The sequence below is a fragment of the Rattus norvegicus genome, chromosome 7 (assembly GCF_036323735.1).
Source record: "Rattus norvegicus strain BN/NHsdMcwi chromosome 7, GRCr8, whole genome shotgun sequence".
NCBI lineage: Eukaryota > Metazoa > Chordata > Mammalia > Rodentia > Muridae > Rattus > Rattus norvegicus.
In genome coordinates, this window is record NC_086025.1 from 16,807,623 (window position 1) to 16,930,854 (window position 123,232).

A 123,232-nucleotide genomic window follows, 5' to 3' on the forward strand; every position below is an offset into this window, starting at 1 on the left:
ACACAAACTTTGCTATTATGTACAGTAACATATTCCATTATATTTGAATATCCACATAACAAATAGTGCTAGAAGCTGAGAATACTGTTATTAAAGATTTTAGGATAACGTTTTTGAAATGCAATTAAATCACTGTACTAGGCAAATTTCCATGTATGTCACAAATACTAGCTAATATAAAGTCTGAAGTCCTCACATTTCAAACACTAATGTAGTGAGTAACTGTCCGGTATTGTGCGATCTTAATTACTGTAATAGATAATTCACAATTGTGATTCACAATTATTGCAAATGTTTACAAAAGTCCAACTTAATTTTCACATCTGTCATAAACTGTATGAATTTCTTCCTTTACCTTTAAAGTGCAAAAAATTATAAACAAGATGCAATATACAAGGGATTTGTGACTAAATGGCCATCAACGTTTACAGTACTGATTCTGAGGCAGAGTCTTACTGTAGCCTAAGTTATCCTGGAAGCTCTAAAGCTAGCATCCTGTAGTGGGGTACAGCACGTGTCCTGTCTAGCTATCCCCTCCTTCACCCTTTCCTCAACCCAGCTAGGCCTCTGGCTCTCCCCCAGCCCATGCACACCAGAAGTTAAACACACAGCTGAGGCAAAGCTGCCTCCACCACTCAGGCACCACTGTCCACAGAGCCTGACCAATGGCAGCCTGTGAAGGCCCGCCTCCAGCCTCCCAATAACCATACTTGCTGAGTCACCCTAGACACAGCAGCTAATCCAAAAGTCCACAGGCTCTGAGGCTGCCAGCTTAGGCGCCACCTGGCAAAGGAGCCCACACTGACTCCTACCCGGAAGCTGCTCCAGACAAGGGCCTGTGCGGCAGGGTGGGGCGTGGGAGGCCGCGGGCCTGACTCAAGGCTTACTCCTCTGGGCACCTCCGCCCAAAGGCGGGAAAGGGCTGTCACAGGATGCCCAGGTCCTGCACATGGCCCACCCTGGACCAGCCCGAGGTCCCCAGGGCTCCCATTGGCCACCGGCCGACCGCCATCTTCCCGGGGCCCCTCAGTGCTTGTGTAGGCCGCAAAGTCAGCAAGGCCACGACTCCCGCCCTCCAGGCCTAACCCTTGGGGCTGTCCAGTGGGGGAACTGGACAATTCGAAGGAACCCCTTTTGCCCTCTCCCCATTTCTTTGTGCTACACCTAAAAACCGAATTTCAACCCCGTGTAAGGAATCTGCAGCTTAGGGCTGGTCTTCACTGTCACCCGGGACCTCCCCTCGACTCACCATGATGGCGGCTGGAAGTCCGGTTGAAAAATAACTCGAAGGTGGCACCACCGAAGCCATGTGGTTAGCAGCTTCTCAGGGCAGCTGCGGAGTGGCAGCCTGGCCGCCAACGGGCAAAAAGCCAAGGTGGCTGTGGAAGGAGAGCCGAGGGCCTCCAAGGCAGCTGAGCAGACTTGGCGGGAGTCTGTGAAACACTGAGGTGTGGGTGGCTCGCCCTAGGGAAAGACTGTGGGTGGCTGGCCTTGTCCTGGGCTTCAGCCAGTGGGCGGCAGCCCTCGGCCCTCGCCGGGGGGCCTGGGGACCCACGTCGCCCACCCGAGTATGTGAGGGGTACGCATGGGGCATGCGCGAGGAACAGTGCTCAGTGCAGAGCTAGGCCGGAGCCTCACAGATGTACAGACTTGCGCCACTCCCCTGCCCCCCAGAACCGTGTCTGAAGACCCTTTGAAACAAGTCCTGTGCAGAACCGTGGTCAGAGTTCTGTCAGGAAACCATTTATTCAGGTCATTCCCTCAAAATGGCGCCTGCAATACATAGGGTTATCCTGTCTGAAAAGCTCGGCGACCAAACTGAAAAGTAACAAAATGCCCGTAGAAAGAGAAAATAACAGGCCCGTCTAGAAAGAAGGCCTTGCCTGGCCTTGCCCCTTTACCCCTTTCGCCAGCCACATTTAGCAGATGAGTCCGGTTGCATATTGGAGGACATAGTCACAGACTGGCCCTTCAGCCGTCAGGACTTATGTTTTTCCTTCCGTTTTTTTCTCCCTTTCCGATGATAAGTGCCTGAATTATCAGGTACAAGGGACATACAGCAGTGAACACGCAAGGGAATATTTCTCCCCTCGTGGCACTTAAGTTGCAATGCGAGCTTTTCCTTGTAAACTTTACAGAAACCAGCTAGGCTGTGAAAATCTCATATCACAGAACCCCTTAAGCGCCTTATTCCGTCATGACTACCTTTTGTACTGAAGAAAAGTATTACGTGTTTTTCTTTTTCTTTTTCTTTTCTTTCTTTCTTTCTTTTTTTTTTTTTTTGAACTGGCAAAACGAGAGACTTAAAATTGCCATTAATGATACAGTAATGCTGGATAAAATGATAATAACATAAAAAATAAAAAAATATTAGGGATGATGCACCCATTTAAAAGGGGGGGGGGGATTCCAAGGTCCGGAAAATGAAAATAAATTGGAAACTGCAGTGGTGAAGATCCGATTCTCCGCTGGCCTTTGATTGGTGACTGCTTTGTGGTGTGAATGGTCTAACAACAGGCCTGGACTGTCCTAATTTTAGTACAGAGAAAAAAAAAAAAAACCACCACACCTATCTGGAGTGGTTGGTTAAAGAGCATGGACAGACGGTTCTAACCTCTAGCTCTAGGCATAGTTGTGTGGGCTGGAGGGAAACTTTGAAATAGTGCAGACAGATGTGGAACTGAGCACCCTGCAGCATACCAGTACTCTGGAAAGGCAGCACCCTAAGGAAATGCATGGACTTGAGGAACGGAGAGCACGGTAGAAATTAGAGCAAAACACCACATCATTTAAGTCCAAATAGAATCTGACGCTCTACACCTGCATTTCCGGAGTTTGGCATTTATATTTATGACATGTTTATTACCAGAATCTCGAAATGAAGAAATAGGCCTTCCCAGCTCACTATCCCCTTCCCTGCAAAAGATTCTTAGGCATGGTATTTTTAAATGCTCGGAAAAAGGGAGCAAAAGACAGTCTGGAGAGATGGTAAGGGATCCTCACAGAAAAGGACTTTTCAAAGAGAACCCTACTGGAAGTGGGGCTTAGAGGTACAATCTCCTAACCCCAGCTGCTTGGGAGGAGAGGCTGTGAGGCAAAGAAAACAAAAAGTTCAAGGGTGCCCTGACGATTTAGCGACACTGTTTGTACATAAATGGAAAGGGAACTACAGAGGATGCTACACAGGAGAGAGTTCTTACCTAGCATAATAGAAGGATGTCCTGGCTTTAATTCCCTTAAGCACTTTCCCCCTCTCCCCCTCTCCCCCTCTCCCCCTCTCCCCCTCTCTCCCTCTCCCCCTGTCCCCCTCTCCCCCTCTCCCCCTCTCCCCCTTTCCCCCTCTCCTGCTCTCTTCCCTCTCCTCCCTCTCCTCCCTCTCCCTCCCTCACCCCCCCGTGTGTGTGTTTGTGTGTGTGTGTGTGTGTGTCTGTGTGTGTGTCTGTGTCTCTGTCTGTGTCTGTGTCTGTGTCTGTGTCTGTGTCTGTGTCTGTGTGTGCATGTGTGTGGGCACTCCTGTGTGCATGTCTCTCTTTCTCTGTGTCTCTGTCTCTGTCTCTGTCTCTTTCTGTGTGTGAATGTGTGTGTTTGTCTCTGTTCCCCCTCTCTCACAATACCCCTCCTGAAAGATTACAAAGCCTTTACCAGGAATAGGAATGGCATGTTTGGATTGCATGGACTTTTGTCTTTTTCTGTCTCTGCCTTTGGTCTTTTAAAACAGACTTTCTCTGGGAGGCCAGGAGTTCTCTCTGTAGACCAGGCTGGCCTTACAGAGACCCACTTGCCTCTGCCTCCTGGGGAATGATCACTTCTGGTTCTTTTATTGCTTTCACATACACTTTAAATAGAAAACCTGATAAATATCTTCCCTCTTAAAGAATTCAAAGGCCTCTCAGGGTGTTTTTACTTGTAAAGCTCTTCTCCCAGTTTAAACTGGCCAGTTTTCAGGTTCCTTCTGTTAGCCTCCTATAAGTCAGCCATGGTGGTTTTTAGACCAACCCGCACAAAGAAACAACTCTCCACATTACTTCCTGCTCTACCCTGCTCTCCTAGCTCCCTCCCAATTTAATCCCCCTATTCCATTTTGCCTTTTATCTCTCCATCACAATCTATCCTATTCCCCTTTTCTTGCATGATCCCATGCTCTGCCCTGGTTTCTTACTGGCTACTTATGGATGGTTATCTGGATTGTAGCAAACATCAAAAAACTTCTTAAAGCATATAAAAGCTAATGCCTATATAAGAGAAAATATGTGATTTTTTTGAGGTCTGGGGTGCTTCACATGAGATAATTTTTAGCTCCATCCATTTACCTACAAACTTCATTTTTCTTAGTAGGTGATTAATAGTCCATTGTGCTTCATCTTTTGAGAATTCTCTGCTTAATTCTAGATCTCCCTTTTCAGCTGAGTTCCGTTTCTTGGTATTTAGGTCGTTTCATTTTTTTTTTTACATATTCTAGCTATTGACCCCTTCCCATGTTGTAGGCTGCTGGTTTGCCTAAATGATGCTGCCCTTTCCCGTGAGAAGGTTCTCACCTTGATGAGGTCTCATTTACTACCTCTTGGCCTCCATGCCTGTGATATCAGTGTCCTGTTCAGAATGGCCTTTCGAGTGCCAAAGAATCAAGCCTGTTCCACCCACTAAAAATAATTAGAGCTAAACCTGAAGCCTTCTTGACACCACTGTCCCACAAAACAAGCCCAAAGTGTTGCTGTATTCCTCCTAGTCCTTTAAGGTCTGTGGGCCATTGGGGCTTCTTCTTTGTGTGCTACTCTCCTGAAATCATATGGGTAAGAGTCCACAGACTTCTTTGCACTGAAAACCAGGCATGCAGTGCTGCTGTGTTGTGCATTATTTCTCTGCAGGTCAAGGAAGTGAGTGTATATGGAGACAACAGAACGGTTTACAAACATCATACACTACTTGGTGTTTGCATCAAGGGTCAAGCCACGAAGCGTAGTAGATGGTGCAGCAGGCAAGTCTTGGCACACTGGCAGCAGGGGATGTGGTGGGAGGGGTCCAGGCACAGTACCCCCAGCATGGGCCATTGAGTGTAGTCAGCTACCTGGTCAACTAATGTGCTGTCCCATGCAGGCTGACTCATTTGCAAGGCACCTGTCCTGGGCTTCCAGATCCTGCTCCGACTTGTCCTCTGGCTGGTCCTGGGTGTTCTTCCAATTGGAAATCTCTGGTTCATAACACTACCACAAGTGTAAGATCTCCTTGAAAAGTTTGTTTTAAGTTTTAAAGTTTTCATGTATAATTTAGTGTAAAATGATTTTACATCAATACTTACTGTATTATTTCCTCCCCTAGAAAATTAGTTATCACTGCATTAATTATTTCCTTCTTTGAAAAAGGAATTATGTTAGCCCCATGCCTCTGATTCTTGCTAGTATATTATCTTGAACTCAAGAAGAACTGAGCCAGGGCCTGGAAATTTCTGTTTGAACCTGAGGAGAGAAGATGAGTTGGAAACCTGTAAGTCACATGTCTTTGTTGAGCTCCATTTCCAGAGATGAGGCTCTCTTCAATTTACCTTTGAAAACCCTGAGTTCTAAGACTCCAGTTAGGATGAGTTTTCGTTGAGGGAAGGGTTGCGCTGAATTTTATTATTGTTGATTTTTAAATGTGTGTGTGTGTGTGTGTGTGTGTGTGTGTGTGTGTGTGTGTGTGTGTGTGTGTGTGTGTTGAGCACACATGCCCACATTTCTGTGCATATGCTTGTGCTGGAGCACATAATTTAGAGGTTAGAAGAATGTTAAAGAAGCCATTCTTACCATCTGCCATGCAGAGTCCAGGGATGGAACTCAGGCTGTCAGGCATGATGACAAGTGCCTTTACTTCCTGAGCCATCTCACTAGCCTCACCAGTGTGATGTGCTAAGAAAACGTGGCCTTTTGTGTTGTTGCCTGTCTAGGAATCTGCCAAGTATTTGGACCCACTTTTCCAGGGCAGAGAATAGCTCTTCTCCACCTCAAACCCTGACAGGAACACTCAGACTCAGTTTCCAAATAGTGTGAAATAATGCTGTCTTACAGAAAGAATTCACCGATTTAGAGTGGAAAACTCTCACAGAAGAAGGGGGAGAGTGGTGGGGGTTTTATGGATGGGAAATCAGGAAAGAGGATGACATTTGAAATGTAACAAAAGCCCTTCTTGGGCAGGGGACAGAGGCTGCAGCTTTCCCAGGCCCCACTGCCCGGCTGCCTCCCTTTGCTCATGGCAGGCGGTGTCTGCCTGGGACTTGCCCTAGGGCTGTTGCTGGTACTGGTGCTGGTGATGCCTGCCAAGCACATGGTGTGCAAAGAGCGCTTGGTTCAGTCAGATTAGGAGCTGAGGGAGTGGCAGTCTGAAAACAACCAGAGCTTCCAGTATGATCAAGAGGTCTTCCTGGGCAAGGACTCCAAGACCTTCGATCAGCTAAGCCCAGACTAGAGCAAGGAGAGGCTGGGGAAAACTATTGATCCAATTGACAGTGAGGAGATGGCCTTGTTACTACTGAGGAGCTGAAAGTTTGAATCAATCAGGTAGAGAAAAGACACATCTACGATAATGTGGATAAAGTCTGGAACGATTATGATAGTGACATAGATGAAAAGATCTCCTGGGAAGAAAAAAGCAGGCCACTTATGGCTACTGCCTGGGAAACCATGCTGAATTCCAAGATAGCTCTGATCATCACACGTTTAAAAAGATTCTGCCACAGGATGAGAGGAGATTTAATGCTTCAGACTTTCATTGCAACCTGAGAGCTCCTCAGGAGGAGTTCACTGCCTTTCTGCACCCAGAGTAGTTCGAACGTATGAAGGAGATTGTACTTCTGGAAACCCTGGAGGATATCAGCAAGAACAGAGATGGTTTGTGAACTAGGATGAGTACATCATGGACATGATTTTCCCGTGAGGACAATGGCCCTGAGCCAGACTGGGTTTTGTCAGAATAGGGGCAGTTCAATGATTTCCATGATCTGAACAAGGATGGGAAGTTGGACAAGAACGAGACTCACCATTGGCTCCTCCCTCACGATGATGACCATGCACAGGCTGAGGCCCAGCATCTGGTGTATGAGCCAGACAAAAACAAGGATGAGACACTTAAAAAGGAGGAGATTCTAGACAACTGGATCATGTTTGTGGGAAGCCAAGGCACAAATTATGGGAAAGTCTTACCAAGAATCATAGTGATCTTTGAAAGACACTCATCCTCATGTGGCCAACGGTCACAGGCTTTATGCAGATGTTCTGGGTGATTGCTATAGTTGTCAAGTGTATAGCAGTTGTGTCCCTAAACCGTGAGATTATACGTCAGATTGGGGTAAAAATTATTTTTCACTCCATATTTACTGGAAAATAACCATCACTATCTATTCCAGTAGGATTTGGCTTAAAACACATTGAACTCTTGGCAAAATGCAGTATTCTGGGGGATATGTTGCTAGAGCATGATCTCCTCAACTCCTTCCCTACTTACTTAATTAATGGGCAAGAAATCCTGAAGGGGTTCTGTAAGTCAAGGTGGGTGGCAGGGACACTGTGCAGAATAATCACTATGTATTTCAACTATTAAATTTTGCGACTTCTTAGTTGCCACTGTTAAATGGTGGCAAAGGTAAAGGCTTGAAGGAGGCAATGTTATATTGTCCTATGTCAGCCAACTTGGAGCAGGCATGGTTTTTCAAATTCTTTATATTGGGAGTTGCTATTGTAAATGGTATATATACTTTTGTGAGTTTTCCTGTTTGGACCTGCTAATGTGCACAATAAACCCACATCTTTGTGGTTTTGTTTTGCTTTGTTTTTAATACTAAGAAGCAGAGTTCCCTGCAGCTAAATCCCATGGGAGAGAGAGCTGGACCCTGAGAAGTGTGGAGACTCCTGAGAAATCAGTGATGACAACATTCCAACATTCCCTCTGCCCAAGAGAGAATCGCCTAGTGCCAACTGTGCCCCCTGGGTGCAAGGACCAAGGAGAAATCAGAGGCAGAATTCTTGTGATTCCTGCCCCCGCCTAGAGATGTAAGAGAGTCACTAGGATTGCCCACACACAGGAGATCAGAGCACCTGTTCTCAGAAAAGGCTGAAAGAAAACAGGAAAACAGTTCGTTGGGAGTGCAGACACAGAGGCCTACAGGAGGGTGAAGCCACTCTCAGAAACAACAATTCAAGCAAACACCAGAGATAACCCAACAGCTAGAGGCAAGCACAGGAACCTAAGCAACAGAAACCAAGACTACTTGCCATCATCAGAGCCTAGTTCTCCCACCAAATAAAATACTGAATAGCCAAACACACTGGAAAAACAAGACTTGATTTAAAAATCACACTTTATGCTATAGATGGAGGACTTTAAGAAGGACATGAATAGCTCCCTTAAAGAAATGCAGGACAACACAAGTAAACAAGTAGAAGCCCTTACAGATGAAACACAAAAACGCCTGAAAGAATTACAGGAAAACACAACCAAACAGGTGAAGGAATTGACCAAAACCATCCAGAAACAATAAAGAAAACACAAAGGGAGACAACCCTGGATACAGTAAACCCAAGGAAGAGACAAGGAGCCATAGATACAAAAATCACCATAGAAAACATCGACACAACCATCAAAGATAATGTAAAAACGCAAAAGCTCCTAGCCTAAAACATCCAGGAAGTCCAGGAAACAGTGAGAAGATCAAACCTAAGGATAATAGGTAGAAAAGAGAGTGAAGAATCCCAACGTAAAGGGCCAGTAAATATATTCAAGAGAATTATAGAAGAAAACTTCCCTAACCTAAAGAAAGAGATGCCCACAATGGTATAAGAAGCATACAGAACTCGAAATAGATTGGACTAGAAGAGAAATTCCTCCAGTCACATAATAGTTAAAACACCAAATACACAAAAGAAGAAATGATATTAAAAACAGTAAGGCGAAAAGGGCAAGTGACATATAAATGCAGAACTATCAGAATTACACCAGACTTCTTACCAGAGACTATGAAAGTCAGAAGATCCCGGACAGATGTCATACAGACCCTGACAGAATAAAAATGCGAGCCTAGCCTACTATACCCAGCAAAACTCTCAATTAACATAGAGGGAGAAAGCAAGATATTCCATGACAAAACCAAATTTACACAATATCTTTCTACAAGTCCAGACCTATGAAGGATAATAGATGGAAAACTCCAACACAAGGAGAGAAACTATGCCATAGAGAAAGGAAGAATATAAACTCCTTGCAATGAAACCAAAAGAGAGACACACAACCATAATTCCACCTCTAACAATGAAAACAACAGGAAGCGACAATCACTATTCCTTAATATCTCTGAACATCAACGGACTCAATTCCCCAATAAAAAGACATAGACATACAGACTGGATATATAAAAAGGACCCAGCATTCTGCTGCATACAGGAAACACACTTCAGAGACAAAGACAGACGTTACCTCAGTGTAAATGGCTGGAAACAACTTTCCAAGCAAATGGCCTGAAGAAACAAGCTGGGGTTGCCATTCTAAGATCAAATAAAATTTTCTTCCAATCAAAAGTCATTAAAAAGGTAACACCTCATATTCATCAAAGGAAAAATCCACCAAGATGAACTCTCAATCCTAAATATCTATGCTCCAAATACAAGGGCACCTACATTCATAAAAGAAACCTTACTAAAGCTCAAAGCACACATTTCACCTCACACAATAATGGTAGGAGATTTCAACACCCAACTCTCATCAATGGACAGATTGTGAAAATAGATATTAAACAGAGACATAGAGAAAGTAACAGAAGTTATGAACCAATGGATTTAACAGATATTTATAGAATATTCCACCCTAAAAGCAAAAGGATATACATTTTTCTCAGCACCGCATGATACCTTCTCCAAAATTGACCACATAATTGGTCATAAAACAGGCCTCAAAAAATATAAGAAGGTAGAAATAGTCCCATGCATCCTATCAGACCACCACCGACTAAGGCTGGTCTTCAATAACGACAAGAACGACAGAAATCCGACATATACATGGAAGTTGAACAACCCTCTACTCGATGACAACTTGGTCAAGGAAGGAATAAAGAAAGAAATTAAATGAAAATGAAGATACAACATACCCAAACTTATGGGGCACAAAGAAAGCAGTGCTAAGACGAAAACTCATAGCTCTGAGTGCCTGCAAAGAGAAATGGGAGAGAGCATATGTCAGCAGCTTGAGAGCACATCTATAGATTCTAGAACAAAAAGAAATAAATGAACCCAAGAGGAGTAGAAGGCAGGAAATAATAAAACTCACGGCTGAAAACAACCAAGTTGAAACGAAAAGGACTATATAACGAATCAACAGAACCATTAGCTGGTTCTTTGAGAAAATCAACAAAATAAATAAACGTGTAGCCAGACTAACCAGAGATCACAGAGCATTTATCCAAATTAACAAAATCAGGTATGGAAAAGGAGATATAACAACAGAGTCTGAGGGAATTAAAAAAAAATCATCAGATCCTACTAAAAAAGCCTATATTCAACAAAACTAGAAAATGTGGAGGAAACGGACAATTTTCTAGACAGATACCAGGTACCAAAGTTAAATCAGGAACAACAAAAAAAATCTAAACAACCCCATAACTCCTAAAGAAATAGAAGCAGTTATTAGAAGTCTCCCATCCAAAAGCAGTTCAGGGTTTAGTGCAGAATTCTATCAGACCTTCACAGAAGTCCTCATACCGATACTGTCCAAATTATTTCACAAAATAGAAACAGATGGAGCACTACCAAATTCCTCCTGTGAAGCCACAATTACTCTTATACTTAAACCACACAAAGACCCAACAAAGAAAGAGAACTTAGGACCAATTTTCCTTATGAATACTCATGCAAAAATACTCAATAAAATTCTTGCAAACCAAATCGAAGAGCACATCAAAATGATCATCCATCATGATCAAGTAGGCTTCATCCCAGGGACGCAGGGATGGTTAAATATACAGAAATCCATCAATGTTAATCCATTATATAAACAAACACAAAGATAAGAACCACATGATCACTTCACTAGATGTTGAGAAAGCATTTGACAAAATTCAACACCCCTTTATGATAAAAATCCTGGAAAGATCAGGAATTCACGGTCCATATCTAAACACTATGCAGCAAACCAGTAACTAACATCAAACTAAATGGAGAGAAACGTGAAGCAATCCCACTAAAATCAGGGAGTAGACAAGGTTGCCCACTGTCTCCCTACTTATTCAATATAGTACTCAAAATTCTAGCCAGAGCAGTCAGACAGTGAAAGGAGCTCAAAGGGAAGAAATCAAAATGTCAATATTTGAAGATGATATGATAGTATACTTAAGTGATCCCAAAGGTTCCACCGGAGAACTACTTAACCTGATCAACAACTTTGGCAAAGTGTCGGCTTATAAATTTAACTCAAACAAATCTCTAGCCTTCTGCTACTCAAAGGATAAACAGGCTGAGAGACAAATTAGGAAAATGACACCCCTCACAGTAGTTCCAACTAATATAAAATATCTTGGTGTGACTTTAACAAAGCAAGTGAAAGAACTGTATGACAAGGACTTCAAGTCTCTGAAGAAAGAAATTGAAGAAAATCTCAGCAGATGGAAAGATCTCCCATGCTCATTGATTGGCAGGATGAATATAGTAAAAATGGCCATTTTGCCAAAAGGAATCTACAGATTCAATGCCATCCCCATTAAAATTCCTACTCAATTCTTTATAGAGATAGAAAGAGCAATTTGCAAATTCATTTGGAACAAAAAAAAGCCAGGATAGTGAAACCTAGCAAAAACTACCTGCAACAATAAAAGAATTTCTGGGGGAATGAGCATTCCCTGACCTCAAGCAGTATTACACAGCCATAGTGACAAAGCCTGTATTATACTGGTACAGAGACAGGCAGGTAGACCAGTGGAATAGAATTGAGGAACCAGAAATGAACCAACACATCTGTGGTCACTTGATTTTTGAAAAAGGAGCTAAAATCATCCAATGGAAAAAATAGCATTTTCAACAAATGGTGCTGGTTCAACTGGGGGACAGGATGTGGAAGAATGCAAATCAATCCATTCTTATCCTCCTGTACAAAGTTTAAGTACAGGTGGATCAAGATCTATACATCAATCCAGATACACTCATAGTAATAGAAGAAACAAAAAAGTGGGGAAGAGTCTCAATCACATGGGCAGTGATGAAAATGTCCTGAACAAAACACCAATGGCTTATGCTCTAACATCAAGAATCGATAAATGAGACCTGGTAAAACTGCTAAGCTTCTGTAAGACAAAGGACACTGTCATAAGGACAAATTGGCAACCAACAGATTGGGAAAAGATCATTACCGATCCTACATCTGACAGAGGGCTAATATCCAAAGTTGCAAAGAACTCTAGAAGTTAGACTCCAGAGAGCCTAATAACCCTATTAAAAAACGGGATACAGAGGTAAACAAAGAATTCTCAGCTCAGGAGTATGGAATGGCTAAGAAGTAACTAAAGAAATGCTCTACATCCTTAGTCATCAGGGAAATGCAAATCAAAACAACCCTGAGATGCCACCTCACACCCATCAGAATGGCTAAGTTCAAGATCTCAGGTGACAGCAAATGCTGGCAAGGATGTGGAGCAAGAGGAATCTCCTCCATTGTTGGTGGGACTGCAGACTGGTACAAACATTCTGGAAATCAGTCTGGAGGTTCCTCAGAAAATTAGACATTGTACTACCTGAGGACCCAGCTATACCACACTTGGGCATATACCCAAAAGATGCTCCAACATACAACAAGGCACATACTCCACTAGGGACATAGCAGCCTTATTTATAATAGCCAGAAGCTGGAAAGATCCCAGATACCCTTCAACAGAGGAATGGATACAGAAAATGTGGTACATCTACACAATGGAGTACTACTGAGCTATCAAAAACATTGACTTCATGAAATTCATAGACAAATGGAATGAAGTAGAAAATATCATCCTGAGTGAGGTAACCCAATCATGGAAAAACTCACATGACATGTACTCATTGATAAGTGGATATTAGCCCAAATGCTCAAATTACCCAAGATGCACAGACCACATGAAACTCATGGATAACCAAAATTCTGATGCTTCACTCCTTCTTTAAAAGGGGAAGATTAACCATAGGAGAGGTATTCTATTCTTTAGAACAGAGCCTGAAGGAATGGTCATTCAGAGTCTACCCCATATTTGGCCCATACATATACAGCCTCCAAGCTAGATAAGATGGATGAAGCTAAGAAGTGCAGGCTGACAGAAACCGGATATAGATGTCTCCTGAGAGGCACAGCCAGAGCATGTCAAATAAAGAGGCAAATGCTAGCAGCAAACCATTGAACTGAGAACTGGATCCAAGTTGGAGGAATTACAGAAAGATTGAAAGAGCTGAAGGGACTTGCAACCCCATCAAAACAACAATGCCAGCCAAGCAGAACTCCCAGAGACTAAACCACTACCCAATGACTATACATGGACCGTCCCATGGCTTCAACTGCATATGAAGCAGAGGATGGTCTCCTTGCACACGAATGGAAGGAGAAGCCCTGGGTCTTGTCAAGGCTGGACCCTCAGTTTGGGGAATGCCAGAGAGTTGGGAAAGTGGGTGGATGGGGAACGGAATACCATTATAGAAGAATGGGACGGGTGGCATTGGAGCTTATTTCTGGGAAACCAGGAAAGTGAATAACATTTGGAATGGAAATGAAAAATATCCAATTAAAAAAAAGAACAACAACAACATGGCATTTAGAGCTTAAATTTGAAAAATGCCACAATCAGGAGACACAGAATTGTATGCCTCTGGTTTTCTTCAAATATGCTCTGGGCCCGATTCAGTTCTGGGCCCATGCTGGACCAAGCAGGTTCCTGCCACTGACTGCTCCTACATTCCTATATCCAGAGGCACTATGCAGTTTACTCTTGGGCCAGGGATGTGGGAAGAGTTGGGCGGAAGGGGCGGTGTGTCCTGTGATCTCAGGATTGTCCGCATTTCTGGGTGTTCAGCACTCTCCACCACGGGATTTTGGTGCAGGTTTCCTGATTGCTTTCATCTCCCTTATACAATGTTTATATTTCCTGGGAGATATTATAGAAAATTTGATGTTTATCCCATTAATTTGTTTAACATTCTCATCCACAGAAGAGTATAATTTAGTGGTAACTAAATATTTAAAAACAAGTATATACATTGGGTAATTTTTGCATGATGAACTTGGAATTCACAGAGTTGGAAACACAGTCTAAAGTGAAAGTATAATTGCCTTTGTATCTCAGTCTAACTGGGAAGTAATTATGATGCCCAGTCCCCATGAGAATGCAGAGATCCATCCCTGCCTGATAGCCGTGGGACATCAGATGGTGAAACCACACCTCAATAAAGAAGGTTCTTAAGAGTTGAGAGTTTGAGATCACTCTTTTATTCACCAGAATACATCAATAGTATCCAGATGCAGGTAGTCAATATATACAGTTTGTATCCTTATCAAAATAGCAAATCAAATGAATGAACAAAACAACAATGAATAAATAACAAAACTTCAAATGAATATAAGGAAAACCAAATAACCAAAGTAATCAAAAGTCAAACCAAAATGTAAACAGAGGAATTGTCCTAAGCATTCTTTTGATGCTCGTTTGCAGAATTGACTTATAGCCAATGACTTGCCTTGGAAACACAGTAGACAAGCAGTTACTGATGGTAATAATCTTTTCAAGGGGAATGTAAGTAGGTCTGCCTTGTTGGAGTGAGGGTATGAAGGACAAAGCCATCCAATACTGAGTATAAAACATATGACAGTCTTTGACTCAAAGTTTTTCCAATGTTGTGGACTGATCTCCATGAAACTCTTCTGGGTGACCCTTCAGGACAAGTACAAATGTACATGTGCACACTCTTCCTGGATGCTCAGCAGTTCTCGATTGATGTGCATCAGCTCTTCTCTGTGCACGCTTCTTCAAATGTGCACGCTTGCTCGGGAGAGCCGAGATGAAAGTATGGCCTATTCAATCCAAAGAAATCAAACTAAAGTAGGAAAATGCAGCCCACAACTGCTATGGATATTAAGGATGCGATGTAATAGTGGTGTATTTGTTGTGCACACTTAGACTCCTCCTGTGGCACTGCTCTCCAAGGGAGATCTTGTTCTGGTCTATGCCATGTTCGAGTTTCGCTGGAGAATTTTAGACCTAGCAGAGCAAGGGAAAAAAGGATTAGTGAGGGTTTGTTGATTCAGCTCTCCCTCTTACGTCAGCTCTATTCGGTTGGACAATCCAGCATTACCTGTCAACTGAGGTCATTTCCTGCATCCCCAAGTGTCATAGAGTAAATGGGCTTCGATTTATATATCAGCTTTTAAAAACAGCTAGAAATCGAACTGTGGACTATGCACAGTACTGGAATCAAAAGAAAAATGAGCATATTTTGTCACTGGTCCAGGTATATTATATTGAATAACAACATTGTGGCTATGTCTGAATCTGAGTTCAAGAGAGATATGAGCAACCTAGAATACCATGTGGATGTCTTATGGAGAACCTGCTCAGAATTGAAGTGAAGGTTCAGATTATTTTTGCAGGAAGGAACCTGCCTAGGTTCCATTTGTAACCACTGTATCTGTAAATACACAGAGAAACCATCTCACATCAAAACCATGGGCACTGCATACATCCTGTAATCACTGAGAATGGGCTCCGTGTAAATCTTCCCAGTGTACACACTGAGCATTAAAGGTGATGGTGGTGTACAAACAGAACAGAACCCCTGTATGTGTATAGTCATTGTAAGGCAATTTGTGAGAGAACAGAAAAGAAAATGTTCTCAGAGTTTACCACAGAGGTAAGAGAAAGAAGAAGTAGAAAATACCAAGAAATCTTGAAGATCACATATATTGCATCATGGACAAAATCCATATAAACTGTACCAGAATAATACTCTGAGTAGTTCTTTAGCTGACTGAGGCTGAAACCATGTAGGTGGTCAGTCACCCACAAAGGATAGTTATATAGGACAGGAAACCCAACTGGCTTCTGCCAGCCTATGTTCCTACCTGATCTCAAAGATGTCACAATTCTTCTACACTGTTTCTCCCAAGTCACTTTCCTGGGTGATCAGTTCTCTCTGCTTCAGAGTGTCCTGCATTGTTTCCTCTAATCCTTCCTTATTCTGGTCATTAGATGAGTGTAATGTCAGTGGAGGCATGCATACCTGTGTGCACATACAAACACACACAGACACACAGAAACACTAATACACACTCCCAAACACAGAACACATGTGTGTTCACACAATATAAGCATAGTACATTGCAGTCAAGTGTTTACTTTCTGAGGTAATCCTTAATATAAAGACCCCCCAGGATTCTCTGAAGGCATAAAAACAAATGTTGAGTGGGATATGTACATAGCAGGCATAGCCTATAGCCTATAAACAACTCAGTCAGTGTTGTGCTGTCCTCCCATAAACCAACATAGAATCATGGTCCTTGCCTTATTCCCCAATCTGGCTTAGCTCGTTCCCAAGGCTGTGTAGAGCAGGCTTGTTTCCCAGCAAAGGATCATATGTTGGTGGTGGATTAGACTCTGTTCTTGGCCACTGTTTCAGGCTTGCCCCCAAAGTGTGCAGCTTCTTCTAATAGCAGCTCTCTTTACCTTAACTTGAATGACTTCGTGCCCAAGGCTATTGGAACAGAATCATAGGAAATCTCCATACCCAGGATACAAATGAACAGTTTTTCTCCCCATAATGTGATTGTGTCACAGATATTTTGAGTAAGTAAGTAAATGCTTGCATGGATTATCTTACACTGAGTCATAATGCATGGAATGGCCCCACCGTATAGTACATTTTCACTCCCTTAGCTGATGGACGTCTGGACAGATTCTCCTTCAGGGCTGCTCGGGGACTACCACAGCACTGATGAGCCCTAGTTGCTCTGTTGACACCTACTCCTTGTTCTGTAATCTTTGGGTCAACTAAAACTTCTGTTCCAATTTCTGTACATGGCTTCTCATAGGCCTACCTGTTCTTACACTACCAGACCTGTCTTAAGATCCTCATTCCTCCTATCCCCCACTGAGGCTGACTTTAACTCAGAGAAAATGATGTTGACTAACAGCCCTTGCAGAATGCTACACAGATAACACAGGGGATGCTTTAGGTTATTTGTGCATCTAAAGCCGCTCCTGAACCTGCCCTGTTCTTGAACCACAGCACAGCTATGGGGCTTCTGCTGGATGCCAATACAACTCCATGCAACTCAATTTCTCAGTGAATACAATCCAAGCCAGACTCCAAGGTGAAGTTGTACTGTGCCAAGGTAGCTGGAAAGAAATGGGAGCAGGCAATGTGTAAAACAAGCTTGGAGAAGACACAGTGAGTGACATAACCTTTCAGTGGGCTTTCACAATTCACAAAGGACAAAGAAGGAATATAAACTCATGGATTTTATAGAGAAGCCTCCCCCTTACCTCCATGTACTCCATTCCTTTAATGTGCTCCAAAGGATTTCAATGCAGATTGGTAGGTTTGCCCCTAATACCGTTAAAATTGAACTTTACAAGTGCTTTTGTGTCCTTTTGCTGTACAGAGCTAGGAGGAGAGGCCAAAATGATTGGGCTGCTGTATTTGATGTTTCATGACGCAAAGTGAACTCTCAGAGTGGTTTTCTCAGTAAACTTGGAAATAGGCAACACAGTTATATTTTTGCACAAACTAAAACACAAATACACACACATGCACACACACACATTCACACACACACACACACACACACACACACACACACACAAACACACACACACTAAGGAAAACATACCTTTTATCCAGCAGGTTTTCTGTTGAATGAAGAATTAGTGGGAGCTATGTTATGTACAAGTCTCTTACAGTCAAGCAGGCTGTGCTGCCCTGGCCTGTACTCATTTCCACTTCAGGAAATCTTGCTATGCAGATACTTGCTGGACCTACAAGTAAGTTACAAACTCTGCACAGATAAACTAAACAACACATCACCAAATTCCCAAGACAGAAGAAAAGCCTCCAGCAAGCTCCATGTTGACTCATCATAGGCCCCTCACTAAAACTACCCTGCTTCCCTCATAGAAGACCTTGGAAGCATCAGAAGAAGACAGTGACTCATGGTCAGTACCCAGGGACTTTTCATCACATTATAATTCATGTGATATTAAAACAACCTCAACATCAGTCAGAAGGAGGCAAAAGAAAAGGCTACAGTGACTTTGCTGAAATGCTGCACCCTGTACAACACTGAGAGGGAATGTATCCTGAAGAATGCCATGCCCATGATATAGTCAGCAAAGCAATGTCAGCAGAGGGATGCACTATAGGATTCCATGCACGATCATGGTTAAGGCAATAAGACAGACCAGAATCTTCCAGGGGGATACCTCTATTAAGGTAAAGTGACAAAATCTAATCCTTACTTTTAAAATAGCTGAATGGTTTAGCTATTCAGAATGTGTTGAGACAAATAACAGAGGTGGCAACACCTGGAACTGGACAGGTGATGCAAAGACTGCTGACCAGCACAAAACAGGAAGATTTAGGTTTGTTGAGAGACCTAGGCTCAAAGGACTAAGTTAGAGAATGACTGGACAAAATTATATGTCATTAACTGGCCTCCCTGAATACCCACAAATTACAGGTCACCACAGCAATGCATACACACACACACACACACACACACACACACACACACACACACACACGAAAAACCATAAGTCGGCAGAAAACAATGAAGATTCCATCATGCTGGAGGAAGATCATAATATAGATTATTCAAAGCAGGTATTTTAAGAGAGAATCACTAACTCAGCTAATTTTCCCTAGAGGAATAAAAAGGCCTAGATAGCACTCTTCTTGGTCAGAATGTGGGGTATATATGGAGAACTTTGTTCTTGAAGTCTCAAATCTCTCATGCCTATCCTCACCTTTTGAAACCCTTTCCACATCCCTGCTCTTCTAACCAACTTCAGAGTATAAGATGCAGATATGAAATGTCCAGCAGCACTTAAACAAAATAGGACTGACATGCTGCTACTCAGGTTCTGTCAGGTACCCAAGATGTATGAAGCATGAAGAGACCATCTTCATATATAGGGAAAAGGGGATAGAAAGAACAAAAGGCACCAAAAGATTACAATGAGAACCATTTATTTGGCATTTCCACCAGGCTCTCCTCCTTGCAAACTACTTACTTCCTGGAATCTCACAAGATCCCTGTAAAGCAAATGAACTACAGGCATTTGCCTCATCCCTCAAAGCTCTGTGCTAGTCTAAAGAGGGGCTCCCACATAGCACCCTCCTCCACACATAAAGGCATGTAGTGCTGTGATGTAGTCAGCCTATCTCCCGTAATAAACTGCAGATTCTAGAATAGCAGGGGCATTTGCCTTCCAAATATGCAGTTTCTTCAAAAAGGCTACCCCAACAGAAAGCCTTGTAAACGATCACATAAATGAACACTTGGATGAGACATAGGTCAGTACATGGATAAGTCAATGGACAGTTACATTCGTTTGTCTATGTTTATGGTTAGACATGAGGGCAACCTGACCTTGAGGTCTAATCCTACCTGCAACTGCTTGGCTCTGGGGACACAGATGTTCATTCCGGCCTCTTCACAGAACCTCTTTGCCTCCACACAGGATGCTGGCAGAACAGTCTGCTCCACCATCAGTTTTTTGTTCTCATACAGCAAAATCTTTATATTGTTCTTCTATGGAGTCCGTTCACGCAGGAGCTGGAAGTGCCTGATGCTGAACCATAAACAAAAAATGGTAAATACCAGCCAGCTTCTATCTGCCTGTCTCTCCTGCAAGTACAATCATCCCTTCAAGGGTCCTCATCCTCCAACATCCCCAGAGTAGAGCCACACTATACAAGTCAGCACCAATTAAAGGCAGTCAAATCCAGAGTCCAAATTCAATATGAATCAAAGTACTTCTGAAAATCCTGACACTGAGTGTTTATATAAATCAAGGAAGAAGAAATGGTACATATGGGAGCTTATATGTCCATGGTATGCTAAAACCACCTGCAGGTAGAGGGCAAATCCCCTCTGAGGGTGATAGAAGACCCAGTAGCTATACAATCTTTCCATGTGTTTCTCATGGATCATAAATCTTTAAATCTCATGTCAGAGTCCTAGAGGTTCAGAGTTGATTGATATTCCCACCATGGTGCAAATCTTTTCTATCTAGAGAATCCTTAATGGGTAAAAATAACAATCGGAGGGTTTTCTACACTCTTCACATGTAGAACAACTAAGTCCAAGAGTTACAAATCCAAGACCCTTGCCACGAGGCAGGCTTCCTGTTAAGAGTTAGACACTGCAGAACCAGAGCCCTGACTTTTGTTCAAAGTCATAGCTGGACAGAAGCATTCCCTGCCAAGTGCTGGGGTTTCATCTCTGTCAGTGACTCACTGTAGGAATTGTTCTCTTGTATGAGCTCCTTGTACTTCTCCATGGCGTCACATATTGAGTTGTTCATTTAATGCACAGCCATCATTCTCATCCCACGTTCAGATTGAAGTATAGGCAATTCAACATCCAGCCTGTGGTAGGGCATGGCCCATGGAAAAAATAACCATCTGAGCTCATGAACTCAGAATTAGATGAAATGTAAATAAAAAATATCCAATAAAAAATTAAAATTTAAGGAATGGGGGTGAGGGAAGCATGTGGTAATCTCTAAGACCAGAGCAAAAACACAACAGTGAAACCCCAAGCATGATTCTTCCATAGAAAATATTTCTATGCAAATCAGCAAACAATTATTTTGAAATAAGAACTCCTTAAGAACCTGGGGAGATATGGCTCTGCAGACTCTCTGTATAGGAGTGGGCAGAGCCTGAGAACTGCCTGCTTGGGAATTACAAGTATCAAGGGTTTGTTTCCAAAGCGACTGTTTCTAGGTCACAATAAACCATTCATAGATAGCTAAAAAAATGAAAAGTAAAAAAATAAATAAAGTTCAAATCGGGCAAAAAATAGGTGAAATCAGACTGTTCTCTGTATTATATTACTTAAAGCCAGTATATATCACAGACTTGCTCCTTTGAACTGGGTCCTATTGGTGCTGATTAAACTTATTATCCTGGGTACAGGACAATAGAGCCAGGGTACCAATTGGAGGGAGCTGACCTTCAAGAGTTGGCCAGGTGAGCATGAAGGCATTGACTAGTTCTGTAAGAAGTTTCCTCAAGTTTGTGCCACAACCTTAGGTCCAACAGAAAGTGGCAATGACATTTCTTTTGTTTTGAAAGCAGGGATTCTCAATCATTGTTTCCTATCGTTACATGAATTCCCAGAGGGCATAAATACTTTTGACAGGGCAGAGGATTTATAACATCTCCTTCCCTCCAGAGAGTCCTATCTTCCACCAAGGTAAATAGAAGGTGCAAAGTGCTCTATTGATCAATGTGGGCCTCCACAGACTCATCACTATCATGACCTATAAACTGTTCATCAAACAAATCCTCAGAGCCCATCAAAGGTCCCCAGATGTCCTGATCCTGAGCAAAACACTCACAAATACTTTCACATACATGTATACCAACCCATATTTAAGTACAATTAGAATGCCAACTATATCCAGGGAGGTGCCTTAGAATCAGTGAACAATGAACAGATTCAGGGTAAAAGAGTGATGACATGCAGGCATTTCATTCACACTCCTAGATGCAGCAAATGTGACCAGGTCCTTCCAGCTGTTGACAGAACCAATCCAACTCCAAGCACCTCAGGCTCAAGTACAAAAGAGCTTGACCCTAAGCCCACAGCACCTAGCTTATCTCAACAGGCCACACCTGCCAAGGCTCTTTGAAATCCAGGATGAGGAGTGAAAAACTCTCTTGATGTAAAGAAATCTTGGGTTAGCAGAGAGAGCACAAGACAGTGAACAGGTGACTGGGCATAATGACTACCTATAGTCCCAATCATCATAGATATAAAGGTCCAGGATTTGAGAAAGTACATCCCTCTGGAATTTACACTTCTGGGTTTCAAATTTTAGTTCTTCCAATTTCTTTAGACGCTTCTCTTGCTTACTGATATCATTTCAGGATGATGCCTTCCTACCGAAACCTGTAGATAGATAAACACAAGTGAAATTGCATATTTGATGGCCCAGGGGAGGAAAAGACCATTCTGAGTCCCAGAAAGGAGGTTGAGGAAATGGAAAGGCTGGAGACTATATGATTCCCTGAAATAGCAGAAAAGCTTTCTTCAAACTGGACTCTTAAGCTATGTCCTTCTTCCCAATCTTCACTGCCATACATAAGTCACACTCACTATTAGAGGACCCCTTGCCCTGAAAGCCATAAGCTGCCTCAGACATCCAGACATGGGACATTGTCATCTCATATCAGATGTGGTACAGGTAAATCCTGGAGTTCCTAATGCTTAGAACCATCAATCTCTAATGAGTGTGTTCAAACCCAAAGTGTCTGAGATCTTAGTTCATGACTAGGGGTGCATCCTTCCTTGTTCTTATCATCAGAGACTTATGTAACCTACAGTAATCTAGAGGATGAAGTGCTTCAACTCCCAACCATGAATGGTCACATTGTTAATCTCATCATGCCTCCTCCTGGCATGTATTGGCACTCGAAATTACAAAGCTCCCAGAAAAAAAGCTGCAGGCTTGCCAATTCTTGGCTCTCTGTCAAACTAATCATCAGAACTCTGGACTCTTGGTCTGTCATTGAGAAATCCCAAGGTTCTTTGTTGCAAGGCCTACTCCTGGAAGAAACGTCTCAAACCTATCTCCTCAAGGATGTTCCCCAACTCTGCCCTGGACTCACCAAGCCTTCCCCAGAACGATTTCATTCTTCCTTTTTTACTAGACAGGAGGTCTGCATCCTTCTGCCTTTTTCTGGTCTCTCCTTGATCTCTACTCTCTTTTCGAACTAGCCTGAGCAGCTGGCGAAACATGCCTGTTTGTGAACCCAAAGGGAACTGAAGGAATATGCCAAAGGCAGTTGGTGTCACCACAACACTGGTGACATCCCAGAAGATTCTAGTGCTGTCTTAGAGACAAGAGATTTTCCTAGGAAAGGCTTACTGATGATGTTACTGCGAGGTTCTGTGGCCTACCTGCTAACTAGCTCTCCGCAAATTGATCAGTTTCTGTAGGGGCCTTTCCCTGCAGTCTCTCATGTGACTCAGGGAAAACCCTTTGACAACCTCTACTCCAAAGCTAGATATTTCTCTCTGCTTCATTGGAAGTCATCAATTCTCTTAATGGGAAGAGTTGGTTACAACCCTGAATTGATAAGAGATTTTTGTTAGCACCCAAATCTCTAGGGAGCATGGATAAGGGAGATTTTTCTTAAAAATAAATCTACCACCTGAGACAACGCATGTGACATAAATTTTGAATCCCAAGGTTTTCCCTGTTTTCTAGAGGCCAATAGCTTTCTCCTATACATTTGGCTATATAAAACCTGGTAATATTTGCTTAATGTGCAGTCCTAGACAGCTGGCATTGTTTCCATATACACATCTATGTATTTCACAAAATCAATGGTCTATAATCCTACTTTTTGAAATAATCACTCCCTTTTCTTGGGATCGTAGGGATCAACTACAGGGCATATATAAAATTATAACTTTATGTCTCTTTTATATATTAAGTTGGACATCCTCCCTTTCTCAAATATAAAAAGACAATTAAATGGGACATCAGTAAGCAAACGTCAGCCTGGACCCTGTGTTACTACATTGTAACCACATAGCCATTACTTCTCAAATATCATTCTTCCTGAATTTCCAAGTCTAGGCATGAGAATATTGGGGCTGCACCAGGATCTTTTACTCGTAGCAAACATAAGAATCAGGAGGATGGGCAGGGAGTGGAATGTCCTGAATTAGGAGGTCATAGTTCTAGAAGGTTATCCTTTGCTCTCAGCAGAGCCGACATTTTTTCAACCATTCCTCACCCTCTGCCACAGGACCAGAGACTTCCCCAAACAACTGGCTGGCCTTGCTAAAAGTCCTGGCTTGGCTTCTCTTTGTAGAATAAGACATTCAGAGTCCTTGAGAACCCACCAAGAAGTCTCCTCCACAAAGGCCCCTTGTTGTCAAAGGAAAATGTTCTTGCAGAATCCTGCCATGGCAGCAGGAATTTCAACTAGGCTGCTTTTAGGTCCAGCTCACTGAGGGCAGGCCTGAGGCCCAGGTGTATCTGTGGAAAGTAGCAGCACACACTACCTCACAGCTCTCTCTCTCTCTTGGATGCAACTGCTAGAAGTGTAATACGATTTTTATTTCTTTGTTTGTTTATTAGAAATACCTACAAACCTGATTAAAGTTGCAACATGCCTTCAATTCCAGCATGCAGAATTTTGTTAAATCATTGTTGTTCCTGTTTTATGTTTGGTTTTGTTTTTAGTCCCCTCAGCAAATTTCTCTGTACCTAGACTGTTAAGCACATGCTCTGGAGGGACCTATTATTCAAGTTAGGCAAAGCTTTTGTTCTTACCAACCACTCCATAGATGATCCCATTACTTACTTTCAAATAAGAAAACAGTCATAGAGAAGTAAGTTAACCTGTATGCTATCACAGAAGAAACACATCATGATTGTGGAATTGCACCCGAATCTTTTGTATTTCCTAGTTTTTTTTTTAATTTTAACTTTTTTATTGGATTTTTGGTGGGTACATTTCATTTGTTTTAAATCTAAAAGGTATCCTTTATAGCTCTCCTCTCATTTACAAAGAAGAATTTCACCTGTAATTGTTACTCCAGATCGTTTGGTCACTGGCTTAGATATTACCTTGCTCTGTTTCCTTGCCTTAAGCTGTGCTAGAAGCAGGCTCAAAGGTTCGGGACTCAACAAATAATGAATTCCACTACATCTGGATCCCTAGTCTCACAGACAGGAAGGGACTGTATTTCCATTAACTATTTAAAAAACAAACAAACAAAACAAAAACAGACGCAGTTGTTCTCAAGTATATTAAAGTGTGGATCGTGGTAATATAGTTATATTATATAATATACCTGGCATTCATCTTTCTCCAAATCCTAAAATTTCTTTTTTTGTTCACATTTTCTTTTTTTGATTGCTTCTTAGTAATTTTTATCTTGTTTTTTTAATTTTAGTTTTTTTCATAGATATATTTCTTTATTTACATTTCAAATATTATTCTCTTACCTGGTTTCCAGTCCATAAGCCCCCATCCTGTCTCCCTCCCCGATATGGACAGTCTCCCAAACCACTCCCCTTACAACTCCCCGACATTCCCCTGCACTGAGGGTCCAACCTTGTCAGCACCAAGGGCTTCCCTTCCACTGGTGCCCCAAGAAGGCTATTCTCTCCTACATATGCAGGTGGAGCCCTGGGTCAGTCCATGTATAGTCTTTTGCTATTGGTTTAGTTGGTTGGCATTGTTGTTCTTATGGAATTGCAAGCACCTTCAGCTCTCTCAATCCTTCCTCTAATTTCCACAAGTGGGGTCCTGTTCTCAGTTCAGTGGTTTGCTGCTAGCACTGACCTCTTTATTTGACATACCCTGATGTATCTCTCAGGAGAGATCTATATCTGGACCCTTCCAGCAAGCACTTTTTAGCTTCATCAATCTTATCTAGTTTTGGTGGATATACATACTTACACACACACACACACACACACACACACACACACACACACACACACACACACACACACACACACACATATATGGGGGGGCATGTGCTGAGCAGGCTCTGAACGGTCGTTCCTTTAGTCTCTGTTTTAAACTTGGCCTCCATATCCCCTCCTATGGATATTCTTGTTCCCCCTTTTAAGGAGTAGAAGCATCCACATTTTGGTCATCCTTCTTCTTGAGCTTCCTGATGTCTGTAGATTGCATCTTGGGTAATTCGAGGTTTTGGGCTAATATCCACTTATCAATGAGTGCATACCATGTGTGTTATTCTGTGATTGGGTTACCTCACTGAAGATGATATTTTCTAGTTCTTTCCATTTGCCTATGAATTTCATGTAGTCATTGTTTTTCATAGCTGAGTAGTACTCCATTGTGTAGACATACAACATTTTTCAAATCTATTCATCTGTTGAAGGGCATCTGGGTTCTTTCCAGCTTCTGACTATTATAAATAAGGCTGCTATGAATAGAGCAGAGTATGTGTCTTTATTGTATGTTGGAGCATCTTATGGGTACATGCCCAGGAGAGGTATAGCTGGGTGCTCAGGTAGAAGAGTGTCCAATTTTTTGAGGAACCTCCAGACTGATTTCCAGAGTGGTTGTACCAGTTTGCAATGCCAGCAACAATGGAGGAGTGTTCCTCTTTCTCCACATCCTCGCCAGCATCTGTTGTTACCTGAGTTTTTGATCTTAGCCATTCTGACTGGTGTGAGGTAGAACCACAGGGTTGTTATGATTTGCATTTCCTTGATTACTAAGGATGTGGAACATTTCTTTAGGTGCTTATCAGCCATTCGATATTCCTCAGCTGAGAATGTTTCGTTTAGCTATGTACTCTATTTTTTAATAGGGTTATTTGGCTCTCTAGAGTCTGACTTCTTGTGTTCTGTGTATATTTTGGATATTAGCCTTCTATAAGATGCAGGATTGGTGAAGATTTTTTTCCCAATCTGTTGGTTGCCATTTTGTCCTTATGACAGTGTCCTTTGCCTTACAGAAGCTTTGCAGTTTTATGAGGTCCCATTTGTCGATTCTTGATCTTAAAGCATAAGCCATTGGTCTTTTGTTCAGGAAATTTTCTCCAGTGTCCATGTGTTCGAGACTCTTCCCCCACTTTTTTTCCTATTAGTTTGAGTGTATCTGGTTTGATGTGGAGGCCCTAGATCCACTTGGACTTAAGCTTTGTACAGGGTGATAAGAATGGGTCAACTTGCATTCTTCTACATGCTGACCTCCAGTCGAACCAGCACCATTTGTTGAAAATTCTATCTTTCTTCCATTGGATGGTTTTAGCTACTTTGTCAAAGATCAAATGACCATAGGTGTGTGGGTTCATTTCTGGGTCTTCAATTCTGTTCCACTGATCTGCCTGCCTTTGTGCCAATACCATACAAACTATTGCTCTGTAATACTGCTTGAAGGCAGGGATGGTGATTCCCCCAGAAGTTCTTTTATTGTTGAGTATAGTTTTTGCTATCGTGGGTTTTATGTTATTCCGAATGAACCTGCAAATTGCTCTTTCTACCTCTTTAAAGAATTGCATAGGAATTTTGATGGGGATGACACTGAATCTGTAGATTGCTTTAGGCAAAATGGCCATTTTTACCATATTCATCCTGCCAATCCATGAGCATGGGAGATCTTTCCATCTTCAGAGATCTTTTTCAATTTCTTTCTTCAGAAACTTTAAGTTCTCATCATACAGATCTTTCATTTTCTTGGTTAAAGTAATAGCAAGATATTTTACATTATTTGGGACTATTGTGAAGGGTGTCATTTCCCTAATTTCTTTCTCAGCCTGTTTATCCTTTGAGTAGAGGAAGGCTACTGAATTGTTTGAGTTAATTTTATACCCTGACACTTTGCTGAAGTTGTTGATCACGTTAAGTAGTTCTCTGGTGGAACTCTTGGGGTCACTTAAGTATACTACCATATCATGTTCAAATATTAGTATTTTGACTTCTTCCCACCCAATTTGTATCCCTTTGACCTCCTTTCATTTTCTGATTGCTCTGGTTAGGACTTCAAGTACTGTATTGAATAAGTAGGGAGACAGTAGGCAGCCTTGTCTAGTCCCGGATTTTAGTGGAATTGCTTCAAGTTTCTCCCAATTTAGTTTGATGTTAGGTACTGGTTTGCCATAATTTGCTTTTACTGTGTTTAGATATGGGCCTTGAATTCTTGATCTTTCCAGGACTTTATTCATGAAAGGGTGTTGAATTTTGTCAAACGATTTCTCAGCATCTAATAAAATAATCGTGTGGTTTTTCCTTTGAGTTTGTTTATATGGTGGATTTCGTTGATGGATTTCTGTATATAAAACTATCCCTGCATCCCTGTGATGAAGCCTACTTGATCTTGATGGATGATCCTCTTGACATGTTCTTTGATTCGGTTTGCAAGAATTTTATTGAGTATCTTTGCATCAATATACATAAAGGAAATTGGTCTTAAGTTCTCTATCTTTGTTGTATCTTTGTGTGGTTTAGATAAAAGAGTAATTATGGCTTTGTAGAAGGAATTTGATAGTGCTCCCTCTGTTTCGAATTTGTGGAATAGTTTGGATACTATTGGTATGAGGTCTTCTATGAAGGTCTGATAGAATTCTGCACTAAACCCATCTGGTCGTGGGTCTTTTTGGATGGGAGACTTTTAATAACTGCTTCTTTTTCTTTAGGAGTTATGGGGTTGTTTAGATGGTTTATTTGTTCTGGATTTAACTGTGGTGCCTTGTATCTGTCTAGAAAAATTGTCCATTTCCTCCACATTTTCCAGTTTTGTTGAATATAGGTTTTTGTAGTAGAATCTGATGAGTTTTTTTAATTTCCTCAGATTCTTTTGTCAGGTCTCCCTTTTCATTCCTGATTTTGTAATTTGGATATACTCTCTGCCCACATTCTTGAACCAAGAGGAAATTGCCTAGTACCATCTATGCTCCCTGAGCAAAGGGACCTAGGAGCAGTCAGGGGCAGAACCCTTCCAGTTTCTGCCTGGGCGGAGAGCTAAAATCCAGTCACCAGGAGTGCCTACATACCTGAGAGCAGAGGTATGATCTACTCTTCTGTGCCAAGAAATCCACCAGGTTTTCAGGTCTCACAAACTCAGGAGCACCTTTATGTTCACAGATCCGGCTAAAAGAAAGCAAGTCTACAGGAGTGCTGACACACAGGCCTACAGAAGAGTCAAGCCGCTGTCAGAGACAGTAAGACAAGAGAACACCAGAGACATCCTGATGGCGAGGCAAGTACATGAACCTAAGCAACAGAAACCAATACTCCTTGGCATCACCAGAGCCCAGTTCTCCCAGCAAAGCAAATACTGGATATCCAAATACACCGAAAAAGCAAGATTTGGATTTAAAATTACATTTTATGATGACTGAGGACTTTAAGAAAGACATAAGAAACTCCCTTAAAGAAATACAGGACATTGGGGCTGGGGATTTAGCTCAGCGGTAGAGCGCTTACCTAGGAAGCGCAAGGCCCTGGGTTTGGTCCCCAGCTCTGAAAAAAAGAACCAAAAAAAAAAAAAAGAAAGAAATACAGGACAACACAAGTAAACAAGTAAAAGGCCTTAAAGAGGAAACACAATAATTCCTTAAAGAATCTGGGCTAACTGGCTAGCCTCTGCTCTTCAACCAGGCTCACTGGCTAGCCTCTGCTCTTCAGCCAGGCTCACTGGCTAGCATCTGCTCTTCAGCCAGGCTCACTGGCCTACGGGACCCTAGCACATTGCTTACCAATCGGCTCATGACTACCTGGCTGCACTGACTCCTTAAAGCCATTCTCTAGAAAGAGCACAAAAACCAAAGAGAAACACCACTGGGACCTTTTCCCATGGGCTCCGCTTAAGTTTAAGCAATTTTGTTATTTCTTTTAAAAAGTGAAATACAATTTCTGCTACTCATATGGCCAAGATAGCTGGGCAGTAATCATTGCTTTATGGAATTTGATCCTTTATTTTATTACGAGGTTATCTTTATGCTGTATGATGTATCTTTAGAAAACACAACACTAAATTCCTAAAATCTAGATGTTTTAAGACATCAGTTCATGGAGAAACATAAGTGCTTACCTATCTAGACTGGCCTCTTTTGCTATACTGCAGGTACAATCAAGTTTCCACACTACTTCCATGATTTTCAAGAATGGTTAAGACAAAAATAAGTTGAACATAATGGACAGAAAGGGGATTCTGTCAAGTTGTCTTATGTGGAACAAGATACCAAGATATGACTGGTAAACCTAAAACCAACTGTTTCAGAGACCAACAAAACTTACAGAAAATACATACTTTCTTATCATTCCTCTGCCCCGGCGGTAAGTAATTTATTGAGCACCTACTATGATCCTAGCACTGTGCATCTAGGGGTGTAATGTTGAATTAAAAGTTGATAAAAAGCTTCATTAAGGAATAAAGAAAAATGAAACATATCTGAAACTCAGAATTCAATATAAGCAGCACCACCATTTCTCAGCTGGTGATTTCTGAAAAATTCATCATTTTTTCCATGTGCTTCTACAGAAATGATACTCAGTCTTGATTTTGTAAGTCATAAATAGGCAAGTCATACTTCTTTCTTGGCTCCCACAACTGTCAAAGGGAACAACACCGTCGCTGTACATTGGGCTTCCCTATTAATCCTGCTTTGAATGGTAATAAATTCTAGACTTTTAAATGTGAAAACAGGTCACCAAAAATGCTTGAGGGGAAAGGTTGTTAAAATTACCCAAACTGGTCTATTCTCTAAAACTTTCACATAGCATTTTACTGATAACACAATGCAAATTCACCACAAATATTTAACCAATAAAAACAGAAATATTGACTAGCTCTGTAAATCAATAATCATATATACTTGAAAACAACTTTCATGGAAACAAACAACGTACTAGGAGGAAAGATACATCACTAAAAACTACACAAGCAACAACAAAAAAAAGACACTACACTTCTTGGTTTAAAAGTTAGTGATACACTTGATCTTTAAAGACAGGCAATGTACTTGATCTTTAAGCCCTTTAACTGTGCCCTGTCCACATAGAAACTGAAGCAGTGGATGACAAGGCTAGATGTAGTTTCACAACAGCCTCTTACACAGCATCAAAGTGGTCTATTTCATTAGATGGTTCCAGGATGATAACACAGACACTTTCACAGTTCCTGAGCACTTCTGAGTTCAAATACCACCAGTGCCAAGCTCTGTGCTGTTGACACATTCTGACCTGTCTCCTAAGGTTGTCAGCCACGAAAAGGACAGGTTAGCACCAGACACTGTTCACTGACCTATCCTAAACCCCGCTTCGTTTCTGAAAAAGCAACATTCCATGCTTGCTCCCTATCTGAGGAAGCCAAATGGTTGATCTGGCTCATGGCTCTACTTTTCTTGGCTCATCAACTTTCTTTTCCCACTTCAACTGCAACTAAGCTGCAATATTTGAAGAAAACCACCATAAACTCTGAGTGTCACCTCTTGAAATTTAAAATTCATGAAACAAGTCATGGCTTTCTAAATAGCACCATGGAAAACAAACAAAACCAAGCAAAACCATCCCAAAGGAACTTGCTGATCTGGAGGCCTGCTTATAGCAGGTAGGAAAGAATTAAAATATGCAGAACTGTAATCTCTCAGAGCTTTTGAGGCTAAAAAAGGAAATCTGTGTTTATGTTCCCTTTCTCCAAGTAATCATTTGCAAGGGGCAGTCAATTACAAGGTAGATCAGAAGAAATCTATTAAATAATATATGTTCATTGCCTGCGGTTTTAAGAAGATATTTTCACACGATCCCTGTCCTTTAACACAAAATAGAAACCTTACAGGGAGTGTGCCACCAGGATAAGCTACCTCTCAAAAGCCTGTCCTACCCTGGCAGGTACAAGGCCATTTAATTCCAAGTCAATCTGGAGAGAGGTGACAGCTCCAAGTTCCTCTGAGGATGTCAGAGCACAGCTCTCATGCACATTCCAGATCACCTCTCCATTCTTTCCCCAAGGCCATGGGCTTTCCAATCCTTGCTTCAGCACTCCAAACATCCCTGAACCCTCCTTTCCCCTAAGCAACTGGCTCACTTTGCATCGCCTCCTTCTGCCACCACTTCCCCAGAGCGGGGAAAGTGAGCACAAGGATGCTGCCCAGTCTCCTGCCTACCTTGACGCTGCTGCTGCTCACAGGCCGCTCAGCTTGCTGTCCCTGGGGACCAGACCAGCGACCCGGCTAGGGGTCGGCCAGAGCACCATGCCTCGAGGTTCCCTGGCAGGGCTGGCCCGGACTTTTGTCCCCCGACACTGCGAGTCTGTAGTCTCTGTGGGAAACCCCGCCGCTGTCATAGCGCGCCAGACCTTGGCTAAGGCGACCGCCCTTGGCGCTACCGCGCCTTCTCGGGCTCCCGCTATCAGGGCGCCATTGGCGCTGAGGGCCCGGCCGGGGGAGGTGGGCAGGGCCCCACCTGTGGCGCCCGGGCCACACTCCGCCATGGGCGCCCCACGACCCGCCTACACAAAGTCGCGTCCCCACGTCCCCGCTGCCTCCTCCATCGCTGCGCGAGGCCCCTCCTCCTTGCCGCCTCCGCCGCCTCCGCAGCTTCTTCCGCTTCTTCTTTTCTTCTTTTTTTTTCTTTCTATTTTTGATCCTGATGTGGCGCATGCGGCGAGCTCGCCTCCGGAACGGAGGACGTCATGCAGGCAGAATCACCTCTGGGGGCCTGCCGGGATCGGAGAGAGAGAAGAGAGAGCAGTCAGCTTGGGCGGAGGCGCCCCGGGCTGCGGGCACCTGGGGAAGGAAAACACGCCCCGCACAGGCGCCGCTGCGGGCGCCAAAAAGAACGCGCGTGCCGGCGCCCACCGCCGCGCACCACGTCCCCTCAGGCCCTGCCCGGAGCTCACCGATGAGCGCCACGTCCCTTCAGGCCCCAGGCTCACAGCCTGGCGCCTTGTCCCCTCAGGCACCGCGCTCACCGCTGAGCGCCTCCTCTCCTCAGGCCCCTCCTTCACCAACCTGCGCCGCGTCCCCTTAGACCCGGCTCCGGCGCGGGCTCGCAGCAGGGTGAGAGGGACACGTGCGCCCACTCCGCGGCGCAGGGGACACGGAGATACGCGTCGCGCCGGGCTCCGGGCTCTGCTCAGGCCCGTCAGTCCCCCCTCAGGGCTGGGTGGAGGCCCAGGGCGGCTTCTGACGGCGCCCAGGCCCACTGCCAAGTACCCGCAGCCATTGCCTCCTGAGCTTCGCACTGCCCACTACAGGCCGCGGGGACCTGTCCAGGCTTCGGCGCTGGCATTGTGGTCACTGCTCTGCTAGGCCAGCTTAGCAGGGCGCAGCCCCCACCCCACCCCGCCAGCTGTCTGTCACCTGAAGGCATCCCGAGGGGCCGCAAGCTGGCACACCCTGGAGGGGCCGCAGGTCATGGGGCCTTGGATTTAGTCCTGCACCTACTCTCCAGCCCCTCACTTGGAACCCAGTCACTTCCCCTCCTGCTCCTGGTGAGCTTCCTCAGTGAAGCAAACCCATTTCACACACAGAAATCAATCCTTTTACGTGCCCCTGGACTGTGAAACTCAACATGTCCGACTGGTCGCCAGGATCTGGGGTAGGAATGGCATGGCTGGCAGGCGTTGAGAGACAGAAGACCTCCCCAAAGTTTATTTGGTGCCTCTGGGTTGTCCCACGGAGGTTTGTTATTGTAGTCTCTTTCAACTGTGTCTTTCCTAAACCTGCCACCAGAGATGCTTGCTTGTCCAACCCCTAGTGGGTACCAACCAAATCAGGACCATCTTTTGGGATAGGATCAAAAATCAGTAATCAACGTGTCGTTCCCATATATAAAGACTTTCCTTACACCTCCATTCCTGGAGCCAAGGAAGAGTGCAAGACCACTGGGTAGTCTGGCAGAGCCATTGGCAGAGCAGCAGGACCAGTGTGCACTGTATGGCACCAGAGGCTCCACCCACTTCCCTATCCCAGGCACTCTGAGGTCCAGTCTCCTGCCTGGTTCTAGCTCCAGTTTTTCTCTCATTGTACTTCCTCTTCTGGAAAGGCACTTTCCCTGGAACCAGGAGTACCTGAGAGTTCCTTGGGACAGAACTTAGAGACCTTGCCCTCATTAGCATGATATGGTACCCAATTGCCAAGAAGTCTCTAAGGAAATGAGCTTTACATTCATAAACATGCCCACCCTTTCCCCAGATGAAACATCAAAATCCCTCCCTGTTATTCTTGGGGTGTTTTAATTCTTCTGATCCTCTGGCAGGCTTTTGTAAAAGAACTGGGAGAGTCAAATAGGGTCTACACATTAACAAATGTTTTCTTATGCATAAACAATATTTTAATTCTTTTTCCAGCACCACCCTCCATATTAACTCCTTTCATAGTTTAGCCTCAAAATATTTTTATCTTCTGAGTTTTGAAGGAACTATCAAATCAGCTTTTCATTTGCTGTATTAGATTTACAGTCATAATTGTGTTTGAATTTGTGAGAGGACAGAATGCAGAGGTCTTCCAGTAGGAGTTCTCTAATAGTGATGTTTTCAATAACCACCTAGAGGATCCTGCCTTAGGCCAAGATTTCCCACGGTGCTTCCCAGATTTTTCCACCTGGTCAACTTGGGGTATATATTCGGTAAATAAAGCTACAGAATGGGCATTCCTTCTTAACAAAAATAACCCATGCATGTGTGTTTTTTTTAATCCCGCATGTGATTTTAATAATCCCGCAGGCTTACGCACGGATCTCCGTGCTGTGTCGGTGTGGGCACTGAGAGCCCGTTCCTGTAACATGCAATTCTTGGTTCCCAACCTTTTTCTTATGCTCAGTTAAGAGTTTTTCTTCGTTACAAACAATACAGTAAGCAAGTATTTCTCCTCTTGGCCTATGCCTCTATAAGTCTAGGTTGTGTCAAGTTGACGATGTAAACTAACTAATGCAAGTCACAGCCCCTTTTCCCCCAAACTTACCTGTCAGCCACCCTGTCCCATTTTCAACCCACCAGCATTCTTGTATTACCTCCCCCTGACCAACCAGGCCTCATGGCCAAGACTTTTAACCTAACATGCTGAGTGGCATGCTGGTCCCTTCTTATTCTTGCTCTCCCATGTCCACCTTGCCAAGATGGATATATTTCTACATATGTCTACATATATCTAATCATGGCCTTTTCCTCGCATACTCCAAGCTGCCACTCAGCTGAAGAAAAAAAAGTCATGTAGCCAAGCTATCTGACAAATATATGACTTCTGTCTCTGAAGAGTCGTCTGTGCTTTCAGGCAACATTTTACTCTTTGCTACTGGACATGGACCTTTGTTCTCCAAACTGTTGGTCTTCTGATTGCCCACGTGATTCCCTAGCTCAGAAGCTGCCCTAGGATTCTTACACAGTCAACTGCCTCGAAAACTTAACTACATCGGCTGTTCCTCCAATCTGCCTGCCCTCACTCCACTCACCTCCCTAGTGGTCTAAAATTGGCTTCAAATGAGAAGCTGTGTGTGTTGGGTGTGATTAGCTTCCTCTATTAGGATGTGATTGATTGGATCTTGTCACCTTCCCTTGAGTACAAGGTGGAGTCTTTCCTGAAGGAGTGGCCCACACCATTGCCAAATGTAAGAACAAGAAGAAATCAAGATCTTTGGAAACAGCCTTGACTCTGGTATCATAAAGCAACATAAAAGGAGAAGATGCCTTCAGAAGATGATGGAGTACAGCTCAGTGGTGGGCACTTGCCTCTCATGCACAAGGTTCCAGGGATGAAAAGAACAAAGTATTCTAAGTGTGCTCAAGGTACCAAAGTCTTAGACTGTGAGTAGCAACTCTGTATGGGGTCACAGAAGCAAGTGTAGGGGTGCAAAAACCTGGGCCACAGTAAAGGGGTTCAGAGCATGTGTTCAAAAATTCATTCAATGTCCCGCGCGACCTCTCCCCAGCAAGAAAACACGCGGGGACATACGAATCCTTGCTGCAGCCAAACTTTTGTTCAATCTTAAGGAGAAGCCCCGCACGCCTGCATGGCGCGGCTTATATACACCCTAGCGCGGCGCATCCACACCTCATTGGTCGCTTACCCATGATCTCATGAGGCACGCCCCGGAGTGGGCAAAGACCTGGCACGAAGGCACTCTTGCACATGCGCACACAGTTAACTTCCTGAAAGGAAGTCGGCTGGCGCGGTGGAGGCCAGCGCCATCTTGTAATGGCGGAAGCTATCCTGGCCTTCCACGTGGGGCGCAGTGGAAGCCAGCACCATCTTGTGGTGGCGAATGTTATAGCGGCCCTCTACAATTCAAGGTCAAATACATGGTGGATGTGTGGTGTCTGGCAGAACTCACCCATGCTGTGTCACATGACCTCACCACTCTTGGACCTGAAAGTGTAGTTAGAGCTCTTGAAACATGCCGTGTGATACCAAGGCTGCTGCCAGGAGCCCCGCAGCTCCTGCCAACGCTTTGTATCAAGAGCTGCAGCATTCTCAAGGTAGACACAAAATTTTCTGCTCTTAGATAAACGCTGGTTTAATCACAGAAAACAACGGCTTCTAATATTTTCCTACCATCAGTTCTCAGCATGTAAATATTAATTCATGTATTGGATCACCTTGGGTTAGAATGATGTGTCTTTAAAATCACTACTTAACTCCTTGATTTGGGCTTTATTTTTTTTTAATTGTTAAATGAATTTTGATTTGGAAATGAGACAATTTCGAGCAAGTTTTGAAATGGCCCTCTACAGTCTTCTGCCATTTTATGCTACATAGTTATGCAAAGCAGTATCTTTTGCACTGACAATCATAAAATCAAATTTTCCATCAAGTTTAAAAAACATTGAAGAAGTTCTTCATCCTGCTAATATCCAGCCAAGCTTTTAATCTTGATGTAAAAATAAATACACATGGTACATCATCTCATTAGAATGAAACTTGGCTTTGTGATGAGTTGAATATGCTTGGCCCAGGCAGTGGCACAATTAAGAGGTATAGGCTTGTTGGAGTAGGTGTGTCACTGTTGGTATGGGCTTTAAGACTCTTGTCCTAGCCACTTGGAAGCCAGTCCTCTCCTGATTCCCTTTGGAATAAGATGTAGAACGTTTAGTTCTTCCAATACCATGTCTGCCTGGATGCTGCTGTGCTTTCTGCCTTGATGATAATGACCTGAACTGAACTTCTGAACCTGTAAGCCAGCTCCCATTAAAGGTTCTTTTTAAGAGTTGCCTTGGCCATGGTGTTTCTTCACAGAAACAGAAACCCTAACTATGACATACTTTGTATTTAATAAATAATAACTATATGTATACAAGGAATTATTTTTAAATAAGTTTATTATTTATCATCTGCAAATGTCGCATCTGTACTCCTATTTTAAATACTTATATACATGGATGGCATAAAAATTTAGTGAGTTAAAAGTCGTCAGGAAAGAGTTCAAGAGACCCTGTTCAAAGCAGTGAGAAGGGAATTGAGAAGCCAGGCAGGGAGGAGATGCCTTCATCAGAAGCACCCTAAGGCTGGATGCTGAAGCACTAAGTAAGTGACTTCAAATCACTCCATATGGTTTTAAGTCCCTGATGATGTTAGCTGAGGCAGATTTGCCAGCCCTCGCTCCCCTCCACTGTGACACTACAAATTCAAGGACAGTCCATGAAGAAGAGAGGATACCCTCCTCCCCACCTCACTCCCAGCCAGCATGAGCCGGTGAGCTAACAGTCAATGAGATGCCAGAGCAAAGAAAACTTGAGCTGAAGAGACCAACGTCACCTACAATACGGAGGGTCTCTCCTATGATATCACTGACATGGCACAGGTCCTTGTTCTCTATCTCCTTTTTGCTCACTCTATTTCTCTTACCAAGGCTGCTTTCTTCCACATAATACACTGTATAGAGCTTCCCTTAACTGTCTCCCTCTCTTCTCACTTTCCTTCCCTCACATGAAGCCTCCCTGTCCACAACACATCTGTTCTGTGATTCTCGTTCTTTCTCCCCTTCTAAGCTGCCTTTGTTCTGTCTGCTTTCTGCCTTTTCCATCAGAACTGCCTTCCTAGAGATCCTGGTTGACACACTGAGTGCTGGTTTTCACTTTTTATATCTGTTGACTTTTTCTAGAACATTTGATGCTAACCCCTCTATTGTTGCCATGTTCCCTAGGTCTGCCAAGGTTCTGGGCTGACACATTAGTCAAAACATACTACATGTGAACTCCATAAATCGGTTTTCCTACACTGTATATGTTACTCAGGAGTGTTCAACCCACAGGGTAGCACCATTGAAAAAGTCCGCATCAATAGCCACCTCCTGAGTCTGTTGCTCCGTTTAACCCCCTGAGACATTGCAAATTAACCTAGAAATGTCTCTCCAGCCCATTCCCATGAGAATGGACTACTTACTGTGTTAGCATACTCCACACAGACTTCTGTACTTGCCTCCTTACCCTGCTTGCCATAGTTCCCTTCCAGGACCAAGCTGTGTCTGCAGCTCCAACAGAATGATCCTTGGTAGGGGTGAGGGATGAAGTGGAGTTGGATTTCTGTTCAAATTCAAACTCTCCAATGGTCTTGCTTCAAGAAAATTTCCTTTTCATATGCACAAGGACATTTATAAGCTAGGCCTCGGGTTTCTTTCTAGTATAATCTCCTACTTCAATGTAGCCAACAGTTTCACACTATCTTTGTGAGGAGGCTAGACATCATCACCTTCTGCCTGTGGTGTCTGCTAGGTATAGAATTTTTTTTTTCCTTTTCACCTTTAGAAGTAGGAGGTATCCTTCAAGAAACATAAACATTTATTGCTTCTATAATATATTTTAATAATTTATTAGTGTTTCAAGGCCCTTGAAGCACTAAATACACAGTTCCAAATGGCTCTCATTATTATATATCTTATTCAATTATTCATGAATCTTTGTCCACATGAGTTAGCTCCACATAAAGCTTTTTCTGGATGCAAAGTTAGTCAGCCTTTGACATTACATAGGATTTACCATCACCCCACCAACTAAGGGTTTGAATATTATAGATCGTCAATAATTTTGTAGATTTGAATTAATAAGACTACCTTTGTCCCTCAATACTCATAAACTCTTTCTTGTTTCCTAAGTCCTCTTCCTTCGATATTTTGAGTTTCTATAAACTCTATACTTTATAGTTCTTTCTTTCTTTTTCCTTATAACCCTATGCAAATAAGCGCCTTCAGGTAGCTACCATCTGTACTTTTGAAAGCGATTGTTTGGTTCTATGAAGGAAGGTAACTGGTTTGAAGTAGAAAGTATATCTATTGTCCATTGTGTATAAATTAACAGTTCTATTAAAAATGAATTAATGGGGGTTGGGGATTTACTCAGTGGTAGAGCGCTTGCCTAGCAGGTGCAAGGCCCTGGGTTCGGTCCCCAGCTCCGGAAAAGAGAAAAAAGAAAAAAAATGAATTAATGGAGGAGTTGAGGCCTCCCTACAGGGCTTTAAAAGTCCTATCTGTGAGAGGTAGACTATAGCAAAGCCCCACCAGATCAAACACAGCACCCCTCCAGCTTGGTAAAGTAACTCCATAATTAGTCAGAGATCCCTACCACAAATAACATACCACACAAAAATGGTTGAAATATTCAGAAATCTGTTGCTATAACCAAAGTAGCTGGCAACAGGGAGCTTCTCTAGACAGCTCCCACTTACACACATAAGAAAAAAACAAGGCCAAACTTTACCTCATCCTTGAAGGAAAAGGTACCTGAAACACCTGTGAGGAACAGTGCTGTCACACAAAGGTGGTAGTGGGAAGGCTCAACACAAGGCATCCTACACTATATGGAACTTGGAGAGGGGCACAGGAAGGAAGTCAGGCTTGTGTGAGCCTGGCCTTAGAGGAAGTGATGGAACTCATTTGCCATGTGAGGTCAGAAGGTCACAGTGGAGAAGCCTACAGCACAGGCTACTGTGCTTCTTATTTTCTGTCTCCATTAGAGTCCTGTACAAATTGTCTTCTGTACTTAAGTGGTGTTTAGGTGCTCCAGGGAGATAGCCTCAGATGATCTCTGAAGATCTTGTTACCATTGGAATCATGGACCCTGAGCTAGGCTGGGATAAGGGAAACCTTCCCTGCTCTGCTATCAGGCACTGGAATGCATTACAAGTGGAGTCTTTGAATTGCCTTTTCCTATGAACCTTGAGAACTGGGAAGGCAATTATCTGCCAGGAGGGTTGGGGCAGTTCCAGTCCCAAGGCAAAGGGTCATAATGAAAGATTCTGGTTGACCTGTGGATTCTCAGTGTTCAATCACTGGTGTGTTTTTTTTAAATTTGTAATTGCAATCAAATTAAATGTTTAGCAGCAGCAGCAGCAGCAGCAGCAGCAGCAGCAGCAGCTGCCTCACCCCCAAGTTCTTCCTAGTCTATTTTAATGGAATTACTATTTGATCTGATACAATGAAACATTGTAGCCTTCTTCCAAATGCACATTTCTCTCCTGTGTAGTTTTACTGTATTGAAATCAAATACCTTTGTCACAGTGTATTTCTAGAACCTGGGTTGCACCATTTCACTACACTGGCCCATTTCTCCTGCTTTGTAAATTAGGTCTCCTTTCTCTCTGTCATTGAGCAGAGATCCAGGATACTTGTTCAATTATAAGTGCCTTTTTCCTGATACGGTAACTGCTTTGATGTTGTGTGCTTGCTGTGTTTGTGACAGTCGGGAACAATTAGGAACAATTCGATCAAAGTACAGTCTGGTGTTGTACTTCAGGGTTTCAACTCACATCGCATCCAAAATAAACTTGTTTTTTCTTCCATATACTCTAGGATCAACTGGAATAGGGGGATTAAATTGGGAGGGAGCTAGGAGAGCAGGGTAGAGCAGGAGGTAATGTGGAGAGTACAGTGTTGTTTCTTTGTGTGGGTTGGTCTAAAAACCACCATGGCTGACTTATAGGAGGCTAACAGAAGGAACCTGAAAACTAGCCAGTTTAAACTGGGAGAAGAGCTTTACAAGTAAAAACACCCTGAGAGGCCTTTGAATTCTTTAAGAGGGAAGATATTTATCAGGTTTTCTATTTAAAGTGTATGTGAAAGCAATAAAAGAACCAGGAGTGTTCATTCCCCAGGAGGCAGAGGCAAGTGGGTCTCTGTAAGGCCAGCCTGGTCTACAGAGAGAACTCCTGGCCTCCCAGAGAAAGTCTGTCTTAAAAGACCAAAGGCAGAGACAGAAAAAGACAAAAGTCCATGCAATCCAAACATGCCATTCCTATTCCTGGTAAAGGCTTTGTAATCTTTCGGGAGGGGTATTGTGAGAGAGGGGGAACAGAGACAAACACACACATTCACACATAGAAAGAGACAGAGACAGAGACACAGAGACAGAGAGACATGCACACAGGAGTGCCCACACACATGCACACACAGACACAGACACACAGACACACAGACACACACACAGACACGGGGAGGAGAGGGAGAGGGAGTATATAGAGGAGAGGGGGAGAGGGGGAGAGGGGGAAAGGGGGAGAGAGAGAAAGTGCTTAAGGGAATTAAAGCCAGGACATCCTTCTATTATGCTAGGTAAGAACTCTCTCCTGTGTAGTATCCTCTGTAGTTCTCTCTTTCCATTTATGTATAAACAGTGTCGCTAAATCGTCAGGGCACCCTTGAACTTTTTGTTTTCTTTGCCTCACAGCCTCTCCTCCCAAGCAGCTGGGGTTAGGAGATTGGACCTCTAAGCCCCACTTCCAGTAGGGTTCTCTTTGAAAAGTCCTTTTCTGTGAGGACCCCTTACCATCTCTCCAGACTGTCGTTTGCTCCCTTTTTCAAGCATTTAAAAAATACCATGCCTAAGAATCTTTTGCAGGGAAGGGGATAGTGAGCTGGGAAGGCCTATTTTCTTCATTTCGAGATTCTGGTAATAAACATGTCATAAATATAAATGCCAAACTCCGGAAATGCAGGTGTAGAGCGTCAAATTCTATTTGGACTTAAATGATGTGGTGTTTTGCTCTAAATTCTACTGTGCTCTCCGTTCCTCAAGTCCATGCATTTCCTTAGGGTGCTGCCTTTCCAGAGTACTGGTATGCTGCAGGGTGCTCAGTTCCACATCTGTCTGCACTATTTCAAAGTTTCCCTCCAGCCCACACAACTATGCCTAGAGCTAGAGGTTAGAACCATCTGTCCATGCTCATGAACCAACCACTCCAGATAGGTGTGGTGTTTTTTTTTTTTTTCTCTGTACTAAAATTAGGACAGTCCAGTCCCGTTGTTAGACCATTCACACCACAATGTAGTCACCAATCAAAGGCCAGAGGAAAATCAGATTTTCACCACTGCAGTTTCCAACTTATTTTCATTTTCCGGACCTTGGAATTTTCCCCCTTTTAAATGGGTGCATTATCCCTAATATTTTTATTTTTTATTTCTTATGTTATCATTTTATCCAGCATTACTGTATCTTTAATGGCAATTTTAAGTCTCTCGTTTTGCCAGTTCAAAAAAAAAAAAAAAAAAAAGAAAGAAAGAAAGAAAGAAAGAAAAGAAAAAGAAAAAGAAAAACACGTAATACTTTTCTTCAGTACAAAAGGTAATCATGACAGAATAAGGCGCTGAAGGGGTTCTGTGATACGAGATTTTCACGGCCTAGCTGGTTTCTGTAAAGCTTACAAGGAAAAGCTCGCATTGCAACTTAAGTGCCACGACGTGAGAAATATTCTCTTGCGTGTTCACTGCTGTGTGTCCCTTGTACCTGATAATTCAGGTACTTATCATCGGAAAGGGAGAAAAAAACGGAAGGAAAAACATAAGTCCTGACGGCTGAAGGGCCAGTCTGTGAGTATGTCCTCCAATATGCAACCGGACTCATCTGCTAAATGTGGCTGGAGAAAGGGGTAAAGGGGTCTGGCCAGGCAAGGCCTTCTTTCTAGACGGGCCTGTTATTTTCTCTTTCTACAGGCATTTTGTTACTTTTCAGTTTGGTCGCTGAGCTTTTCAGACAGGATAACCCTATGTATTGCAGGCGCCATTTTGAGGGAATGACCTGAATAAATGGTTTCCTGACAGAACTCTGACCACGGTTCTGCACAGGACTTGTTTCAAAGGGTCTTCAGACACGGTTCTGGGGGGCAGGGGAGTGGCGCAAGTCTGTACATCTGCGAGGCTCCGGCCTAGCTCTGCACTGAGCACTGTTCCTCGCGCATGCCCCATGCGTACCCCTCAGATACTCAGATGGGCGACGTGGGTCCCCAGCCCCCCCCCCCCCCCCCCCCCCCCCCCCCGGCGAGGGCCGAGCGCTGCCGCCCATTGGCTGAAGCCCAGGACAAGGCCAGCCACCCACAGTCTTTCCCAGGGCGAGCCACCCACACCTCAGTGTTTCACAGGCTCCCGCCAAGTCTGCTCAGCTGCCTTGGAGGCCCTCGGCTCTCCTTCAACAGCCACCTTGGCTTTTTGCCCGTTGGCGGCCAGGCTGCCACTCCGCAGCTGCCCTGAGAAGCTGCTAACCACATGGCTTCAGTGGTGCCACCTTCGAGTTATTTTTGCACCAGACTTCCGGCCGCCATCACGGTGAGTCTAGGGGAGGTCCCGGGTGACAGTGAAGACCAGCCCTAAGCTGCAGACTCCTTACATGGAGGTTGAAATTCGGCTTTTTGGGTGTAGCACAAAGAAATGGGGAGAGGGCAAAAGGGGTTCCTTCGAATTTCCGGTTCTGGGTTCCCCCACCAGACAGCCACCAGGGTAAATCCTGGAGGGCGGGAGTCGTGGCCTTGCTGACTTTGCGGCCTACACGAGCACTGAGGGGCCCCAGGAAGATGGGGGTCGGCCGGTGGCCAATGGCAGCCCTGGGGACCTCGGGCTGGTCCAGGGTGGGCCATGTGCAGGACCTGGGCATCCTGTGACAGCCCTTTCCCGCCTTTGGGCGGAGGTGCCCAGAGGAGTAGGCCTTGGGTCAGGCCCGCGGCCGCCCACGCCCCACCCTGCCGCACAGGCCCTTGTCTGGAGCAGCTTCCGGGTAGGAGTCAGTGCGGGCTCCTTTGCCAGGTGGCGCCTAAGCTGGCAGCCTCAGAGCCTGTGGACTTTTGGATTAGCTGCTGTGTCTAGGGTGACTTAGCAAGTATGGTTATTGGGAGGCTGGAGGCGGGCCTTCGAAGGCTGCCATTGGTCAGGCTCTGTGGACAGTGGTGCCTGAGTGGTGGAGGCAGCTTTGCCTCAGCTGTGTGTTTAACTTCTGGTGTGCATGGGCTGGGGGAGAGCCCTAGAGGCCTGAGCTGGGTTGAGGAAAGGGTGGAGGAGGGGATAGCTAGACAGGACACGTGCTGTACCCCACCACAGGACGCTAGCTTTAGATCTTCCAGGATAACTTAGGCTACAGTAAGACTCTGCCTCAGAATCAGTACTGTAAACGTTGATGGCCATTTAGTCACAAATCCATTGTATGTTGCATCTTGTTTATAATTTTTTGCACTTTAAAGGTAAAGGAAGAAATTCATACAGTTTATGACAGATGTGAAAATTAAGTGGGACTTTTGTAAACATTTGCAATAATTGAGAATCACAATTGTGAATTATCTATTACAATAATTAAGATCTGACAATACCGGGCAGTTACTCACTACATTAGTTTTTGAAATGTGAGGACTTCAGACTTTATATTAGCTAGTATTTGTGACATACATGGAAATTTGCCTAGTACAGTGATTTAATTGCATTTCAAAAACGTTATCCTAAAATCTTTAATAACAGTATTCTCAGCTTCTAGCACTATTTGTTATGTGGATATTCAAATATAATGGAATATGTTACTGTACATAATAGCAAAGTTTGTGTGTGCTAGCCTCCAAGTTCATTGCTGGTATTCTAACATTTCCCGTTAAGTCATAGCACATTTGGAGATATAATTAATCTGCCTTAAATTTATTACAATTTGTTTTCAGTATGCTATTACAGTCTATTGGTGGGTAAGATTATACTTTTCCACCAGTGTCAGTAGTGGGCATGTAGATGTGTGGAAAATCTCAACTATTGGGGTGAGTGGGGACCAGAGGCCAAGGCAAGAGGATCACTTGAGCCCTTTAGAAATTCAAGTCAACTTTGGCAACATAAGACGTCCTTTAAAATCTGTTGTACTCAAGAAATAGAGGCATGAGTTTGAAGCCAGTCTGGTCTTCATAGCAAGCTTCAGGCCAGCCAGAGTTACATAATAAGGCCCTATCTCTTAAGTTTAAAACTTAACACTTTCTTGAACATCAAAATTTGACTTACAAGTATTTGGTTGTGGAGTGGTTTTGATCATATTTTAAAAGAAGTAACTAAAGCGTTTATCAGTAGTGGGTGTTTTAAATACAACAATATTGAGCATACTGTAGGCATTAGGTCTTATTAAAATGGAGTTCTTTGCTTTCGTGGTTTTGAGTGCCACCTACTCAAGGATAAGGACCAGGATATGGTGTGCTTTCTTTAATACAGTTTACACTATTAGGATGAAACCGATTTTATGTTTACTCTGGTGAAACAGGTAGTTTAAGCCCAAATCAAGCATCCTATAATATTTACTGCTTTATTTTCATTCTCAGTAAACTTTTCTCAAACATTCATTTTACTTTAGTACACAGAATACATTTAGAAGACATTTGAGATTTTTTTCTAATTTTTGTAAGCAAGCAAACCACTATTATGAACAATGAAAAGCAAGTTCTCCCAAACAATTATTTTGATCTTTAGTTCTAGAGGTACCCATTACAGGATTTTTCATCATATCCCTGTAGAGGTTTTGGTCCCAGTAATACTTTGTTATGGGAATCCATTGTTATGGAAATATCCCTGGCTGCCTACCACATGCCAGAAGTTTACTTCACTGGTGACATCCAGAAATGTTCTAGACATTTAATAGTACCCCTGCAGTACTGAGAATCAGTGCATTATAACTTATACTCTGGTTAACTGGTGAAATATTACACTTCTAAGTTGAAATATATCCATGTATTGTGGTACAGACACCAGTAAAAAGAACCATCAAATGTAAATATATTGTAAATTCATCCATACAAAATGGGATATTGAGAAATGGAATCCTATAAAAATTAGAGAACTAATGTTTTTTGTTTTGAGTTTATTTTTGAATAAAAAAATTGAGTAGAGATGGATAGATTGTCTATTAGGAAATCAAGTCAAGTCAGGTTCTAAATAGTGCAGAAGATGCATAGCATATATAGTAGTTCCATTTAGAATAAAACTGAAATTGTAAGATAGTGAAAGAAGGAAAAAATTTAATAATCTTACTCCCTGCCATTTCATTAGCATGAAATAACACAAAGGGGATTTACTGTTCAAAGGAATAAGGTAGTTCTCATGTAGGAAACAAAATAGAAAATATGGCTTTAAGTAGATAAAAGCGAAACATGATTTGATGATTTTTCATTTCTAAAGTTTTTATTAAGTTAATATTTTAAAAACTAACTGACATTTTTAGTTTAACATGTATGCACACATATAACCAAGTTATGTATTCTAGCTTTTCCTTAATATTCAGTATTTACCTATTAAGTTTCATGAATCGATTTTGAGTGGATGTGACATAATAGTTTACTACAATTCAATTCAGTGAATAAGGCAGCTAAGATAGGAAAATCTAGTGGGGGGGGACTTTTCTAACTTCATTGAAACAAATTCAAATACATCATACTACTTTATACTTTATAAATTGAGTTCACCAATTTTAGTCATTATCAGAGCAGTCTGTCAGAGATAAACTCGGGTAAGCATGCTGCTTATAACGTAACTTAGTAAGAGGCATAAATGTAGGTGTTTTGACTAAGTCCATTTCTGTTGTGCTCTGTTGTATTGCCTCTTCCATACACACATTCCCAATAAGTTCTACTTAGAAAAATTCATCTTAACCAATTAAGAATCTACTGTATGTTGATTGAAGAGAGTTTGGATCAAAATCAGGAAAAAAAGGGGTTGTATGCGTAGAATATCTGAAAATAAAATATGGTATTGTTTCTATTAACTTCTGACAATTTCGAGATGGCACTGGGGCTTATATGGTGTTATTCAAGAAACGGCTATTTGAAAACATGCATTAAACACAGTAGTATTAGGAATAAGAACAGAATTCATTCATTTCTAAAGTCAGTCGGACATTAATGTGGGAGTGTTAAGATTTATATTAATTTAATAACAGAAGGGCAAAGAAAAAAGACTAATTTGAGAGTTTGATATTTTTCTGTTTGGGGTCTTAAAAAGCTGTTTTGTTTTCTTTGGAGTTTTAATATGCTTTTGATTCAACATACCCGGTAAAAATTAAAATTTAATAATTTAATTCTTCCCTTCCAATTTGTAGCCCTTTGAGCTCATTTCACTGTCTGATTTCTCTGGCTAGGACTTCGAGAACTATATTGAATAAGTAGGGAGACAGTGGGCAGCCTTGTCTAGGCCCTGATTTTAGAGGGATTGCTTCACGTTTCTCTCCATTTAGTTTAATGTTAGCTACCGGCTTGCTCTATATTGCTTTTAATATGTTTAGGTATGTGCTTTGAATTTCTGATCTTTCCAGGACTTTATTCATGAAGGGGTGTTGAATTTAGTCAAATGCATCTTCGAAGCTAATGGAATGATCATGTCGTTTTTTTCTTTGAGTTTGTTTATATAATGGGTTACCTTGATGGATTTTCATATATTGCACCATTCCTTCATCCTGGGATGAAGCATACTTGATCAAGATGGATGATCGTTTTGATGTGTTCTTGGATTCAGCTTGCAAGAATTTTATTGAATGTTTTTGGGTTGATATTAGTAACGGAATTTGGTTTGAAGTTCTCTCTCTTTGTTGGGACTTTGTGTGGTTTAGGATAAGAATAATTGTGGCTTCATAGAAGGAATTTGATAGTGCTCCCTTTGTTTCTATTTTGTGGAATAGTTTGGTATAGTACTCAACTCCATAATTAGTCAGAGATCCCTACCACAAATAACATACCACACAAAAATGGTTGAAATATTCAGAAATCTGTTGCTATAACCAAAGTAGTTGGCAACAGGGAGCTTCTCTAGACAGCTCCCACTTACACACATAAGAAAAAACAAGGCCAAACTTTACCGCATCCTTGATGGAAAAGGTACCTGAAACACCTGTGAGGAACAGTGCTGTCACACAAAGGTGGTAGTGGGAAGGCTCAACACAAGGCATCCTACACTATATGGAACTTGGAGAGGGGCAAAGGAAGGAAGTCAGGCTTGTGTGAGCCTGGCCTTAGAGGAAGTGATGGAACTCACTTGCCATGTGAGGTCAGAAGGTCACAGTGGAGAAGCCTACAGCACAGGCTACTGTGCTTCTTATTTTCTGTCTCCATTAGAGTCCTGTACAAATTGTCCTCTGTACTTAAGTGGTGTTTAGGTGCTCCAGGGAGATAGCCTCAGATGATCTCTGAAGATCTTGTTACCATTGGAATCATGGACCCTGAGCTAGGCTGGGATAAGGGAAACCTTCCCTGCTCTGCTATCAGGCACTGGAATGCATTACCAGTGGAGTCTTGGAATTGCCTTTTCCTGTGAACCTTGAGAACTGGGAAAGCAATTATCTGCCAGGAGGGTTGGGGCAGTTCCAGTCCCAAGACAAAGGGTCATAATGAAAGATTCTGGTTGACCTGTGGATTCTCAGTGTTCAATCACTGGTGTCTTTTTTTTTAAATTTATAATTGCAATCAAATTAAATGTTTAGCAGCAGCAGCAGCAGCAGCAGCAGCTGCCTCACCCCCAAGTTCTTCCTAGTCTATTTTAATGGAATTACTATTTGATCTGAAACAATGAAACATTGTAGCCTTCTTCCAAATGCACATTTCTCTCCTGTGTAGTTTTACTGTATTGAAATCAAATACCTTTGTCACAGTGTATTTCTAGAACCTGGGTTGCACCATTTCACTTCACTGGCCCATTTCTCCTGCTTTGTAAATTAGGTCTCCTTTCTCTCTGTCATTGAGCAGAGATCCAGGATACTTGTTCAATTATAAGTGCCTTTTTCCTGATACGGTAACTGCTTTGATGTTGTGTGCTTGCTGTGTTTGTGACAGTCGGGAACAATTAGGAGCGTGGCACAATTCGATCAAAGTACAGTCTGGTGTTGTACTTCAGGGTTTCAACTCACATCACATCCAAAATAAAGTTGGCTTCTCTTTCATATACTCTAGGATCAAGCTCTGCCTTCCTCCCTCCACAGAGCACTGACTGAGCCAGGTAACGTTCTTTACCCACCCATCACTCTCCAAAGATCTTATTAGTGTGCACTGACACTTCAGCCATGAAAAAGATCCCCATTGTCTCCACTACATCTCTGTTTCCCTTCTAAACAGGGGGCTTAGTTCAAGGTCCTCCTTCTCTAAGCCATTTTCTCTTGGTGGTCTGTAAGCATTTCCATCCAACAATGTAGTGTAGGCACTCCTATTTTCGGGGAAGTCAAGACTTCTGTCCACTTTAGGTGAATAGGAAGCGCACTGGCTGGGTGACTAAGCCAGATCAGAGGCACACTGCCTGGGAGTGTACATCAGAACCCTGGTAGTCAATTACTGCTTGATATGAAACAATAATCCTCGGGGATTATTATGTTCCAACTTGGTCACATGGGGGATAAAAACGATGACTGGGAGCCAGTGATTTGAGTCAGAAGGTAAAGGTACTTGTGGCATAAAAAGTGGGCTTCAGTCTCTAGGACAGACTTGGTGGAGGAAGAGGAGTGACCTCTGAACAGACAGACACATAGTCTCTCTCTGTCCTCTCTCTGTGTCTCTCTCTTTGTCTCTCTCTCTGTTTCTCTCTAAATGTGATAAAAATGCTTCAAATAAAATAAAAAATAGTAACTAGTCTTTATATCTTGTTCCCAGGGTTGATGGTGGAGCAAGTCACAAGAGCATCATGAATAGGACTTAAAAGGAGCAATAATCTACATACTATTTCTGGTACACACAGGAGATCTCAGCTCCAACTCTATGTAAGGTACATCCCTTCTCACTGTTTCACTAAAGGTTATTTTTAGCAGCCTCCTTGTTTCCATTTTTAATAGAATAGAATAGAATAATGTTCTATCATGGAATATGGATATGCAGTGTGTCCTATTGAAGTCCGTTAACAATGGATTCCTTCTTGACCTATTGGCTTGGGGATTATTTGCACATCCACTTGTCCATCCGTATTGAGCTTTAAAACCATTTTAGTCTTCTACTACAGAGTTAACTAACCTGGACTCACAGGGGCTCACAAAGATTGAACCACCAACCAAAGAGCATGCAGGGGCTGGACCTAGGCCTCCTACACGTTTGTAGCAGATGTGCTACTTGGTCTTCATGTGGGTCCCCTAACAATTGGAATAGAGGTTGTTTCCAACTCTGTTGCCTGCTATTGGGTCTTCTTCCCCTAACTGGACTGCCTGGTTGTGCCTTGGTGGGAGAGGATGCACTTAGGCCTGCTATGACTGGATGTTCCAGGGTGGGGCAGTACCCATGTGGGGCTTCCCTTTCTCTGAGGAGAAGGGGAGGAGGAGGTAATGGGGGAGGGATTTGTAAGGGTGGGACAGGGAGGAGAGAAGGGATGAGGGTAGGGGTGATTGGGATGTAAATTGAAAAAAAAACAAGAATCCCTAAAAAATAAAAACTGCTTTAGTCTTCTAAATCTAAGCTGATGATTCCAAAGAGAGAGAACTAGAACCCTGAGAGAAACAGATGGTGTCATTGAAAAAGAGAGGTGCCTGCTTAGCAAACAAAGACTGTCTTAGAGAAATGCACTCATCAATTCTGAAAGGCAGGTAGGTGTAACGAGGATCACTGGTTGGGATTATTCCCAGGATCAAAATGAAAGAACATATGAGAACTAGGGCTCTCTACCAAAGACATCTCCAGTCTCTGGACCGCACAGAGACGTCTCAGCTGCCTCCTCCACTCCCCCAGAGAAGGGATGTATTTTGAAGAAATGTGAGTCTTGAACCTCCAGGGTGATGGTAGGATGTAATTAAGGCAGAAGGATTCTGGAAGAAAAAGATTAAAACCAGAGCTTCCTTTTACTCCAGCTGCTCCAAACTAAAGAACTGGTGGGGCCTGAGCTTGGTCCCATCTGGTGGACACCTGGCCTCAAGCTCCTCTGGAAGCAACAATGGAACATTTGACATTAAATGAAGTAGACACAGAGAAAGCTGCTTGCAGTAATTTCACCCTGGTCGGGGTGCAGGCTAACGAGAGGACTTTCTCCAAACTGTCTGCTAGAGTCGTATTTCATTTAGATGATGCAGTGTCTTATCTAGAAAATCCAACAAAGTATCTCCAATCAGCCTGGACAAAATGTACCTCAGCAAGGCCATTGACTGCACAGGGTTGGCTACATGACTCAGGCAGGAGGGCTCTCTGCAAAGGGCAAGTGCTGAGATGACTAAGAATCGCAGGACACTGATAGCAGATGATCAGTCAAGAATTAATCTGAATGCTGAGAATAGGAACCTATGGGTGGGCCATAACATCCTGGAAGCATTGTCTGTAAGCACATATGGGAGCAGCAGGAGACCCTCAGAAATATGACTGCAGGTGAAGGCACTAAAATATACGGCAGAATCTTTAGACAAATAGGAGAGGAAGTCCATGGCTGATGGGCACAGGAGAAGTAAAGCAAACGATACAATATATGGAGAGTATACCTGGAACAAAGGATTAAAACATCCTCTTTAGTTACACAAATTAATCGTATATGGAGATGGACAAATGCCCTTCTGCTGACACCATATTCTCCCACTACACTTATAATTAAATAAAAAGAATAGAGTTCTACAGAGACAAGCTCACAAAAATGAAAGCCAATGTTCCACAGTAGTCCCCTCAGCAGGAAGCTAGAGTAACAACGAACACATGCCAGGAGATTCTGCAAGTGAATTTCTCTCTCTTAGCACATAATACTCAGGAAATGAGATTAGAAATGTCGTGAATTAATTCTGTGCCCAAAATGCCTAGCACGGAAGTAATGAGCCAAACACAGTAAGAAAGTAAAAACACAATCGAATAAAGTAATCCAACACAAAAGTAGTATGCATTCTGAAACAAATGGGCGAAACTGGCAAGCTATTAACCAGTAAAAAACAATAACAAGTTACTGTGATCAGCGAAAGGTTCAATTGATTTTTATTACATTTTAAGAAACACTGTTCAGGGCTAGGAATGCAGCTTAGTAGTAAAGGGTTTGCCCTGGGTTCAATCCCCAGCCTGCAAACAAAGGAACCAACAAAAAGCCATTATTCTGAGCTGCAAGTGTCTGACTAATTGATTTACTAGTCATGCTTTCCTGATTTTGCACAGGCATGTAATAAAAACACATAATCAGAAACAGAAAACGGTTGGGTGAGGTAGGTGCTATTATCTCAGTACGTTAGTGGTGAGTTCTTTCAAAGCTTTTAAAAAATAAGCCATTCCTACACTTCTTAAATTGCTCTAAGATAAAGTTTTAAGGTACAGCATGTTTTCTTTAAAACAGTATGAATTTTTTGAGCCCCAACTTCATCATAAAAGTACAAAACCTGAGTAACAGTTTACAAGTAAGGAAAAATAGGAGGGAATCCATCCAACAGAGGAACAGTCAGGATTCTCCCTGGAGAAGAGTGGTCGTATCCATGGGCTCGATTATAGTATATTAGCAACACACGTATGGCTCCTTCTACACCAAATGCCAATAAGTACCATTTGGAGATTCCATCGCAGTGTTCTCAGGAAGAAAGGCTACAAACAAACACAAAAAAGAATGAAATTTAAAATCTTTTTTATCAGGCTGGAGAGATAGCTTGGTGGTTAAGAGTGCTGCTTCTCCAGAGCTCCCAAGTTCAATTCCCAGCAACTGCATGGTGACTGACAACTATCTGTAGTGGGATCCAATGCCCTCTTTTGTCTGAAGCTCTCTTCTGACATGCAGGCACACTTGCAAACAGAGTGCTCATATATATATATATACACACACCTTTAAACAATAAAACCTTTTAATCAAGTTAATGTAACTACATCTAGAAGCTAGAAAAGGGTCACACCAATATTAAACATAATTCAGAAATGGTAAAGGGATGTAGGAGAGTCACAGAATTCACTGGGCAAGATGGTGTATGCCTGGAATCCCAACACTCACAAGGCTGAGGCAGGTGGATTGCCTTGAGCTCAAGGCTAGCCTAGACTAAAGTGTGAGACCTTGTATTAGAAAACAAAATAACTGGGGACAGGATGGAGAGAGAGAGAGAGACAGAGACAGAGAGAGACAGAGAAAAAGAGAGAGACAGAGAGACAGAGAGAGACAGAGACGAGAGAGACAGAAGAGACACAGAGAGAGAACTCGATGTCATTTCTTGCACTGATGACAAGCTATTAAAGAATGTGAATGTCTCCTACCAAAACACTGAGATAATGCTAATGACAGAATAGGTTTTTTATTAAGATATCATAAAACGCAGCTGGAAAAGTAAAGGAATATATAATAAATAAAAGAGAAATCAGACATTGGAAAGCCTGAATCTAGAAGATTATGTATGTTTAAGTTATGGGGAGGGGATGAGGCAATGTGGGGAAGAGAATAATCAGAATACATTGTATATGTGAATGAAAATGTTAACTAACGTCAACCAATGAAAAGAGAAAAGCAGGTTTAATTTACGATGAAATTGAGTTCCCATATGACACTATATAACATTTTATAAATTGATTATATGAATTATCTGCAATAAAAAATCAATTGTTGTTAAAGATGTGGTTGTGTTCATATTAATGTCAAATATTTTAAATCCTTTTCATTTATTTGCTTATTTATCGATCGATTTTTTTTAAGATAGGTTTTTGCTATGTAGACCAGGTTGGCCTCAAAAAGGAGCTCTACCTGCCTCTGCCTCCCAAGAGCTAGAATCGAAGGTATATACTCACACATGAAATTTACATGCTTAAAGTGATAAAAAATTACAGCAATCAACTTGGTACAATTATTGAACAGTGATCAACTGAATAGAAATATCAGAAGTACCTTTAAGACATTTGATTACTATTGTCAAAAGAATCTTGAGCAGCATTCAAGTCATCCAGGACACACATTTTGAGAAAAACAATAAAGTGGGTAAAGATAATTTAAATATTTTTTATCTATTAAACATTTTAAAGTGCATTTGATAGGAAAGCTGTGAGTGATACACTGCATTTTTGCTTATATACATCTTCAATTTTATGTGCATTCTGCAAATATTGTCCATGTTTATTCAGGCTCTTAATATTTCCCTTGACTGATAACATTCACAGAAGTCATATTGAGCAAACTGTATATGTTGACATATAATAGAATTGTATTCTACACAATATAGCATAGAAATATGTATATTCTAATATGTATAAGTGCCCACATATGTGTATATACATGTGTAAATGACGAAAGAAAATGGGTATGACTTTATCATTGTGGTATTATTTTCGTCAAAATACTAAAAACGTTGAAATGGCATCAAATAGGGGCCAGATTGGGAAAAATACACAAAACTCTTATAATGAATCTAAAGATACTAGCAAAAGATACAAAAATATTAATGTTGCAATGAAATAAAAAGCCCAGGTGAAATACTGTATAATATTTTTTCAACTCTAGGAAAATGTATTTTTGTACAACTATCAATAAAAGGCTGAATTTTGAAGAATTCAAAAGTAGTGCAGTATAATTGTGCAGTGGTCATACTGCTGCATACTATTGTACATAACTGCACACACTCTACAAGAACATACTACGTACTGTACATATTATAGTGTACTGTTACATAAGGATGGTATGTATTGCAACAATCAAATGTTCTGAAGGAGTCTTATATTAACCATGCTTTAATGGACTTAGATTTCCCTTGCTAGAGAGAGACTTCTGTGTCCAGGACAGGACAGAAATGTTAAGTTGTGACATGCCCATGAGTGTTGTCCAGCTTTGGTGCTGCAGTGCAGCTCTCCCCTGTGCACACGACTTGGGGAAATCCAGCCAGGCCTGTACCTCTCTTTGAACTCATTTAAGCTGCAGCCACATGACGACGACGTCTTTCTCACTTGGGGTTGGTAGAAATTCAGCTTCAATTCTCTAAAGTCACCATCTGTACACTGTAACCTATAACTTCCTTCTGCAGTGTCTGGATTTCTTTAGCCATGGAGTATCCTTGGAAAACAATTGAGAAGCAGTCACCCCTCTCCTTGTGTTCTGTGATCTAGGGATGAACTCAGGTAGATTTATGAGGAACCATTGCATTGTAGACTTAAAATGGATTAATTTGGGGGTGAGTAAGTCATATTTTGGTAGTTGCTTTAAAAATAAACTTTTGGATATTAATACATCAAGTAATTCTCCCCGAAGGAAAAACCAGACACCAAGAACCTAGACCACTGCTGTCCATGAAAACTTTCTAGATGATAGAAATATTCTATCTCTGCTGTGTTTCTTGCTATGGATTCTGGCTGGCTGTTGGCCCACTGGTTTGCCTGCTGTGACTAAAGAGGCAGATTTTAGTTCTAAGTTTAGTTCATCTCAAATAGCCATGTGTGACCAGTGGGTGCCATTTGGACAGTGTAGCCAGAAGAAAACACAGAAAACTGAAGCAGTGTAACCAAAGACTCACCTAGGAGTCAGTTGACCTCCTAGAAGGTGACTTGGGAAAATGTTGGCAATGATAACCTCTTGGGGAGCTTACCTTCACTAAAACAAACTGTGAATCCTTAACTCTTCTGCAATAGTCATAATGTAACTGGTCTCACACACACCCCAACCCTCACCAAAGACACTTGATAGGGAGCTTAATCCACTGTGTCCTTTAGATTTCAGTTTAGCAAGCACTTCCTTCAAAGTGGAGCAGACTGAGATTGCCAAGTCCTTTGCGTGGCTCCAGGGACTTGGGCCTGACCGGAGGTGAGGAGGAAATGAAGAATGACATTGGACACACATACATGGGCAAGGCTGGGTCCGTGGGCTGGAGAAAACGCAGCATCCCAGAAGCTCAGCATGTTTATTATATAGAGTTGGCCAGGAAGCAGGGTTCTTGCACACAGCAGCAAGGAGGTGGGCATTACATGCAGATAAACAAGGAGGGGAAGACTATGCATATGTAACTGACAAGGGGCAGATTTAGCTAATCTTAGTAGGAGCAGTCTCTGCAGGGAGCAGTCCTCAGGCTGTAAATATCCAGATGGGGCCAGGGAGAAAGATAGAGTAGACTTTTTTTGCACACACTCTCAACACCATCCTGAGAAGGCTTTGGCATTTTTCTGAGCCTCATGGGGCATGGGGGCCTTGGCCTTTTTCCCATGGGTAAATGGCTTTGGGGTCCTTGGCATGGTCATGCTCATGTTAACAGCACACATCCATTCACGACTTCACTTCCTCAGGGCTTCCTCTGCTCCCACAGTGAGATCTCAAAAGAAAAACAGAAACCAAACAAACAAAACGTGCTTAGTGAACTGGTTAATTCCCTAAAGTGTACAGATCCAGTGTCCTAAGTCTAGGACTTCCTCACAGGCTACAGAAAATTCTGTGGACCTACGATAAGCAAGAAAACAAAGAACCTTGCCTCCTCCCCCCAAAAAATGAATGGGAGAAAAATTATTAAGTTGTTCATAGAAAATTGGTGAAGAAAAACACAATGGAATTATACTTAATAGAGTTAGTGTGCTGAGATGTGAGGCCCACTCATAGCATGCAGCATTTGGAAATCTCAGACAATTTAACAGAAGAGGATTCATAATTATTATTTGTGACCACTCTCCTCACATGACTTACAGCTTAATACTAACCTTAATGACTGAGTTGGGAATAGTATTCACCATAGCAGCTAATTAGAGCATTAGTTTGCACACATGCACACACACACACACACACACACACACTCACACACAGTCACACACACACACCCTCATACACACACATTCACACATTCACACACACACAGTCACACACACACACACTCACAAACACCCTCATACACACTCACACACACTCATACACACACTCACACACTCTCACACACATACACTCACTCACACACACTCACACACTCATACACACTCATACACACTCACACACACATTCTCTCAACACACTCACACACTCATACACACACACTCACATACACACTCAAAAACACACACTCAATCACACACCCTCAGACACACTCTCTCACACACTCACACACTCAAACACACTCAAACACACTCACACACACTAATAAACACTATTGGGAAATCAAATCAAGTCAAGTTCTAAATAGTCCACAAATTGCATAGCATATATAGTAGTTCCATTTAGAATAAAACTGAAATTGTAAGATAGTGAAAGAAGGAAAAAATTTAATAATCTTACTCCCTGCTGTTTCATTAGCATGAAATAACACAAAGGGGATTTACTGTTCAAAGGAATAAGGTACTTCTCACGTAGGAAACAAAATAGAAAATATGGCTTTAAGTAGATAAAAGTAAAACATGATTTGACGATTTTTCATTTCTAAAGTTTTTATTAAGTTAATCTTTTAAAAACTGACATTTTTAGCTTCTTAACATGTATGCACACATATAAACAAGTTATGTATTCTAGCTTTTCCTTAATATTCAGTATTTACCTATTAAGTTTCATGAATCGATTTTGAGTGGATGTGACATAATAGTTTACTACAATTCAATTCAGTGAATAAAGGCAGCTAAGATAGGAAAATCTAGTGGGGGGGACTTTTCTAACTTCATTGAAACAAATTCAAATACAGCATGCTACTTTATACGTTATAAAATGAGTTCACCAATTTTAGTCATTATCAGAGCAGTCTGTCAGAGATAAACTCGGGTAAGCATGCTGCTTATAACGTAACTTAGTAAGAGGCATAAATGTAGGTGTTTTGACTAAGTCCATTTCTGTTGTGCTCTGTTGTATTGCCTCTTCCATACACACATTCCCAATAAGTTCTACTTAGAAAAATTCATCTTAACCAATTAAGAATCTACTGTATGTTGATTGAAGAGAGTTTGGATCAAAATCAGGAAAAAAATGAGTTGTATGCGTAGAATATCTGAAAATAAAAGATGGTATTGTTTCTATTAACTTCTGAAAATTTCGAGATCCAGTGGGGCTTATATGGTGTTATTCAAGAAATGGCTATTTGAAAACATGCATTAAACACAGTAGTATTAAGGAATAGGAACAGAATTCATTCATTTCTAAAGTCAGTCGGACATTAATGTGGGAGTGTTAAGATTTATATTAATTTGATAACAGAAAGGCAAAGAAAAAAGACTGATTTGAGAGTTTGATACTTTTCTGTTTGGAGTTTTGAATGGCTGTTTTGTTTACTTTGGAGTTTTAATATGTTTTTGATTTAACATGCCCGGTAAAATTAAAATTTAATAATTTAATTCTTCCCTTCCAATTTGTATCCCTTTGAGTTCATTTCACTTTCTGATTTCTCTGGCAAGGACTTCGAGAACTATATTGAATAAGTAGGGAGACAGCGGGCAGTCTTGTCTAGGCCCTTATTTTAGAGGGATTGCTTCACATTTCTCTCCATTTAGTTTAATGTTAGCTACTGGCTTGCTCTATATTGCTTTTAATATGTTTAGGTATGGGCTTTGAATTTCTGATCTTTCCAGGATTTTATTCATAAAGGGGTGTTGAATTTAGTCAAATGCATCTTTGAAGCTAATGGAATGATCATGCCGTTTTTTTCTTTGAGTTTGTTTATATAGTGGGTTACCTTGATGGATTTTCATATATTGCACCATTCCTTCATCCCTGGGATGAAGCATACTTTTTTTTTTTACACTTTTTTTTATTTAAAATAGTCATTTCTTTTATTTTTTTAAATTGAGTATTTCTTATTTACATTTCCAGTGTTATTCCTTTTCCCGGTTTCCTGGAAAACATCCCTCTAACCCCTCCTCCTCCCCTTCTTTATGGGTGTTCCCCTCCCCATCCACCCCCATTGCCGCCCTTCCCCCAACAATCACGTTCACTGGGGTTTCAGTCTTAGCAGGACCCAGGGCTTCCCCTTACACTGGTGATCTTACTAGGATATTCAATGCTACCTATGAGGTCAGAGTCCAGGGTCAGTTCATGTATAGTCTTTAGGTAGTGGCTTAGTCCCTGGAAGCTCTGGTTGCTTGGCATTGTTGTTCATAAGAGGTCTCGAGCCCCTTCAAGCTCTTCCAGTTCTTTCTCTGATTCCTTCAACGGGGGTCCTGATCTCAGTTCAGTGGTTTGCTGCTGGCATTCGCCTCTGTATTTGCTGAATTCTGGCTGTGTCTCTCAGGAGCGATCTACATCCGGCTCCTGTCGGTCTGCACTTTTTGCTTCATCCATCTTGTCTAACTGGGTGACTGTATATGTATGGGCCATATATGGGGCAGGCTCTGAATGGGTGTTCCTTCTGTCTCTGTTTTAATCTTTGACTCTCTCTTCCCTGCCAAGGGTATTCTTTTTCCCCTTTTACAGAAGGAGTGAAGCATTCACATTTTGATCATCCGTCTTGAGTTTCATGTGTTCTAGGCATCTAGGGTAATTCAAGCATTTGGGCTAATACCACTTATCAATGAGTGCATACCATGTGTGTTTTTCTGTGATTGGGTTACCTCACTCAGGATGATATTTTCCAGTTCCAACCATTTGCCTATGAATTTCATAAAGGCATTGTTTTTGATAGCTGAGTAATATTCCATTGTGTAGATGTACCACATTTGCTGTATCCATTCCTCTGTTGAAGGGCATCTGGGTTCTTTCCAGCTTCTGGCTATTATAAATAAGGCTGCTATGAGCAAAGGGGAGCATGTGTCTTTTTTATATGTTGGGGCATCTTTTGGGTATATGCCCAGAAGAGGTATAGCTGGATCCTCAGGTAGTTCAATGTCCAATTTTGTGAGGAACCTCCAGACTTATTTCCAGAATGGTTGTACCAGTCTGCAATCTCGCCAACAATGGAGGAGTGTTCCTCTTTCTCCACATCCTTGCCAGCATTTGTTGTCACCTGAGTTTTTGATCTTAGCCATTCTCACTGGTGTGAGGTGAAATCTCAGGGTTGTTTTGATTTGCATTTCCCTTATGACTAAAGATGTTGAACATTTCTTTAGGTGTTTCTCAGCCATTCGGCATTACTCAGCTGTGAATTCTTTGTTTAGTTCTGAACCCCATTTTAATAGGGTTATTTGTCTCCCAGTGGTGTAACTTCTTGAGTTCTTTTATATTTTGGATATAAGGCCTTTATCAGTTGTAGGAGTGGTAAAGATCTTTTCCCAATCTGTTGGTTGCCATTTTGTTCTAGCCACAGTGTCCTTTGCCTTACAGAAGCTTTGCAGTTTTATGACATCACATTTGTCGATTCTTGATCTTAGAGCATAAGCCATTGGTGTTTTGTTCAGGAAATTTTTTCCAGTGCCCATGTGTTTGAGATGCTGCCCTAGTTTTTCTTCTATTAGTTTGAGTGTACGTGGTTTGATGTGGAGGTCCTTGATCCACTTGGACTTAAGCTTTGTACAGGGTGATAAGCATGGATCGATCTGCATTCTACTACATGTTGACCTCCAGTTGAACCAGCACCATTTGCTGAAAATGCTATCTTTTTTCCATTGGATGGTTTGGGCTCCTTTGTCAAAAATCACGTGCCCATAGGTGTGTGGATTCACTTCTGGGTCTTCAATTCTGTTCCATTGGTCTATCTGTCTGTCTCTGTACCAATACCATGCAGTTTTTATCACTATTGCTCTGTAATATTGCTTGAGTTCAGGGATAGTGAATCCCCCTGAAGTACTTTTATTGTTGAGAATAGTTTTAGCTATCCTGGGTTTTTTGTTATTCCAGATGAATTTGCAAATTATTCTGTCTAACTCTTTGAAGAATTGGATTGGTATTTTGATAGGGATTGCATTGAATCTGTAGATCGCTTTTGGTAAAATGGCCATTTTTACTATATTAATCCTGCCAATCCATGAGCATGGGAGGTCTTTCCATCTTTTGAGGTCTTCTTCAATTTCTTTCTTCAGAGTCTTGAAGGTCTTATTGTACAGATCTTTTACTTGCTTGGTTAAAGTCACACCGACGTACTTTATATTGTTTGGTTTTATTATGAAGGGTGTCGTTTTCCTAATTTCTTTCTTGGCTTGTTTCTCTTTTGTGTAGAAGAAGGCTACTGATTTATTTGAGTTAATTTTATACCCAGCCACTTTGCTGAAGTTGTTTATCAGCTTTAGTAGTTCTCTGGTGTAACTTTTGGGATCACTTAAATATACTATCATATCATCTGCAAATAGTAATGTTTTGACTTCTTCTTTTCCGGTCTGTATCCCCTTGATCTCCTTTTGTTGTCTGATTGCTCTGGCTAGAACTTCAAGAACTATATTGAATAAGTAGGCAGGGAGTGGGCAGCCTTGTCTAGTCCCTGATTTTAGTGGGATTGCTTCAAGTTGCTCTCCATTTAATTTAATGTTAGCAACTGGTTTGCTGTATATGGCTTTGACAATGTTTAGGTATGGGTCTTGAATTCCTATTCTTTCCAGGACTTTTATCATGAAGGGGTGTTGAATTTTGTCAAATGCTTTCTCAGCATCTAATGAAATGATCATGTGGTTTTGTTCTTTCAGTTTGTTTATACAATGGATCACGTTGATGGTTTTCCGTATATTAAACCATCCCTGCATGCCTGGGATGAAGCCTACTTGATCATGGTGGATGATTGTTTTGATGTGCTCTTGGATTTGGTTTGCCAGAATTTTATTGAGTATTTTTGTGTCGATATTCATAAGGGAAATTGGTCTGAAGTTCTCTTTCTTTGTTGGGTCTTTGTGTGGTTTAAGTATAAGAGTAATTGTGGCTTCATAGAAGGAATTCGGTAGTGCTCCATCTGTTTCAATTTTGTCGAATAGTTTGGATAGTATTGGTATGAGGTCTTCTATGAAGGTTTGATAGAATTCTGCACTGAACACATCTAGATCTGGGCTCTTTTTGGTTGGGAGACCTTTAATGACTGCTTCTATTTCCTTAGGAGTTATGGGGTTGTTCAACTGGTTTATCTGTTCCTGATTTAACTTTGGTACCTGATATCTGTGTAGGAAATTGTCCATTTCCTGCAGATTTTCAAGTTTTGTTGAATATAGGCTTTTATAGTAAGACCTGATGATTTTTTGAATTTCCTCTGAATCTGTAGTTCTGTCTCCCTTTTCATTTCTGATTTTGTTAATTTGGACACACTCTCTGTGTCCTCTCATTAGTCTGGCTAAGGGTTTATGTATCTTGTTGATTTTCTCAAAGAACCAACTTTTGGTTCTGTTAATTCTTTCTATGGTCCTTTTTGTTTCTACTTGGTTGATTTCAGCTCTGAATTTGATTATTTCCTGCCTTCTGCTCCTCCTGGGTGCATTTGCTTCTTTTTGTTCTAGAGCTTTTAGGTGTGCTGTCAAGCTGGTGACATATGCTCTTTCCTGTTTCTTTCTGCAGGCACTCAGAGCTATGAGTTTTCCTCTTAGCACAGCTTTCATTATATCCTATAAGTTTGGGTATATTGTGCCTTCATTTTCATTAAATTCTAAGAAGTCTTTAATTTCCTTCTTTATTTCTTCCTTGACCAGGTTATTGTTGAGTAGAGCATTGTTCAACTTCCACATATATGTGGGAGTACTTACCATATTGTTATTGAAGACCAGCTTTAGGCCGTGGTGGTCTGATAGCACGCATGGGATTATTTCTATCTTTCTGTACCTGTTGAGGCCCATTTTTTGATCAATTATATGGTCAGTTTTGGAGAAAGTACCATGAGGAGCTGAGAAAAATGTATATCCTTTTGCTTTAGGATAGACTGTTTTATAAATATCTGTTAAGTCCATTTGGTTCATGACTTCTCTTAGTCTGTCTACATCTCTGTTTAATTTCTGTTTCCATGATCTGTCCATTGAAGAGAGTGGGGTGTTGAAATCTCCTACTATTATTGTGTGAGGTGCAATGTGTGTTTTGAGCTTTAATAAGGTTTCTTTTACGTATGTAGGTGCCCTTGTATTTGGGGCATAGATATTTAGGATTGAGAGTTCATCTTGGTGGATTTTTCCTTTGATGAATATGAAATGTCCTTTCTTATCTTTTTTGATGACTTTTAGTTGAAAATTGATTTTATTTGATAGTAGAATGGCTACTCCAGCTTGCTTCTTCTGACCATTTGCTTGGAAAGTTGTTTTCCAGCCTTTCACTCTGAGGTAGTGTCTCGCATGGTCTCTGAGGTGTGTTTCCTGTAGGCAGCAGAATGGAGGGTCCTCGTTGCGTATCCAGTTTGTTAATCTATGTCTTTTTTATTGGGGAGTTGAGGCCATTGATGTTCAGAAATATTAAGGAATAGTGATTATTGCTTCCTGTTATATTCATATTTGGATGTGAGGTTGTGTTTTTGTGCTTTTCTTCTCTTTCTTTTGTTGCCAAGACTATTAGTTTCTTGCTTCTTCTAGGGTGTAGCTTGCCTCCTTATGTTGGGCTTTACCATTTATTATCCTTTGTAGCGCTGGATTTGTAGAAAGATATTGTGTAAATTTGGTTTTGTCATGGAATATCTTGGTTTCTCCATCTATGTTAATTGATAGTTTTGCAGGATACAGTAACCTGGGCTGGCATTTGTGTTCTCTTAGGGTCTGTATGACATCTGTCCAGGATCTTCTGGCTTTCATAGTCTCTGGCGAAAAGTCTGGTGTGATTCTGATAGGTCTACCTTTATATGTTACTTGACCTTTTTCCCTTACTGCTTTTAATATTCTTTCTTTATTTTGTACATTTGGTGTTTTGACAATTATGTGACGGGAGGAATTTCTTTTCTGGTCCAATCTATTCGGAGTTCCGTATCCTTCTTGTATACTTATGGGTATCTCTTTCTTTAGGTTAGGGAAGTTTTCTTCTATGATTTTGTTGAAGATATTTACTGGTCCTTTGAGCTGGGAGTCTTCACTCTCTTCTATACCTATTATCCTTAGGTTTGATCTTCTCATTGAGTCCCGGATTTCCTGTATGTTTTCGACCAGTAGCTTTTTCCGCTTTACAGTATCTTTGACAATTGAGTCGATGATTTCTGTGGAATCTTCTGCTCCTGAGATTCTCTCTTCTATCTCTTGTATTCTGTTGGTGAAACTTGTATCTACCGCTCCTTGTCTCTTCTTTTGGTTTTCTATATCCACGGTTGTTTCCATGTGTTCTTTCTTTCTTTTTTTTGGTTCTTTTTTTCAGAGCTGAGGACTGAACCCAGGGCCTTGCACTTCCTAGGCAAGCACTCTACCACTGCGCTAAATCCCCAACCCCCCATGTGTTCTTTCTTGATTGCTTCTATTTCCATTTTTAATTTTTTCAACTGTTTGATTGTGTTTTCCTGGCATTCTTTCAGGGATTTTTGTGATTCCTCTCTGTAGGCTTCTACTTGTTTATTTATGTTTTCCTGTGTTTCTGTAAGGGAGTTCTTCATGTCTTTACTGAAGTCCTACAGCATCATGATCAAATATAATTTTGAAACTAGATCTTGCTTTTCTGGTGTGTTTGGATATTCAGTGTTTGCTTTGGTGGGAGAATTGGGCTCCGATGATGCCATGTAGTATTGGTTTCTGTTATTTGGGTTCCTGCGCTTGCCTCTTGCCATCAGATTATCTCTAGTGTTCCTTTGTTTTGCTATTTCTGACAGAGGCTAGACTGTCCTATAACCCTGTGTGTCAGGAATGCTGTAGACCTGTTTTCCTGTTTTCTTTCAGCCAGTTATGGGGACAGAGTGTTCTGCTTTCGGGCGTGTAGTTTTTCCTATCTACAGGTCTTCAGCTGTTCCTGTGGGCCTGTGTCTTGAGTTCACCAGGCAGGTCGCTTGGAGCAGGAAGGTTTGTCTTACCTGTGGTCCCGAGGAGGCTCAAGTTTGCTCGTGGGTGTTGCTTATGAGTTCTCCTTGGAGGCAGCAACCAGGAAGATCTGCGCCGCCCTTTCCGGGAGCTTCCGTGCACCAGGGTTCCAGATGGCGTTTGGTGTTTTCCTCTGGAATCAGTAATGTGGGCAGAGTGTAGTCTCTTCTGGTTTTCCAGGCGTGTCTGCCTCTCTGAAGGTTCAGCTCTCCCTCCCACGGGATTTGGGTGCAGAGAACTGTTTATCTGGTCGGTCCTTTCAGGTTCCGGCGGTGTCTCAGACGCAGGGGACCTGCTGCTCCTGTGCTCTTATCTCCAGGAACCCAGAGGCCGTATACAGTTTCCTCTTGGGCCAGGGATGTGGGCAGGGATGGGCAGTTTTGGTGGTCTCTTCTGCTCTGCAGTCTCAGGAGTGCCCACCTCTCCGGGCGGTGAGCTATCTCTCCCAAGGGGTTTGCGAGCAGTGAGCTGCTGCGGGCTGGGGGGATGAAGCATACTTGATCAAGATGGATGATCCTTTTGATGTGTTCTAGGATTTAACTTGCAAGAATTTTATTGAGTGTTTTTGGGTTGATATTAATAAGGGAATTTGGTCTGAAGTTCTCTTTCTTTGTTGGGTTTTTGTGTGCTGTAGGATAAGCATAATTGTGGCTTCATAGAAGGAATTTGATAGTGCTCCATTTGTTTCTATTTTGTGGAATAGTTAGGACAGTATTGGTATGAGGTCTTCTATGAAGGTGTGATAGAATTCTCCACTAAATCAATCTGGTCCTGGGCTCTTTTTTGTTGGGAGACTTTTAATGACTGCTTCTATTTACTTTGGAGTCGTGGGGTTGTTTACATGGTTTATCTGTTCCTGATTTAACTTTGTTACCTCATATTTGTCCAGAAAATTGTCCATTTCCTTGAGATTTTCCAGTTTTGTTGAATATAGGATTTTGTAGTTGGATCTGATTATTGTTTTTAATTTCCTCAGATTCTGTTGTTATGCCTTGCTTTTCATTCCTGATTTTGTTAATTTGGATACACTCTCTGTCTCCTATGGTCAGTCTGGCTAAGGGTTTATGTATCTTGATTTCCTCAAAGAACCAGCTCCTTGTTTTGTTGATTCTTTTATAGTCCTTTTTGTTCCTACTTGGTTGATTTCAGTCACAGGGTTGATGATTTCCTGCCTTCTACCCTCTTCAGTGTATTTGCTTCTTTTTTTTTTCCTAGAGCATTTTAGTTATGTGTCAAGCTGCTGATCTGTGCTCTCTCTTGTTTATTTTTGGAGACTCTCAGAGCTATAATTTTCCTCAGCACCGCTTTCATTGTGTCGCATAAGTGTGGGTATATTGTGCCTTCTTTTTTATTGAATTCTAAGAAGTCATTAATTTCTTCATTTTTTTTCCTTGACCATGTTATCATTGAGTAGAGTGTTGTTTAACTTCCCTGTATATGTGGGTTTCTGTCATTTTCTTGTTATGGGATGCCAGCATTAGTCCATAGTGATCTGATAGGATGCATGGGATTATTTCTATCTTCTTGTGTCTGTTGAGGCCTGTATTTTTACTGGTTACATGGTCAATTTTGGAGAAGGTGCCATGAGAGGCTGAGAAGAAGTTACATTCTTTTGTTTTAGGATGAAATGTCCTATAAATATCTGTTAAGTCCATTTGGTTCATAACTCCTGTTAATTTCTCTATGTCTCTGTTTAATTTCTGTTTTGATGATCTGTCCATTGATGAGAGTGGGGTCTTGAAATCTACTATTATTGTGTGAGGTGCAATGTGTGATTTGAGCTTAGTAAGGTCTCTTTTATGAATTTAGGTGCTGTTGCATTTGGAGCATAGATATTTAGGATTGAGAGTTCATCTTGGTGGACTTTTCGTTTGATGACTATGAAGTGTCCTTCCTTAACCATTTTTATGACTTTTAATTTAAAGTCAATTTTATTCGATATTAGAATTGCAACTACAGCTTTTTTCTTTGGGCCATTTGCTTGGAAAGTTGTTTTCCAGTCATTTACACTGAAGTAGTGTCTGTCTTGGTCTCTGAGGTTTGTTTCCTGTATGCAGCAAAGTGCTGGGTCCTCTTTAGGTATCCAGTCTTTAAGTCTATGTCTTTTTATTGGGGAATTTATTCCATTGATATTGAGAGATATTAAGGAATAGTGATTGTCGCTTCTTGTTATTTTCATTGTTAGAGGTGATGTTAGGTTTGTGTGTCCCTGTTTTCATTTCATCGCAAAGAGATTATATTCTTGCTTTCTCTATGGCATAGTTTCTCTCCTTCTGTTGGAGTTTCACATCTATTATCCTTTTTAGGGCTGGATTTGTAGAAAGATTTTGTGTAAATTTGGTTTTGTCATGGAATATCTTGCTTTCTCCCTCTATGTTTATTGAGAGTTTTGCTGGATATAGTAGCCTAGCCTGGCATTTGTAGTCTCTTAGGGTCTGTATGACATCTTTCCAGGAACTTCTGTCTTTCATTTTCTCTGGTGAGAAGTCTGGTGTAATTTTGATAGGCTTGCCTTTATGTGTCAATTGACCCTTTTCCCTTACTGCTTTTAATATTCTTTCTTTGTTTTGTGCATTTGGTGTTTTAATTATTATGTGACAGGAAGAATTTCTCTTCTGGTCCAATCTGTTTGGAGTTCTGTGGGCTTCTTGTATGTTTACGGGCATTTCTTTCTTTAGGTTAGGGAAGTTTTCTTCTATAATTTGTTGACTATATTTACTGGCCCTTTATGTTGGGAATCTTCACTCTCTTCTGTACCTATTATCCTTAGGTTTGATCTTCTCATTGTGCCCTGGATTTCCTGGAGATTTTGGGCTAGGAGCTTTTGGTGTTGTACATTATCTTTGATGGTTGTGTCGATGTTTTCTATGGTATCTTCTGCCCCTGAGATTCTCTCTTCTATCTCTTGTATTTTGTTGGTGATGCTTGTATCTATGACTCCTTGTCGCTTCCTTAGGTTTTTTTATCTCCAGGGTTGTCTCCTTTTGTGCTTTCTTTATTGTTTCTATTTCCATTTTTAAATCCTGGACGGATTTGTTCAATTCCTTCACTTGTTTTGGTGTGTTTTCCTGTAATTCATTCAGGCATTTTTGTGTTTCCTCTGTAAGGGCTTCTATTTGTTTACCTGTGTTGTCCTATATTTCTTTAAGGGAGTTATTTGTCCTCCATCATTATCATAAAATGTGATTTTTAAATCTAAATCTTGCTTTTCTGGTGTGTTTACATATCCAGTATTTTCTTTGTCGGGAGAACTTGGCTCTGATGGTGGCAAGTAGTCTTCCTTTCTGTTGTTTACGTTCCTGCACTTGCCTCTAGCCATTGGGTTGTCTCTGGTGATTGCTGTCTTGCTTTTTCTGAGAGTGGCTTGACCCTCTTGTTTTCTTGTTTTCTTTCAACCTGTTCTGAGAACAGGTGCTGGGACTCAAGTGTGTAGGTGTTCCTGGTGACCGTCTTTGACCTTTAGGTGCAGACAGGAATCAGAAGGATCCTGTCTGTGATTGCTCCTGGGTCCTTGCATCCAGGGGGCACAGTTGCCACTAGGCGATTCTCTCTTGGGCAGAGGGAATGTTGGAATGTTGTCACCAATGATTTCTCAGGAGTCTGCACACTTCTCAGGGTCCAGCTCTCCCTCCCATGGGATTTAGCTGCAGGGAACTCTGCTTCTTAATTTTAAAAATAAAGCAAAACAAAACCACAAAGATGTGGGTTTATTGTGCACATTAGCAGATCCAAACAGGAAAATTCACAAAAGTATATATACCATTTACAATAGCAGCTCCCAATATAAAGAATTTGAAAAACCATGCCTGCTCCAAGGTTGGCTGACATAGGACAATATAACATTGACTCCTTCAAGCCTTTACCTTTACATTTAACAGTGGCAACTAAGAAATCCCAAAATTTAATAGTTCAAATACATAGTGATTATTCTGCACAGTGTCCCCACCACTCACATTAAATTATAGAACCCCTTCAGGATTTCTTGTCCATTAATTAAATAAGTAGGGAACGAGTCTAGGAGATCATGCAGTGCATCCCCTCAGAGAATTACAATTTCCCAAGAGTTTAATGTGCTTCAGGGGAAATCCTACTGGAATAAATAGTGATGGTTATTTTCCAGTAAGTATGGAGTGAAAAATAATTTTTACCCCAATCTGAGGTATAATCTCACGGTTTAGGGACACAATTGCTATACAGTTGACAACTGTAGCAATCACCCAGAACATCTGCAGAAAGCCCAAGATTGTTGGCCACATGCCAATGAGTGTCTTTCGAAGTTCATCATGATTTTTGGTAATATCGTCCCCATAATTGGTGGCTTGGCTTCTCATAAGCATGTACTTGTTGTCTAGAATCTCCTCCTTGATTAGCATCTCATCCTTGTTTTTGTCTGACTCATGCACCAGATGCTGGGCCTCAGCCTGTGTATGGTTGTAGTCTTGAGGTACAATCTGGTGGTGAATCTCATCCTTGTCCAGGTTTCCATTCTTGCTAGGATATCAGAAATCCTTGAACTGCTCCTGTTCAGACAAAGCCTCATCTGGCTCAGGGCAATTGTCCTCCTGGGAAAACATGTCTGCGATGTACTCATCCTGGTCCACAAACAATCCCCGTTCTTGTCGATATCCTCCAAGGTTTCTAGAACTACAATCTCCTTCATATGTTCCAACTCTTCTAGGTGCAGAAAGGAAGAGAACGCCTCCTGAGGAGCTCTCAGGTCACCATCAAGTCTGAAGCCTTAAACCTCCTCTTATTTTGTTGAAGCATCTTTTAAAAGGTGTAATGACCAGAGCTATCTTGGAATTCAGCAGGGTTTCCTAGGTAGTAGCCATAGATGGCCTGCTTGTATTCTTCCCAGGAGATCTTTTCGTCTATGTCTCCCTTTCTTTTATGTTCTCTTTCTCCAAGTAATTGAAGGAGGGATATTTTACATCCTCCAAGTACAATCACTTGCAAGGGGCAACCAATTACAAGTAGATCAAAAGAAATCTAAAAAGTAATATACCTTCATTGCCTGCAGTTTTAAGAAAATATTTTCACAGGATCCCTGTCCTTTATCATAGGATAGAAACATTACAGGGAGTGTGCCACCTGGCTAAGCTGCCTCTGAAAAGCCTGTCCTGCCCTGGCAGGTACAAGGCCACTTAATTCCAAGTCAATCTGGAGAGAGGTGACAGCCCTAAGTTGCTCTGGGGATGTCAGAGCAGAGCACAGCTCTCATGCAAACTCCAGATCACCTCTCCATTCTTTCCCAATGCCATGGGCTTTCCAATCCCTGCTTCAGCACTCCAAACATCCTTGAACCCTCGCTTTCCCTTCACAGTGGGCTCACTTTGCATTGCCTCCTTCTGCTACTGCTTCCCCTGGGCAGGGAGAATGAGCCCAAGGATGGGTACGGGTCTCCTACCTGCCTGGATGATGCTACTCTGGCGGGGCAGGCCATCTGGCTTGTTGTCCCTGAGGACCAGACAGGTGACCCGGCTAGGGGTCTGCAAGAGCAGGCATGATTGGAGGTCTGCCCTGAAATGGGAAGTTGTGAGTACTTTTAAGCCAACCGAAACCTGCAAGAGGCATTTACAGTGGTATATCTGTTGCTTTCTCATTATCCTCTGAGCCTTCCATAGGTGGGTATGTTAGCAAGCATTCTATGTGACAAACACTTCTGTTCTCATGGTAGAAATTTGAGTCCCAAGGCACACTTAGCAAATGTGTGGAACTTGCCAATAGGAAGGGAGAAGTCAGTTGACAAAGAGTAGATTCCTTTTTTGCCTTCCTGAAGCATTGTGCCTTCCTCTGGACGCCAACCACCAGGTTGCAGGACTGGTACTGAAAGGTCCAGGCCACCAGCCAATATTCTTCCCTTTCTCTATTCTGGGCCATCAGGTATGCTGGCAACAGTCCTGATTGTATGAGCTATATCTGTTAGAGTCAACCCAGAAACAGAGAACACAATGAGAATATCGTCCCCAGGTGAGGAATGGGAAAAGAAACTCAACACATATAACATTTCAGAGTGCAGTGCAATAGAGCATTTATCATTGACAATAGAGTTTTGTGCACTCCAAAGCTATCAGTGGACTAGTGTCTTAGGTAGGGTTTTACTGCTGTGAACAGACACCATGACCAAGGCAACTCTTACAAAGGATGACATTTAATTGGAGCTGGCTTACAGGTTCAGAGGTTCAGTCCATTATCATCAAGGTGGGAGCATGGCAGTGCCCAGGCCCGCATGGTGTAGGAGAAGCTGATAGTTGTTCACCCTATTTTGAGGGCAAATAGGAGAAGACTGGCTTCCAGATTGCTAGGACAAGACCATACCCACAGTGACACACTTCCTCCAACAATGTCACACCTATTTTACCAAGGGCGCACCTCCTAATGGTGCCAAGCCATGGGCCAGTCACATACAAACCACCACAGTGCTTAATAAGTGTGGATGCTTCAGATCTTCTTAGAAAAGGGAACAAAAATACTCACAGGAGGAAATATGGAGACAAAGTATGGAGCAGAGACTGCCCTACCTGGGAGATCTATCCCATATACAGATAATATTGCAGATGCCAAGAAGTGCATGCTGACAGGAGCCTGATATAGCTGTCTCCTGAGAGACTCTGCCAGAGCCTGACAAATATAGAGATGGATGCTCACAGCCAACCAGTGAACTGAGAACGGGGTCCTCAATGGAGGAGTTCGAGAAAGGACTGAAGTAGTTGAAGGGGTTTGCAACCCCATAAGAAGAACAATATCAACCAACCAGAACCCCAGAGCTCCTAGGGACTAAACCATCATACCAAGAGTACACAGGATGGACTTATGGCTCCAACCGCATATGTAGCAGATGATGGCCTTTTTGGGCATCAATGGGAGAAGCCCTTTGTCCTGTGAAGGCTAGATGTCCCAGTGTAGGGGAATGTAGGTGTGGGGAGGTGGGAGGGAGCAGGTGAATGGGTGAGGGAGCAACCTCACAGAAGCAGGGGGAGGGGGGATGGGACAGTGGGTTTCTGGAGGGGGAACTGGGAAAGGGGTAACATTTAAAATGTAAATAAAAAATATATCCAATAAAAGAAAAAATAAAGAACGCTTACTGTCCATCTCCCAGTGGCTACAGCTGACCAAGGTGAATCGAGTCAGAGCCTTGAGCACCTGCTGGAGCCTTAGCTGGAACATCTGTACTCTACCCTTCTTCCTAAGGCCTTGTGGAAGATGGACAGAAAGATTGTAAGAAGCAGCGAGTGAATGCAAGAAGCTGTGTCCTCCGGACACAACACGGCAGCTGGACAAAAGCATTCACAGTGGCTATGACAGCAAGCACAAGCCCAGTGCAAGTTCAAATTAGACCAAGTCCTCTGCTCTTTTTAATATAGAAACTAAGAGTAGCATCTAGGCAGAACAACGGAGGTGGGGCTTTAGCACACAGTAGTTAGTTAAAGCAGGGGCCCCATAGTCACTCAGGTCCCTGTACTATTCTGTCTCAAGATCTGTTTTAGAAAGCAAACACTCTGATTTGTGGTACCTTGGGCCCCACAACTAAGTCTGATGGGCTCTTGGTGTAATATTTACAATCAGTGCCACGTGTTGGAATTCAGAAGAAATATTGTTGCATAGCAGCTTACTCTGCTATTGGAACACTCTATCCTACAGACGGCTTCTTAAACAGGCAGATAAACAACTCAAAGTAGATTTAAGAAATACCTGAAACTGACCAGATTCACCAGGCCCCTCCCTGCCAGAGTGAGCAATAGAAGCTGGGATTCCCTCTCAGACCAACTAAGGGGAACTGCAAATAAGACTCTTGAGACCACACAGGCTGCCTGGAAAAAAGCAGAAAGCAGCTGAGCTGCCTGGAAGAGGTTTAGACCAGAGGTACCTGGAAAGGTCACACTCTAACCTGTGCAGGGTGCTCCAGTTTCCCAGCTGTCACTCATACAGAGTGGGCCTAAATGATGCAGCTGCCTTTGAGACATTTGTGTTCTTACAAGTAACCCCTCACCCATATATATATATATATATATATATATATATATATATATATATATATATGTATATATGTATATATGTATATATGTATATATGTATATATGTATATATGTATATATGTATATATGTATATATGTATATATGTATATATACATATATATAGTGTGTGTGTATGTATGTATGTATATGTATACACACACACAAATACATATGCCTATAAGTAGGTCCAATAAAACTCATTGCCCTACCAAGTTGGTCTTCAGTCATGTCCATACTTTTGTCTCCTGTGGGTTCCCAATGTGGGTTGAAGAGACATTTGTGCTGCATCTTCCCAGGACAACTTTATCACACAGCAAATATCTGCTCCATTCTGCAGGCATCTCTAGCCCTCTAGGAAATGTGGTGGGTGCTCTATATCCATGGGCTTTTAAGGGGTGAGAACTCCATCTCTTTGCAGTCTCCTGGAATCTCTCTTAGGGAAGAAGTAAACGTGGCTCCTTGTCAGCTTCAGCTATGTTCTTGGCACACGTGTGACACAAAGGCCACCTAGCCCAGTTTCTTCTTCTCTGAAACCTCATGAGCTGGGTCTCCATTGCTTGTGTTTCTTAGGCATTCTGGTCTTCTAAATCCCCATGGATAACAATAAGTTTTTCACATTCTTCATACCTTCCAGTTCTGCAAGCCTCGATCTATAGGGTCAGGTTAACAGAGGGTCAGCCTATGATCTATAGGGTCAGGTTAGCAGAGGGTCAGCCCACTGCTCAGTAACAATATTTCTGTATTAGCTACTTTTCTTGCTGTGAGGATGATAAAATACCGGACAAAGGTGATGTGCCGAGGAAAGGCGCTCTTATTTTGCCTGTAGTTTGAGGATATTGTCCACCATGGTGGGGAAATCATGGCCAGTCCATGGAATTGTTCCACTCACACCCACAGTGCAGGTCCCACCCATCAAGCTTCCCTGCAATGTCCTTACATACACACCCCGGAGGTTGTTTCCTAGGTGATCCTAAGGCCTGTCAAACTGAAAATCGAAATTAACCATCACAGCATTGTAATTAGTACCATGTGTGTCTGGAGGTAGGCGCAGGACGCTCGAGGCCACACCAATCCTATCCACACTGTGGAAGCAGAGGATAAAGGGCAATACTCATGCCATGGTATTTTATAAGAGCAACAGAAAAGCAACCAGTACAGATAGGGTGTGTTAAAATAGCACAAGTATCTTTAGAATATGAAATACCCAACCTAAGTGTACTGAACACTTGGTCCCCAGATGGTGGCCTCTCTGGGAAGGTTGCTCAGCTTTTGGAGGTAGCTCCTCACTAAAGAAAATGGGTCGGTGGAGGTGAGCCTTGAGATTCTGTAGCCTTGTCACACTTTGTTCTTTGTCCTGCTCTGCTTCCTGAGTGGTGCTGAAAGGAGACAGTAAGCCTCCTGCTCCTACTCATCCCTTCCCTTCTCACCAGTGTCTTCCTGAATTACAAGCCAAAATAAGACTTTCCCTCCTTCAATTGCTTTAGTAGGGTGTGTTATAACAGGGAAGCAAGGCAACAAGCCACATTGCTCTACTTATCTCTTTGTTTTGCATGAGTCCTATCTGTACAAGGGCCAGAGGACTACCTCAGGTGTCTTTCTCAGGATGCACTTCCTTTGAGACAGGGTTTCCTTTTAGCCTGGAGCTAACTAATTAGATATACCCTAAAGATACGCCTGTCTCAAATGGCTAAGTTCAAAAACTCAGGTGACAGCATATGCTGGCGAGGATGTGGAGAAAGAGGAACACTCCTCCATTGTTGGTGGGATTGCAGACTGGTACAACCATTCTGGAAATCAGTCTGGAGGTTCCTCAGAAAATTGGACATTGAACTACCTGAGGACTCAGCTATACCTCTCTTGGGCATATACCCAAAAGATGCCCCAACATATAACAAAGACACGTGCTCCACTATGTTCATAGTAGTCTTATTTATAATACCCAGAAGCTGGTAAGAACCCAGATGCCCTTCAACAGAGGAATGGATACAGAAAATGTGGTACATCTATACAATGGAATACTACTCAGCTATCAACTTCAATGACTTTATGAAATTCATAGGCAAATGGATGGAACTGGAAAATATCATCCTGAGTGAGGTAACCCAATCACAGAAAAACACACATGGTATGCACTCATTGATAAGTGGCTATTTGCCCAAATACTCGAATTGCCCTAGATGCACAGAACACGTGAAATTGAAGAAGGATGATCAAAATGCGAATGCTTTATTCCTTCTTTAAAAGGATAACAAGAATACACTTAAGAGGGAATAGAGAGGCAAAGTTTAGAACAGAGGCTGAAGGAACACCCATTCAGAGCCTGCCCCACATGTGGCCAATACATATACAGCCACCAAACTAGATAGATGGATGAAGCAAAGAAGTGCAGGCTGACAGGAACCGGATGTAGATCTCTCCTGAGAGACACACCTAGAATACAGCAAATACATAGGCAAATGCCAGCAGCAAACCACTGAACTGAGAACAGGACCCCCATTGAAGGAATCAGAGAAAAGACTGAAAGAGCTTGAAGGAGCTTAAGACCCCGTATGAACAGCAATGCCAACCAACCAGAGCTTCCAAGCCACTACCCAAAGATTATACATGGACTGACACTGGGCTCCAACTGCATAAGTAGCAATGAATAGCCTAGTAAGAGCACCAGTGGAAGGGGAAGCCCTTGGCCCTGCCAAGACTGAACCCCAGTGAACGTGATTGTTGGGGGGAGGGTGGTAATGGGGGGAGGGTGGGGAGGGGAACACCCATAGAGAATGGGAGGGGGAGGGGTTAGGGGGATGTTGGCCCAGAAACCGGGAAAAGTTATAACAATCGAAATGTAAATAAGAAATATCCAAGTTAATAAAAATGGAGGAAAAGAAAAAAAGATATGCCTGTCTCCACTCTTCTGTGTGTAGCACTATGTAGCCCTGGTTTCCAGAGATAGACCTCAGGTCCTCAAAGCAAGAACTTTATTTATTGAGCTTTTTCTCCAGCCTCCTAATGCACATATGGTACTTCATTGGTTAAATATATGACTGTGTGAGAATCTTCATACCTGGTGCCCTGCTATTGGAACCTCCATGGTCCTGCTGGCATTGTCAATCATGCTGCATGCTGTCCTAAGCCAGCAGCAACTATGTCCCCTTTTCCATTGCCGTTTTCTCTCACATGTAGCTAAGGGCTGGCTCACCATGACACCCCATTCTCCCCAATAATTCCAGCTGTATTGTAACAGAGCAGAAACTGACGTGGTCTGGATTATCACCTATGTGAACTTGTTCTCCAAAATTGATATTTACCTGATTTCTAAGGTAATGTGTTGAGCTGAGTTTATGAGCCATGAACCCCAGGTACATGAAGTCAGGATCTCCCACTCATAGGTATAATTGGTAATTGAGGCCTGGAAATTCTTGTGTGGACTGTGCTGTTCATTGTAGTTTAATTGACAGTACTGTGTAACTGTTTCCTCTGTGTCGAATGTAGTCGTTGCCATCTTGATTCAGTATCATGACTCACAGAGACCCCCATGTGCCCTGTTAGCATGCTCTCCAGAGAGAGATGAGTTCTTGGGGCTCCTGTGAGATCTTCAGGAGTAGCCTCTCTCCCCTGTGATCCCAGTCCTGACTCCATAGGGGTAAACGCGTGACCAGAATAAGGCTTCTCTGGGGGCATAGCTACCCAGAAGTTCCCTCAGGGTCTTCCCAGCAGTGTCACTGCCTTTGGGTCACTTATACTTCTATTAGTATCTCCCATAACTTAATTGGCTCACCAAACTGGACCTGAAGAGAAAATTCTTTGGTCAGATTCTTCTCAACAGCCTTTATTGCAGGACCACCTCATTGTTGATATGGGGACCGCCAGCAGCAAGGGCGCTCACCTTATAAACATAACAGACTATGGTTGTATACTTTTCCTCCAGGGATTGGTGGAGCATGAAGCACCTCATTAGCATGAATATCGCCCCGGCCTGATAGCTGCCGGAGGTATGCCAACACATGTGCTGCACAGGTGTTTACCACAATCGAGTACCGGATGTTGGTGCCATCTTTTTAGACCACATCGCTCCCTACAAGGAATGTTATTTTGGCTTACAGTTTGTGGGAACACAGTCCATCGTGTTGGTGAGGAAGGACAGTGGCAGGACGGAGAGGGTGCGGGGCACATTATATCCATACTCAGGAAGGAGAAAAGGATGAGCAACCAACCGGTGAAGCCAGGCTAATAAACCTTGAGGCAATTCCCCACATGAACCCACTTCCTCCTCCAAGCCACCACCTTCTGCAGATTTCACATCCTTCCTTAGAGAGCCTCCAGATGAAGACCAAGTCTTCAAACATGAAGGGCTATGCAGGACATTTCACCTTTGACTCACAACAGGAGGGGTATCAGAAGAAGAAAGAAAGCTAATAAGCAGGTTGCTGTTGTGCATTGTATAACATGAGGGCTGCCTTCCTGGGGACTTCTCCCTTGAGGAACATGATGTTTTCTTATTTCCACCAGGCAGCACAAGACCATAACCAGAAATTTGGAGCCACATTTAATTATTAAATACTATCTAGGACAATGGACAATGGTCAGATCCAAATTCAGGATTCCCAGAGTAGCCAGAACTACTTTATTCAGAGACTTCTAGAGGCAAAACCCACAAGGCTATGTGCTTTCTGTCTTTGTCCAACAGGGGCAAGCATCCATCATGATGTACCTCCTGCCTACTTCTGATGAAGCACATGCTGTGCAGTTGGGGCAACCAAGTTGGCTTAAAGAAGCAAGAACATGTGGCCTATTATCTTACATGACCAACATCCCCCAGCACTCCAGGCACATAGAAGGAGAAAGAAATGTGAAAATTTTCTCACTTTTCATATGCCTTAAATCATTTTCTCTTCATACTTTTATAACTTACTTAAGCTTTTATATCCCCAGATATGAAATTACTTTCTTTGACTCTCATAACTTTCATAAACTGTAAACCATTTTTTCCTCTTTAACCATTTCTCATAATACAGTTGTTGATTGCTGAGAGCAGTCCTTTATTGTGGGGATACTCTTCTTGTGCATTGTGTAAAGGTTTCTTTGTATTATTCAAATGTTGATTTCTGTACCAGCAGATTGCTGAGTACAGTCTGAACATTGCTATCATTTTCATGAAGCATCACTTGTCTCAGTGTTTGCTTTAATAAGGAGCTGACAGCCTATGGCAGGGCAGGAGAGGAAAGGGGAACACCTGGGTAGAGAGAGAAACTCTGGGACAGAATAGTGTGTGTGTGTGTGTGTGTGTGTGTGTGTGTGTTGTGTGTGTGTGCATGTGTGTGTCTGTATGTCTGTGTGTGTATTTGTGTCTCTCTGTGTGTGGGGGTCTGTGTGTATATGTGTCTATGTGTGTCTGTGTGTGTGTGTTTGTGTCTGTGTGTGTCTGTCTGTGTGTGGGAGGGTGGGTCTGTGTTTGTATGTCTGTTTGTGTGTGTGTGTATGTGTGTATGTGTGTGTGTGTGTGTGTGTGTGTGTGTGTAGTATTCACTAGCCAGACACGGAAGAAGAAACAGGTGCCAAGACTGAAGGAGAGATAACAGGACACGTGGCAGAATGTGGATTAGAATAAATGGGTTGATTCAGTTATATGAGCTAGTTGGGAATGAACCTAAACTATAAGGTCTAATCTTAATAAATAATAGTAAGTCTCTGTGTCATTATTGGAGGCTGGTGGGTTGAGGCTGCCAGGTTGAGACAGTCTGGAAATAATTTATTATTTCTTTAAATAAAGGAATAATAAAAAGTTACATCAGAAACCTGTTTATCTTTTTGTGAAGCCTGTTAGCAAGGTAAACCTGTCTACCTTTTCTGAACAAGAGATCTTGTTTTTGTGATGTCCTCACTCCCTTGCTTGTGCTTCTGAATAAATGACCTATAGACTAGCCTGTGTCTGAGAATTTTCAGGGAGCCCATTTTAGGACAGATTATAAATACACATTTCACAGAAGGGGGAATAGGAGAGACCAACAGGCCTAGGGACAGAGGATCAACTTCAGTGCTCAGATATATTCAAACTACAGAGGGAAGCGCCATTTTGTCTCAAAGTTTGGCAAAAAAAATTTTTGTGGTTGTGTTTTGAGATAAGGTTTCAGGTGGCGCAGGACAGCCTCACACTGGCTCTGACCTCAAACTTCGGATCCTCTTGCTTTCAGTTCCTGAATGCTGGCTTAAGGCTATGATGGACATTGTTGATTATTGGCTTGACTGTCTAGAATCAGCTAAAACCCAAAAATCCAGGACTCCAGCCCTACACAGCCATTGTTGAGCTACTTGAACTACAGACTGCAAGCCACTCTAAGAAATCACACCAGCTCTGTCCCTGCAGTGAGTTGTGTAGGCTTAGGTTTTTCAAAATCTACTTTAATAAGAATCCTCAAATGCTTCGACCCACTCTCCTTCTAGTCCACTGTCCAAAGGTTGGAGAGAAAAATGGTAACTAGGACAAGGGTATGTGGACCAGAATAGAAGTAGGTCTTTGGGGGTGATTCCAGTCTTTGTTGTTGAGATACCAGCAGTCCAATTTGGTAGTGGTAGGATATCAAATACAGATCAGCAGTGGAGGTATGATCTAGCAGAAACAGACAGTCCTCCACTATGGGAGTGACCAGAACCAGCCGGGGTGCCAGGAGAAACTCTCTGCCATACCTCTCTCAATGAAGTGAAGATCAGTGAAGACTGAAGACCAACGAAACATTGCAAGGCTAGCTGTGCAAGCACCCCATCACTGTCTGTTGAGTCCTATGTATGTATACTCTCTCCAAACATCACCTGTCCTGCTGCAGGTCTTGCCTAAGCAAAATACCACATGAGTCTGCATCGCATGACACAAACAGAAACTTCCACTTCATAGCTGTGACTACTCTGCAGGCAGACGCCACAATACCAGATTCACGTGGTTTACTATAGGGATTGATCCCGGGACTTCAGTGTCCCAGGCAACCACTGTACTGCCTGAGTAGGATCCACAGACTAGAACTGTGGACTGTCTAAGGCACTGGGAGGATGTGGAGAAACTAATGTAGTTCTATGAATATGTCACCCAGCACAGTGCCCTGACATCTAAGCACAACTCCAGGGTTAGCAGTCCCCACTCACTCTCAACTCCATCCCACCTGACAGCTGAACAAGCTGTTCTTCAAGGCCTCTGGTGGCTTCCCTACCCTGGCCAGCTCTCTGCTCCCCTCCCTTCTCCTTTTGAACCTTTCTCCTGTAATCCATTCTTTTTCTGCCTTGCATTCAGTTGGCCACCTCTCTTACTGAATTGAGAATGTGAAAGGAAAACAATGTGCATGTGTTTCGTCTGTCTCAGTGAGGCAGTCCTCAGTGTGTGTCTGTGCACTCCACACCCCTATATGGCTTCCTCGCCTGTCTGCTCTCTAGGTTGCCTCTGTGCTGCCCATCTCTCCTACGCTGTAGTATCACTCACATCAACAAGTGTTGTAATCCGACACAAGAAACAGTGGAAGGGGGGAGGGGAGGAAGAATAAATAAAGGAAAGAAAATGTCTTTGTTTGAACTTCTCTTTCTATAGCTCATTTACAGCAGCATATCTCCAGGGAGTTGTTTATATTCTGCCTTCTTGTTGGGCCCATCAGCATTGACTGATGTCATCCTTCTTGAAGCCCTTGGAAAGCTTCTGTGTCTCTCACTTGAGTCTTCCCCCGTGGCCTCCACTCTTCATTCAGCTATTTCCCCACCTTTCCAGTCACCTCATGTTTGTTTGGCCTGAGGCCCCAGCGCCTCTACCAGTTCTGCATGGACACATATCCCTTCTTCCATTTGCAGCAAGGCCACTGTCATGGCATCCTGTCTGGCCACTTCCTCTTTTCCTTGTTTCTCTGAAAGCTTCTCTCTACTGAACTGCTAGCGAGCAGGACCTTTCAAACAGCAATAACAAAAGCTCTGAGTCAGATCTCGTTCTTTTCTTTAAAATCCTTCCCACTCAAAACAGAACCCAAAGTTTCTAGGTGGTAGAGGAAATCCCATCTGATGGCTCCAGCTCCCTCCTGTTTCCTGTTTCTCCCTCCCTCCCTCCTTCTCTCAGCTCCTCAATGCCATTTCCAGAACTGCCTTGTGTTTCCCATCTCAGGGTTCAGCTAATTCCTACCCCAGAATATTCCATTTCCAGATATCCACATGGCTACTCTCCCTCAATCTCATCTCTGTTCAAATGTCACTCCATTCTCAGAGAGTCTTCTGCTGAGCCCTCCATCTAAATAGCAACCTCGCCAGTCTCTGCCTTCCTATCCTGATTTATTTTCTTCTTTGCTTTATATAGAGCATTATATATTTATAGTGTCCTTTCTTCCCTTACTAAAACAGCGGGAAGCTGTATTTATTTTTGATTACACCCTGTTCCCATCCTCATTGTATTTAGCACAGATAGGTATCCAGTAAATCTATGCTGAATGAAGGAAAGAATAGACTCAGATCTAAGCCAACAGCTTCATCGCAGAACTTTTCACCACAACAAAGTACTTGGAGCAATATTAATGCCCTTGTGTGAGGTCCTGGAGAAATAAAATGAATAAAATGCTTTATTCAATTATTATAAGAAATAAACTATTTATGTGTCCAGCTATCAGTTTGGGTAGATCTGAAGAACACAAGTTCAGGTGGAAGGAAACAAGAGACTGAGAATAGGGAATAAATGAGAGAATGTCCAAGTAAAATAGATAAGTAGTAAGATACACTCGGATCACATTAAGGCTCCTCCGCAAACTGTCCGTGATGGGGTTCTCTCGGCTGAGTTCAATTGTATGCTCAAGTTTTAAAAGTAAACCAAAACCACAAAGTCTGTGAGGAAGAGGAGTTGTTTCTTACTTAACTGGAGACTGTAGGACCTGACTCCTTCGAAGTGCAGGTGAGAGCCAGGGACTGGGCTCATGAAAGTGGTGTGTCTCTGAAGGAGGCAAAGAATGAGAAAACTCAGTCCTCTGCAAGAGGTTGAAACAGGAGGAGGAGGTAAGCTACAAAAAGAAAAAATCCAGGACAACGCACAGAGGGCCCTACAGTGTGTAAAGCAGGAGAAGCGAAACCATCGATAAAACCTCCGAGCCTTGAGCATGTCAGGCCAGGGTTCTACCTCTGAGCTACACTCTGCCCTCTGTAATTATACCTCCTTTTATTTAAATGAACAAGTATTATACAGAAGGTAGTCTTGATATTGAAAAAATTAATTTTGAAAAGAATGCTTTAGACTCTCCTCATAACCAAAATGGTAGAGCATTTACGTTTTAAAAATGAATAATCTTTTAAACAATGACTTTTATTTAAATTTGAAAAAGCGCAGGAGATAGCCGAACAGTCAGTGCTTCAAATGTGTAAGCAAGACTACAGTCTGGTCCTGTGAGCCTCAGTTGCATAGACATTCCAGTCTGTTCTGTGTGTTATCTTCAGGTAGGTTTTAGATTTCATAATGAATAGAAATGTGAAGATCAAAGACACAAATCAAGAAATTCATTCCCAGGTAGAAGTTACGCCAGGTGCAGCCATTTTGTGAACATTTATACATTCACATGAATCATACCTTACTTACCTTAGTTATCTGAGTCCATTTAGTCATAAAATGTAATTGTAGTACTATAAGAATGGCTACAATATCTAATACTTACACGGGCATTTTTTTCTCTGTTTTTTAACATGACATTGCTCATGAAACAGAGAGTGCAGCACAAAGGACCTGTTAGCCATGGGAATCCCAACTTTCCAGTCCCACCTTGTCTCCCTTAGATGTTCCAGAATTGTTCCTTGGCTGTTCTAGAGCCCCTCCCTCCCTTCCCACTTTCCAGAACTTTCAGAGTGAGCTCTCAACTTTTGACTGACTCACCCACCCACCTTAATACTCTGCCCATTGCTCCCTACCACTGCCCACAAAGCCTGGAAGACATACTTGCTGCTTCCCTTGACCACTTTTTACTTCCCTATCTCTGCCACAATGATCCCAGAATTCAGTTGTGATGACCACAGGGCCTTTGCATATGCTTCTTCCACAAACAAGAACACTACTTCCGTCCTTCCTCCTGATAATGATATTTACCTCCAGCTTCCTAGCTCACAGGTCTCTCCATAGGTATGGTACTGATATTCCAGTATGTTTGAGTAGATAGAAAACGTTCCTTCTTTATGCATCAATATTCTAGTGAGAGCGTCACAGTAATGTATAAATGTGCAGCACGACATGGGCCTTGGCATGTGTGCTAAGAAGAGAAAGAGGCAGCACTGGAGGGGTAACCTTGGTGTAGATATGGAGTAAGGAAAGGGCTTCAGGGCAGAGCCGTGGAGGTAGGATTGACACTTGGGACAGGTGGACAGAAAAGACCTCTCAGTTAAGCGGCATTTGATTGCAGCCGGAAAGAAGAGAGAAATCAAGGGTTTAATGAGGCAAACCCAGCAGGCAGTGTGAGATTAAGCCCAAAGTCCTGACACAGGCTGTTCTTCACAGTCTCTGGAAGAATAAGAGGCCAGCTATAGAGCAGGCTGAGCTGTGGACTGGGCAGCACAGTGGAGGAGCTGAGGTCTGGAGGCAGTGGGGAAGAGCTTACCTGATGTGGAGGCTGGGCGCTATACAAAGTAGTTTCCTGTGCAGAAGAAAGAGGGTAATGGTTGGGTCTGAAGGGATGAGATCCAGGATTCAAAGTATATTTCTGAAGAAGGACTCGGGCTGTTCGATGGGTCACAGCCAACAGTAGGCTCTGAGAGCCTGTGGGAGCCCACACCTCAAGAGTAAGGAATGGTGGAGGAGAAATGAGGGAATTCTAGGTTTTCACTGAGGGTAAAGCCAATGGGCTTCTTGGAGCCCTCTCTGGTCTGGGTCAGGCCCATTGTGTCCCTGCCTCAGATCTCCTCCAGGTCACAGGGTTGTGTCCTTTGTGTGGTTTTGAGATAAGAAACGTTGCAGCTGTTGATGGTCTTTCTGACCCAGAGAGGAATGAGATGGTCCAGGACAAGGAGGGTCCCTCTTCGGTCCTGCTTGGAGAACTACAGCAAGGCTAGAGGGATACACAGTGCAAATGGACAGAGTCACTGCTGGGTTTGCCCAGGTTAACGAGTGGGAAGGGAGGAGGACCCCTTGGGCTACACTCATGTTCTGTGCCACTGAGCCAAGGCCCAGAGGAGGAACATAGACACGGGGCTTCCATGTTGGGTTCTCATAACAAAGAAGAGCTTGGCCTGGGGCAAGATCTGAGCGGAATGTGATGGCCTGAGAAGAAATGGGATCGCAGTATGTGAGGACAGAGGTTTCATAAGGCACGTGGGACAGATCCCAGAAGCAGCACATGCCCCTAACTGTGTCTGCAATTCCATGGAATATTCCAAACCCTCGCTTTGTCTTCTTCTGGCTCTGTGGCCAATGAACACTTGAAACGTGCCTCTGTGGCCAAGAAATGAAAATTTGATTTTGGGTTTGTTTTTGTTGTTGTGGTCTTTGGTGTTCTGTTTGGTTTTGTTTTTTGTTGTTTGTTTGTTTTGAAAGATTGACTGGACTTAAATGTAAAAATCCAATGTTGCTAGTGGTTGGTGCTGGGCACAAAAGCAGGAAATTTAGGCCAGAGACCAATGTTCTTTGTCTCATACAGCAGGGAAACTCTGAATTGTTTGTGTCCAGGAAGTTCCTGGAATCACCAAGAGGCCCAGACCCAGGAACTGTCCTCACAGGAGCTAGTGTGGGAAGGTAGAGACAGAGACCCGCTGCCCACTGCACCCTTGGCTTCACCCAGTTAAGACCACTATTCCCCCTGCCTTTAACACAACTGCTGGGTAATGAGGGTAGCTGAATAGACACTGCCCTGAAAACACAAACAAAAACACCTGGAGTGTTCTTAGCAAAGAAGGATTCTGATAACAGGCTAACAGTAAGTCCATGCAAGAGTAATGGCTAGGTTTACATATTTAGCACCCAGTACCATGTGACTTTTAGGCATTTGTTTTGTTGTTTTGTTTTGAAACAGGGTCTCATAAAAACAGGAAGATCTCATGGGTAACCTTGAGTTTCTGATCCTTTCTGCCTCTTCCCCTGGGATTTCAGGCACACCTGATTTTAGAGTCTGGGTTTCAGAGCAGTTTAGGCAAGCTTCCTATCAACTGAGCTATACCCTAGCCAGCCATGGATATCTTAAATGGAAATTCAATGACAGTTCAGAAAAACAGTGAGAGTGGCTAAAGCTGCCCTGTAATTCTTCCTTGGCACTGCTGGGGCCAACATGCTAGAGGCTCAAACTTCTTTAAAGAGCCACACTGTCATTTTGATACTACATGGCAACAGATCCCTTCTCAGCAGGTGAACTGGCTTGTGCTGGGTGGTACAGTGAGTAAGCAGTAGCACCTTTAAACAGAGGCTTCCTGTATTAGTTAGGGTTCTCTAGAGTAACAGAATCATAGAGAGAGTCTCTATCATCTATCTATCTATCTATCTATCTATCTATCTATCTATCTATATCTATCTATCCATCTATCTATCTATCATATGTATATATGTGCATACCTATATGAATAATACATATATCATTATTTATATAGTATATATTGTTATATATAATTATTTATGCATATATGTATACATGTATTATATGTATACTATATGTGTATTATAGTATACATATGTACTTTATGTGTGTGTGCATGTATATTCTATATGTACATTATATGTGTATATGTATATTATAGGTATATATTGCATATATATGATTTATCAGAATTACTTATAGGCTACAGTCCAGCTAATTCAACAACAGCTGGCTGTGAATGGAATGTCCAAGAATCCAGTTGTTGCTCAGTCCACAAGGCAGGATGTCTCATCATATCTGGTCTGCAGTATACACTGCAATCCTGAAGAAGGAGGTTCCAGTACCAGTGAAGGGATGGGTATTCTAGCAAGGTGAGGGTGAGCAACCAAAGAGCAGAAGTCTACTCTGTCTCTGTCTTTTACGTAGACTTCCAGCAGAAGGTTTGGCACAGATTAAAGGTTTTCTAATCTCAAGATCTGCATTAAAGATGTGTGTCTTCCTCAAAGGTCTGGACTAGAAGTGTACTCACCCACTTCAAACCAAGCAAAAAAATCTCTCATAGCTGTACCCTCCATTTCTGGATTATAGTTCACTCTGATTATAATCAAGTTGACCACCAATAACAGCCATTATGCTCACCAAAGCAAGAGGCTCAAGGAACCCACTCTATCTCAGCCCCAGCTCATTAAACACACAGGGGCAATCACTACTTGACCAGACCCCTGTGCTATGTAGCCCATGATACAGAGAGGCAGTGAGGAGTGAGTTCCCTGAGAGCCTTCCCCATCTGTGGCTAGTCAAGACCTTGGGCAATAATACTTCTCTGTGGCTCAGCTTCTGGGTGAAAAGGGACGTGATGACACCAAATGTTTGTGTGAGAACGGCCAGCTATTGGGTCCTGGCCAGTGCTCCTCATGCATCAACTTCTGCCTCTGCTATTCCTGTGTCCTGGTAACTCCTGAGAAAAGTGCATGAGGATGACTCCAGGAGCCAGTCAATCATCATTTCTTGAATTGATATTTAAAAAAATATTTAAAGCACTTTATTTAACCATGTGGCTAGTAGTCAATCCACAGTGGTGCTTGGTAATGTCACTATAGGAAGTTTGAGCCTTAATTATGTCTTATGGGAAGAAAGGCATTAGAGGTGTAGAGGTTCTTGACACTTAAAGCTCCAGAATCCAGCTGTTACTAATGCAGATACTCACGCAGGGTTGTAGGTATAAATATTGGAAATTTAAGCCGATGAAATAGGAAGATTGGACTAAACTTTACAGGAAGGTTCCCTGAGGGGGTTAATAAGTGTCCTTAGGTAAATTTGGGAAACCTGGGGTCAAGTTAAGTGGATTACTGCTATCTGTCCCAGAGGTCTATCTTCATGAATAGCAGTGTCTTTTTTCCTCTCCTTGTGATGAACTCTGCAAGCACATAGGTTATTGTGTCCTTCTCACTCTACCCTGAAGACACAGAGCAGGTTGCAGCCTGTCCCTGTCTGTCCAACTGTCCATTATAGTGACTCAAACACTATACCCATTTTCATCTCTGGTCCTCCTATGGTACTTTTAGAGTTTGTGGTCCAGCTCTTCCCCTCTCCTTGACCTCCTCTCCATCGCTTGGAGGTCAGCAGCAATGTGAGACCCACTGCAAGTCCTTCCTGGGCTTCTCTTTGAGCTGATGCCCAAGACACTGTGCTGGGAAGCCAGCCCAGGATGCACCCTGGGGTGGGTGTGGCTGGCCCAGAAGGAAGCTTCCCTTAAAGGTGGGAAGACCAAGTGCTGTCTTCCCCGGCATTCACATGGTTAAGGTTGTAATCCCTGATGTGATATCATTTGAGGGAAAGTTGAAGAGGTAAAGAGGGTGGGCCTCATGGTGGGACTAATGGCCTGATTTTTAAAAAGAGATCAAAACTCAAAATATGTATTTCTTTGTGAACCTAGCCTTTCACAGCTGAACTATCTCTCCAGCCTTATACTTAACCAAGAAGCTATTTGCAATTAATGCCCACTTGTAAGGGGAAATTCATGTTTCTCCAGTGAGGTGTCACTGGGCATATCAACCACACTTAAGAACAGGTTCAGGAGTAGTTGTCCAACACAAAACAAACTCAATGTTTGTATAGTTTCTCTTTTATTTTGGCCATTATTTTCTTGGTTTTGTTTGTTTCAATTTTCATCTTTTTGGGTGTTTCTTCTTGTTTTTCAGAGAGAGGGAGGGGTGGAGGGAGGGAGGGAAGGGAGTGGGAGGGAGGAAGAGAGAGGAAGAGAGGAATAGCAGTATTAAAAGGAGAATTAGTACCTATAGAAAGTTTAGGGCAGAGGAAGAGGTGGGAAGGGCTAGTATGCTCGCATGGACTGGGAAATGTGGGATGGGTACTTTTTATACTGAAGGAGCCTGAAGGCCAGCATGAGCATTGGTGTGTTGACAGATACCACAGGTAGCCATTTGTCCCTCTGCCTTTGATAGATGGCAATGAGTTTCACAATTCCTGAGGAATGCTGGCTATTATCTAACCACCAGAAACCCTCCTGTAGTCCAGGCTGAGCTCATACCTGGATGTTTGGACTGCCTCTTGGAGTCAGGGGAATTGGAGTTTCCTTTGGCTCTGACATTGAACTTTATTTTAAACATGAATACAGTCAAGTCTTGTTTATCTATTTTGTTTTTGATACTGCAGTTTTGGAGTCACAGACAGGAAAACTGCCACATACAATGTCATGATAATTTACACCTATGTTTTAATGTGTGAGTTTTATAATGTTAGCTCTTTTTATGACTTAAAAAAAGCTTTATTTATTTTATAAGTATACTGTAGCTGTCTTCAGACACACCAGAAGAGGGCATCAGAACCCAATTACAGATGATTCTGAGCCACCATGTGGTTGCTGGGAATTGAACTCAGGACCTCTGGAAGAGCAGTCGGGTGCTCTTAACCTCTGAGCCATCTCTCCAGCCCAGAACTAAACACTTTAGCAGGGCCATGGTAGTGCATGCCTTTAATCTCAGCACTTGGGAGGCAGAGGCAGGCTGGATCTCTGTGAGTTTGAGACCAGGGCTAAACAGAAAAACCCTGTCTCAAAGAAACCACGTGTGCACGCGCGCTCTGACTAGGGTAACTTTGAACATAATTTTAGGCAGTAATTTTCAGCAAAAGCCACGAGGAGAACTGTTTACATGATGGCCCTGCTTCAAATTAGATAAATAGACATCTCTCAGAAAGTAGAGGTTTTTAGAAAACTTGTAGAAGGGGCAGATAAATGACAGTTCTCAAGGGTGCAGTGTGGGTGTCATGTGGTTTGAGCAGGTTCTCTCCAGTGCCTGCCCACACACCGACATCCCACCCCATCATAATTTTTTATATTGAATTTATAAAATATTTGTTGTAAAGCTTTTGCAATAGCAGATTAGACTAGACTGAGTTGTTCTTTGGAAAGGCCTGCTCTCTTGTGACTAGCCTCTAGAAAGTAGGCCAGCCCTTCTGTCTTGACCTCCTGAGTGCGTGTGTCACAGATGTGTGCTGCCAGGCCTGGTGTTGGTTATTTCCTAGCCCTGTGAAGTAGCTGATCTTTATACAGCGTTTTCATTGCTTTTATGATGGAACTCCTAAGGGTCCTTGCTTTGGATTTCTGAAAAAGATTTTTTTTTAATTTTTTTAAAAATGTGCTTCTTCTTTGTTTGTTTGCTCTGCTGCAAGTACACCTGCATGGCAGAAGAGGGCAACCTTACAGAGGGTTGGGAGCCACCATGTGCTTTCTGGAAATTGAACTCAGGACCTCTGGAAGAACGGCTAATCCTCTTAACCACTGAGCCATCTCACTAGCCCAGTTTATTTTATTTTATGTATATGAGGGTTTTACCTGCAGGTATGTCTGAGTACAACATAAATGCAGTGAGGAAGTCTGGACAGAATGTGAGATGCCCTGGAACTGAAGTTACAGACGGTGTGAGCCACCTGAGTGCTGGGTACTGAACCCTGGTCCTCTGCAGAAGCCGTCAGCGCTTTAACCACTGAGCAGTCTCTCCAGGCCCTTATTTTATATTTCATAATATTTTAAATATGAATTCTGGCCAAGAACATATATTGTAAGATATTTATCATATCAAAAGAGCAAGGAATAACCTAAATATCCCAAGGTAAGAAAACGACTTTTTGAAAGAAAGAATTCCTGTGTGTGGGTGAATACCCATAATCCTAGTTAGTAAATGATAGACAGGAGGACTGTACACTGGAGGCTAGCCTTGGCTACATAGATAGCTATAGCCTGGTTCCAAAAAGGTTTCATCTCTGTGTGTATAATCAGGTTATGTTAACATTGATAACCACACTCAGAACATTGCTCTATTTGTTATAAGATACGGACTACATCATAAACTGGGTATCTTTTTGGAAAGGGGCCACATTAATCTAGGCACAGTTCCAGTTTTATTAAGTAATCACTGCCCAAACAAGGGCTTACTTTTCTGTAGAGTCTAAAGCAGCACCAGGCTGGCTTCAACTCACTGTGCCAAATGCTCAAGTTACAGATGTGTCCCACCTGGGCTAGCTTTTTGTGGTTTTGAGACAATCTTTTTTTTCGCACCCCCTTTCTGTTTTGAGACAATCTTAAGTAGCCCAGGCTGGCCTAGCATAAGAATATTTTATAATTAAAAAATGTTTATGATGTGATACAGGCAAAAGCAATATAGAATTTCATATGTCTACATGCTAAAATTTCCTTTTGAGTCATCTTTTGTTAACATAAATGCACACATTGTGGTACATACATTGTTATACCTTGTTGGTTTTTGCCTCTCTATTACCCACATTTCAAAATTTTCTTTTTGTCAGTTCTTCAAATTGAACTTAGGGCTAGGGAGTGAATGCTAGGGAAGTGTTCATTACTGAGATGCATTCAGAGCCTGTTTAAAGAAAGTGTTAAGAGTAGCCAGCTACTCAGCTGGCTCATGGTTAAAAGCACTCGTTGCTCCTGCAGAAGACCTAGGCTTGGTTCCCAGTTCCCATGAGGTGGCTCACAGCCATTCATAACTCCAGTTCCAGGGCCTACTCTCCCTCTCTGACCTCCACAGCTACCAGGCCCATGTGGTACGCGTACACACAAACATCCAGTACATAGATAACACATTTACATGTAAGTTTTAAAACCTTTATTTAGTGCTGGGAGATGCGTATGAGCTTGAACTATGAGCTTTGGAAGGTAAACTGGAGTCTCGAGGCTCGGTGTGGGTGGGGAAGTGTGTAATGAAAACCCCTGGAAGGAAAGGATGTCCAAAGGGGGCAGCAGCATTGTTTCTCATTGGGGGGATAATGTTTGCATGATGGCAATAAAAAGAAAATGTATTGATTCTGTAATCTTTACTAGAAAACCGTATCAGTTGTTTTGTCTGGCATAAGAACAGTAGCCAGAGGATGAGGACGGGTGTGGCTGCAGAGTGCAGGTTTGTATGCCGTGGTCTGGGTCCCTCCTTGCCTGGCAGCAGCAGCCTCAGCACTGGGCACAGCCTACCTTTCATTCTTCTGGGTTGGGGAATTTAATATCAGTATTTGATGAGATGCTAAAAGAACATGCTAACAACTAGAACATACTTTATTCTTATTAGAAAGGAAGTTTGTTTATTTGGGATATAAAAGAATGAATTATTAGGCAAATGAATAATGCTTTGTTTATTAGCATATCGTCTTTCTCTTTCAGGCACATGTTAAATTTCCTATTGACTACCCATATTCACCACCTACCTTCAGATTCTTGACCAAAATGTGACACCCCAACATCTATGATGTAAGAGACATTGTCATAACTGTCTGGTTTTGTTTTTTCAGATTAGTTCTTTAACAAGAGGTTAGGGCTTTACCAGTCAGGGCCCTGAGTCTGATCATCAGCACACAGAAAAGAAGTGGTTTGGACTAGAGAGGGGGGCTTAGTGGTAGAGCATCTGCTTAGCATGCACAAGGATCTGGGCCCAGTCAGAACAGCACAGCCCCCGCCCACCTCTAAAGTAGATTGGATATCTCAGAAAAGTGTGTTTTGCTCTAACTACAGGGAAATATTCATGATTTTTGCACTCCTACTTTGTAGTGTCTGGTTTAATTATAATATGTAGTAATTATAATCCAGTTAAAGATTAAGCCTTAGCAGCTTACTAAGATTATAATGCTCGTGTGTTAACATTTGCATTTTAAAAGTTTAATAAAGTCATATAAATGTATTTGTGTGTGTGTCCCTAGCCCTCATAATGAGGGTTACCTGTTGCTGTGCGCGACTGGGCTTTTGGGGCGGAGAACTTATCCACTTGATTTGGACTGGCTTCCTGTCAGGGGTTACAGCTGAGCATTCGAGCCTCTTGGAATAAATCTTCTGTGAACAAGCTAATGTCCTGAAGACAGCATTTCTAGGAGAACTGGTGGTTGAAACATGAAACATACTTAGCTTCGGGCTGCATCCTGACAGTACTTGAGTAATCTGTGCATTACCCTCTCCTGTGAGGTGTCTTCATTGCACTTCCTGGTTAATTTGGGTTTGACACAACTTTCCTGATGGATTTCAGGCTGTCTTTCATTGTCCTCGGGGCTTCCCAAGTGGGTTCTGGGCACGCACAGTTTTGTTTTTGTTTTTCTAGCTAGAATACACATGACAACAGTGATGTGTGGTTACCTCTCCAGAAACAGCGCCTGTGATATTCTCTTAGTATTTAACATAATCATAACACTAAGGCACTGCATGAAGGCTCAACCAGAACAGGCGCCTGCCACCAAGCCTGGCAGCTTGAGTTAGTTTCCAGAAGCTGCATGGTGGAGGGAGAGAACTGACTCTTCAGAGTTGTCCTCTGGTCTACACACACCATGGCACCTCTCCCCCAATAATTCCAGACGTGTCAAACAGCAAAAGATGGAGTTCGAATTGTGGTACCCCCCACAAACACACACACTTAATCCTAGAAGAGGCAGGTGGATCTCAATTGGAGACCAGTCTTGTCTAGAGAGAGAGCTTTGGGATAGTCAGGGATACACAGAGAAACCCTGTATGGGGGTGTGTGGGGATCAAACTTTGATTATAGTTTATTAAGTACTGTTATGGCCAAAAAGGCTGTAAACTTTACTGTAATAATTGTGAATTTAATACTTTTAAAAATACTATGTTTATGAAAGTTATAAAAATGAGGCAGAAACACGGAACAAAAAGAAATTTAGTTGGAGCCCTAGAGATGAGTCAGCGGTTAAGAGTGCACCCGGCTTTTGGAGAGAATCCAGGTGGAGTTCCTGTTGTTCTCGTTCGGTGTTCGAATCTCCAGGGGTGGATACTGCAATGTCTGTAACACCGGCAATCTCATGCTTAGAACCAATTCCTCTATCTGCAGGGTTAAAGATGGATCTTTAAATACAAAATAAATTCAATGTGGGTTTGCCATCAGTAATTATACTACCCAGTATGATTCCTTTCTGCATAGGACTGGAGAGATGACTCAGAGGTTAAGAGCACTGTCTGCTCTTCCAGAGGTCCTGAGTTCAATTCCCAGCAACCACATGATGGCTCACAACCATCTGTATTGCTCTCTTCTGGAGGGAAAAAAAAAGATTCCTTTCCATTTTGTACTGTTATTTACAGTTAAGAAATGTATTGGCTGCAGGATATGCTGCTGTACAGTATAATCCTAGCACTTGGAGGGCAGGTGAATCTCTGTGAATTTAAAGTTAGCCTGGTTTGCTTAGAGAGTTCCAGGCCAGATAGGGCTAGATAGTGAGACTCTTTTTTTTTCTTTTTTTTTTTATTAAGTAGTTTTCTAGTTACATTTTTCCTGTGCTCAAAAGCATTCAACTGGAATCTACTTGGACTGTTGTCTTTATGCAAATGACTACAACCCTTATAGATAGGATGACTTAAATAAAATATTCATTACCATCCTCACCCTACCCCACCCTAGAACCTCAGCTTACAGTGCATGGGAAAGCCTGCTATCATGAGAGCCTGAGCCCAGGACCTAAAGGCTAGCTTGGACAAAACAAGCCAGGCATTTGCTGTCTGATAGTAGTGAGATATAATTGGAAAAGACATATATTTGAATCCTGGAACTGGCAAGTCATTTGTGTTAACTTTTCCGTTCCCTCTCCCTTTCTCTCCACTGTTACATTGCCAGTGCTGGACTTGAACATCCTATCCCAGCAACAGTGGGCACATCCCTGGGCCCAGCCTTTGCTCGGTGTTATTGGGGCAGCAAAGCTTCGAGCGTGAGACAGACGGAATCACTTTTCTGCTTCACTTCTTGATTGTTCTTGTTCACTATGTTGGTTTTACTAAATCGAGTTATTCTCTGTGTGGAAGATAGAAATATCCACTATCTTATAGAACTTGTAATTTCTGTAATACTAGCTTTAATGATTTATCCTAACTAGGAATCAACTGACAAGTCTAAAGATAATGCACTAGGATTTCATACACAGGTTATACTGTGGCAGTTTTATGACCTTATAAACCAGAGACGTTATTAACTATCTCATTGTTGTTAAACTCATGGACATTCTAAATATAAAATTCTTAAAAAAATTAAGATTTGGTGCACTATTTGTATGTTTTGTTCTCATTGTCTAAATGTTTTAGCCACATTAAAAGCCACTGACATAAACTTTTAAAAATGATTTTTGCAGCAACTTTAGATTTTAAAAAGGTTACATGGGGCTAGAGAGATAGCTGAATGGTTAGGAGCATTTGTTGCTCTTGCAGAAGATCCAGGTTTAGTTTCCAGCACCAACACAGTGTCTCACAGCCATCTGTCTGTAACTCCAGTTCCCGGGAATCCAGTGCCCTCTTCTGGCATTATGGACACCAAGCACACATGTGCACCACAGATACACAGGAAGTCAAACACTCATACACAAAGTTTAAAGGATAAAGAGGTTTCAGAAACAGTTGACACTTTGGATATTTTGAGGCAGTGTCTCACTGCATCGCCCTGGGTAATGCACACCCTCGAGTCCTGGCTTAGTCTTTCCCAGTGGTGGGAGTTAAAGTATGTACCCCAACGCTGTATCCTCACATACCCCTTTTGTTTGGTGCTCCGGGTTTGGGGAGAGTAAGACTGAGACAGGGTCACAGTAGCCCAGGTTGGTGTGAAGTCACTGTAGTCCTGCCTCTGCCTGTTCTTTCTGCCTTCCAGATCCTGAGAATTCGTAGGTGAGAGCACTGTACTCGGCTGTGGATCTTGGTTTTTTATCTTTTTATGTTTATGGACGTCTGCCTGTGTGGACGACTGTGTACCACATATGTGCAATGCCTGTGGAGCCAGAAGAAAGGTGTGAGGTCCCTTGAGCTGCCGTGCAGTATTGGTAATGAACCAGGGTTTTCTGAAGAGCAGCCAGTGCTTAAGGGCTGAGGCTTCTTGCCCTTGTTTTGAGAATGGCTGTTGAAAGAGCTCCCTGTAGACCCTTAATGCTGTTTTCATTATCCTGCGTCACCCTGTGCACGCTCATGCACATGTATATTCACACACACACACACACATACACACACTCATCACAAACACTCATCACAAACACTCATCACACACACACACTCACACACACTCATCACAAACACTCATCACACACACACACTCACACACCTGCACACGTACTCATCACACACACACTCACACACCTGCACACATACTCATCACACACACATGCACATACTCATCACACACACACATGCACACACACACAATCACACACACACATGCACACACACTCATTACACACTCATCACAAACACTCATCACACACACGCACACACACTCATCACACACACTCATCGCACACATACACACATATGCACACACTCAGCACACACATGTTCACAAACACGCATCACACACATACGCACACACACACACACACACACATGCACACTCACACACACACATGTACACTTAGGCTTAGGCAGCTTCCATTCAGGGCAGTCCTGCTTCAGCTCCCCAGTGGCTGGCTTACACTTGTGTACTACATTCCTCGCCCTATTTATTATTTTATTTCCCCCCAAAAATTGTCATCACTGCCCAAGCTAGTTGCTTTCTATATTGCTGTAAACAAAATACTTTACAGAAGAATCTACAGATGAGTCACAGTTTGAGGGTTTGAGGGTGCAGCTCCCTGTGATGGGAGAACTCTCAGCTGTGGGGCTGCAGGTCTGTAGCTCACTCTGCTGTCCAAGGAGGCTGACATTTATCTTGTGTTCATTTTACTCTCTGGCCTTTAACAAGGACCATAAAAGGCTGGAGAGCTGGCTCTGCAGCTAAGAGCACCGACTGCTCTTGCAGAGGCCTCTGGTCTGATTCCCAGCATCCATCTGTAACTCAAGCTTCAGGAGATACAATACACTTACGTCTTCCGCAAGCACCGGCTGCACACCCAGCACACGGACAGGAAACACTCATACACATGAGTACCGCCATGGACGGAGAACTGTGCACTGTTGTTGTCCTTGTTTCTCTGTGTAGCCCTGGCTGTCCTGGAACTCGTTTTGTAGACCAGGTTGGCCTCAATCTCACAGAGATCTGCCTGGCTCTGACTTCTGAGGGCTGGGATTCCTGGCTCAGACAAGCTTTTTTCTTTCTTCAAAGGGACAAATGGTATCCTTCTAATACACATTTTAAAATTCTATTTTAGCTGGAGAGCGATAGTGCATCTCTTATCTCTTTAGTTTCCAGCACTCAGGAGTCAGGTGGATCTGAGTTTGAGATCAGTCTACTCTACCAAGAGAGTACCAGGATGTCCAGGACCAAACAGAGACCCTGCCTTGGGTCATTTTTATTTTATGTATGTGAGTGTTTTGCCTGCATATATGCTTATAGACCGTGTTCGTGCAGACATGTTAGGGCATCAGATCCCCTAAAACCAGAGAGGTGTGAGGCACTTTGTGTGTGTTGTGAGAGAAACTCAGGTCTTCTGCAGTAACTGGCATTAAGTATTCATTTTTTCCCTTATTTTGGTAAAGATTTATTTATTCATTTTACATAAGTGTTCTATCTGCATGTACCCCTGTGTGCCAGAAGAGGGCATCAGCTCACATCGTAGTTGGTTGTGAGCCACCATGTGGTGGCTGGGGTTAAACTCAGGATTTATGGAAGAGCAGTCAGTGCTCTTTTAACTGTGGCGCCATCTCTCCAGCTCCACATCAAACATTCTAAACTACCAAGAGATATCTGTAGCCCCATACATGTACATTTTTATCACATAATCAGAACTTTTTATTTTTTGAGAGAGGGTCGTAGTATTCACCTTGGCTAGCCTGGGATTCTATATAGAGAGCAGGCTGGCCTTGAACTCATACAGACCACCTGTCTCTGCCTCCCAAGTACAGGGATTAAAGATGTATACCACCATGTCCTGCCCAGACATAATATAACAAGACTCCCATACACATAAACTTTTAAAGAGACAGGAAGGGGAAAAGGACACGGCTGCAGAGTTGTGGAGAAAAAGTAACTCGTATGGTTGTTGGTTGGGCATGTGCGATGGTGTAAAAATTAACATGGACGTTCCTCAAAAAAATTGGAACTGTGATGTGAGCTAGTTGCTTGCTATGTACCCAGGAAACTCAGGGTTAAATACAGTTTGGATCCCTGCCTGCCTACACTTCATTTAACTTCACAACAGTTAGGTACATAACCAGGTTAGATGCCCATTAGTTGCCAATGCCACATAAACTGGACCCAGTAGGACATTTCTGTTGTTAGAGCATTTTGATGGAATCAAGAGGATTCTATCCTGGGCTTACCAAGTACCCAGGTCACATAGGGCTTTCTGTCTCAAACACACAGCAAAGTGTAAGCCCTAGCACTGAGAAGCAGAGGCAGCAGGTCAGTGCCAGTTCCAGGCGTGGTGGTGCACACATTTAATCTCACTGCACCTCTGAAGGCGGAGGCAGAGGCAAAGGGAGAGGTGGGATAGCTCTGAATAGAGGCCACTTGATCTACTTGTAGAGGTCTAGGCCAGCCAGGACTATGTAGTGAGATCCTACTCCAAAACAGACAGACAGCAGAAACATACATGGGGAAAAGAAGATGTACTATAGACTCACAACAGAATATTATCTAGCCAAAAAAAAAAAGTAAAGTCCTGTCATTTGTGGGAAAATGAGCAGAAATGAGTAAACAAAATAGGCCCAATTCAGAAAGACAAACACTTTGTTTTCTTGAGCCACTGTCATGCTGTACACCTTTAATTCCCAGCACTCGAGGCAGAGGCAGGCAGATCTCTGTGAGCCAGCCTGGTCTACAAAGTGAGTCCAAGACAACCAGGGCTATACAAAGAAACCTTGTCTTGAAAAACAAAAAACAAAACAAAAATTTTCTCATACATATCCAAATCTTAAAAATAGAAACAGTAATCAAGCAAGAGACGGACAGACATAAAATTAGAATGGAGACTATAGGAAATAGGAAGGGAACCAGCATTAGGGAAAAGAAGAAAGGGTGTAGGGGGTGAATATGATCCTAGAATTAGGGTCTTTCTATCGGGCCTGAGTATTGCCAACTGCTTAAGGGTGGCTGATCAGCCAGCCCCAGGGATACACCTTTCTCTATATCAGCCCTGGGATTGCAGGGGTGCCATGGCACTCAACTCTGTTCATGTATTTATTTTTTATTTTATCTAAAAATGACACTTAGATATTTCTTTTCTTTGTTCAAAAGAAGATTTCTCTGTGTAGCCCTGACTATCCTGGAGACCAGGCTGGCCTTGAACTCATAGAGGTCTTCTGCTTTTGCCTTCTGAGTGTTGGGATTAAAGTTGTGCATCAGCACCACCTCACCACACCCAGCAACAGTCAGCATTTCATGTGCACACTGGGGACTGAATTTAGGTTTTCACGATGTCACAGCAAGTGCTTCACCAGCTGAGCTCCTAATAAAAGACAACTGTAAGAGGGCAGAGAGTACTTGGCATAAATGATCCATAAATCTCCAATCAAAGTAAGTCTCTCTCTCTCTCTCTCTCTCTCTCTCTCTCTCTCTCTCTCTCTCTCTCTCTCTCTCTCTCTCTCAGCAAGATGCCCATAAAATTTATAGAGAAATGAGATCTAAAGGTAGGGCCAAATCGACATCGAGAGAGAAGTAGAGTGTGAGACTTGTTACCAAGGATTGAGAACGTGTGTAATTACTGGAGTTTTTGGCCTGGTACCCACACTGGCCTCTAACTCACACTCTTCCTTCCTCAGTTTCCCAAGGTTTGACATTGTAGGCAGGAACTGTGATGCCCGGTCATGACACCACACTCGTTGAGTGGTGTACTTTCTATGGCTTCTGTTGTGATAAACTACCACAGATTCCTATGAGAAGGTTTATTTGGCTTGCATCTTCTGGGTCACTGTCCAGAGAGGGAAGCCAAGGCAGGAACTGATTGATGCAGAGGTCATGGGGAAAGTCTTTCTGGCTTATATCTCAGGGCCTGCTCAGCTAGCCTTCTTAACAACCTGTCCAGGGGTGATTCCCCTTCCCCTCCAACATCCACATTAGTCAGTCCTTGTCCACAGAGCAGTTGACCTCCTCCCTGTTAAGATTAGCACAAGTGGGAAGTAGCACACTTATTAATAGTTGCATTTCCATGAACAACAACAACAGATGATAAAAATGTTCAAAAGCTGCTCAGAAATAAACTCTAGAGGCAGAGGCAAGAGGGCTCCTGCAGTTGAGGCCAGCGCAGTCTGTAAAGTTCTTTAAGGAATTTCAAAAAACTCAGTAGTAAGAAGATTAACCTAGTTGAAAAGTAGCCAAAGTTAGCCACAAATGTATACTCAGGCTGAGGTAAGAGGATTAGGCCCGACTGGGCAACAACCTGTAGGAAAATACAAGGAGAACCTGACAATTATTGAATGAACTGAAGGACACATCACATCAGCCTAGGCTAGCTGCATCTGAGGAACAAGGACTGCAGATGCCACACACTGCCAGTAACGCACAGGACAGTGGACATTCTCTTAGACAAAGGTAAACACGGGTCTCACATCTAACCCACAGTTCTGCTGTAAGGGAGAAGAAGCACACGCTGTAGGCAAGCACACAAGTGTAGAGCTCAGCACTGCGCACACCAGTGTCCCCACAGCACCAGCTCACCACATCCACGCAGGGGGTCACAAAGGAGAGGCAACTGAAACATGCAGGAAAGTGAAAGAAGTCAGAGAAAGGCTTGCATATTGTATGGTTACATTTGTATTTAAGATCCAGGTATTCAACAGAAGAGCAAGATGGTAGTGAGAAGTCTGGGGAGGTAAGGAGTGGGGAAAACACCAAGCAGAGTATTTTAAACTGGTGTGATAGAACTTGAAAGCTTCTAAAAACGTTAATTCATAGTCCTGTGAATGTACAAGCACCACTGGAGTGTGGTTTTTGTGGTGCTGGGGCACATTAATACTGATTTCTACTTCCAGCCCAGCAGTTCCCAGACTTTTCTGACTTTTTGTTCGCTTTTTTGAGTTTACTTGAAACAGTTTACTGTAGTGATAGCAGACAGATCTGTATCTCACTGTGTAAACTAGGCTGGCATGAACTTAGAGCCATTCACCTGCTTCTGCTTTTCAAGTGTTAGGATTGCAAATGTGTGCCTCCATGTCCAATCCAGTTACTCTAGCCAGCCATTGTAACATAGAATTTTAATCCCAGCACTCAGTAGGCAGAGATGAATGGATCTCAAGGAGTTCAGTTCCAGTCTAGTGTATATAGAACTCCTAGCTAGCCAAGGCATGATGATAAGACCAAAGTTTAGTAAGTAAAATTCATCTAAAGATTTTTTTTAAAGATTTACTTATTTTAAGTATGTGAGTACACTGTGCTGTCTTCAGACACACCAGAAGAGGGCATTGGATTCCTTTACAGATGGTTGTGAGCCAACATGTGGGTGCTGAGATTTGAACTCAGGACCTCCAGAAGAGCAGTCAGTGCTCTTAACTGCTGAGCCATCTCTCTAGCCCTAAATTTTTTTTAAAGGGATACGTTCTTGCTTCTACAAAAGTAGTTTTGTGGCTGGGGGTAATGATGCACACTTTTAATCCTAGCACCCACTAGGGAGGCAGAGGCAGGTGAGTTTTAGGTCAGCCTGGTCCACAAATTGAGTCCAGGATAGAAATCCTGTCTCGAAAAAACCAACCAACCAACCAAAGAGTAGGTTTGTGAGTTTGAGGACAGAAAGAGACCCTGTCTCAAAAAACAATACAAAACAAAACAAAAAACCAAAAAAGTATTAACTATACAGAATGGGTTTCATACATTTCATACATGGATATAATTTTTTATCATATTCCTTCCTTTACTCCCTCTTGTCCCACTTTGGTTCTCTCATTCTTTTCCTTTTTCCAGCTGCTCCTCTTTCTACCCTGTCCACTTTTTCTTGCTATTGTTGCTGCCTTGTTTTTGTTTTGGTAAATGGGTTGCATGTGTTTGCTGACAGTGCCTGGGCACCTTACTAGTGACACCAGGATTTTAGCATTGAAGAAACTCTTCCTCCCTAACAGCCATTAACTATAAGCTCAAGGAAGGGTGGGGCTTGTTGAGTTTCTGCCCTTTGAGTGACAGGATATTGGCAGGTGTTTTCCTGTAGGGCACATGAAAGTATTCACAGCTGCTGTGAGTGCACGAGAACACCTGCGTGTCATGTGCAGTAGTCAGCTCCAGGCTCCCAAGACTGCTTACCGCCTTGCTGACCTGTGGTTGCTGAGCACTTGAGGAGGGGGATGTAGATGCCCTGTTTGTGACTGAGGCGACAAGTTATGAGCCTACTGCAGAAGGGAGCTTTTCTGACCAAAGCTGACAGCAGCATCAGTCTGGGGCATAACTATGGTTACCTGGGAGGCAGCCTGACAGGCACTATGTCCTCTTAACAAAGCAGCAGAGTAGCTTCCTTAGGAGAACTTAGAACTGCCTCAGCCTCAGGCTTTCAACCAGATACAGCAGGTGGTCTGGTTATTTGCTTGTTTGTAATTTCTGGAGCTGGGAAGACATTCAGCAGTTAAGAGCATGCACTGCTCTTCTGGATGACCTGAATTCATTTCCCAGCACCCACACCCTAGCTCACAGCCAGCTGTATGTGACTTCTACACCCTTTTATAGCTTCTATGGGCATTATACTCATGTGGTAAACAGATGTTCATGAAGGCAGAACACATAAAAGTAAAATGAAATTTAAAAAAAAAAGTTTACTCTGTGTGTGTGTACACCTGTGTGTGTGTACACCTGTGTGTGCAAGTGTGTGTACAGTTGTGTGTGTGCACCTGTGAGTATGTACACATGTGTGTACATGTGTACAGTTGTGTGTGTACACCTGTGAGTATGTACACTTGTGTGTGTACACCTGTGTGTGTATGAGAGTGTGTGTGTACATCTGTGTGTGTACACGTGTCTACACCTGTGTGTGTAATCCTGTGTGTGTGTGTGCGTGTGTGTGTACACGTGTGTATACCTGTGTCTGTGTACATCTGTGTGTGTGAGTTTGTACACCTGTTTGTGTGTACGTGTGAAGACCTGTGTGTGCGTATATACACCTATGTGTTTGTGTGTGCGTGTGTACAGCTGTGTGTGTGGGCGTGTATACACCTGTGTGTTTGTGTGTACACCTGTATGTGTTCGTGTGTACACCTTTGTGTGTGTGTTTGTGTGTGTGTACTTGTGTACACCTGTGTGTGCAGGTCTGCAGAAGACAATGAGATCAGACCTACTGGAGCTACAGGTGGTTGTGAGCTGCATGATGCGGGTGCTGGGAACTGAACTTAGGTCTTATATCAAAGCCATTTCTCCATGTTATTTTTTGTCTTAAAGATTTGATTGCTGGACACTGCAGGACAGTGGACTGTGAGAGGAAGCCTAGTAAGATCGAGGTGGGGTTGAAGACCCAGGGACCCACGAGGGACAAACATTAGGAGCTTCGCCTGCTCCTGTCACCAGGCCCTGGTCTCATAGCCACAGCCTACCATGGAGAGAATTGTGGCCATCAGTCATGGAGGGTCAGTGCCTCCACATAGAGACGAGGCGTCCCTAAACATTTCAGACCAAGCCAATAGCAATAAAGATGTGTGAGAATTACTCCATTGTCTGAGAGCATCTGTCACACAAGAGCTGTAACACTGCCTGGGAAGAGAACGCTCTCCAGAAGCTTTTGCCACTAGGAGCCCCTCTGCACGTCACTGTCTAGCCAGCCTTCTACTGTCTCATCTCTGCTCAGCTCCCAGAGGCTGACATGGGGACATGCAGTGGCCCCAGAGCGGCAGTCAGGCTGGGCCTGGTGTGCAGGGCACCTTTGATGGGAAAGGCCCATTTGCTGTGTTGGGGGTGACTGGTGCTCCTGGGTTCCATAAGAAAGCAGGCCAAGCAAGCCATGAGGAACAAACCAGTTAAGAAGCACCACTCCGTGCCTCAGCACCAGCTCCTGCCTCCTTTGAGTTCCTGTCCTGACTTCCTCCAACAGTGCTGAGGAAGTGTAAGTCAAATAAGCCCTTTCCAGTTGCTTCTGGTCACGGTGTTCCGTCACAGCAATAGTAAGACCAGCTGATTGACAGACATTTTCATACAAAGAGACATTTTCCCTCTCATACAGTGCATCCCAACTACAGTTTTCCCTCCCTCTGTTCCTACCAGTACATACATATAATTTAAGAAATTCAACACACACACACACACACACACACACACACACACACACACACACACTTTAAAGTGCTTTGCACTTGGGTGATGCCTCAGGGAAGTGATTACTGTGCAGACATGAGGGCTGAGCTCCCGTCCCCAGCTCCTGTGAGAAGCCAAGTGAGACAGTGCAGTGTAGACCTAATTCCAGTGCGGTGTAGGCAGAGGCAGGAGGATTCCTAGCTAAGCCTTGTAGTTGACTATCTTCGTGCTCAAAAAATAAGGCAGAGAGGAAATGACAGGGTGGTCACCACTGACTCCCTCACACGGGCTACTCACACATACAAAGAAGTAGTTTGTTTAGTTTTTCTACACAGGCTTTCTCTGTGTATCCCTGGCTGTCCTCAATCTCAGAGATCCCCCTGCCTCTGCAAGTGCTAGAATAAAAAGCTTATGCTACCACCGTCTAGCCGTCTGCATGTATTTTAATTTGATTATACATAATAATTTTTATACCTCACATTATATATATATATATATATATATATATATATATATATATATATATATAATCAGTTCAAAAACTTTTAACTCTTATCTCCATCCTTGAGATTTAAAAAACAAATAACTTGCCGGGCAGTGGTGGCCATGCCTGTAATCACAGCACTCGGGAGGCAGAGGCAGGTGGGTCTCTTGAGTTTGAGCTCAGCCTGGTCTACAGAGTTCCAGGACAGCCTGGGCTACACAGAGAAACCTGTCTTGAAAAAACAACAGGAAAAGGGAAGGTAGGGGGAGAAAAGAAACAAATGACTGTTTTACTGACCTGTTTTCTATTGAGTATGTTTATTTAGATACCTCCCTGTGGCTGTGTGTTTGACGTATTGACTGTGCTTGTTAGATCTGCTCTTACAGTGCTTATGCATTATGCAAATCGTATAGCACAGCAGTCAGTTGGTAACCGTGTATTTAGCAGGTACCATGCTTGCTTGCTTGTTCTGTTTGTTTCAGAAAGATGATGCTACAGACAGGACAGACATCTATCTTGGAGACTACCCCATATGTTTTGTTCTGCTTGAGGAATAATAGCCCTAGGTGGCCTGGAACTTAATATGTATATAGATCAGGCTGTCTCAAACTTGGAATGACCGTCCTGCCTCTTGTCTCCTTGAGTGCTGACATGTGCCACCATACCCGGTCCAAATAAAATTTTATAATATTTAATTCTACTTCAACTTAGAAATTGAGCATGGAGAAATTTTAATAAAAAACTTTATCACATTTTTGGGTTTTTGGTTCTGTTTTATTAGAGTCAGATTCTTACCTGTAGCCCTAGCTGGTTTGGAATTTGCTGTATAGCCCAGGCTGACACTCTCATATCTACCAAGGCATGGGGTTAAAGCACACATGAGAGAGAGAGAGAGAGAGAGAGAGAGAGAGAGAGAGAGAGAGAGAGAGAGAGAGAGACTGTATAGTAGCCCAGCTGGGCCTCATACTTGAGACCCTTCTGCCTCCGCCTGGGTTGCAGATGTGTGGGGTTGCACCTTGCTTGTATCAGTCTCTTACATTTTACTGAACATTGTATCATTGTCTTGTAGAATGGAGATGTATGCATTTCAATCCTTCATCTGCCCGTAGATGACCCACATTGTGGAGAGCTGCCCTCTGAAAGGTGGAATCCTCCTCAGAATGTGAGGTAAGGTGTTCTATGGAGTGGACTGTGTTGTGTTTTGCTTTCATTTATTTGTTGGTTAGTTGGTGGGCTCATTTTTTGAGACAGGGTTTCTTTCTCTCTGTAGCCCTGTGGCTGTCCTGGAACTCAGAGATCCCACCTGCCTCTGCCACCTCAGTGCTGGGATTAAAAGTGTGTTCCACCACTAACCTGGCTATTTTTTGAGACCAGCCTCAAATTCCTGGACTCAAGTAAATCTCTTACTTCAACCTCCCGCATACACAGGGAGTACAGACATCTGCTCCTTGAATCTTCGTTTGGGCGTATATGTGGTGTGTCTCATTCTGTTTGAATCTGTGAACAGAATCTTTCCTGCGTTTGTGACTTTCTCTCTTGCTATTGCATGAGGGTGTGTTGGACGGCTTTCAAGGTAAAAGTGTATCCTGGTGACCAGCATGCTAAGGAATACTGCAGAATTCACATCATGCAACAGACCTCACACAACAGATTTATTGGAGAGTTGGGGGACGTGAAAGGTGATGGCCTTTGAGTGGGGATAAGAGAGAGCAGCTGTGACGGCTCAGGTTTATAGGAGGGCATGGGGCATGGGCGTAGGGAGGATGTGCACAGTGCTGGCAGTGGACTCATCACATCAGCCTGTACTGACAGTAAGTGAAGATGGAGTTGGGATAGGGGAGCATCTGATTCTGTAATGTGTGCAGTTCCTAGTTGACTGACACATGCACCTGCATCAGTCTGAAGTGTTGACTCCCTGAGCAGTGCTGGTTGGGACTCTGATTTTCCTCATCTGCTTCTTATTTATTTATTTATTTATTTATTTATTTATTTTGTTTTTTAGATTTATTTATTTATTATATATAAGTACACTGTAACTGTACTTCAGACACACCAGAAGAGGGCATCAGATCTCATTACAGATGGTTGTGAGCCAACACGTGGTTGCTGGGATTTGAACTCAGGATCTCTGGAAGAGCAATCAGTGCTCTTAACCACTGAGTCATCTGTCTAGCCCCTGCTTCTTCTTCTTACATTAGAATTTACTCCTTATTAGATCCCTTAACTTTTGTGTTTAAATTGTGTTATGTATATATAAAGGGAGGGAGAGAGAGACAGACAGACAGACAGAGACAGACAGACAGACAGACAGACCGACCTCAGGTGCTGAGGTCCGAGGCCAGAGCTATGGAAATCAGTTCTCTCTTTCCATCAAGAACCAATTCTGTTCATCAGGTAGCAGGCTCCTTTTTTCCATCCAACTTGCCAACCCCACCTGGGTGATTCTGAGGAGCTTAGGCAGCCCAACTAGTTATGGTTTTGATGTAGTAAGAAATATACTTCGTGGACAGTGTCTTGGTGCACACCTTTAACCCCAGCATTCTGGAGGTAGAGGCAGGAGGATCTCGGTGAGTTTGAGGCCAACTTGGTCTACATAATACATGTGCAGCCAGCACCACACAGGAAGAGCTTGTCTTGGGGGGGTGGGGTGCAGACAAAGAGAAGGTAAAGACTTGTTGCTTCTGTGAGGTGCAGTCTCTGTTATGCTCCCCTGGTGCTGAAAGTCGTGAGTCAGTGAGGAAGCAAAGCGGCTCCACAGCACCTGTCAGGGAGCTGCCTGGGGCCCTGTGTGCTGTCAGGTGGGAGATGACGATTTGCCCCCCCTGCCAGAGGGCAGAATAGCTGCCAGCTGCATGCATGTGTCGCCCCAGTCCACTCCACATGGCACATCTAATCTGAATGCTGAGTACATGAAAAATATTTTAAACATTTTGTTTAAATGCATTCTACTTCTTTGCTTTGAGAAGAACCCTGTATAGCAAAGGCTTTGAATAGGGACTATGGTAACAGACTAAGTAGGGAAAGTTTCATTTATTCCACTCTAAGGTCATCAAGTGTCTAGGAGGCAGCCTGAGAGGGCCCTGTTCTGCTTCCCAGGCTACTGTGAGCTGCAGGTGAGCAGACAGTGTACTTTGTTTCCCATGGTCAGCTGTGGTCTGAAAGGATTGAGAAAGTCTAGCAACAAACAGCTTACAAGTTTGAAATTGTGCTCCCCGCTTGTGTTCTGACTGTGTGTTGCACACCCCTTAGTCACTTAGCAGCTGTCGTCCTCACCAGGGCAGCATCACTTTGTTCTCCTTGGCCCCAGTGCAAGGGTAGTTAGGAGGCAAAGCTTAAAGGAAGCGTTGCAGGAACCAGGCCGGTGAAGTGCACAGGCCTGCTTTCCTCAGAGGACAGAAGGATGATGGCTGGTTACCCAGAATCCTGGAGTGAGAGAAACAGAGGCCCCTGCTATCCTGTTAGGAGCCAGCCTCCACCCAAATCCTCAGAGTGTGTTCGGCTCTAATCCTGGGCTTTGCCTTCAATGAGGAGGACTCATCCTTAGGAAAGAAACCCAAGTTCCCTGCGTTCTCCATCATGAGAATCCACCCTATGGTTATTACGAATCCTCTCTGGGCCCCGTGTCCTGTTCCCAGTCGGTAGCCTTGATCCTCAGAGAGAAGGTCTCAGGTGCTCTGCCGAGGTCGGGCATCCGTAAAGGAGTTTTTATGTAGCTGTCCCCAAGGCTTTGCTGTGAGACTTGTCATGTGGAGACCACACCCCAACCCCTGGTTTACATCAGGTTTTACTGTGTTCAACTGTGTAAAAAGATTAAGCCACAGGATCAGACTTTGTGGAAGTTTTGGTCCAGCATCACTGACTAAGTAAGGTTGTAGTGAGTTTTCATCCTCATCTCTTTGAGGTTCAGTTTCCACCAGCTGTGATACCTGCAGGGACTCCCCAGCAGAAGTGATGCTATAAACCAGATGGCCCTGAACTCACACACATCCACCTGCCTCTGCCCCCCAGTGCTGGGATTACAGGGATGCGGCCATGCCTGCTTCTGTTGTTTCCTGCACCTAGTGTAGGGATGAACACTGTAGGTCGCTGTTACATTTCCAGTCTGGTCCTGTGGAGTTTGAGGTATCCTGAGGATAAGTCTTTAAGAGTTCATTTAAAGTTGGTCACACACCCCCATCCTGGTTATCGCTTGAAGTGTGAGTGTGGTGCTTATTACTCAGGCAGGGATGGTGCACACCCTGGCTTTGATGAAGTGGTCTCCCTGTATTGGTGGTGCTTCTTTTTAGAGGCTGAGTGTTGACTCCATGTCTCTGATTCTTTACTTTGGGGAATAAGCCTCTGCCTTGATAGAAAGCCTGGAACGAGATTTTTAATCATTACATCCCTTCCTGGATGCTGCTGTATTCCTCCTGTTTACCAGGAAGTCACACTATTTTTCCTCGGTTACTTGTGGTGGCACAAACTTTTAATCGTAGCCCTCAAGAGGTAGAGATTGTAGATTGTGAGTTCAAGGCCAGCCCAGTCTACACAATGAAGATAAGACTACAGTAAGATCCTCTCTGGAGAGAAGGGAGAGAGGGGAGAAGAGCTCTTTATCCTAACAGGGAGGTGTGTTCTGCTCTCACCAGGCTGTTTTGTTGTTGGGCGGCTCTGGAGTCACGTCCTAGGCTGCTTGCGGCCTTTGTCCCTTTGCTTTAGAGCTGGTTACTCTCTTGGGTCTTGTGTCTCTGTGCTGCATGATGTTGGTTGTTACTTCAGTCTGAAACTGCCTTGTCTGCTTGGCACTACCTGGTGGTCTTTGGGAGCCAAGTCAGGAACGTGTCCACTCATGATTCGCAACAATGGCGAATCTTTCTTTCTCTTTTTTTTTTTGTTTCTGTTATTTGTTGAGACAAAGGTTTCGTTTTGTTGTTGTTTGTTTTGTTTGTTTAAAATAAACCCAGGGATTTACTGTTAGCCTAGCTGACCTTGATCTCGGGCCTCCATCTCCTGCATGCTGGGATTACAGGCACGCACCAGCACGCTTTGGAGGTTCTCTCTTTTAAAGGTTTTTTAAAGATTTATTTTATGTATGAGTACATTATAGCTGTACTTCAGACTCACCAGAAGAGGGCATCAGATCTCATTACAGATGGTTGTGAGCCACCATGTGGGTTGCTTGGATTTCAACTCACTACCTCTGGAAGAGCAGTCAGTGCTCTTAACCACTGAGCCATCTCTCCAGCCCTGGAGGTTCTTTCTAAAGATGGTAAATTGCTAGATTTGTTTGAGGGTTACTTGTGGAAGTGCTATGTCCCCTGTGTAGCTCTGGCTGGCCAAGCATTTGTTCTGCAGACTGCTTTGCCATGTATTTGCTGCCTCTGCCTCCCAAATGTTCAGCAGGTGTAATGATGCCACCTGTGAAAGACAGTCAGATGGACAGGTGATCTTCCAATCAGCACTGCTGCTGAACTGTCAGCGTTTAGCAGCCTGCCTGACCGAGGCACTGTCAGTAAACTCTGAATCCGGTCTAGTTGTGCTCACATCTGTGACTGTTCGCATGTGAGTGGGTGGGTTTTTGTCACCTAAAGAGTATGTGGAACCTTTTAAGAGCTGGAGTCCATACGGTTGTGGGAATTGAGTAGAGCAATAAACAAGAAAAAAAATCCAGTTGTTATCTACTGAAGTTTGATGGTTTTGCCATCTCTGAAGGACTGAAGTCCAGGAACCCCATGAGGACAATGCTGGTGAGTGGTCCTTTGTCTCCTGTTTGTGGGAAACGGCCAGAAACCGACTCTCGTTCTTGCCGTGGCCTGACCTGACAGCTGCTTTCTCTGAGCTCCTCTCCAGAAGTACCTGTCATCTCTCCTTTTCCTAAAGGGTGGAAAAGTGGTCTTGGTAGGTGTGAATGGGGGGACCCAGTCCAGCAGCCACAGATGCGGGTATGAGTTTCTTGTCTGGTCTTCTACAACCTGTTGAAATGGAGAGATCCAGGGTCTGCTGCAAGCATTTGTCAGCAAAATGGGCACAGTGAAGGGGTTTTGTTTTGTTTTTGGAGAGACAGGGTAGTTTGTTCAGGTTGCTATGTCTGTGTAGCTCATGTCAACTTTGAAGTTTGCGCTCCTTATTGTCCTGCCTTCTTCCTCCAACTGCTTGGTGTGTGTCACCACCGTGCTTAGCTCTGTGAGTCAAGGCCCTGCCTTGTAAACCTGGAGGTCTGAGTTCCATCCCCAGCGCCCACGGAAAGGTGGAAGGAGAAGACTGGTTTCACATAGACACCTTTATACCTATGTGACGTGTGTGCACACACATGCACACAACACTTCATACACTCATGCAAAATTTTTAAGTTACTTTTTTGCTTACCTGTCTTTCGTGAGAGCTGTTTGATCTCCAGAGGCATGCCTCCCCAATCTTAGGGGGCTTTTGTGGTTGCTGCTGCTGATGTTTCTGAGACAGGGTCTTTCTACATAGCTCTGGCTATCCTAGAACTTACTATGTAGACCAGGCTGGCCTTTCAGTCTTAGTTTTTAGACTTTGCACTTTTGTGCAGTTCACCAGGGAATCCTTGTTTTTGCATTATGTCCTGGGAACATCAGCAACAGCATCCCAGCACTGCTCAGCCAACACCATTAAAATGTCACAGTTGCTTTAGCAGCATAAAGAGAAAGACCCAATATGTCAACCATTGAAACTACTTTTTTTTACCATGTGTTGCTTCCAGTTAGAACTGGATTCTTTCCCTGATGTCCTCTCTAAATATCTTTTCCATGTTGAAGTATACAATAAGGACAGTATTAACTGGGTTATCTTTTGGTATTACTGTCTGCCTTTTCAAAGATCCTTCTAATTAGCAGAGTCAGGGTAGAATATAGAGCTGATGTCAGTGACAGCAGCACTGTGTGGAGTTTACCTCTGACAGATTATACTAAACCTGTAAACCCCATCTACCAATCCCTGGGTTACGCTCAGGTTTTTAAGAACGAGCTCTTTTTGCTTTCTCAATGCTCTTCGGGGTGGGTGGGTATAGCCTGGGGAGGGAAAAACAAGGCCAGGCTGTTTTCTGTTTATTTCTTTAGTTCACTCGCTTACTTATGTATTTAAATATTTATTTAGAAACAAGATCTCACTATATGGCCTTGACTGGCTAAGAACTTGCTGTGTAGACCAGGCTGGCCTCAAAGCAGACATGCCATTCCCTCTCTCCCTTGTGACTCCCTTGGTTTCTGTGAGAGCCAGGCTCTCGCTCTGGCTCCTGCACCTCAGGTGTGCTGAGATTGCACACATCGACTCCTCCCTGCCTTCTAGGTGGCTTAGCCAGATGGTTGCTGGAAAACAGGTTTTTTAAAAAATCTATTTGATTTTTAATTATGCATTTGTGTATCTGTCTGTGGGTATATGCATGTGACCAAAAAGACCAGAGGTTTCAGATCCATAGGAGCTGGAGTTAGCGACTGTGTGAGTGCCTGATGTGGGATTGTGTGTGTTGGGTGCTACATAGCAGATTTGGGTCTAGAACAACAGTACTTGCTCTTAGCCACTGAGTCCTCTCTCTATCTCCGAAACATATTTGAGAATTTCTTTTTTTAATTTATTCTCGCTCTCTGTCTCTCTCTGTCTCTGTCTCTGTCTCTCTCTCACACACACACACATACACACACCCCTCTCTCTGTCTCTCTGTCACTCTGTCTCTCTGTCTCTGTTTCTCTCTCTCTCACACACACACACAAACCCCTCTCTCTGTCTCTCTCTCTCTCATACACACAAACACACCCCTCTCTCTGTCTCTGTCTCTCTCTGTCTCTCTCTCTCTCTCTCACACGCACACACAACCCTCTCTCTGTCTCGGTCTCTCTGTCTCTGTCTCTCTCTCTCTCTCACATACACACACACACACACACACACACACACACACACACACACACACACAGACACCTCTCTCCTCAGAGTAAGACCAGACCTCCCAAGTATAACAGCTGAGACCAGGCACAAACCCTCCTTGCAGCCCAGTGGGAGGATCACAGTCCAGGAGCAGGCAAGAGAGTCAGAGATGAGACCCACAAGAACACTGAGCTACACAACCATAACATACAGACAACCTGGCACATACCCACGCAGACTGTAATTGTCACTTCCCTCTCTGAGCCTGTATGTATGTTTCTGTGGGCTGTGTTCTCCTGGTGTCCTTGACCCATCTGGCTCCCATATTTCCTTCTCCCCCATTTCTATGGGGTTCGTGAGGGAGGAGCCTGATGGAGACCTCCAGCCTGGACTGGCACTCCCCTTAGTGTCTGGCCGTGAGCCTCTGTATCAGTCCCCTCTGCTGCCAAGAAGCCTCTTTGATGACAAGTAGGTGAGGCATCATTAGGAATCATTTGTTTTTTGTTTTGTTTTCCCATCATAGGTCTCTGGGCTGTCCAGTTAGTGTCAGGCATAGGCTTCCTCTTGTGGGGTGGGCCTCAAAGAAGACCAGTCATTGGTTGGCCACTCCCACCAGTTCTGTGCCACCTTTACCCAGGTGCATCTGCAGGAAGAACAGATTGTAGGTGGAAGGTCTTGTGGCTGGGTTGGTGTCCTAGGCCCACCACTTGGTTACAGAAGACGGTCTGTTCAGGCTCCGTATCCTCTGTTACTAGGAGTCCTCCCTAAAGTCATCCTCGTGGGTTCCGGGGAGCTTGCACTACACTAGGTTGCCACATCACCCCATAAATGCTCTCCAGTTCCTGCAGTCTCTCCTTGTGCTCTCTGTGTCCCCCACCGTGCCCTGATCCCTCTATTTCCCTCCTCAGCAGAATCTACTCCCTTCCTATTTCCCTTCCTAGGGAGAGCCCTACTTGTTATGTAGCCAGCCTCCTGGGTCTGTGGACATTAGCATTTGCCCTTGACAGCTCATATGCACTTCCTGACGAGTACGTTCCACGATGTCTTTCTGGGTCTGGGTTACCCCACTTGGGATTATCTTTTCTAGTTCCATTCATTTGCCTGCAAATTCCATGATATCATTTTCTTAACAGCTGAGTAATACTCCATTATATAAAGGTATCACATTTCTTTATTTATTCCTCAATTCAGGGACATCTGGGTTGTTTCCCACTTCTGGCTATTATGAATAAAGCTGTGAACATAGTTGAGCATGTGTCCTTTTGGAAGGATGGATCCCCAAGAGTGGTATAGCTGGGTCTTGAGGTAGATCTAGTCCCAGTTTCTGAGGAACTGTCATACATGTTTACACTCCCCCCAGCAATGGAGGAGCACTCCCCTTGCTCCTCATCTTCACCAGCCTGAGCCATCCATCCCTTGTGGTTTTGATCTCGGCCATTCTGACAGGTGTGAGGTGAACTCTCAGGGCCATTTTGATTTGCATCTCTCCGATGGCTGAGATGCTGGAACATTTCTTTAGGTGTGTCTCAGCCATTTGGGATTCTTCTATTGAGAATCCTGCTTACCTCTGTGTCCCAGAGTTGGATTATATGGTTTGTTGATGTCCAGTTTCTTGAGTTCTTTATATAATTTTGGATATTGGCCCGCTGTTGGATGTGGAGTTAGTGAAAATCTTTTCTATTCCTGTAGGCTGCCGTCTTGTCCTATTGAAAGTGTCCCTTTTCTTACAGAAAAATTTCAGATTCATGAGGTCCCATTTACTAATTGTCGATCTCAGCACCCATGCTATTGGTGCTGTGTTGAGGAAGTTGTCTCCTAAGGCTCTCCCCACTGTCCCCTCTGTCAGGTTCAGTGCATTTGACTTCATGCTGAGGTCTTTGATCCACTTAGACTTTGGTCTGTGCAGGGTGGTAGCTATGGACCTATATTCATTCTTCTATGCAGACGTCCACTTAGAGCACAGCATTTGATTTCTGAGTTTGTCTTTGTTGGATGGGTATTTTGTTTCTTGGTTTCTGTTATTTGTGGCCTGCGTTGAACTGGGGGGTCTCCACTAGAGTTCAGGGCTGAGTTCTCGAGCCTCTGATCCAGCAGGGAGGTTCTGGGGACACAGAGTAGTCCTGTGTGGGTGGCCTACCTGGAGTTCTGGTGGTTGAAGTGGCTTCTGGTCCTAAGAAAAGAAATGACATTTACTGTGTGTATTTATATTTGCATGTTGTGGCGTGGAGTATAAAGCAGCTTGTGGGGCATTCTCGTCCTCTGTCCTTTTCACTCAATGATCCACGCAGAGCAGCAGGCTTGGTGGCAAGTTCCTTTACCTGCTGGGCCATCTCACTGGCCCCTGAAAACAAAATTGCATAATCCACTTTTCATAAGTCATCAAATATTATGACCTCAAATTTGCATCAGAAATTTTTTAAGGGGAAAAACTTTAAAACTCTAGTTTCTTAAAAACTGTGCTTGTGGATATGATGGACGTGGAGCTTCACTGTGGGTTCTTCTTTCCTTCTCAGGACTATCGTGCTGAGTGTAATCTCCCTGCTTAATGAGCCCAACACCTTTTCCCCAGCCAATGTGGATGCTTCAGTCATGTTCAGGAAATGGAGGGACAGCAAAGGAAAGGACAAGGAGTATGCTGAGATCATTAGGTAAGGCATTCTGGATCTAAGGGGTTAAGTTCAAACTTCAATATTCTGAGTACTTTAGAACAATTCTCAGTTGTATTTATGGAGTAGTAACCTGATGAATTTAGCTATTGAAAGAGAACCCAAAACAGAAACAAAGCACAGTAAAAAAAAAAAAAATAAGTAAAGAGAACTCACTGGACAGGAGTATAGAACTTCTGGGCTTGTTTTGGTTGTGTGTGTATCTCTCTCTCTCTCTCTCTCTCTCTCTCTCTCTCTCTCTCTCTCTGTGTGTGTGTGTGTGTGTGTGTGTGTGTGTGTGTGTGTGTACATGCATGGGTGCGAGGCAGTTTAAACCAGCCTGGCCTTGAACACAGAGATCTGGCCTCTGCCTCCCAAGTAGTGGGATTACAGTGTCCATCCCTGTGCCCTGCTTGTGTTTAGTGGTCAGCCACTGGGGTGAGTGAGTCATATCAAGAATCGAAGGTATTTAGTGTAAACTGTAAAGGCCTGTAGGAGCTACAAGAACATCCATGTTCAAGGCCTGGCAACAAATTGAAGCTTCTAGAAAGTGGTGTTCTTTTCAGTTTCTCCAGTAGCCATGCCTCCCCAGTCTCAATGGCTGTTTTTGTACTTTAGGCGAGAAGCTATTTACACGTAGGCAGAGAAGCTATTTACACTTAGGCAGGCAGCATTTTGTGGCAGAACTGTTACCTGCCAAGCCCTCACAGGACAATGGAAAACAGAACCCAGCAGGAAAAGGGTGAAGGTCAGGTGGTGCCCACAGCCCTGCACATTTCACAGATGCAGGGCATGGCTCTGATGCAGGACCTCTTACCTAGCATTCGGCCCTGCCACTCCAGACACAGGGAGACTCAGTGACTGGGGGAACCTAGAGGGTGAGGGGAAAGTCTGGCCTAGTAATCAGCTGCATGAATGCAAGGCACTAAGCATGCTGGGCCTCTGGCTCACGTGTGCAGGAGTTCAGAACCCGCATATAGAGCCAGTAGTGCACATGTGTCCACAATCCCCAACCCTTAGCAGGAGATGGGAGGCAGAGGACAGAGCTTTGAAATGCTCTCGAGCTAGCCTGATCTCTGCAGCAGCAAACGAAGGAGACCTTGCTGCAAACAAGGCTGAAGTGTTAGGGCAAAGACTCTCCATGACACGAAGGTGCCTGATGGTTGAGAGCCTTGGCGTGATGCAAGATGTCTGCTCTGTGTGGCCTGAGACATGTGAGTGACAGGGAGTCTTGGTTATGCACAGTTATAAGACTCACCTAATACAAGTGTGCTGGCTTTCCCTAATAATCCAGCACTCCCATCCAAGGGCTGGAGGATTATAGAGGCGAAGCCACGTGGGTTAGCCTGAGACCCTCTCTAGATAGACAGACCTCTACAAATGTTCCTATGTTGTCCTCTGTCCAGAAAACAGGTCTCAGCCATGAAAGCTGAAGCAGAACAGGATGGAGTGAAGGTCCGAACAACCCTGGCAGAATACTGCATCAAAACTAAAGTGCCTTCCAATGACAACAGCTCAGATTTGCTTTATGACAACCTGTATGACGACGACATTGATAACGAAGACGAGGAAGAAGAAGATGCCAACTGTTATGATGATGATGATTCTGGAAATGAGGAGTCGTGACATGTTCCTTCAGTTCCCTGTACTGCCCTGACATCTCAGGCCAAAGGGAGGGAAGCAAGTGGGGATCTACAGTGGCCACTCAGCAAAAACTTACTCATGGGGTGGGAAGCAAACAGCCCCTGATGACTCACTCCTCTTGCAGATCTCAGTTTGCTCCTTTTTATGGACCTTACTGGAGAGGAAGTTCCCTCCACAGAATGTCTGAATCCTTGCATTCTTCCCTCCATCACTGTATTGATTCTTTTTTTTTTAACTTTTTTTATCTATATCAACTTGCGTATTTCTTATTTACATTTCGATTGTTATTCCCTTTCTTGGTTTCCAGGCCAACATCCCCCTAATCCCTCCCCCTCCCCTTCTATATTCTTGTTCCCCTTCCCATCCTCCCCCCATTACCACCCTCGCCCCAACAATCACGTTCACTGGGGGTTCAGTCTTGGCAGGACCAAGGGCTTCCCCTTCCACTGGTGCTCTTACTAGGCTATTCATTGCTACCTATGAGGTTGGAGTCCAGGGTCAGTCTATGTATAGTCTTTGGGTAGTTACTTAGTCCCTGGAAGCTCTGGTTGCTTGGCATTGTTGTTCATATGAGGTCTCAAGCCCCTTCAAGCTCCTGGAGACCTTTCTCTGATTCCTTCAACAGGGGTCCCGATCTCAGTCCAGTGGATTGCTGCTGACATTTGCCTATGTATTCGCTGTATTCTGGCTGTGTCTCTCAGGAGAGATATACATATGGTAACTGTCGGCCTGCACTTCTTTGCTTCATCCATCGTGCCTAATTGAGTGGCTGTATATGTATGGGCCACATGTGGGGCAGGCTCTGAATGGGTGTTCCTTCCGCCTCTGTTTTAATCTTTGCTGCCCTATTCCCTGCCAAGGGTATTCTTGTTCCCCTTTTAAAGAAGGAGTGAAGCATTTGCATTTTGATCATCTGTCTTTAGTTTCATGCGTTCTGTGCATCTAGGGCAATTCAAGCATTTGGGCTAATAGCCACTTATCAATGAGTGCATACCATGTATGTTTTTCTGTGATTAGGTTACCTCACTCAGGATGATATTTTCCAGTTCCATCCATTTGCCTATGAATTTCATAATGTCATTGCTTTTGATAGCTGAGTAATATTCCATTGTGTAGATGTACCACATTTTCTGTATCCATTCCTCTGTTGAAGGGCATCTGGGTAGTTTCCAGCTTCTGGCTATTATAAATACGGCTGCGATGAACATAGTGGAGCACGTATCTTTTTTATATGTTGGGGCATCTTTTGGGTATATGCCCAAGAGAGATATAGCTGGGTCCTCAGGTAGTGCAATGTCCAATTTACTTAGGAACCTCCAGACTGATTTCCAGAATGGTTGTACCAGTATGCAATCCCACCAACAATGGAGGAGTGTTCCTCTTTCTCCACATCCTCGCCAGCATTTGCTGTACCCTGTGTTTTTGATCTTAGCCATTCTCACTGGTGTGAGGTGAAATCTCAGGGTTGTTTTGATTTGCATTTCCCTTATGACTAAAGATTTTGAACATTTCTTTAGGTGTTTCTCAGCTGTTCGGCATTCCTCTGCTGTGAATTCTTTGTTTAGCTCTGAACCAACAGCCACCACCCCTCAAAACCCCATCTCTGCAGAGTGTTCACAGCAAAACACCTTTGTCTGTTTCTAGATTCTTGAAGAATTAGTCTGTTTAAGACATTGTGTTTAAAGCTGGGAGCCCACTGGGAGTCCACAAGTGCTGCATATATTGGGTAGCAAAAGAAAATGGGGGAAAAAAGAAAAAAAACAACAAAACCGAAAAAAAATAAAATAAAATAAAAAAAAAAACCCACAAAACAAACTTTTAAAAAAAGCCAATTTGCCAAGGTTTAGCTGCTCCTTTACATTAGTGCGTGTGCATTTTTCAGCCCTGTGGTGGTGAGTTTTGTTTCTTTCCCTTCCTAAGTCTGGGCTGAGGTGGGCATCAGGGACTTACTCTCGCTAAGTCTGATGAAATGTGCTGCCTCTGTGAGACCATCCCAACATGGAGGCTGCAGCTACTCTGAGGAGATATCAGATTTTGCTTTTTGGAATGGATTGGGATCTAAAGCCTGAAATAAATATTCATACTTTACATAGAACTGAGCACTTGGTTGCTATTTATTTTAAAGTTAGGATAACTTTTTCCACCAGAAGGTGGGGCCGGGAGTGGTGGTAGAAGTTAGTGTGTGTGAATTTCTAGTTCTGAAAACAGAACTATCCCAGTGTTGGTTGATGGCTCTGATGGGGAAGAATGAGGACTGCTGGTGGCCGCTGTTGGGAGAGGGTGGATCCCAGGTTTTTATTTAAGTAGCCACCTTTAATTATTCAGTATTAATCCTGGGTGCATGTGTTAAGATTTTGGTTTTCATTGAGCTGCTCATCTTGATAGTGATAATTGTGGATGTGTGCAACTTGGGAATGGTTGTCTTCCTCATTGGATATGGTCTGGACTTCCTGCTCCTTTCAATGTACTTGGGCCAAGGAGTGCAAGCAGAGGTGGTTTATGGAGCTTCCCTGGGCTCCTGGCACTTGGGCTTTGTTCCCAGGTGTCAATCATGTGGCTTCCTGCAGCTTCATCCCAGACTTTAAAGAGAGTTTTGTTTAGCAACTGTGAAACCAGACTTCAAGAAGGATAGTGGGTTGAGATTCTTGTGTGCCAGGGTCCTTCCTTATCCTCAGATCACAGCTCAGAAAGAACCAAAGGGCAGAAGGGAACTGGAAAAGCCTGACCCTCCATAAGTAAACTATGCTTCCTCCTTCCATGGTTCCCCTTCCTTTCTGATCTCAGGGTTTTTTCATTCTCTCTTCAAACTGCTCAATGAATGCGATTTCTCAGCAGTTCCTGGCCTCTTAAGTTTCATCTGTTACTAAATGAGAATGTTTACTGTTGAACATGTGAGCATTGAAATTTAAAGAAATAATCTCCACTGTCTGTACCCAAGTCTCCTGACTCAGGACCACAGCTGCTGTGCTGAACAGGGCCACAGCAAAGAGACACTTCCAGCTTTTGCTCCTGAAGAGTTAAATTTCAAAAAGTTAGTCTCAAACAAAGTCCAGGCATGCCTGAGAGAATTTGAGATAGGGCTCACCAGCCCCACTATCAGCTCCCAAGGACACTGGCCATCTGGAGCCACCCCCTCCCCTTCCTTCACTCCCTGAGGATGGGTCATCCCCCTGCTGCAGTGAGATGAGTTGCCCTGCCCACATTGCTGAGATGCTAGATTACACGTATGCTTTGTTGATGTAACTCCGTGCCAAAAGTAACTGTGCACCCTTTGTATTAGCCAATTATGTGTATCCACACGAAACCCCTGGTTTTCCCTATATAAGCTCCTGCCTAGAGAGGCTCGGGGCTTGACTCAATCTCCTGTGTGGGATACGTGTCAGCCCGAGATCTCGTAAATAAAACTGCCTCTTGCTGATTACATCAGGACTGGCTACTCGTGTTTCCTGGGTGTACCCCAACCCATGACTGGAGCGAGAGTCTCCCCAAGTTTGGGGGTCTTTCATTGGGGGCTCGTCCGGGATAGGAGCATGACCCCCGGATACTCGAATGCCTCTTGGAGGTACGTTGGTGTGATTGTTGAAAGCGGCCGCTGTGTGTGCATGTGTGTGTGTGTGTGTGTGTGTGTGTGTGTGTGTGTGTGTGTGTGTGTTGTGTATTACGTACTGTATATTGTGCCATGGTCTAGGTTTAATTTGAGTGCACTCGGGTGGATGGGCTTCCCACCCTGTATTTGAGTGTACTTGGGCGGATGGGTTTCCTGCCCCGGACAGACGCCTGTGAGTAGGTACTGGGTTCCTACTCTGAATAGCTGTTTTCTTTTTGTTTTCTTTTTTTAGATAGCGGAAGTGGGGATGCCCCAGCTCTGGGAGACGTTCCAAGAGCCGAATATTGTCGGGAGAACCCGGCGACTGACAGTCGAAAAGATCTGACTGTGACTTGACTTCGGAGGTTGCGTACGGCTGCCTATTTAAGTATAGGCATGGACAAGTGTGCTTGGATGTGTTAGTGTCTGTTGTCTGTATTCTGTTTCTGTGTTTGGTATCCCAGAAGCAGCTAAGGTTAAGCTGCAGTTTGGCCAGGTACTGAAGGTACCAGGCATCTGTGGAAATTGGTTATAGGATGCTTTGTCTTGGTCTTGTTTGTCTGGTTTGTTTTCTGTGGTATTGTCCAGTGTCTTTTTGGCTTTTGTTTCGTTTTTGGACTTGGACTGACAACTGTGTTTGAAATCTTGGACTGACAACTGTGATTGAAATCATGAAACTGTTTGCTTTGTTTGTCAAGGAGTTTTACTTGGTCCTCTTGGTGCTTAACTTAAAAGTTAAAAATAATTTGCTTGAGAGAAATTGTTTTCTGCCGGGGAGTTTTATCTTTCTCTCTTGAGCCTCCTCCCCAAGGAGAGCTGCCCCTCTCTTTACTCCCATTGTCCAGCCCAGCTGCTGTTAACCGTTGTGTATGAAGGACTCCAGGTTAGCGAGTGATCTGTCTGAAGCAGGCATTAACAAGAACCTGAAAGCTTTACCTTAGATCCTGAAGAAAAATTCTCCCTGTGGCTTAAACATTCACAGCTTCTAAGGAAGGGACAGCACAGAGTAGGAAAATGTAGGGGCTGAGGGTGGCAAGCATGCAGACCTGCTAGCAAGCTACAGGCTGCGCGTGGGCAGCAGCGCAGCTCTGGCCAAGTCAGCGTAAGGGGAGTTTCAAGGTAAGGAGCCCAGCAACAAAGATAGCGTAGAGTTAGTGGTTGTATTATGAGACTTTTGTCCCTGGAAAAAAATAAATAAATAATTCCAGTTGCTGCCTTCAGTGGCCAGACCTTCAACACTTGCTAACAAAAGGAGAGTGTTCATTAAGAGAAGTTCTTTAAGGGAGCCTGCCTTATCTGCTGGCCCTATTCCAAGAGAGGAGTTGATCTCCAACATTAAGTAACCTTCCCTGTTAGTCATCATTGACATGGAGAGTGCCTTTGATCCTATCCCCACAGCAGCCAGTTCCTGCCCCTGTGGTCAAAATGCCCCAGGTTGGGGGGGCAGAGAAGCCCCTAAAATAGTTTCAAAGAATCTACAACAAACTGTGAAGAACTTTGTTTTGCCAGTCAAAATTTAGAATTCAGGCTTTGGCTGTGGCCAAGGTCAGGATTAATGTTTTCTTTTCCATGGGCCTTTAACCCAGTGAGACAGCTTGGTAAAGGACTACTACTACAGTCCTGATAGCCCCAGGTGAACTGGTTACAATTCTTTTGTCAGCCACTTAGTATCTAACACCCAGGTTCTAACCCTCTCTCCATCCTTTTGTTATTAGTTCTCACTAGAAGCCTAGTGTCCTTCAGAGGCTGGGTTTATTGAGAGACAGAGCCACTGAGCTGACACTGAAGGGAGGTACTTCTTAAGTAAAATCTAAGTCCAGAGAGACACTCGGTAACAGATCAGCTGCCTCTCTGCTTGCCTTTCTGTTTCACAGGAACAAAGCTTGTGCTTATTTCTACAACGGCCTTTTTGTCCCAAGAAGGCCTCCTGGTTTAGCTGTGTGACTAAATGCTATTTGCCCTCTTCAGTAGACCTCTATTCTCAAGATTCCCTTGTTTTCTCACCATCCCATCTGAGATGCTTGTTAGTAACTGTTACAGGTCTTCTTTACCACTGAGGAAAGACGGAATCCTACTAGAGGCCAGAAAGAATGTTCCAGACACGGATGGAAGGCCCTCACTCCTGACTGTTGACTTGAATACCCCTGAAGGTAGGGTCTGCCGCCAGGCTCCAAGGGTGGGTCTCCGAGGGGCTAGAAAATGCCCCACCAATTTGGCTAAAGTAAGAAAAAGATATAAAGAAAAAGTTACAGAAACTTGAAGGGTTAAGCTAAGTCACTGAGAGAGTTGTTGTAAGTTGCAGAGAAAATAAGGTTGATATATGGTTCAGGGTCGGTGCACAAAAGTAGACAGCAACTAATAGCTGTAGAAGAAGATACAGACAGAGAGACTGAGGAAGAGAAAGAGGGAAGAAGGTAAAAAAAACAGGAAGCTAGGGAAGAAAAGAGACAAGAGAGGAACATATACTGGCCACAGTAGTTAGGGAACCTAGGAAGATAGTACCTGGCAACAGAAGAGAATTCCTGGCTAAAGATCAGTGTGCCTAATACAAAGAAAAAGGACACTGGGTCAGGGACTGCCCAAGAAAGAACAAGAGGGGCCACTGGAGAGCTTCTTGGTCCTAGAGTGCTGGCTATGTACAGAGATAGAAGTGAAGTGTGGATACAGGGACCCAATGCTCTGTGCTCTTATGCCCCCCCCCAGTGGGCCAATATCCAAAGACCTTGAGTGCAAGGGGCTACTGACAACGAACAATACTTATGGACTGCCCGAAGAACAGTGGACCTTGACCGGGTAACCCACCCATTAGTTCATGGTCATCCCTGACTGCCCCTATCCCTTGCTCATGAGAAAATTGCTCTCCAAAATGGCTATGTGGGCTAAAATGGCTGGGTAAGGCCATGTGTATGCATATCTACAGACTGTGTATGTGGAGCTTAAGACCTGTCTCAGTGCACCAGTACCTGATGCTGGGAGATGTGTGTGTGTGGCTTAGTGCTGTTCTGCCTGGAACACATCATTCCTGCCAGCCGGGCTCTGACAATTATCACCCAATCCAAGACTTAAACTGTGATAGAGTGGCTGATGTTTTAGAGTGTCCCAGAGGATGGGATCACTGATCAGCTGACATGGACTAGATTCTCCACCTGTTGGGGGCAATCTGGTCACCTTGCTGCCCAATCCTGACCTGGAGCCACCACAGCACAAGTGTCAAGCACTGGCAGAAGCCCATGGGTGGAGGAAAGACCTCTGCGACTGGCTGATTGACCCCTGCTGAAAGCCGAGGACCTTGTCCATAGACGGGAACAGTCCTCTTCATGAAGGTCAGAGATAAGTGGGTGCTGCCATGGTGGACAACACAATGTCATCTGGGATGGCTGAACTTCCACCCCCCAGCACATCAGCGCTGCAGATGCCTTTACCATCTCTTGGATGCCCTGGTGAAGCCAACAACTGTGAGTACTATTCATTGCTCAGGATATCAGAAGGAAGAGATTCAGTGGCATGGGACAGTAACAAAGCAGATAAAGTGGCTCGGAAAATGGCTATGCAGGAGCCTATCCTGGTTACAGGCCTACAAGAGACAGCCACTAGGAACTGGGATTGGACTAAGGGATGGCCTCACTTAAAATGTACAACAGAAGAAAAGGCCCAAATTGCTTAAAAGAAGAAAAAAAAGACAATGACACACTTGATAAAAAAAACTATATTCCTCACAGAAAGATATGTCAGTAAGTAAATGCTTAACAAGAAAACAGGACAAAGAGACCTAGAGAGCTTAGTAAAAAGTCGAAGTGAACTTCACTTGAGATAAAACCAGGAAAATATGATCACAAGTATCTCCTAGTGCTTGTAGATACCTTTCCAGGAATAGACAAAAACTTTCCTCACCAAACAAGAGACGGCCTCTACAATCATCAAGAAGATACTGGAAGAAATCTTTCCCCCGATTTGGAATGCCCAAGGTAATCTGGTCAGACAATGGCCCTACTTTTGTTGCCAAGGTAAGCCAGGGTGTGGCCAAGTATTTAGAGGTTGATTGAAAATTACATTATATTTACAGACCTCAAAGTTCAGGACAGGTAAAATAAATAAATAAGACTCTAAAAGAGACCCTGTTCAAATTGACCATGGAGACTGGTACAGACTGGGTGACACTCCTTCCCTCTTGCTCTCTTCAGAGCAAGAAATACCCCTTCCAGATTCAGCTTTACCCCCTTTGAGATCTTATATGGGGCCTCAGATCCTCTGACTGTATTAGATGATGTTACTGAACCAACATGTCATAGTAATAATGATTTATGTGCCAGGCTAAAAGACCTACAGGTGAT

General features: G+C 43.2%; 1 protein-coding gene, 1 long non-coding RNA gene and 1 pseudogene across 2 annotated transcripts; 1 reads left to right on the plus strand and 2 right to left on the minus strand.

Moving 5' to 3' along the window:
- Positions 1-1,954, minus strand: part of Ddx21-ps7 (DExD-box helicase 21, pseudogene 7) — a 26,497-nt pseudogene extending 24,543 nt beyond the window's left edge.
- A 12,471-nt stretch (positions 1,955-14,425) lies between these two features.
- LOC134479837 (uncharacterized) lies at positions 14,426-17,838 on the minus strand. The gene is made up of 3 exons (XR_010053632.1): positions 17,498-17,838; positions 16,078-16,706; positions 14,426-15,217 (listed from the first exon to the last, which is right to left on the minus strand). It is a non-coding gene; the product is annotated as an uncharacterized LOC134479837 (long non-coding RNA).
- Positions 17,839-49,576: 31,738 nt separating this feature from the next.
- On the plus strand, positions 49,577-117,410 carry Ube2r2l1 (ubiquitin-conjugating enzyme E2R 2 like 1; the record flags this gene model as incomplete). Its single annotated transcript, XM_063264387.1, has 4 exons — positions 49,577-49,624; positions 104,236-104,333; positions 113,540-113,674; positions 115,078-117,410. Coding segments are annotated over 4 exons (501 nt in total), but the record flags the coding sequence as incomplete, so codon positions are not given.
- Positions 117,411-123,232: the final 5,822 nt, after the last annotated feature.